The sequence below is a fragment of the Solea senegalensis genome, linkage group LG9, assembly GCF_019176455.1.
Source record: "Solea senegalensis isolate Sse05_10M linkage group LG9, IFAPA_SoseM_1, whole genome shotgun sequence".
Taxonomy (NCBI): domain Eukaryota; kingdom Metazoa; phylum Chordata; class Actinopteri; order Pleuronectiformes; family Soleidae; genus Solea; species Solea senegalensis.
This window is the reverse complement of record NC_058029.1, coordinates 17,825,527-17,969,705: the sequence shown is the minus strand read 5'-3', so window position 1 is coordinate 17,969,705 and position 144,179 is coordinate 17,825,527. Positions and strand designations below refer to the sequence as shown.

Here is a 144,179-nt window from a genome sequence, read left to right as displayed (position 1 = left end):
CCTGATATGACTCAAGTGCACATCAACCAGTTCATGCCACTATTATCACACTGTTATTACCTACGTGCTAACATCATTCATAGATGCTGTAATGAATTGATTCATTTGTATTATTAGTATTTAATGATTTAGTTTTCCTTCTGCTTGTTAAACATTTTCTGCTTATTCTTGTCACAAAGACTATGATACTTCTTCATCCAGCGTGTTTTTCCATTTCTCTTTTACTGAGAAGATAAAACACGTTAGCGTTTAGGACAAATGGGCATTGAAAGCTTTAATAAAGCACTTTAAAATCTCTGGGTGTTATGTGTTGTAGATAAGAACCCTTTCTTCACAGATTTACATGGCAGAAACTCACATGACGTATGTGGGTTCAACATTAAATTTGTGTCAATAATTAGTTTGTTATTTAAATGATACAAATGTACTTATATGAGGCCACATTATAATCATAAAAAGGGTAATGCCACTTACATGGAAAACTGCCAGGAAAGTTTCTCATCTTTCCCATTAATAACAAACAAACCCTTGGAGGAAATGCAGTATAGATTACGTGTGCAAATTCCTTTTCTTTTTTTTTAACTGGACTTGTTTTGTGTGAAGATGAAATCCAAGCAAAATTCTATAGTGGTTCAGATTAATAGCCATGTGCAGCAGAGCAGGCAGCACAGCTCAGCGCCAACTGTCCTTCTGTTCATACACACGGGGCTAACAGCCAGTTAAAGCCCTTGTTCAGGTCTTTGGCCAATTAGAGCCGTCGGTCAGAGCACAGTGCAAGTGTGAAGTGTTGGTCAGAGCTTTAAGTCAAAAGTCCTGTTTGAAATAGAAGACTTCACTTGTTTAGTCTGCTTATTATTCACAATATAAAAAAAATTATGATTATCTACAAGCAGCCTCTTATAGGCTCTTAATTAAAAAAAAAAAAATGTTATTCACTCATATTGTAGCATGATATGAGATTGTACACATCAACAACTGAAAGATAACATTTAATTTCTTTCTAATGACAATAAAAAGCAACATTACAAGGAAATGATGAGTGTCTGGCCACATTGGTCATGTTGATTTGTCCCTGTTGGCTCCTCCTGCCTGGTGCTGCTGCGGCTCAGGTCAAGGCTTTTAGCCAAGAGAAGAGAGAGGAAGCATCAGTCAGCAGCTCGAGCCAATGAAACCCTCTGTTCTGCAGCTGCGGCCAGACAGAGAGGTCAGGCCAGGGTCAGGTGGTTAAGAATGGGGTCAGAGATGTCAACAGACTCTCCTCGGTGACCAGCAGTAATAAATGTTACACACACACACACACGCGCGCACACACGCACACACTATTGACTGGCAACTACCTTTTGAACAGTGACCAGTGACTTTGAATTATTCTCTCTGCTGCCCAGGCCAGCATTGATCACATGACCTGCAGTGGTCTGAATGTGCAGCGAGAAACAAATGTGTTTATAATTCAGTCAGCAGAGTCCTTTAGAAACAGTATATATAATCTACAGTGTATATAATTGCTTGTAGGGACAATGGAAATTAGGGGTAAGAATCTGGACATGCAACATAATCTAATACAGACGCGATATATTGGGATATTATAAGGTACATTTTTTGTGATTTGTTCCTTACTTTGCCATCTGTGGGGTAGAACCACAAATACTTTCTCACACCGCTTTCCAGATGCTTTAGTGTTGTGATTTCCCACTGAGGACAGGTTATCATGTTTATAGTTGTTGTACATTTTGTAAGTTGCTGTAATTGAGTTTATGAGAGTATATTTAAGATCTGCTCTGAAGCTGAGAGCTACCACACAACAATAAAGAATTCTTGATTGATTATCGCCTCAAAACAATATAACATCACTGTTGTCTGGATGGATGCAGGTTTGATTTTGAACCCCCCCAGAAAAAAAAATCCAATTTAGAATAAAAGGTGACAGTCCTACTGACCACTAGAGGTTGAAGTTCAAACACCGGCAGAAACTCGCTGTGAAAAATATGAACATATCGATACTGTATCATGCCATGAAATATCAATATTGTAGTGCATGAATACTTAGTCACACATTAAAACAACAGAGGACATTTTGGTTCTCTCTTAAAGTGGCCTCTCTCAATGACACATCATGGATTCAAGCGGCATAAAAGAGCAATCACAGAACAATTTAACCTCTCCTGCTCCCGTGTTCACACTCTGAGTTTGTGTGACGGCCCACTAGAAGTGGCAGCAGTAACTGGCAAATCACACCAGCCCCCACTCGACAAAATTCCTCACAAATGATAACTTTTGGGCCCCCTAGCGATAAAGTGATTTTTCCATCTCTCCTGTTGGGGCGGGGGGCGCTTGGGGGACAGAAGAGGCCTGTGATAATCCTATAAACAGAAGCTGTGTAGATATGGGCCATCTATTATGACTGGGAACACGAGCGTAGATAGCAGCATTTATTATCTGAGACAGCAGACAATACATTCTCATTCTGTGATACTACTGCTGACAGACACAGAGTGATCCATCTTCACCGACCAAGTGAAGTGAGAGGAGGGAAGAGAGAAGGAGCGACAGATGGAGAGTGAGGGGAGACAAAGTAAGAGTATGTGCGTGTGTGTGAAAGAGAGAGAGAGAGCAGGGTAGTTTGTAGAGAAGAATTATTATTGCTCTCTTCTGCATTGACTCTGCTGCTGTCGGTTGTGGATATAAACACTCTGACAGACACGAACACACGCACGCACGCACAAACGGGCTCCTCCACCAGTTGATGTAGCTCACTATGGACCAGTTTGCTGTTGCCTGAGGCTACAGCTAAATAAATAAATAAGTAGTTAGTGGTTTTATAGCCAGGCTGTTATTTTACTGCTAATACTAATAATTCAGGATAAACCAACAGCCAACGCGGTTTCTGTCTGGCAGCCTTTCCCACCGCTTTCCTCGAATGCAGCAGCTGTATTAAAAGTGCTATTTCAAGGTAATTGAGATGATATACATATGTTATTATAATCTTGGACTGCAACTAACAATTATTTTCATCATCGATCAGTCAATTATTTTCTCTATAAAATGTCAGAAATTTTTTTTATTAATCAATTTATTGATTGAGTAATAATCGACTAATCATTGCGGCCCTATTTTAAAAAACATGTTAACTAACAAGTTAAAGGTGTTAAAAACATGACATGATACATGAATTAAATGCTATATCTTAGTGTTTGTGGGTTAAGAACATTTACATTTAGCAGACAAAGCAACTCACAAAAGAGGAATACGCTACATAGAAGAAGTCTTGGAAACCACTCCACTAGATAGGACCAGAGGGCTGATAGAGGGTGAGAGTGCAGAAGTGGATCCAAGTGCACAAGGAGATAGTGCAGGGGGTAAAGTAAGTGCTAAGACAGAAGATGCTCTTGGAAGAGCTGGGTCTTCAAGAGCATCTTCTCTGTTCTGGTAGCGCTCGGTAGGTCATTCCACCAGCGTGGAACGACACATGAAAAGAGTCTGGATTGTCTTGGGTGTTGGAACCGCCCGACGACAATCCAGGGGTAACATGAGCCTTTATGAGAGCAGAACATTTATGGCCCTGCAAACAGGAATGGGTGGAATTAGTTTTCGGTGTTAAATACTTGGGGTCAACCATCCACAGCGATGGACAGCGATGCACAAGAGAGGTGAAGAAGAGAGTGCAGAACTGGAGGTGACAGAGCTGAAGATGCTGAGATTTCTGTTAGGAGTGACCCGGATGGACAGGATTAGAAAAGAGCATTATCGAGGGACAGCTCAGGTCGAACGGTTTGGAGATAAAGTAAAAGACTCAAGGTTGAGATGGTTTGGTCACGTGCAAAGGAGGAAGAGTGATCATATTGGATTATATTATATTTTCTGTCATTTCTTCAAATTGCCCCTCAGGGACAAATAAAGTTCTTTGAAATGAATTGAAAGGATGTTGGAGATGGAGCTGCCGGGCAGGAGGAAAAGAGGGAGATCACAGAGAGGGTTAATGGATGTTGTTAAGGAGGACATGAGGACCGAAGAGGACAGAAGAGGACAGAAGAGGACAGAAGAGGACACAAGGAATAGGACAAGATGGAGGCAACTGATCTGCTTTTGCCAAAAGAAGAAGAAAACATAAATAAACCTGCTTAAATTTCAGCAAATAAGGCAGTAATAAGGATAATAAGGAAAATATTATAGGATTATAATTAGGATTTAGCATGAGTTAGATATAATCATTTTATCTTGAGGTGACTTTTGTGAAAGAAGCTCATTTTCTTAATTTCTGAGAGTTAAAGGAGAAGATTGATAAAGTGGGCGTTCTGTGTGTGAGGTGAGAAACAGGAAATGCTTTTTTTTGCTTTGCTTAGCACAAAGACTGAAGGTGAATGTTTTATGATGCTGAAAATAAATAGCTGTTAAGTTTCACTGTGCAGGTTTTTAAAATACTAAAATGTAGGTATCGTTTACGTGGGCTGTGTGACACATGACCTGAGGCATTCTCTCCATCTCTGATACTGACACGTGTTTTATTGTGTTTATTGTCAGAATCTCCTCTAGAATGTTTTTAGGTTTTTCTGCAGCCTGGGACGTTGTTGCAGAGGCTGCTGGAGAGGACGCTCTCGTCTTGGACTGAACTGTCCTCCACGTGTAAAAAGAACCATGCAGGGCAGGTGCAGAAGTGTTGCTCTCTCTCTCTCTCTCTCTCACAGATCACTTGATTAAAATGAACTTTTATTTCTATAGAACAATTAAACAGAAGTGCTTTACAAACCATAGAAATATAAAAAGCAAGAGTTTAATTTGACCTTCTGGCACCTTTACATTCAAGTGATAATAGGTAATTTAGGGGTCATTATCTGATAAAACGATTACTTGATTCTTTGAGGTGACAAGAAAACTTGTTGTGTTCAAGTTAAACAAAATACAACTGGTTAATTAGTGACATTTAGACAGTGGATTTGTCTTTGACCTTTAGACAGAGCCAGAACAGTTCTCACCCTCTGCTTCCCGCCATCTTAATGCTAAGCTAAGCAAACGATCTACAACCGTGAGCTCAGAACCACTGCAAAGAAACATAATCTTATGCACAAACTCACCTTGATTTATCTCTATAGGTTATCTGGTATCTGATCATGACGATGGTGTTAGGGGTCATGGGTGCCTCTGCAGTCTAAGAGAAAGAAAGAGACATATAAGTAAACGCACACGAGCATAAAAAGTATGCTGATGAAAGATAAGAGTTACTGGAACAAGTTGCATGAGTGACATTTTTATTTCTCAGCTTCTTTTCCGTTTATTTACGCTCAGGTGTGAGCTCAGAGACAGTGGACTGGAAAAGAGCAGGCACAAACACAGAGAAAGCTGCGGCTTATTATCAGCGTTTAATGACAGATGAGGGGAGAGCCAATTAGAATGAGCCATATGGATGATCATATGGTCATTTTATAATTAGCACTATTTTGAAATAGTCTGCAGGCTTAAGTAAAGAAGACAAGAGAAAGCGGTGGGTGATTTGCAGATAACTAAGAAAAGGCAGCAGTGTGAGTCATTTTAAAACAGTGCACAGGAGTCATTACTCACTAACAGTGAGATTGACCTTATGGCTCAGGCCTCATTTGTCAGTCAGTCACTTGTTGAGACTAAATCTAATCAATTCTGATTTGGATGACATATTGAAAGTCAACCAAGTCAGAAATGGTAAAAGGATTAGATTCAATTTGATGTGTCCCGTTCACAATGTTGTGAAGAAAAATCTAAACTGAGCCAAAAAATGAGATTTGGCCACTTGACCTCTGACCCTTCTCCTCATACCTATGTCCTCTGTCCTCCTGGTCCCTCTTATCAGCTCTTATCCCTACTTTGCCTCCTTGTTTGACTTTTGTTTTTACGTTTGAAGTCTTCATTTTCAGTTGACTCAACACAAAGTGATTCTTGTTCTGATTCAAACCTGATCAGTTAATTGATCGTTCCTGGGGAACAGGTTGCAAAATTCTACTACTGGTGTCTACGACATGCAACCTGGTTGCCAGGTGAAGTGATAATATCAAAGTAGATCCAACGATGTTGTGTCAGGTTATATAGATAATATAGTAGACTTTATAAGAATGACAAATGTTACAAATCAACCTGGGCATACATGTTGTTGTAGTTCACATTGTTTATAGCTTATTATGCTATTATTTTACTGGTCTGGCCCACTTGAGATCAAATTGCAAAAACATACAGTAGACTTATTATTAAATTAAGACACACTCAAGACTCCCCAATTAAAGAGATTAAAGAATGTCTCCCTTATAATCACAGTGTAAAACAAGTGAATAAACTGCTCTAAAATACATTTAACTGTCAGTAAATGAGATAAACAATCAGAGTGTCAAAGAATGTCACTGGGGCATGAGACAAAATGTCTGCTATAGTGATAATTATCACTTACTTTACTCAGACACTTCCTGAGGGAAAATGTTTTTTTTTCACTGCACAAACCGTATACTTGTACACTGACTGTGTTGCTTCTCCTGCATCTATACGATCCATTAAAGGTCACTGCCACACAAGAGGCAGTGCAGTGCAGTACAGCGGCGACATTTTCACACAACACTCTCCAAACAGACGAGGGGAAAAACCCTGAAGACAAACCTGACTGCCCGTGTCCCAGAATTAGAAACAGTCAAATCCTCAGTCAGCGCTCACCATTATAGTTCACCATTTCAGAGCTTGTCCCACTAAATGCACATTAACATCACTCCAGAGGAATACTGTATAAAGACTATACATAGTATTTCTGTGAAGAGAAACTTCTAACTGTGCTGTTTCATAAAGTGAAGATGACATAACAATGATCTCAGAAAATGGGTAAAGGCCTAAAAACACATAATAAAAAAAAGTAAAAAAAATATATGACCACGAAACCAGTTCATCCAAAGTTCAATTCATTTTTTTCAAGTGTGTTCATCAACTGTTTGTCCTCCGGGGGCAAATAAAGTTGATTTAGCATTATTGACAAAACATTAGAACATTTGAACAGTAGTGTGTTGGAATAGTAATGTGTCGTCCTGCTGATGGAACATCAGGCGACCACTGATGCTACAGCACTGCCTCAGGGATATATACTGGCTCTGTGTGTGTCTGTGTGTGTCTGTGTGTGTGTGTTGTCTGCTCCTTGCAGGACAGTTGTGTGTATCTGTAATCATGTGAGCATGTTTATCCGTGTGTGGACATGTGAGTGTGAGTGACCGTGACTGTCTGAGAGACAGATTGCTTGTGTGAGATGAGAATAAAAAAAAAGAAAAGAAGACATTCTAAGAGGCGACAGTGGTGGTGGTGTGGATGGAATAAAATAATGAAACCTCCGATAATACTGGAAACACTTGGAGATGAAGAGGAGGAGGGAGGGGAGGAAGAGTAACAGCACTGAGCCTGTGAATCCACTGAGGACTTTTCTACACAATGCTGGATCTTTCTCCATTTGTTCAACAGAAATATCTGATCTGTTTCACTAACTGCACACAGAGAGCTGTGAATGGGTTATTGTTTAACGTGACAAGTAGAGGAGGACGAAACAATATTTTAACAAATTGCAGCGTTCTTGCTTTCCGTTATAATATTAATATTTAAATAAACCTGGCACAAAAACAACTCCCCAACTCCTGAGGGACATATGTGACTCTTTAGCTGTGGAAGACTCCACTATATGTTCACCATACTGTCGCCTCTGAGTGTGCTTGTCTGCAGTTTGTTGCCGGGCAGGTAAAGCACAGTATAGGTTTATGGAGTTTTTTTTGCTCATTAAAAGCAGTTGTTCGTAGCAGCTGAAAATAAAGCCGTGGGAGCGCTGCGACTGAATCAGGACAGTAAAGTTGCAGGCTGTAAAAGGAAAACAATTAGCTGAAGAATTGAAGAGAACAGCAAGAGAGTCGAGAGATTACGGTCTGTGGCTCGTGTTGAGGCAAAGCAGAAAAATTGATCTGATGTTGAAATCAACTAAAGATTTAAAGTTCAGAATGAGATTTATTTGAAGCCTAGTTTTATTCCAGATGAGCTGCTGACAGACACAACCTGATGTGACGTTATCTGTCGGCTGTAACAGAAACTAACTCATTCTGGGTGATCACGTGATCCAGTCCTGTAACAAACATCAACCAGATAATGCAGCGACTGACTTTGAACCATACATGGATGCAAACTAAATAAGTAATGTGACTTTCAAAGCCATAGCTCACATTTGCATACACTGCTGAGTGTTGTGTGTGTGCGTGCTAAATATTTAATTATTTGTTTACTACGCTTGATCTCCCCATTTAATAGGTAAACACAGTCAGGCTGGACAAAACAAGACAAATATGAATTATATTCTACTTTATATTTTACTTTATCTTGTTAAAATTCAAATAATTGTTTCTGGCTGGACTGTTGATTTATCATTCATCTCTCTGTTTGTCTATCCTTCAAATTCAGTTAATTAATAGAACTAATCTGTAAAAACGAATACAAACTTTACCTGGAACGTTTACATCACTCTTTTCCCTCTTATTCTCAGCTCTCTTTTCATTTTCCTCCTTTTCGCCTCTGTGTGTTTTCCCAAATATGTCTCTCTTTATCACACGCGACACCGCAGGATAGGCTTGTCTGAGGCAGGTAATGATTCTTTTTTTTGTTCTTATTCCTGTGTTGAGAGGGATCAGAGTATAGTGCTGGTTATCGGGCCATTTATTACCCTGCCAGAGCGCCACTCAGCTGTCTGGGAAAATACAATCTCTCCTGATTCACACAATTACTCCAAGATAGAGAAATATCTCCCCCGAATATAGCGCTGTGGGTCGGAGAGAGTTTAGGGAAATACAAAGAAATCGAGGTTGAGGATGCTTTGGTGCTTTTCCAACCAAACCAGCAGTTTGTAGGCACACAGTCTGTGTGGTGTTGAGCTGCTAACAGAAATAAATGTCAAGGGCATTAATCTTACACTCTAGACTCTGGAGACTGCGAAATCATTTCTTACACATTCAATGTGAACATTATTTCTATTGCTTTATATGTGTTTAACTGGAACTCATCAATCCTCCATTTCTTGCAGGTTTAGTGAACTAATGAAGCATTATATACATTTTTATAGAGCAGACTGTAAACACCAAACTCAAAACAGCAAAGAAAAAAGCACTGTGTGTCTTATGTACAATGAGTAAAGCAGCCTGCTCTCTAAAGCAAAGACGTCAGAATCAATCCGTGCACATCACTTAGTGTACATACTACAGGACTGATTGACTGACAGGTGTCGCTGTATGGAACAAATGTCCCTCAGATCAGATAATAATAATAATTTAAATGTTAAAAACTCACACTGAGGCACAAGCCATGTGTGCAGCAACAGTTAATCTGAGAGAACAGAAGAGCAGAGGAAATCTGAGCTTGAGCTGCGGCTGTTCATGAGAGACGGGAACACATTACGAGAGCATTATGAGATCTGAATCTGAAATGAAAAAAAAAGAGAGAAGAAAATGACTGCTCCTAAAATAAAAGAGCATGTTCTTGCATAAAGACAAGAAAGAAACTTTTCATGTGCTTGATGTGAAGTGCAACGTTGTTCCTGATCGAGCTTGACAGGTCATTATTCACTGCTGACGCTCTCCGGTCAGGATCCTTCTCGACTGGTGAAGACCATGTGATCACCAGGAGGAAGTAAACAAAGTCTGGAATGTTTTCTTGACTACTGTTTCCAAGGTAAATGATCAACTGTTAATGACCTTTTTAATAGAAGTAACTTGATTACACAATAACTGAGGTCACACAATAATATAACAAAGTAAGGCTAGCACTTACCAAGACATAATACACCTAAAACTAAAAAGATTAAAAACAGTCAATAAATAATAAGGGTGTTACAGTAGTCTGTACAATAACCCTTTAAGGCATGGATCATATATATATTGAAGTGCACGAGTGAGTGGACAAAAAGTCTTTAGAGAAGTAAAACAACACCCACAACAAAGTCATCTGCATCTGTTCATGACGGCAATGTGACAACTGTGTGAAAACTCCAGAACAAGAGACAGGTTTCTAGTGTTAAATCAACATTTTATCATCTTCAAATTAAATAGTTATTTCCTCTCCTTTCCTTTCCTTTCCTTTCCTCTCCTCTCCTCTCCTCTCCTCTCCTCTCTTTTGGGACACTCTATCCTGCGCTAATGTACGCTGCATTCTGTTTCACCAGTACAGCGGGAGTCATCAAAAACTGCACAGAAACAGGCCACATTTCCCCCATAGCCCAGCACTTCTGCATGTGTCTGCAAGAGAATGTATGTGTGTGTGTGTGTCGGTGTGTGTGCACGTCTGTGTGCGTGTGTGTGTGTGTGTGCGTGCTTGATGAGAAGAGCTGCTCAGCAATATTTAGTGTTGCTGCGACAGAACAGCTTTAGGACAGAACAGAACAAGGCTCACTTTCAGAGAAGAGGAAATAAAAAGCAAAGACAAAGACCAAAACACATTTTGATGAAATATTTTGCTTCTGGTTATAGGAAAAAACTAATAATCAATAAATGTTAGCGGAATTTCCTCACACCTGCACTCACCCTGAGAGAGACGGGTGAGTATTAAGTGTTATTATGACCTCTGTGCAGAAACAACAAAAGAAACTGTAAGATAAATCACAACAAACTCTACTTTTACACTGATTCAACCTGACTCCACCATACAGTGTGTGTGTGTGTGTGTGTGTGTGTGAGTGAGAGATGTGACTCAAAAATCATCATCATGTTATCCCTGTGGACTATTAGACATTTGCATGTGCATGAGTGCATTTGTTCACATGTTGGGCGTAAGACAAAAGTTCTAGCAGCAGCTGCCTGCCTGTCACACGCACCATACACCATTTTTCACACCCACATCCACCTCCACACTAAACCTACACAGACCAGCTGGGCAGTGGCTCTGTGTTTGGCTTTCAAGACACGAGTTGTTCTTTCATGGGAAGTGCATCAATTAACCCAAACAGGACAACCTTCAGAGCAACATCTGACACACACACAACCAAACATGCATGAAACATGATGTCCTAAATTGCATGAAAAAGTGTCCATTCTTAAACTTGAAATTCAGTCGGACCGTGGCCCACATGGTGGAATGACGGTTAGCACTGCTGCCTCACAGAAAGGCCAGCGGTTTGAATCCAGGTTAGAGCAAACTGCTCCACCTGGACCTTGTTTCTCTAGGGAGTTCACACTCGTCCCAATGTGACTTGTGAGTAAAATAGAGGTTAAGTTGAATGTAAAAATAAAAGATATGGAAACACTGCATGTAAGACTTAAGGGGTGTCTGTCCGTAGAAGGAAAATCCCTTCCCTCTCTCTTATATTAATATCAAATATTCTTAAAAAGGCCACATGATCACTTGCTAGATGAGGTTTTTGTAAGCAGCTGTAAAGGAGGTATATCTTTAGGTCTCTTTAACACAAATAACACCAGCGGCAAATTGATTTGTGTATGCCCACTTTTTTTTTTCTTCTTTTTTTTCTTTCGGTCGGTCACGAGGCCTGCTGACGAAATAAAAATCCCCAGTTCTCCCAGAAATAACGTGCTGTGCTGTTTTTGAAGTGTGAGGATGACACGAGAGCACCCAGAGCTTTTCCACTTCAGGCTGCGGTTCACACTCTGACGCTCTCCAGTGGAAAAATGTTCCTCCATCCCTAAAAATGACTCTCTCTCATCCCTGATCATACACAAACACAATGCATCTAATCTCTGTTGGTAGTGTCGCATCCTTATTCAGACAACGACATGTGTGTTTGTGTTCATGTGAGGACGAGGAATTTTGAGTCAATCCTACTTTTGTGAGGACATTTTTGACTGGTCCTCACAAATTAAAATGTTTTCTTAGGCTTAAGGATTAGTGTTAGGCATTTAGCTGTGATGGTTAGGGTTAGGGTAAAGTATTATGTTTTTAAGTGTCCTCACTAAGAATGCTGTGCAAGAACGTGTGTGTGTTTGTGTTTAATTGGACCTCCCTGAGCCAGACTGCAGGTGATGGAACTCATCTGCTCTTCCCCTGATTAAGGACAACAGATGGACTGGTAGCAAAACACACAAACGCACGCACAGACACACACGCACACACACACACTAAACATACATGTTGCACATATCACACGGCCAGTAATCAATACTTAACACACACACACACACACATGTCCCGATGCATTATGTATTAATGACCCGGCATTATTCAGTTTGTTTAGTCTTCATCATTAGTGCATTTTCCTCGTCATCGTGAGCAAGAACACACCAGCATCACCCTCATCATTATGTTAATGGCCCTCACAATGCCTCTTTGAGTCAACATCTCCACTGTCCTTCTCCATGTGTGTGACGGACAGGCTTCATTTAGTCAGTCAGCAAGAATGAATGAGCATCAAAAATTCATCAGATTCAAGCAGAAATGTGGCTGAAAACAAACCGTGTGTGTGTGTGTGTGTGTGTTCGTGAATTTTGGCCAAATTACTTTTGAAAACAAGTGACTTTCAAATATTCAAATGAGTCAATTTGAAAACGCCTAATGAGAATCTTTAAGTGAAATACCTTTGAAGCACAAATATAATTGTAATTCTACAAATACAAACTAAAAAGAGACAAACAGAGAGAAAAATATCATGCAATAAACGTATAGTATGCAAATCAAACGAATGACAATGAAGTTATTTTTGGTGCCGTTCACAGCTAAATTTAATCATTTTAATCTGCATATTGTCCGATTTCCACAGATTCAATCGTCCAAGTTGAGTTTGCTGTTGCCAACTTTGCAACAGAGTGAGACCGACTCGGAGCAGCTCCAGACTCTTTAAGCTCCAACACGCTTCAGTGCCACAGCCGATGCACCAAAGTCTCACATCGCTGCGAAAACTTGATCTTTAAGTGGCTTCCTCTAACCTTTAACAGATGTTCTGCAACTTTCTACCTGAGTCAGTGTCTCTGATACACCTGCCTCATTAAAGCACAGCAATGCTTTTTTTTTTTTTTAATTATAACCCAAACTCAGTAATATGAGCTTCCACACACTGGGACTAATTAAAACATAAACACGGTTATTCAGGGTCTGAAAGTGAAAATAGATGTAGATATTAAACTCCTGATAAAATGTAATTAAACGTCAGTTATCGCAGCTAAGTTGTGACATGTACAGAGGCGCAGATAGGACATCAACTTTTGTGCAAGTAATATGAATTCCGAGCCACAGCAAACTAATTCATGAGCACAAAATATGTATAATGTGAGCATACAATAATAATCTATGGCCACAAATGAATGTATGAGTTTCTTCTGAGAACCATGGGGTCCAGAAGAGAGAAGAGGATAAACCTCCACTTGTTACCGTGATCCTTTCGAACCTTACTCAGTCTCTCCAGGACCAAAAATGCCCAATTTCGTCTTTTTCAAAGCATGTTGTTTTTAAGGCATTTTTGTTGCGATTAATTTCCAAAAATACAATTCAAAATTAAAGTACAACTAGTACTAGATATTTAATGTATTTATATTAAAACTCAAGTTTGTTTTAGATCAAAACCTCTGTGTAAGAGTAGAGGAAAATGTGTTTAGTGTCTAATTCACAGCCCCAGGCTCATTCTTGCTCTCTGCATTAATTATAGTTCTCTCTCAAGCCTGTTAGAAAATATTGTGTTTTTTTGTGGAGTCCTGCAGCTCACTGAGTCTGTGGATCACCTGAACACATCATATCCAGGTTTGAATGATGTTGTCCAGTCCCATGGCCCACTTTTTCTGGTCCTGACTCATCATGTGAGAAAGACTGATGGATGATTTTTAATGACACATCCTCTGTAACAGTGATTTTCCTCACGATAATTGGTTGCATTTTCACTAACAGTTGCAGTTCTATAACTTTAACTTGGTCAACAGTTAAAACTCTCCTGGCGTTTGAGTCTAACCTGGTAAATCATACTGGCTCTCAATATTCTGCCTAAATGCCTCTCAGTAAGGATTCCTTGCAATTCCAAGCCTTGGAGAATATCTTTGTAGTTCATTCCCAGGCTAAAATAAAATTAAATCAAAGGACCATTGTCCATCACTGCAGCTTTTTGTTTATTGTCTGTGGGTACTGGTTTCTGTGTTGATCAGAAAAGTAAAAAATGTGCCCACATATACCTATTTTAATGGCCACAGGTTAGTATTTCACTAAGTGCATTGTTTGGCCACAATTGAGTGTTTAGTTTTGGGCTCACATATGTTGTGGCCATAAATGAATGTCTCTTGTTTTGGCCACATAAATAAATATTTTGTGACCACATTTTGTTTGGCTTGTCACGTCTGGCGCTCAGTAGACATGTTCACAAATATCACAACTTTTATTTCCCTTTGGGGCAGAGAGGGAATCAGAAAACTGAGATAAATAAAGAAAGTCAACAGATGATTCATTCATGTCTCAAATGCTCACTGTTGCTGTTGCATAATATGGGCACAGAGACAGCAAAGACTGCAGTGAAACTTGTGAGTGAACCTGGTTTGACCCTGGAGCAGATATCACTAGCATATTATTCCTGCAGTCACTGTAAAACACTCCATTTGGTCCACATCCATCTGCCTTGGAGGGCACATTAATGGTAATTACGAGGCTCTCAGCATGCTAGTTAATATCCCCCATAAAACCCATGTCATCGCGCAAAGGGCTAAGACAGAATATGCTTAGCAGGTGATAAAAGGAGAAGGAAAACAAGAAAGTATGTGCTGCTGTAGAGACTCCCATCTTACTCACAACGAGACAATATTTAAATTCATGTTTCACGCTGTGATAGCTGAATCAAATCGATGAGTGCTTAAAAAAACCATAACAATAATTTCCATTCTTATCTCCCCAAAACATGGCGCCTCGCCTCACACACACACACACACACACACACACACGCGCGCGCTCAAAAAATGAAGGAAAAAAAAGGGAGGAAGGAGAATGAAAGACAGAGAAAGAAAGAGAAAGAGGGGTGATAACAGCTTCAATAAATCATCCGGGCCAGTCGCTGCTCCCCGGGGAAGTGGGATGGATTAAATTAAGCACTCCCTCCACCCGAGTCTCCCTCTCTCTCCCCCTCTCTCTCTCTCTCCCTCTGCGCAGTATAAATGCCAACAGCTGATCGCGAGACGGCACACTCACAGGAACACCTTCACTGAAGCTGCAGAAAAGAGGGTGAAAAGAGGGAGAGAGATAGTGAAGAGTGAGGGATACAGAGAGCGAGAGAGAGAGAGAGAGAGAGAGGATGCTGATGATGATGATCCTCGCGACCACGGGGAGTCGTACTGTGATTTTTTCCCGACCTCAGTAGTCCCTGTAAACTGGATTTAAGGACTGTACCGGGGGAAGGACATTCGTTTTAAAAAGCTTCCAAAATAGTCCTCACATTTTTTTCCCTCTTCTTTCCCTCGCATCCCTCCCTCCCTCATCCTCCTCATCTTCCTCCTCCACCTCTTCTTCATCTTCATCTTTAGAGAGGCCCGAAAGCTGTCACACGCTGCAGGGTTCCTTCCATTGCTTGCTTCTTTCTTTCTTTCTTTCTTTTTTAATCTCTTGTCTGCTCGCAAACCTCTGTCCTCTGCTGTGCTTCTGGCACGTGAGCGCGGACAACGCGAGGAGGGAGCTGTCCGGTGCTGAAGTTGCATTTCTCATTCTTTCTGGAGCCAGGAGGCGGAGAGAGAAGGAGCCGAACTGAGCACACATTCTAAAAGTCCTTCACTGGAGTTCAGTTCGCGGCTCTCGCGTATTCAACAAACACTCAGACAATCCGCTCGCTCTTTTTGGTGCGTAAAGAGTGAAATCAGCACGCTGGCCAGGCCGTCTGCGATCGGCTGTGTTTGTGAGTGTGTGCGGCTGTGTTCGCGAGTGTGAGCGTGTGTGTGTGTGTGTGTGTCGGTGTCGCACCACCATGCCAAGGTCTTTCCTGGTGAAAAAGGTGAAATTGGATGATTTCTCCACCGCAGCGGATTTGGAGAACGCCTACCGCCACAGGACAGACCTCAGCCTGCGGCTCCATGACAAAGGTAGGTCACACTGCTGACGCACAGCGAGCACTAACAGGTGTTTTCACAAACAAGTCAGTCTCTAAGAAGAGGAGGAGGATGAAGAAGAGGAGGAGGGGGAGGAGGAGGAGAGGCAGGGAACCTAACACTGTCCTTTCCGAACTAAGGCTTTACCTGAGTGTCCCAGCAGGTCTCCCTCAGTTGGCTCTTTAACATCAACCCCATGCAGCTGACACATCAATGCAGACCTAGTAATCAATAACTCTTAGAACAGGTGTTAACAGCGCTCCATATTTATAATCAGAGCAGCCTGTTTAACTTTATCTTCCAATCACCTGTTGTTATACCTCTGTAATGAATGGAGATGTGGTTATAGACACTCAAGCCATTTACAGTAAGTAGTCTATAATCAATGATAACAGCAGGCAGCACACACTTATAGCATACAGTAGTTGTGACATCGGCCAATGAAAAGCAAAGTCTAATTTGCTTGGCTTTTCAAAACAGAGCACAGGATGAAAGTTGTATGAGAGTAACATGAGCGTGGCAAAGTGTACCTCAATAACCAATACTCTCTGTTCCCTCAGTGTCACCACACCACACACACTGGCCCAACACTTTATTTACTGAGTATAAAGCAGGTTTGATCTAAGGCAGTTGGTCAGTGGTGGGAGTTGAGCTGCCACTGAAGCAGAAAGGTCACTTGAGAAATCAACTAAATCCAGCACATCCCATGTTTCATTGATTTTGGCTCATCGTCAGCAGGGACTTTCCCTCGTACGCAGGCTAAGTAAGGTTAGAGGAGGTAAAGATTGGATAGAGGTTATTAATATCTGCTCCATTTTTTTATACCTCTTTTTAATCTAATTAGTCACTAAAGGCAGAGCTTATTTGAAATCTTATTGGTCATTGACTCACAAACTTGTACGTGCTTCTGTGAGCTCAGCGTGACGCTACCATGCCACACTCAGGGGGTGGCAGTTGAAAAGTCAACCACTGACAGATTTATCCACTCAAAAGCTGCAGTTGCAGCAGAACATGAGCAATGCTGCTGCCTTTTCGTATGGTCTTGTAATACACTTACCGGCCACCTGTTCAACTGCATGTTAACATCAGTAATCAGTCAATCACATGGCTGCAATCGACGCATTTAAGCATGTAGATGTGGTCAAAATTACCTTCTGAAGTATATAAATAGCATCAGAATGAGGAAGAAAGGTGATTTAAGTGACTTTGAACGTGACAGTATTTCAGGAACTACTCATCTGGTGGGATTCTCATGCACATCTATCTAAGGAGTTTACAGAGAAAACGCCTTTGTTGATGCCAGAGGTCAGAGGAGAAAGAACAGCCTAGTTTAACATGACAAAAAGGCAACAGTAACTTGTTACGAATATGCAGAAGACCATCTGTTAACGTGCAACAACTGTAGCTGCCACTCCCGCCACTTTATTAGGAAAACACCTAATAGTGGGTGGTGAATGTAATATTATATTCTCTTATTTTACATGCAGCAGGTGTCATAATAATCCCTGCCCTCACTGCAGTTACAGTGTTATAGGCCTTTGCTACTCTGATGCTGTGAACTTCCTGACACCCTGCCACAAAAGAAACCCCAGATATGTGCTCCTCGCTATGTTAATTAAGCCACCGCACTACTTCCACCACCCCCAATGTCACAGACACGTTGATGCACATCAGCTTGTGCATGTCAATATGTGCGCTCTGTGTGTATTCCTCCGCTCATAAAGCAAAAAGCTGTCAGTGGTGTATTTATAATGTCGAGGTTAACAAGCCCTGCTTGGCCTGACATGCGATCTGCTGCCTCAGCAGCAGCAGAAGTACCAGCACACACACACACACACACACACCAGCCACCTATTGTCTCCATCCCTAACATTGCATGATGACATCTTAATGTGAGTACAACACAAACTGCAGCCACAACACGTTAGGAAAGACTTTCTGCCTGAACGCACCGGCTTTTGGAATAATTCATGTGCCTCTTGTGTTCGTCCGTGTGTTGTGTGATTGGACCGTGTTTCCAGACAGGATGTGGCATGATGTAGCTGTTAATATGTAAGGAAGTCAGGTGTCACATGTGTCTTGTTGCTTCTGCCATATACGCAAAAAAAAAATAAAAATCCCCAGACTGGGTGGATAAAAATAAAAACAAGGATATGTTAAATCTTACAACTTTAAAAAACAGAACATGACAACATATGGCACTGATGTTTAGTCACAGCTCATATATTTTTGTGTCTTTGGTCAGTGATGGGAACACACTGCAGCCTACAGAAGATTTAATAATGAAAAACAAAAAGTGTAAGGACTGTAAAGACAGGATGCCTGTTTTTTTTTAACCTATCTTGATCTATTAAAGGTCCAATCTGTAAGAATTAGTGATATCTAATGGTGAGATGTCAGAGGACGCCACCACTCATCCCTTTTCTTTCTTAAATGCTTCAGGGAAATATGGTGGCCTTCACATACCAGAAAGAATGTCATTTCTCTTTGTTTCTGTAATCTTGAATGCACATGCTGGCTAATTTGTCCATTCAAGCTACTGTTAAAGCAAAAACAACTTTTATTTTAAAGGTATTATACACCTTCATAAACATACTTATATGTACTATATTCAATGTCTCCGAGTAACCCCTCGTCAAAATCACACACTGGACCTTTAAACCTATTTAAACTCTCTTACTCAATTAACCTATCAATGTCTTCCTTTGAATAAACTAAACCTACATTGTACAAACTACTAATACAGCAATAAAAAAGACAGTAAGCTACAAATAAACCAACTACAATAAACTAGTGTTTATTGGTGTGTGGTAAAATATAAACATTTTAATGCTGAAAACAAAATGTTAAATGTCCCAACACGAGGCTGCAAACTATTAATCATTGACATGGATCACCACTAAATGTCAACTACAGCACACATTAGGAGTGAAACCTAAAATGTTTGCGTGAGTTGCTGTCATTGACTGTCCCTTTACTTGTTTCGATGTTAGAAATAAACAAGTAAATCATTCATAAATCATCATTTAAACATCCATTAATTGCACGTTGATTCTAATTTAGTGACCGACTCAGTAGCTCATTTGCATTAATCAGTATTAATTAGTAAGTTTGTTTAATGACTAATTGCAAACAGTTGAACAAAAAGATCATTTATTACACGTGTTCCAATCATGTTTATGAGTATTTTGCTAGTGAGACACATCTTAATGACATACTTGAAAGACGCACATCAAATCGGAAAAGAGTAGGTTTTATTTCAGATATATTAATATAAAATGACAGCAGCTTCCCCTCTGCTCAGATGTAGAATGAGGTAAAGTGTTTTTGCCTTTAAGGCCTGTTGCTCCAGCCCTCTGATCTGTAACAAACTGCCACAGTGCTGACGACGCAGAGTGAATCTCGCTGTCACGGTGTCATCCATGTGCACTGCACTGATGTGGATCTGTCCATGGTACTGATGCTGCTCACTTTCACACACACACTACACCCTCTTCCTTTAAGGTTCACTCTGTGTGCATTTATCGTTTACAGAGGAACAGTTTTACCTGCAACCTGAGGGAAATTATCTTGCTGAATTACTTCTGGACAAACGCTGAGGGTTTTTTTTTTTTCACACTGGCAACAGGTGTGCTGCAGGAAGACCTTTCTTTCTCCTCTTATAGAATTCAGTGTGATCACGGTTGTTTAAAGTGCGGTTGGCAACTATCCTTAACCACATTAACTGTAGTGAATGGCTGTAGTTACAAATGGTATGACACATAATGATACATAAATGAAGAATCATACTCCATCTGATCAAATATAACAATTTAACAATAACAAATGATACAAAAAAAAAGTCTTTAATTAAAGAAAATGTTTATGGTCTGTATCTCCAATTTGCATTATAAGTTTGCTCTGAATTGCACTTACATGTCTTGAATAAAATTAATATTAAATGCATGATACAGGTATTCGGACAAACTATTAGTTAAAAATACTGTCTTACCTTGCACAAATAAGTAAAAATAGAATTATTAATTCAAAAATAATCAGCTAATTCCACTTATTACAAAATAGTTTTTTAAAAAAAATAACACCAATATAGAATAGCTTTTATTAACAACATTTTGTAAAACTGCAGAGGATTTTGTGGTTAATGTGGTGGGATAATAGCGATGAAGGGCACGGCCAAGAGGAAGGGAATTGGGCTTGTAACCAGAGGGTTGTCGGTTCAACTCAAATTAAGGGCCGGGGTGTTTCTGAGCTCCCCAGACACAGGAGCAGTGTGCAACATTTATCTGTGTGTGTTCACTGCTGATGTGTAATAAGGACGGGTTAAATGCAGAGGTCAAATTCACTATCGCTAATTGGTGTGTGCGCAAAAAAGAACTAATTCTAATTCTAATGAAAAACCGCTGACCCAGGATCAGATCTTACTGGAACCATCTGTGTTGCTATCTTTGTTGTTCTGCTCGTCCACATCACGTACATTACAGCACCACCTGTCATGTCAGCAATTGTGTCCGACCACGGCACTGAGTGAACAGCTTAATGATGCTTCTCCATGTACCGCACATGTAACACCAAACACATTTCAAACAAAAACATGTGAACATGTTACGGGCTGAATGATTTAGAGTGGACAGCTACTCATCTCTATATGTTGTGTTATTCTCTGTTGAGAACGAGCTCAGCTGGGCAGCAGAAGCAGTAAAAAAGACCGTGCAATGGTTACAAAGCAACCTGTGCGTGTCACTAATGGCACACAAAGCTGTTTACAACACAGAGGAGGCAATTATTTAATTCAACCAACTCGGACTGTGTAAAGCTGGTTAGTACACTGACTCTGTGCTATTACTGTGTGTGGGAGGATAAATGGAACTGTGAAGAAAATCCAAACAGATTTTCTTCTGTTCCTTCAGTCTAATTGTGTAATTGTGTTTTTTCCTTTGTCTCCCTGTTAGTATGTCACATTAGCATTACTCTGAAATGGTGGATGGAACCATGGACTGTATATAAGCAAAAATAATTCCTCTTGGTTCCTGAGTTTTAGTTTGAGCGGCGTCCAAACAGTTTTTGAAACTAGAAATTTGCAGATGTCTCCTGCAACCGGGATCCTAATGGACGACCTCAGCTGTCAATCACACTGGCGTGCACTCATATGTGCTTCATCGTTTATTTTCCTCTAAATTGGAACATTATTTACAAAAAGACATGATCTGTTGAAAACCATGTAGTGAGTGGGACCATTAATGCCTCCGAAAAAAAAGTCTAGTAAAGTAATAAATCAAGTGCTCATTTTTCTCCTCAAACCAGTGTAGTTGTCCATAAACGGCAAAATGATAAACCCAACTTACATCCTAGGGCTTCCATTACAGCTGGAGAAGTACATTAATTTTTTTTATTACAGTGCCTGTAGTGTTAAGAAAGAAAAGTTGAATTCTTTTTTACCCATCAACAAATCATGTTCTAGCTGCATCAAATACAAATACTATACTGCAGTTTTTCTTATGTATCTGTTTTTTCATCTACAATGTTCTATAATCTAATTCTTTCTTTTTCCCTTATTAGCTGGTTACATCAGTGACTACATCAACCCTGTTGTGTACGATGGTGAGAGTGACAGTGGAATCAAGGTTCCCTCTCCCGATCCTCTCTACGATGGAATCCACAGTGACTATGGAGCACCTGACTCCGAGTCTCCTGGCAGCCCCAGCTCAGAGATCACTGATGGCTACATCAACGGAGATACTGCGGTGAGTGAGGGTTACACAGTTGACGCCTTCTTCATCACTGATGGCCGCTCTAGGAGGAAAGGCCTCGGAAGTCCCAGGACCATTCAGAGGCACACCTGCAACGAGTGCGGCAAAACCTACGCCACGTCTTCGAACCTGAGCCGGCACAAACAGACACACCGCTCGCTGGACAGCAAGCTGGCAAAGAAATGTCCCACGTGTGGGAAGGTGTACGTTTCCATGCCCGCCATGGCCATGCATCTGCTCACGCACGACCTCAAGCACAAGTGTGACGTGTGTGGGAAAGCGTTCAGCCGGCCGTGGCTTTTGCAGGGCCACATGCGCTCACACACGGGGGAGAAGCCGTTTGGGTGTGCCCACTGTGGGAAGGCCTTCGCGGATCGCTCGAACCTGCGCGCTCACATGCAGACCCACTCGGCCTTCAAACACTTCAAGTGTAAACGCTGCGACAAGACCTTCGCACTCAAGAGTTACCTGAACAAGCACTACGAGTCCGCCTGCTTCAAAGGGCCCTTCTCTCCTCTCAGCCCCTTAGATGCATGACCCCCTGCATACATAAAAACACAGACAAAACTGCAGATATAAATTACCAATATCCTTAAAAGACTCAACTGCAGACACAAACAATCTATTTTTGGTCAGAATGTGACCTCGCTTTTCCTCCCCCCCTGCGCCCTCTCTCACTCCCGACAACCTCGCTATTCCTTGGAGCCTATTCACGACGATGAAGATGATGAAGATAGCACAATTTTTTTCCTTGAGATTTTGCCCACTTAAGGATTTACCTGATCTACGCATGCACTTCCTCAAAAATCTCTTCACCTCCTCTTCCTCTGTCTGTTCTAGATAGAGACAATGAAACAAACACAGCTTCCTTCTGGCACAGAGACACAGTCTGACTCTGTATGTGATGATGATGATGATGATGATGAGGATGACGACAAAGACAATAGTAAGCTCATCGCTCCAGGTTTCCTCCCAACACTGAAACACAGTGGTTTTTTTGTTGTGTTTTTTTTGTTCGTTTTTTTTTGGGGGGAATAATAGTAATAATAATAATAGTAATAATAATGATACTAATAATGTTCTGCTGCACCAAGTGACCATATTCTTTCCACTATTAAGGTAAAAATGTATTTATTTATTTATTTCAGCATTTTGTCTTTGGTTCATTGTGAGTTTATACGTTTTTTATACCATTATTTATTTGTTGCACTTTAATTTCTGTGTGTCTAGATATATGTTTGATTCGCCAACCTCTTTTTATCACTACAGGCCAAAGCATATGACACTTTTTTGAGTACTATTTTTCTCTTGTTATGTTGTTTACCTTTTTCTTATTAACGTTATTGCATGCAAAAAAAAAATGAAATCTATGCCAACATCATAAAAAGCTTATGATTTTTTTTTTTTTTTGCCAAAATCCAATAGATAGAACCTGAGGGCAATATTTTTTCTCTTTGAGCCTCCGTAGGACTCTTTAAAAGCAATAATCACCTAATGCATGGTATTTTATGATGGAGTTATGAAGTATTACCTACTACTGTATAGCAGTTTAAAAATCAGGTATGTTTTACTTCACCTATAGTCATAAACAGAAAAATACTAATATTACAAACATCAGGGAACATGCCAATGTAGTGTTAGAGTAACAAAAAGAAAAGTCCTGTCTTTCCTCTCTTGTTATGCACTGCCTGCCTCTTAGTGAGTAGAACTAACGTAGGATGTAGGCTAGAGAGGCTGGGATCAGCTGCCTGCTAGATTTGAGGCCTATTGTGGGATACGTTTTTTTTTCAAATCTGCACAAAGTGAACTCTAGCATTCAAGAAGCAGGAGAGGCCTAACTTTGTGTCAGGCCTCACAATACTTTATTGAGACTGGAACATTCATGAAAGTACAGTGTGTTGGTTTTTTTTAGTTCTGGGATGTTAAAATGGCACATGCTACTCTGAGTACATATTTTAATACATAGAGCCAAATAAAATAACAGGTTAATAGTTTTCCTCTTTATAAATTAAAAGCCTCGTTTCCCCCAAGGTGTACAGTTCAGTGCAGCTCACCACAGTTGCGGGTGTGTACGCTGGAAACATATGTTACACTCTTTGCATAATAGGCATCAGATATGTAAACAGCACAACATCATATGAGTTTGACGCAGCGTAGCTAAATTCCACAAAGGAGGAGAATGTGACACAGTAAACAAAGAGCAACAGTGGAGGAAATCCAACACTCCATGTTGTTTCTTCTTGGCATGTGGACGAGCTATGTTTGAGAGAAGGCTGCACAGGAAAAAACAAGTGATTATTCTCTGTTGACCAGTCAACAGTTTTTATTGTGGTACCCTTCTCAACATTTAACAATGGAAACACAAGATAATTGCGTTATCAACTGAATAAACCTGTACCACTTTGTGGAAACGAGGCAAAATAAACATTGAAACGATGTTACTATATCAGACAAGACAACTGTTCAGTGAGATGTGCACTGACTCAAACTGATGCATGCTATTTAGCAAACCCTTGTATATTTCTAACAGAAAACAGAGTCAAGGTTTGTTGCTTTGTTCAAGTTGGACTGAGGTCAACTTTAAATTCAATGCATTATTCAACTTCCCCTCCAGTGCACTCTCAAACCATGCAGCAACAGAGTGCATTCTTCAACCACTGAGAAAAGCATGCACTTAAGCTGAATGGTCGGACTGCAGCTTAAATATTACAGCCCCACACTGTAGATAAATATGACGATAAATATGAGTCCCAATTATTCTGCAGTAGGCCTCATGCGTCCCTACTAGGCCAACCATATGCTAACCCCATGAGTGACATATACCTATAGACAGGCTAGCCCAATCATCACAAACCCATAGATGGTTTTACTGGTTTCAAAACCAGTGTTGCTGAACCCAGTTCTCTGCAGCTCAGAAACATTTTCTACAGATTCATGGAGCTTCCTGAGAAACAGACTGAAGACACACAGATGTGCACAAAAACACAGTCCAGTTGTTTACCTTCACGTGTTGTGCTGTGCTGTAGGTCTCCACTGTAGCTTTGCATAGACACGTTCACACGTATGCACAAGTGCATGTTGTGCATGCTTGCACATGTTAGAGCACAGTGTCTGCTGATGAGATCATCGGGGGTTACATGGACATCTGTGTCTGCAGCCAAGCCTCCACTGAATGATTGATAATAAATGGGTTACATATTCAGATGTGAATCTTTGAGAAAGATGTTTTTATAAATGCAGTGCTTCCTCACGCATGAGTCACTCAGTTACAGCTGGAGCTGACTGATACTCAGTACTACTTAGGGTGATAAAGACAGAGCGTTCACCCTGTTATATAGACCCACTATCTAATATTACAGGAGGAGTGAAGCTGTGGTGCTCAACATCAAATTATATCACATTGTAATTAGTGTTGTGTTGCTAATTGGGTGATCTTTTACAAAAAAAATTGTAGCTCAGAAGTTGATGACAAGGAGGCAGTTTTTCTGTTGTGACTGGAGAAATGTGTATGTGAGTCATCGAACTGCAGGGGTCTGTACTACAAACTGAGATTAGTGGTTTAGCAAGGTGTTGAGTCTAAAGCCAAAGTCGTCTGAGTCACAGGCGGCTCTCTTTTAATCTGGCTAGATTATCTTGACAATTTACGCTTCAGGGTTTAAGGTTTCTACGAATTAACCTCTTTAGACGTGGTCTCAATTGATTCTTGTGAGATCCAGTGGATTTAGGTGCCAGAAAAAATGTTAATCAACCACCTGAGCTGATCGGACAGCACTTCTCCCTCTCACTCTCAGATTGTCTGTATGTAAAAGCACACAGACACGATAAAACATATACTCATCCCTCTGCACTAACTATACCTGATGCTCGTTAACATGAATGGATCTACTTGTTCTCTCTGGAGGAGCCAACAAAACTGTCAGCAACATGTATTTGTACTGTGGCATCACATCATGTCAACATCTGCTACTTTACCTACAAAACAATGCTTTTTTTTAAGCCTTTCTCATTCATTCTAAAGTCTATAATGTTTATTCAAAATTAATTTGATTTGAAATATTTCTAAATTCCTTTACACACAATCTGTTTGGAAATAGAGTCAATTAGAGTTTTATTAGAACAAACATGGAGCCTGAAGAATAAAACCTAAGCTGTTGTAGTACAGCCCTCTGGTCTTCTCTCTCACTGATGTGTGAACTGCATTTGAGCCGCAATTACTTGAATTGTATCAGAAGATTAGTCATAAAGCCCCGACTTGTAAACAGCCATTTTATTAATTTTTTTTTTTTGTCTTTTTATGCATGACTTTTCATCTTTGGCCACAATAAATAAATTAGAACGGCAACAGATACAAAGTATTACAAAGTGAATTCTGTGCTTGAACACAGGGTCTCCTCAAATACATATGAATACTAAAATGACGTATTATGCAAAGAAAACAGAAGCCTTAGCTTCATATCTTTAAACACATCTTGCAAACACTGATTCCTGAAGACATATACATACTAAAATGCTATTATTCAAATCCCTGACTCTTAAATGTCCAGTCGAGTAACGACAAGAGTGACGGATACAAACAGTATTTCTGGCTGCCACGTCTGCAGTTGTTTACGTTCCACGGATTGTCTCATTGTGTATTAAGACTCTGCATATTTGCACTGCGGTTGAAACATCTTAAAGGTATTCGGTGTTAAAGAGTTTGTGCATCCCTTTGTGTGTGTCTGTCTCTGGGTGAGCTCCAGATCTGATCTCTAAGCACTTCCATTTTAGTCATTTCCACCTTAAAGAAAGTAGCACAATGAAACTAACTAGAATTCAGGTAGAGAAGACTTAAAACCTTGTACTAGCTTGACCTCTCTTCTTTTTTTGTATTTCCAAGTTAAAGAATGATGATAACCTAAATAATCATTTATTGCAAGAGGGTTTGTAAAGAATCCTTTGGATTGATACATTTTTACTGCTGTATAGCGATTATCTGACACACCTTACCTCAGGAGGTTGGTATCTCTGTTGCAGAGAGACAATCTCCTGGGTTTTTTGAGCCAGTATTCAAACAATGTAAGCACAATGAACACAAAGCATTTTGTGGCACTTCATAATAAAGAATAATCTAAATGAACCAGTGTTGTCTGTTGTAGATTTGTGTCTTCTCATGTGAAAAACAAGTCGGGCTGCTGAACTAGAGTGGTGAATAATGTTGATATTTTAATCGGCGAAACTCACATGTCCATAAAATCCCTCCTCTGTTTAAGTAGCCTTTAAAAATCATGCAAATGCAAAAATAAAACAGTAAGTTTACTCTTAAGTTAGATGAGTGCTGAGTAAATTTACAGAGAACTCACTCTGGACTTAACAGCCCATTCTTTGCATGAGCTTTGTCAATATTGTATGTTTAAAGAGGGACTGGGTTAATAGTGGAGCACAGTGTGCTCATTAGCACTACTTAGGCTGGGAGCTATCTACCAGTAATGGGCTGCCTGGATGCTAAATACAGCAGTTTGCTCACTCCATTTTTGGACAGTTATTTAGCAGTGGTTATGTAAAGCCTCTGACTGCTTTAAGCAGCTGACTTCATATCTTATTTGTCTGTACCTTTAACTGAGACAAAAGGTTGAACTGAAAGTCTGTTTGTGACATAAAAACGGCACTAATGTTATCCAAAATTGCTAAATCCAAAATAATAGCACTTACACAATAGAAGCCTAACGTTCTCAATTTAGATTTCCACGACCTTGAAACATCACCTTCACTGAATGATCTATCCAGCAGTTAGCAGGTCACATTTTAATTGACCACCAACATAAACAAATAGGAATTAAAAAGTGAGAATTAAACAGTGAGATTCTAACTATTAGCATTTAATTTTATCTTAATGACAACAGTAGATCGAATGATGATGAAGAGAATGTGTACTTGCAAAAGGTCACATTGGGAACTAGGGTGTTCAAGTACAGAGCTAAAGGTGCACTGATGCTACCCATGACATTGCAGACATTACGGACAGTATGGGAAACTGACCAACTAACCTTCATCCTGCACTGACTTTGAAATAAAGGTGACCCGATAAGGCAACATTTGAACTTATCTCAAACTAACAACTTTCGGTGTGAATGGAACTTTCATAGCAGAAGCTGTATTTCTGACTGCAGTGCTTAACACCACATGACAATCTATAATCTTGCTTTGTTCTGAGATTCACGTTATTTGATCCAGTCTAGCCCTCAATTTGGCCCCCTCTGTGATTGAGTTTGACACTGCTGACCTATTACATCATATTACACAGTGTACTGTCAAACCTCTGCTGAACCTTGCCGTCAGCTCCTGGTAAACACAGACGATCCAAAACTATTGTTGCTATGCCAACACTAGTGGTGTCCACGGCAGTAAGCTATCTACAGTAGCTATAGTAGTAAACTATCTGAACTGTCTCAACAAATACACAATGCAATAGTATGAAGTACAGTATATCTACCCGACCCTAACCAGAAAACTGGATTCACAGTAGTTGCAGATAAGACTTAAGTTACTACCCATACACATGAAGCATCTTCTCCTCTCTCTCTTCCATCTTCTCCTTCACAGTTTTACCCCCTTTCCCTTCTCCCCCTTTATTCTCTCTTATCTTTCTTTGATCTCCATCGCCTGTTTCTTCCTCTCATCCACCCCATTTTCCGCCAAATACCTCCTCTTTCTTTCTCGTGCCAAGTCAAACCAGGCCATCAGGCCTTTAAGGACCTGCAAGTCATTTAACTCCTGGTAGATAATAAGTCTTAGAATATAGCTCCTCTCAGATAATAAGCTTTATCACTTGATTGCTCTGCACGCTCCCTACTGTCTTTAGATTCATGTCCAGGGACCTACTCAAGCGCATCACACTATTTCCTTCCTGGCAAGTCAAATTAACACGCTCTCTGTGTGTGTGTGTGTGTGTGTGTGTGTGTGAATGACTTAATCATAATAGGGGATGAGCAAATTGCTGAAGGTGCAAAATGAAAACAGCCAAGGTTACTTTCCAATATTACTTTCCAAACAGGTGTAATTGCAGGAAGTAGTTCAACAGTTTAGGTGTCACAAGTGTGACATTAACCTTTATACTTAACATCACGCTGACTTTAATTTTGATCTGGTTTGATAGTCTCACAGAAACCCGTCTCTTCACCTGTCCTCTGTCCTCTCTTCTTGCACTTTAACTTTCACCTCCTTCCTCTTCCATGACTCCTCTGTTCTTCTTCTCTACTACAGAACTCTCACTGCATAATTAGCATTTTACTTAATCATCAGCTACAACTTGTTGATGCTGTACATTCTTCAGAGAGGAGTAGATGAGAATTAAACTGATAACACTTCAAAAGAGAAAACTAATGTGAAAATGATCAGTATTATGGCTTCATACTCAGTGAGACTTTTAAATCTCTTTTAAGAATCTTTTATAAGATCCATGATTAGTGAAATGTAAGTGAAACTTCCTGAAATTAAAAAAAACTTGACTTTACAACTCGACCAGTTCCTACACACAGGTGACACAGGACCAGTATGTTTAATAATGAGAGGTAATGATGTCATAGCTAATAAAGATGACCACAGCTTTGTCTGGGATAGGCCACTAGAAACATTTTGCACTTCAAAAAAGCAATTTTAGTTGAAGCTTAAGGATTTTATACATCTAAGTGTAAAGTAGTCCAGTACTACACCATCACTTCTTGGCTATTCTTCACTGAAGATTAATGGGGTAGTCCACTCTGGCTGCGTGCCCTTTGATAACTTGAGCAGTTAGCCATGAGCGTGGATGTTACCTTTAGCCCTGCGCATAGGCCCCACACTTTAGGCTCAAGTTTCGACTACCATGGCCCAGCAAGCTGGGACGTCTGCATGGAGGTCCTTGGGCTGTATTACGAACTATCCTTGTCCTTGTCCCCTCACATGGTTTAGCCTGCCTGCTGAAGTGGTCTACCGGGGTGAGGCGCCTGGAGCCACTGCATGAGAGTTTGGAGGATGGATGAGGGCCAGTGGTGCATGTCCACCCTACAGATGGATGGTTCGGGCGCAGCAGACAGCTACCAAGGGGCTACCCCTCAACATAAACTAAACTACAAACAGTGTCAACAGGGACTCTGTGGGTGTACCTAATAAAGTGTACTCATCACAATCCTCTCCCATTTTCAAGAAGGTGGTTTTGAACCAGCTTGTTATGATCCCTCGCATGGACATGAGTAAATTACCAGCACTTGCATCTTGTACTGGACACATGATCATTCATCATCTGCTGCTAAATATCAAACTGTGACATAGTGAATAGACACATTGTCTACTCTCACTCAAGGTGAGCATGATTTTGAGTGAAGAAGCGTAGGACAAAGCTGTGAATGTTCTCACCATAACCCAGGCTATTTGTAGAGATGGCAGCTGTCATCAGAAACATCACCAGGCTGGAGACAAGTGCTGTTCACAACTCTGGTAGGTGGAGGTGTGGTAAGAAGAGATGAGATATTGAGCTTGGAGATAAACACACATTTCTCAATATAATCAGTAATCAGCTTCTCAACTAATAATTTATCATTGTATGAATAGTTAAATGTAAAAATGAATGTGTCTGGTAGTCCAGAGTACTTAATATGCAGAGTGCAAATACGCATAAACGTATAAAGACAAAATATTGATTGCTACAATAACAAGATGACAAGTGGTGGCTACAATTCAAATCATTGCTTTCTTTGTTTCTTTTATTCTTTCTCTCTGTCTTTTTCACAGACATTTAACAGGAGCACTTTTTTACAGACAGCTAACATACTGCACTGGTATATTCACACATTTATTCTAGTGATAGCTGACAGAAATGACAATATTCACAGAAAAAAATATATATATTTACAGAAGAGTCTGCATTGTTGTACTGAAGAAACTAACCTACCCTTAAACTGATGTCAGACCTGTTTGCACTATGTCTCACCATAACCATAGTAGAGCTGTAGAACTGATTTCTAGTCAATCTGTCACTAGTGATGGCTGCTGACAAGATGTGAGGCACTGCAACAAGATATACCATATGTGTGAATGTATGGACACCACAAATGTGAAAAGGTGTGTTTGAATGGGTGTGTTCTTCACTGTTTGACTAAAGGTGTTAGAAGCTCACATGGATACATGGATAGTTCACATTCTAGGAGTACACTGTGGACAATTCACCATTCCATCACATTGTTAGAAAAATAGGCAGTCTCAGCTGACATAGGAAAAATGGCAGGGGTACACCCTGGATGGTACAGCAAATTCAATAAAAGATAAAAAAAATAAAATAAAAGACAGAAAAGCCACCATGAACACACATGCAGACATGTTTCCTGAGTTATTTGTGGCTCCTAATTTGATACTTCTGTGGTGCACAGCAGGCAGCAGAAATGAAGCGTCAGCAGCAGTGCTACTAATGCTTACAGTGACAAAAAAAATATGTGTAGGTATTATTTATTGTTTTGGTTCCATCACTCATTTGGAGAACTACTGTATATACAACACAAAACACATCAAGAGTCTCTGAGTTGCCAAATTGAGAAGACTCTGTACAGTATGTGCAGAGCAGATTAATTATTCCACTAACACTTGATGCTGCACTGTGCAACTGAAAATGGAGAGCAGCACGTGTTTTAATTTCTCTTAACACTTAACTGTATTCATGGTTTAGTTAAACAATAGCAATTAGTATTTTCAATGCTACTCATGCTCTACCTCTTCTCCATGTTAGAGTCACATATGTAGTATTTAGCAACATGCAACTGAAACTTGTAAAGCAGATTTAAACACACACACAGACACATGAACATGGAGACACACACACTTGGAGAAAATAACAGAAATTATTCATTGTGTCTCTCAAAAATTTATGGCATCTTTATTTGACTTGGACACTGGATGAGAGCATGGGTCTGCCTCTGAGCTCTGTAGCTAAGCAAACATCCACATTCCTCAGAGAGAGAGAGAAACAAAGAGGGGGGAAAGATAGAGGAACAGGGGAAAGAGAAAGAAAGTGAGGGGTAGAAAAATTACAAAGAAAAGGAAATGAAGGAGGGCAAATGAGTTGACTAGAAAGAGAGGAAAGGAGAGAGGAGGAGGAGGAGGAGATGATGATAGAGGGAGAGAGGTAGCTCAGGAGGAAGGGAGAGGAAGACTTGACCCAGATTGTGAGCCTAACAGCAGCAGCAGCAGCTGAGTGAGCCAGTGAATGTTTAATAGCACCAACCGCTTACACACACACACACACACACGCGCACACACACACACACCCGCACACATATCCATCTTCCCACACACACAGAATCACACAGACACAGTTGACTGGGACTCTTGTTGCTGCAGCAGTTTAACTCTGGCCTGTTGAATAACTCCTGTGCTGTAATAATCTAAAAGCAGGAAAAGAAATAAATACAATAAATACAAAGATTGCGCTGATGATTTGGTCTTTATTCTGAATACCTTGTTTGGCTCCACAAAGGCTGATTAGAAAAGATGATAAGATGAAGACAGTTTTCTCTTTGCCGAGCTAACGTGGCTTCAGTGGTCTGGCACTTTTATTAGGTCTCTTAAGGAAGGACAACAAATTTGCAATTTTCAAGGTGTACCAAGGAAAATCCCACACGGAACACAGCAGCTAAAACATTTGGTCAACATTAAGCTCATCACACATTTTGAAGGTCAGTAATGTAAGTGAATATAATGAGTTTTCAAAGAAGCTAGCATTAAAGGGACAGTTTTTTTTCCTAACATGGCTGTATGAGGTACGGACACACAGTCACAGCACTGATGTGCATGGTCCCAGCATGCCAAGCCACGGCTTGCCTCGGCATGGCATGGCGCGGCGCTTTTTTTTTTTTGCTTTTTCATTAGTGACAGTACCTGGTACTTTATTTAGTACCTGCTCTGGCAAGGTTCCAAGCAAGCAGAGCTGATACTATGAGTGTCATCACTGGAAGAGGCATGAGCAAGACGACACAAGAATCAAACAAAACAATTCAGTTAAAAAGACTTAACAATCCTGAAAACTTCACATCACAACACCTTCTGCTGCATTTCATTTTTGTGACTGTGTCAGACGCTCTGTGGTCTGGGCATGCAAGAAGTGCTGAACTAATCACTTTAGTCACCAGTTTGTGTGTCACGTACAATAAGAAGTCACTGCAGTTTCATGCAGCTGTGCACTGATGACCCCACCCACGTTGGGGAGGTACTACATTGTAATGGAAAACCAACCAAACCGTGTAGAGTTGAGCCGTGCCGAGCCGTGCCGAGCCGTGCCATGGTGTGGCGGGACCATATAGTGGAAAAATGGCACAGAACCAGCCTGAGAAAGGGAGGCTTGCTCACGCTGAAAACATAGCTACCACCTAATAAAATCTATGCCCTCTTAAGTCTATGTTTTTTAAGAATATGTTTGCCACTTTATCTCTGGAAACAGATGTTGGCTGAGCTTTCATGGACTTAAGCAATTCTCCTAAAAGTCTGTCAGTGTGAACAGTGGGCCTCACACTAAATACTAATATAGACATTAAATACTGCAGCAAAATGGCAAAGTGTAACTGTATATTAAACAATGAATCAATGGCAAGTTCAGCCACAAGCAAGGTTGTTTTCCACAAGACATTCTGAATTGACAGAAGTATATAGACAGCACAAATAAAGTGACGGTGTGAACCTCTGTTTACAACAACACTACTCTGAAACTTAAGGAGCTGAATGTAATGCAGTCATGTTCAGTGAGAGGAACATGACTGCAATGCCTATTCCATCAGATTAATAGTTTGGCTTAATTTGAGCATCAACAGAATGCCCAGAGTTCAAGGTTACATCATGCAGAGCTCATTTCTCTGCAGCAGACACAACAACCCCAACGGCTGTTTGTGGTTAACCCCCCCATCCTAATCTTGCTACTGCCTCGGAGACAAATATCACAAGTTACATCTATTGCACTAAATACAATTCTGTCCTCCAATTGGACCTGGTAGAATACCATTCCTCTGTAATAACATATCTTGCATTTTCACAGTTTGGGTCATAATTAACATAGTCATTAAGAGAGTAAATAAAGAAGACGGAGAGAAGAAAAGGGGAACAGATGGAAAGTATTTATGGGGGTATTTTCCCACCACGCACACCTCCCTCAAGTATAAACAAATGGACACACACACACACACATTGAGCATTTTTAGTACAGCAGTACTGAATCTCACTGCTTTGCGCATATTTGCAGAAATTAGTGTAGAGTCAGAAGTGTGATCTTCTCCTTTCTTTGCTTTCTCTACGCTGCCTTCTTCTATTTGCATTGTTTCAGAAGTCAGCATTCTTGTTCATGTTTTCAGAACCAGTGAGTCACCCTTCTCTCTCTCTCTCTCTCCCTCTCTCGCACTGTGTGTGTGTGTGTGTGTGTGTGTGTGTGTGTGTGTGTAAGTTTGAGTGTGTGTCAGGCTGCTATTTCAGCACTTTCCAGTGCTATCGATTCAAACCAGCCTGCAGGGGAAAACAGGTCCCTTACAGCCAAACACACACACACACACACACACACACACACACACACACGTTTGTGCAGCATTCAAAGTGTGGACCCCTGTAGACATAATGCATTCCCTAGACCTTTACCCCAAGCCTTACCGAAACCCAATTCTAACCCTAAAACCAAGTCTTAACCTTGAAAAAGCCCTTTAAAGATGTGAGGACCAGCCAAAATGTCCTCACTTTTCCAAAATGTCCTCACTCCCTATGGTTTATATGTTTTTTTGGTCCTCGCAAAGCTACAAATACAAGAAGACACACACAGTATAGAGGCTGTACTGTGTAGCATTGAGTCATCAGACTGCTTGTGTGTAAGTCTCTCATCTCTTTCATTGCTTGAGTCTATAGTGTGCGTGTGTGTGTGTGTGCGTGTGTGTGTGAAGGTCACGAAAACATGTCACACACACCTACACTCAAACACATGCACGTTATATTGTAAATGTCTATGAAATTTAACAAAGTTCCATTGTGTGCGATGTCTTGTTCTTGTCCTCTTAATTGAAAATAATGTTGCTGTAGAAAGGTGTGTGTGAGCATGCATGTGCGAGTGTGTGCACATGTGTGTGTGATCAGCTCAACAAATGGTGTGTTAGAGAGCATTTAGAGTATTTGTGTTTTTGAACGTGTGGCAGGGCTGTGCATGATTGTACTCCCAGCCAAGGTCATTAATCCACACACACACATACACACGCACACACACACACACATCCTCTGGTGCTTGAGTGAAGGGTACGCAGCAGGTGTGGGTCAAACCAACAAACCAACATCACACCTCTCCACATGCTGTACTCCTCCACCGCTGACCTTAGTTGAAAATAGAACCAGGAAGTATTTATTTCAGGATCTCATTTCCACCCACACCAGGAGTAGACCACAATTATCACAACATCTATGTCTCTGACTGCTTCCTACTGATGCTCCACTACCGTCCCCCACTTTCACCATTAACAATGACTGCAGCTCTGTGGAATATGGTGAAGAGTTAATATCATCCTCTCTTTGAATGTCCTGCTCTGAAACAAGCTTCATGTTGTCATGTAAGTGAGATCATCACACAAACGTAATCTTTGAATTATGTACACGTGATGTCAACACCAAGTGTGTGTCATTACACAACGCTTTCTGCTGCGAAATAGATGGCTCACACTTTGTGATGGACAGTGAGCTGCTCTGAGAACACGTCAGCATGTTTTCAGTGATGATGGTCATAACACAGGTCATCACATTTTTTCTTCTTTTCTTTCTGTAAACAAAGAAGCAGATTCTTGTATTCAACCAAAGTACCAGTATATAGTAGTCCATATAAATTGTTCTGAAAATATATGCTGTACTGTACATATTTGCTGATTTCACCATTTCAACTCTTACATTGTTCTTTGTTTAATTTAGTCTCGCTCTTATTTGCTCCAGGTGTTAAATCCTAATTCTTCAATTATGGCTTCTCTGTCTGAATCATTTTTTTCTTCATCACGATTCCTCACATCTCTCCCTTTTTACGGTTTCCTGGATATAGCTCTCTGTCTTTTCTTTTATACCTCTCTTTGCCCATACTTGTGTTTTATCCAGTCTTTTTGCAGCACACTCCTTTGCCTGCCTGCTGTTTGACAGCACTTGGCAGGGGTTCTTTCTTTCTGTTCTGCAAGTCTGTGTGGATGTGAGTTGACAGTCTGTGTATAAACCCAACTGACTGCTTATGTTTGTGTGCATTCATGCACATTTGAATTAGTGCTGGCCCAAAATGTGCATGCTAATCTTTTCTACTGGTGTTATGAGTTCAGTATTTGTTGAGAAAGTCACATCCTCTTTCTCTGACAACAGCTTTCTTCTGCTGTCGCACTCAGTGCTTGTCATTTCAGTTCTTGAGATTGAGTAGTTTGATTATGGTACAAAATCTTTTAGACTTAATGTTTGATTTTTTTACAGCAACATTCCACATTTAGCCCAACACTATCACAGTCTGTAAAACACGTTTAGAGTTGTATGTAGTTTCATATTTATGAATATAATGATGCACATTGTTTTACTTCAACTTGATACCACAATGTCATGTCAGTGTGTCTTACACATTCATGTCCTGAAACACAAGTGCAACAATGGAAATACAAACAAACAAAACACGGATACCATCACTTAGTGGTGTGAGGAGGAGAGCAGCAGTCAGGTGCACGGGCTGACACATACTGAGAGAATTGTGGTGTATGAAGAGCTGCAATTGTCACAATGCATAAAACGGAAGAAAGGACAAAACTTGTTGAGGTCGCTGAAAAAAGATAAATATTGATCCTTAGTGTAAGACACTTTTTAAAACTAAAATTAACATTAAAAGTGGTGCTTGTCTTGTATGACAGCAGTGGTAATTAGTAACTTGATAAAACAGTCCTTCTGACTAGACATATTAGGGTTAGGGTTAGTTGGGCTGTTTGTGGCCTTAATGTCAGCTAGAGAGAAGTTTGTTCAAAATCAGCTTTTCAGTGAATCAGCTTTTAGTCCAATAAATCCTGTATTTAATGTGTTCTATTGTTCCCTTAGTTTTTGCTGCAGAAATGAAACTGAGAAAATCTGTCATTCTGTCACAGAAGATGAGCTTGAATTATCTGGGCTCTGCAAAACATTGAGTTTTAGAGAAAATAATTAGAGAGGAATGGACATTGTGACAAGGCTATGGCAGGATGAGGAGTTGTAGTTCATGAAAAGTGAGTATGTTTAGTTTCATTTTGTTGTATTGTGCAAGTTTGATCAAGTACACAATGATGAAAGGCTTCAGGGCAAAGTATCCACTTCATCTGCAAGTGTATTTGTTTAACTTTCCTGTTAAAAACAACAACAACCTGTGTTGTGATTTTTTTATCAATATTGAAGAGATGATTGTACAGTAAGAGATGAGAACATATGCCTCCACCTCACAGGATAACAGAACCTGACACTTTCATAAAAATGTAGCTGTGATGAAGCCAGTGTGTACGTGTTGTAAAACGGGATCACAGAATAGATAATCTGAGTTTTAGCTGCTTTAGACAGTCTCATCCTCTTACTGTCTCTGTTTATAAAAGCCATTTAAACACTAACTAATACACTAATACTCATACACCCCCCATGAATGCATGCACACTCGTCATTAACCCTCACAGCGCACTCATAGACTGTAGCAGGAACTAGTAAACAGTCAGCCTGAGATCCTTTATTGAACAACTTCCATTATTCACTGTATGAATCTCCATCTTGGAGACAGTGAACGTCACTGGAGAAGAGCTTAATTGTTGTCTTCTCCCACATTTTTTGTGCTAATTATAAAACAATTCAAATCCATTTCTCATCTCCTTTCTTATGGAAAGCTGAAGGAAAAAAATAGGAAGTATAAATTCTGGTTTTATTCTTGGAGTGAGTCACTTGCCAAACTCATTATTTCCATTTAAAACAAAGCTCCTGATGAAACACTGAACGGCTGTGACAAACATTTTCATTTTACTTAAGGTTTTGCTGACTCAAGGATTGTTATTTCTGTAACGTGCAGTGCTTATCACAGACAATTGCAATATTGAAGCCGGTATGCTGTATAGTCGTCATAATACTCAAGTATTCAAACTTTCAAACTGCCTGCCTCTTTCTGTATTTGCATTTTTCACTTTGGGACTACAGTCTACTCTCCCAGTGATTAGCTTGCCCTTGCTTGTGTGCCACGATTTCTTTTGAGGCCCATCACATCTCCGTCTCTCAATGAGTTGTCACCTCTTGTCTCCTTGGACTCAATAACCCCTAGATTGATACTTAGGCATTAACTGTCTCCTGGCTGTTGCTAATTCCGATTTCCCCTTTTTTCAATGACAAATACAGACATCCACCATCTGCTGCTCAGGAAAGTGCATTTCTCTCATGTAGGTACAAATGTATGTGCTTCATGCTTGTAGCAAACTTTCAGATGTGCAAATTCAGAGGAGTCCAAACACTTCACTGTTCAAATCTTACCACAGACGTACAGCCGCTACATTGGGGTCAGTTTTCTCTAAGAGTTGCTTTTAACTTATTGTAAAGACACATGCCTGATACTGTAGCTGATGTTGTGGTCCACAGTAATGCATAACAAAAATCCTGTCACATTGACTCAAAAAGTTGCCTGAAGACATCAACATGCAGACACAACAACATACTAAAAGCTCTCTCATAGCCTCCAGGCTCCCTGCTCTGGTTGACAATGTTTGTCTCTTCTTGTTTGGAGAGAACTCAGCGATCTCCGTTTTGAGACAAGAAATGGGCAAGTTTAACTCTTGCATGTAACGTTTGTTACTGTTTGTTTGCCACAAACTGGCTTCTCACCATCTTTCTGTTTTTAACTATATCTACCTACAGAGGGGTGGAGATATTTACTTCCTGTCTCTGCCTGTGTCTCTTACTTTAGAAGAGAGGTCATTCATACCTGATGAAACTCTGCTCACTCTTTTCTATGTGTGCCAGTGTGTATACACCAAGCAGTCTGCTTATCATTATGAAGATAAAGCATGTTGTGTGTGTTTGTTAGTGTGCACTGCCTGAGTTAGTGAATGTGTGCACATGCTTACTTTGTTAAGCCTGCATGTGTGTGTGAGTGTGTGTGTGTGTGTGTGTTATGTCTTTCAGGGATGTCTGTGTGGTGTACAGAGCAAATTCGTTAAAAACCATCGTAATGAGGACACTTCTGCTGATCATCATACGTTCAAAGGGCTAAGTGAGGGTTAGGAATTAGTTAAGTTTAGAGTCATGAGAGTTGTAGGTTGGCAATTATTAGGGATATTTAAAGCTCCAGTGTGGGACCTCTATTGCCCAGTGTGGACTTTTAAGTATTACCAAAACAGTTAAAAATTCCACTTCTAAACCTTTTGTGGGTGCTTCTTGGTGTTTTCAGCTAATAAGCAGCTGTATAAATTGTATTTGCATTGTTTGCTCAGTCGTAATGTAAACATTTTTACATCTTATTAAAATGTAACACGCAAACAAATGTCCTTTACATGATGCAGTCATTTTAGTAGGTCTGAGATAACTACACTGATTAAACAGGGAGGATGAACAGAGCAAAAACATTCGAAAGTCCTTGTGAGTTGATGTTTTTCTCCACAACATTTTTCAGGGATGCATATTTTATACTGACCTTTTTTTTGTTTCCCTTATGAGTTTTTTTTCCAGGGTTTTCTTGGTCTTGGCTAATAAGGTGATAGGTGGGAGGGGGGTTTAGTCCAATTGCTGATCCCTTTTTGTCTCCTCGAGATCCTTGAATGACATAAATGACACGAGTATTCTGAATTTAGAGTCACCCACTTTGGAATAATGAAAAAAAAAAAAAAAAAGTAGTTAATATATTACATTTTGACACTGTCTTTGATTAGATTAAAATATATTTATTTTTCTGACTTCAGTTCAGTTAAATTTAACATCAACAACATCAATAACCAACTTAATACAGTTTAATCTGCAGTGAAGTTTCATTTTTCTGTTCCACAATATCATCCTTTGTTTCCTCACAGCTCTCTGCTTGGTGTTTAGGTTCACACTACTCACACACACAAGTGTAAACACTCTCAAACATGCTACACACGAGCACAGGCATGAAAGCTCACAAGCAGAGACGATAATAAGCAGAGAACACACAAATAATATGCCAGCACTCACACAGTGGCAGAATTTAACTGGGAGGCTGCTCCTTTTTCTTGCCCGGAGAGGGAGAAGCTTATTATGGGGCCTTATTGAAGGCTTCAAAGAGTTTAAATTAGGGTGGAGAGGAGGGATTACGAGACAAGCAAGAGGAAGAGGGGAGAGGAAGATGGTGTAAGTGAGAAGTGAGGACAAAGAAGGGAGGGAGGAAGCGGGAAGAAAGGAGGTACAAATATGAAGGGATAGGATGTGGGGAGGTTGGAGAGGGGTAAGAGAAGGGATGTAGGTGGCATTGGGGAGGAGAACAACAAATGGGACGAGGTGAGCTAAAGGGTTGGCTGGCTCATGCTGATCATACATTAGAGGATGTTTGAAGTTATTTCAGTTGATTTCCTGGTGTGAGTCATAACACTCACTAGGAATAAAACTCAGTCACAGCAGCCTTAATACAGTGTTTTCTCATAATGTCTGTTGTGACAAAATCAACCACATAACACTGTGGGAAATAGCTGCGGGTGCAAGGGCTAAAAGGATGTGCGCTACTCTCATGAAACAAAGGCAACACATGTAACCTTGACTGAGACAATAAATGATGCACTGCAGTGGCCTGAGACACAACTGTTTTCCATTAAATGTGATACAGTAAACCAACACTTGCAAATCTATTAATATCATTTGATATTTAGTTTTATACAACTAAGTATTTGCTTTAACCATAATCATAATAATAAAAACGTTAAACTAACACTGTCAAACTTAATGTACCATGATGTAAACATTTTACATTACAGTATAATAACAATATGGTAAAAGTCTGGTAATAGCAGGGAAGTAATATAGTAATGCATTAGTTCTACAGCAGTTATCAAGTAATATATTTGTAATACCATTGGAAAATGTCTGTGGAACATTAGGGAGGATGAATTTCAACCTTTTTTTGTGGTAATTATCAATTTTGATTCATGGCAATTGTCAAGTGAAGATATAACACTGATGCTACCAAGGTACCTGGATATTACTTTAGAAATAACACGGTATTACTGTAATATGTCTCATTATAACTACAAACATACATTACAATTGTTATTATGAAGTTAGAACTTGCAGTACATTGCCATTGTTACAGTACTGTAATCTAAAATGGTCTTAACAAAACAACCATTCACCCAAAACTGTCACAATCCAATAAACACAGTGTTTGTGTTAAACACTGTGATAAAACTCAACAACACAAATGAGGTTGGGAATAGGGATGAGGAAGAATGGTTCAAGAGGAGGACAATTTATTGAGCAGAAGGACGGGAATGGGGAGCGAGACAAGAGGACAAAGGGAGCAGAGAGATGATTTCTCCTAAAAATATGGGAAAAAAAGCAGCCAGTGTTGATAAACATGGAGCAAAGAGAAAAGACCTGGACAAAAGCAAGAACAGAGAGAAGATCAGAGAGGAACTGAACGAGAGACAGAGACAGAGTGGGGAAAGAGAGCAAAGGAGGAATGGGGGTAGTGAGACTCAGAGGGACAGAAAAAGGCTGTCAAGGTCGCTAAACAAGCAGCAGAAAGAGGGACCTAAAGGGATTGGCTGCAGCGCTGAACAGCAGCAACCTGTTAGTCATGGTCTCACTCACACAAAAATGAGAAGACGAAATAAAAATGATTCCAGCAACAAATGACAAAGATATTAAAAATGATGACCAAAGGGAAGGAAAATGAAATGACAAAAATAAGAAACTAAAGAATTTGGTTTGGTTGTACTTGAATTATGAGCCTTTTCCTCTTTTACTGTCTTTTTTTCTGAATGGTACAAGATGCTACATGTAGGTCATAGCATGGACCTTTACAGAAAATAATTTTTGCCTCAACAGTAAATGACCAAAATTGAATTCAACTTTTTAAATGAACAAGTTTTCTCTCTCTTTGCTAAAACCAATTTGAGCCAAGTTTGCCTGAAACTCACATTTATTATAAATGTTTCTACAAAATACTCAATTCCACAGTGACATATCGGGTGAAGTGAGGGTTATTGAGTGTGTGTCTGTGTCTGTCTGTGTCCTGTGTATTACTGCTCTGCGACTGCCCTCGGGAGAGCAACATGGCAGAAAGCAACAGTCACCTGTGTGTGTTTGTGTATATGTGCCTTAGGGTAAACAAAGCACAATAACAAAGTCAGCCACAGAGTTTGGAATACATTTACAAAAACAAACTCTGTGCTGGTAGGAAGATGTACTCTCTCTCTCTCTCACACACACACACACACTAAGAGAGCAGCTGTAGATACATATCAAACAAACATGCATTGCAGTATGACACTTCTACAGGGAATATACTGTATACTGTATGCTCCTGTCACAAATAACTCACTCGGATTAGTTACATTTGGTTTCAAAACATGTGTCAAACACAAACCAGGTACTGGCCTTGACCCTGTCTCCTCTGATAAAGTGTGAAAAATCTGATTCAGTTCAGGCTCACAAGTCCATTAGCTACAGTGTATGTTTTGTAAAACATAAAGACAACAGCATGAGTTTCTAGGGATGTGATTACTTAAAACGCATTTACATGTTTCTGTCGTTGCAAGTCCATTCACTTCCTGTCATTGTTCCACACTCACAGTACATAATCACAATGGCCTTATTTTTCACTTGTATCCATTCAGTTAGTTACCTGCGGTATTTAATCTCCCCATTGACTGCATATAAAAAAAATCATGTAGTTCTCAGTTTGAAAAGTGAAGTAGGGCAGAAGAAGCAGTTAGCCACCAGGGGTTGACTCCACTGTTTGATGTCTGTTTGACGTCATTATTTTGTGCTAGTCTCAGGTCTTCTTTAAAAGGACATGACGTCAGTCATTTAGACAGAAATGGTCAATAAAGCATGGCACATATGAGTGAGTGGACACCAGTGGACAGCTGCTATTGTCCAATAAGGGCCCGGTTGCAGTTGTGGGTTTCCAGTTGAGAAAACTGTTACAGTGTTGGTCAAATTGTGAATCTTTTGGCATTAAAACAGGAGTTTGTTTTGAAACCATATTTCATATACAGTCTATAATTGTAACCAGCACCCAGCCAGCAACAAACATGATCAATCTATGAGAAATAGATTTACTTCTTCTCATTATTATTGTCTCTGCTGTTTGCGTGTGTGTCTTCATTTTTCTATACATTGGCATCGTGTGCATAGCTCTTTGTGTCATGTTTCTTGTTCAGATCACTACAATCAAATAATCTGTTTACATGACAAAAATAAATAAACAAAGTTACATGCCTCTAATAATGTATTCTGAAATTAATATTCATTTTTTAATAAGACAGAGTAATGAATAGATGATGCATGGATATATAATTATGCATTTGTGATTGAAGTAAATGTGTCACTTGCAGTTCAATGGCAAAAAAAGTTCAAATGAACCCACATCACTACCTGCTCAGCACCACATTATACAATAAGCAGCTGGTGAACATGTTGACGCTCTTACATTTTCCTTACAAGGACCAAGAGAGTCCTAATAGTTGTCGGCTGGACAAGTAGACAACTGTTCATGAAGGATAAATGAATGGGTGATAATGCAATTGAAACATCAATGCACTAAAAATGCATTTTATAACTGCTGCCATTCTGGTATGATAATATACCACATACAGTAGTGTTGAGTATAAATGTAATTACTATGCATCTTTAATTGACAATGCAAATTGCAGTTGATGATGTTCATTGAGCTCCATTTAATAACAACATCTTCAAGTCTGAACTAGAAAATGGGCTCATAGCCTCAGAAGATGTGTTTTATTCCAGGCTCTGTATGTTTAATTGATTTATTTACACTTAAAAAGTCAGTCCTGTCCTCTTTAAGTATGTTCTTGGAGGACTTGGCAGTACTATCAGCGTTCATATCAATTTCCCTGTTGGCAGAATAAATCACCATATGAATCAGAATCCTTTTATGAAACAGGATTGTTGTGCAGCTCAGGGATTATGAGAAATATGAGTCTGACTTTGAGGATGATTGTAAAATAAGACAATCAATGAAAATGTGACTATATAAAATACATGTCTTTAATGACAAATACCCCAATGGCCTCCAACTCATTCTCCATCTTTCTGTCTCTGTCTGTCACTGACGAATGCAAACAAATGTACACACAGATTTCAGCGTGACTATCAGAAACACTATCTCTGCATTGCAGACTATTAAACATTCATGTATTTTTACTATAACAGCAGCAATCAGGATCATCCAGACTGAATGAACCCCCCCCTCAAAAAAACAATTTGGTTTGGAGGTTTGCAAACTGTATGATAAACAACTCCTTTGTCTGCAGCAAACAATTAAAGCAAGCTTTGCTGCTGGGACTCATTTCCGTGCAAGATATTCTTGACAGAAACTGGTTTTCATTAGCCCTATGGGAAGACCAGCAAAGAGAGAGCTGTAAATAAGACCAAAATATTACACTACACCTCTCACCATCCCTTCATTGATATTGAGACATAGTACAATCTGAAAGTCAACAATAAGTATGGACTGACAGTATATTACGACATTTATTTTACATGAAGTCATATTTTTCCTTTCTTAAAGCCCCCTTCCTTTTAATGATAAACTGAGTAGTTGACATTTAACAGCTTCCACATATTCTACTCATAAGCTCTGTGATTTGGTAAAACAAAAAAATGAAGGTCATCTTTGCTTGCAATTACTGTCGAGAGTAAAAGGGTTTAATAGCAGATGCTGAAAGGTTGCATCATGGGACATGTAGGATCCAGAATTTACTGATATTAAGAACAAAAAACAATAATACATCAGTCTGCATTGAGTTTAGTATCTTAAATAGAAGAGTCTGTTCATTATGCTCTTAAACTTCCTGTCTATTGTCTGTCTTGGCTTTATGCTGCACTGGTGTAATTCAAAATCAAACCTTTTTAAGTCTTTTCAACAACTGTGCTCTTTTACATGTCAGGATTGTGTCCTCACTGTCCTGTTTTAGCAGAATGACAATATAATTATTTATGAAACATATGTTTTTTGTTGTTGATGATGTTATTATTCTAAACAAAAACAATATAACATGTGTGTTGTGTCCTTCATTTGAAAACAGGGTCTGTCAAGCAATACTATCAGACAGACTCCTCTGTCCCCCATTTTTCCTTTCACCCCAACCGGTCGAGGCAGATGGCTGCACATCTTTAAATCTGGTTCTGTCAGAGATTTATTCCTATTAAAAAGGATGCCTAGTGCTTACTCATTGTGTGAATTTTTGGGTTTCTCTGCTCTCTAGAATGTTGTCTATATGTACAGTGCCTTATTGTTTTATGTCAGACTCTTACAAAAACCAAGTAACTTCCTGTGTGCAGCATGGGGAGGTCACCGGGTGACATAATATCCAAACACAGCTATACTGTGTGGAATTCTAAATCAGCTTTGTGTGAAATTATTTTCTACAGCTGTATTGTTGTTTTGAAGGGCCAAATTACACGTAAGGTGATAATTTATGGTGCTGTGCTTGAAGTTCAAACCACACTTGGATGTCACTCCATTAAGGTATTGAGGAATTACGTGTTCCAGGGCGGCTAATGCACAAACAAAAAGGTTTGATTAATTCAGATGAAGCTTGTGCCCTCCCTCTGTCTTTCATTCACCTCTCACTCTCTCTCTTGCTCTTCCTCTGTTCGTCAGCAGGTCACTCGAGCAGGAAAATTCAGTTCTTACTCTGCAGATAAGGATTTATATCCACCTTAAGTCTGTCACAACATTTGTTCCACATTGAAATTAGGCTGCTGCAGTGAGATGATTGCATATAGATTTGCAGAAGAGGGGAGAATGGGAAGGGGGAACGGGTGTGAGGGGTAAATTATGGAGAGATGGGGCAAAAGGAAGGAAGAGAGGGAAGAGAAAACACAAGGGAAGAGAAGGGGGAGGCACTGAGGAGGTAGGAGTGAGGACACAAAGGAACAGTACTACTTTTCTATGCCAGAAACATTCAGTATTATCAACTGTTATTTCACCGTCCCCGTGACAACTGTCCTGGTTTCTGATGCATGCATCTCATAACAACACCCATTTATTATGAATAGGCTGGAAATGAGATTTCACATATAACTAATTCCCCACAAAAGAAACCGAAAAAAACTGTGTCTTAAGCCCTTGCAATATTGTTATGAACTAGTCATTTAATCTGGAGTGAATGGCTTGATTCACTGCCGTACCTGTCACCAGCCCATCCTGCCTGCATGGCTCATTATGATAATGTTTAGTTTTCTACAGGTGATTCACACAGTGAGTATAGTCAGTATCGATAGCTGTCCATACAGAGCTCTCTCCTCCACTTAGCTTCTAGCAGTTGTCAGGTGGTCTGTGTTTCTGTGCATTACTCAATACTATGATTACTACACATGATTTTTTTTTATTCTATTTTCCTCAGACAAATACATTTATCGATGGCTATCTGCACATAAAGTGTTTTTCTAAACAAATCTGCTTCAGCAAGGCTGCAAAAATGGAAGCAAATTTTTAAATCACAGCTTTGTGCTCCCTCTCTATCTGTCCATAATCCATTGTTATATTGCACTAGATTTAAATTTTTTCCAGCATGCGACAAAGTAGCATACTTTTGGAATTTGATACGTGCAACAGGTGAATATATTAATGCCATAAAAGCTCTAGATGAATGTATTCCTGTATTAGAAGAAGCACAAAGTGGAAGTTTCCCTTTTTCACTGCTGAATGCATTTTCACTAAATATAAAACCAGTCACTCTTCATTCCCGAGCCAGAGATAAAATGTGTTTGCTGCATTAAATATGTGTGCATCTGTGTGCCTTCATTTGTTGCCTCTTTGGGACCTTTTCTTCCATAAATACTGACCTTGTCAGAACCAGTAGTCAAAACCTGGTCCTAAACAGACACAACATAATATATGAAGAGCTGGTTAAGTTTAGGATTGAGATTTGAATTAAGGTGAGGGTCATTTTTGGGCTATGCATTAACTGGTTATTATTAAGTTTAGGGATATGATTTGGGTAGGTTACTCAAATAAATGGAAATCAATACAATGTCTTAAGAGGAACAGCTGTGTAAACCTGCATGTGTGTGCATGATCTCCTTATCCCTCTCTCACGCGCTCTCTTTAACCGATGGTGACAGTTGTTCTTTTTAAAGCAGAGTGGATCAGAATGCAGGCGGAGCGGCTGTTAATTATGGATGGCCTGTTTATCCTCCCAGGAGCGTCCAGGGAGGGAAAACATCTCTTCTAACTTTGCCAGCTAACACCTCATCCCTGCTAATATGACAGGAGTCCACAGACTGATTCTGCTAAAACTAACAGCTCAAAGAGACAGCCCCTTTAACCTCTCTTTAAAAACACACCGAGACCAAACAGCATTCTAACTCATCTCATCTGCCGTCCACATACAGTAATCAAGCAACTCACTCTCACAGTTAAATCACAGTAAACCTAGAACAGTATTTTAAATCAAATACAGAGGTTGAAAATAATTGTGTCAACCCTCCAGTGCACTAAACCTATCTAGAAAGCACAATACACACACAACTAGAGGAAGATTATTTGTTCTGTTTTGCACGTGATAGCACAGTAGATGACTGAATGTAGCAACATTTATTCCATAGACAATTCATTTTGATTGAAAACCTCAATGAAATGGTTATGTAAGATTCTGTGGTGTGGCTGGTGAACGGCAGGGAAGCTGCCAGGCCAAAGGAGATTGGCCTGTTTGGCCCAGGAGTCTCCTGAAGCAGCAGATAGACACCAGGAAGCCAGAGAAGCTGAAGCTCTGACAGACACAGAGACAAAGATTTAATTTATGAAGTTCAGGAAATCCATGGAGAAGGACTTTTTGTTGGTTAGTCTGAAGCAAACAAAGGCATACTTTGTAAAGGGAGTTAAATTCGATTGAGGCATCAGTCAGTGCATTTACATGCCTGTTAAGTCTGATTTCAGTAGGACTAAGGCGATAATTTGGTCTTAATGACTAAAATCAAGCTGGTCTTAGTCGGGCTAACATACCTGGATAATCAAATTCATAGTCCGATTACTCCTGCATGTATACACTTAGTCAGACTAGAGTCAGACTTGGTTCTGCACATGCACCAAAATGTCCACCCCGGGTGTTCGACCCGCAAATCAAAGGAGACGACGAATAAACTGCAGTGATATTGCTTTGAAAGAACAAAGAAAAAAATGGCGTCAGATAGATGGACTGATGAAGAGACGAGACAATCCATTTCACCGTCCATCTCGCTGTTGGCTTGGTTTTCTGTGACGTCAAGGTCAACAGGAAACTGATTCAATATGCACTCGCTTATAGAGAGATACAGCACCACCTACTGAGGCGTAGTCAGACATACACAGCCAATAAATCCATTTTCTCTTCCACATGTATACTCTGTCTTAGTCGGACTATGGCCTTAGCTCGATTAAACTGTGCATGTAAACAAGATGAGTGAGCTGATCTGCTATATTTCACCAGTTTGGAATTTAAACTACATATCTAACACTATGAGCCAGGCCTTGCTGAATGATGACTAGAAGAACTGGCACAGGGCATGTAAACAAACTCTACTTCAACATGTCTTTTTTTACTTGAAATTAGTGGGTTTCTCAGAGGTTCTTCATATCATTCTCAAAGCCCCAAACCAATCAGTCAGTCCTCTGATGACTGAGGCTCATTTAGCTCTATCCTGATTGGTTCTAAAGACAAGAAAAGAGTTGGGATTGCCCCAGTGGGAGGTTGGGAATTGGAGTTTTAATGCTCTTTATGTGTTTCTCTTAATGTCTTCAAACTCTTTAATGCCTGTCTATATTTAGTGGGTGTATGTGTGTATGCTAATTCCTCTGAGTGTGTATGCAGTCCACTGAGAAACAGAGTGTAATCAAAAGTGTTTGTATTAAAAAGCTGAGTGTGCGTGCACACACACGTGTGTGTGTACATAAACGTGGTTAATTAGCAAATGCTGCAATGCACTGTGGCAATATGTGGTCCACAGAAAACCAGATGTTTATTGTTTTTAATAGTTCAACAACAAGGATCTCAGCAAGTGCTGTGTGGTGGAAAGTGTTGCTTACTGTGTCTGCAGTCTTTTCCCATCTTGGTGAGAATCCCATTAAATACAATGATGTATGTGTCTGAATGTATATAAAGACCCCATCAGTAAAAAGTCACAGTAGTGGAACACCACACCAGAACACTTCCCCACAGTAAATCTCTCTCTGGATTCTGCACACCGTGACATTGTTAACAGCATCTACTTGCATGACTTTGTACTCATTCATGACTCCACTAACACAAGCTGAAACATGTACATGAAGTTTGACATCTAGATGGATTCTAAATCATACTTATTGGTTTACAAAAAAAAACATTAATACAAATCAGATGAACAATAACAAAAAAAAAGGTACTTTATTGTTGCATGTGTGTGTTTGCGTGAACATCACTTTTCAATTATGTGTAGATGTTGGGTGCAAACATCAGTATTTTGGGGAGTAGAGAGCTGTGCTGTGTCATAGCACAACAAACAACAACAATAATCCCTTAAGCGGATAAGGAGAAAAAAAAACAGCAATGCAAAGAAGCATCTGTGTTAAACAGTACATTTTGTATTTCAGTGTGAAATATTAATCTACAGGCTACAGCTGCAAGGGAAATTAAACAATACTAAATTGGTTATATTGGTGATTAATAAAATCACTACAGCAAGAAATGGCTGTCACTACTGCTGAGAAAAATCAAGTGCCAGTTGAGTTTAATTCATTGATTTATTTAGTCAGGGCCATGAGGTAAACTGTGCACAAACATATTGTAGTTGGACTGCAGGATCTTGGTTTTTGGACACAGCACTGAGACACATCTGGCCCATCAGGCAACCCAGTAGAATATTTGCAAGAATCTACTTGCCTGGTAAATGGCAGCTCTTCAAATCCCATGTTCATGTTAGAATGTTATATTTAACCTGTTTTACCATGCTACAGAACACTATAATGTTTGTAAGATGTAATAAAAGTGACATGTTGGGGCAGTGTGAACTAAAATTCTACTTCATAATATTTACATTTGGTGAATATAGTTCTGTTGTATATTCCTGGTCGGTGTAGTACTTTCAGAATATTGGTAACTAATGATATTTAACAATGTGGACAAGCAGCATGGATTTATATATGATGAATCAACCAATCAGCACTTCTTGTGTCTTGTAAACTGACTTTGACCATCGATGTGGAAGACAAACTATGCATGAAAGCAATACTAGAAATAGATTTTCTCTGGCTTAATATTACTGATTGAAGACATTTTGCAATGCGGTACATTGTGACTTCAATTATAAGAGAACTGCTTTGACAACCTATTTTTCCACACTATACCTATCTATCCAGTTACATCAACTCTCAGGTTTTTTAATTGTGCAATTTTGCCTCAGTCTTTTGTTCTGCAGGTTCAACATTCTCATTCATAAAAACAGATACTCTCCAGTCAACAGTGTATCACAGCTTCACATTAGTACTCCATAAATCACATCTCAAACATACACCATGTTTTTTTTACTAACCTACAATCTCTCTCTGTCTTGCACACACACACACACACACAGACCGAATCATTGGCCAATCAAAGTCCTGCACACAGCAAAAAAACAACCTCCCTCTAGGCCTGCTCATCAAATGTACAGGCACACAAAGGTTCATGTACATACAAATATTCTCTCTCTCTCCTGTAGGTTGGATTGCCACAACACCTAGAGAGTAGCACCAGTACAGAGAGGACACTGGGAAGGACTGCACACACACACACACACACACACACGTGCACACACACACGCATGCATACAGGCTCACACACATACACTGGGGAGCAGGATAAAAATACCATGCTGACAAGTCAATTAATCAGATGTGAAGGTGCTGAGCAGAACAATCCTTTACAAGGAAACAGTTCAGTATGTGTGTGTGTGTGTGTGAGAGAGAGAGAGCGAGAGAGCAAGAGAGAGAGAAGTTGCTGTGCTTAACAATGTGTCATAAACTGTTGATTGGAACGATTTAGGAAATGAGTTGAAACAGTTGCTGCATTCCTATTGTGTCAAATGGGAGCTGCTATTCTTTTTTCTCTATTTAGGTCCCAGGTTTTGTCCCAACATGAAAACATCATTACATTTAATCAGCACAGTGGGTGTGTAATATGGGGTGAATCATTTAACAATCAGAGCACTCGAAATTGTGTTTCATTACATGCTCTACACACCCACATTGGTGTGTTAGTTCCCTGGATGTGGCCACAACATTCATGCACTAATTAAAATGTAAACATACTGTATAGATGACTCAAAGACATGTAGGACTTTAAACACTCAGAAGCTGTCTGTCTATGAAATATCTACAGCCGCAATTCAATCAAAAAGAAGAATGAACTCCAAACAGAAGAACAAATAAAATGACATTTCTTTGTTGTTGTTAGTCCTCCACCCCAAGAATAAAAAAGTCAGCTAACTATTACAAATGAATACTAACTGAATCAATAAATAAAACTCAGTATATGAAGTTCATTAATTCATCATCTACTATGCTGGTGCCAGGGTAAACAATTTAGAGTGTCAATTAACCTCTGCATGCGTTAGGACTGCTGGAGGAAGTTAAAGAAAACCTACACACACACATAGGGTCACAAAACCTGTGTCTTTTTGCTGCAAGGCAACTGTGGTCCTTTATGTGCGAACTGTGGGAGGTAATGCACCTGTGAAATTATTTTATTTTAATATAAATGTGCCAGAAAACTACATGAAATAATAAATTATATGAACAAAAACTACCAAATGGTTTACAACTGGCCTGGGGGAAACAATACAGAAAGCACGTGTGGCTTTTTTATTCCTGATGAATTGTGGGAGTGGTTGGCTTTAGCCAAAGCACAGGATTTATTGACTATTTTTCAGATGTGCAACACCCCACTGCACCGTGCTGAAATAGTGAGAAACAGACTCTACAGGTAGGTCAATAACCTCTCGGGGTAAAATAGCGTTAATGAAAGAAGCTTCATAATTTATCAATGGCCAGCCAGTGCTGTCAGCATCACTCAAGTGTGTTGAGTTTGGCTTGAAATCAACTGTGTGACTGACTGGCTGACATCTCCTGAACTGAGCTGAAAGCAGTCGATCAGCGGTGGGTACTGCAGTAATGACAGGGATGTGCGCACTCCCACAGGAAGAGCTGTCAGGTCACTGGATCAGTGCCACTCTGCCACACACACACACACACATATAAATTATGCTGCAATTTTGTGTGTACACACAGTCAAAATCCCAAACATGTAAACAGTTCAGTGTTGACAGACTCTTCTGCTTCCGTCGGGTTTCCCATTGTGGATTCTTCCCAAGGGATTGACACGCAGAAGTACTTCTTTGCATCTACATAAGTGGATTATAACTGACTGTATTTGAATAACAGTGGTTAAATGTTGAGGACACACTAAACAAGAAGTTCGGTCTGTACCACATGGCTAACCACAACAGCGGAGAACGAACTGAATTTTTGCTGGTTGACGGATGCTTCCTAATCCTGTTTGTTCCAGGAAATTTTATCATGGCTGTGTCTCAGGCTGAGCAACTACATTTTCTCAGTTTGGATCCCCACACGACAGGAGCACTAATATGTTTTAAATTGGCCTGAGCCCTCGGGTGAGAAACTACATTCCCTACTTCTAGGTTTCTGTGAGACAGAAGAGCTTTTATATTTATGGACCTAAAACCCAGACTTGTTTTCCTCATCAGAAATGAGGGGGGCATACTGTTTCACTGATATGGTTTGTTTCCAAATGTACAGAAAAAAAGAATCATACACAACAATTAAGTAAATTGTCTACAATAACCATTGTACTTAACATTTAATGTCTTTTGTTGGGGTAATTGTTGTGGAGTTGCCAGTTTACTGAAATTAAAAACACAGGGCTTTTTCAATCATTTTCACAGATGTAATGATGAATGACGAACAGTCGACATGTGTAAAAACATTTTGTTTTTTAAAGCTATAGTGGTGTATATGTTGCCTTGGTTTATTTAAAGAAAGTCACAAAGTGATTGAAATAGCGATCAGTCAAAGGGAAAAAGAACACAGATCTTGTAGATAATTCGATATTTGTCGAATATCAGATGATTTTATTTGAAGCCAAAGTTAAAACTTAACACATTTAAATAATATTTCTCAAAACCTGAATTCTCTGCTTTATTCCTGAACCATCTACATCTCACTAAATCTAATCTTTTCTCCACGAGAATAAACAACAGCTTTTAAATTTCCAATATAATATTCTACTTAATCTTCCCTCCATCCCTTTTTATGAAACAACAAGGTCAAACGACGGAGCTTTATATTCACAATGATGATGAAAATAAGTTTGCTTCGCTGCGAGTTACACTGGATAAAACTACAGACCTACAATTTATATGTAAATGAAATGTGTTTGTTAATAAACACCACAGAGAGGTGCAGACAGTTCAGACAGAGTATCAGACAGGCTCTTTTAATGACCTTTTATATCATGCAGTGACACAGTTGTTTACAAACAAACAGTAAGCCGTCCAACTTGTTTACCAAGTAAACAGCTGTGACAGATGTGTTTACCTTCCACAAACACAGTGAGCCTCTGATGATTTTAATATTCATAACCAGGTTCTCCCCAAAAAAAGGTAATACAGGAGGGAAATGCATTCAAAACCAAAATAACACTTCAGACAAAAGAGGATCTGTAAGTTAATAACCATCATTAGGTTTGTCTAAGTTTACAACTGCCTTCAAACAAAAACAAAAATACACATATTATTTTAGACTAAGCCTTTCATATGTAGCCTACTTTAGGCAAGGTTTGTGCTTTGACAAAGTCTGACATCGTACACTGGCATGTTTCTACAGCAGCTCCAGTGGACAAACCAACAAGAGCGTGCGTTTTTCAAGATAGCTTTTTCGTCATGGAGTATAAAACTAAATTTAGTGCACCGGTTAGGGTTAGAGCTCATTATATATGTGGTTAAAAATAGAAAAGAAAAGATAAATAAAACAAATCAATCACACACTGAACACATACTTGGTCAACACACACATTTAAGCATGTAGTGCCAACATCCATCCATCCATCCATCTATCCATTTTCTACCGCTTTATCCTCCACATGACGGTTGCGGGGGTGCTCGCCAGTCCATCACAAGGACACAAAGAGGCATTTGATTTTTTTTTTCCCCCCAATAACTGTTACCAATTATTTTGAGATTTTCACCTACAAAAAATCATTAAAGCCTACAACATGTTCAAGACTTTTGAAAGAGGTATTTAAGACATTTTAATAATAATTAAGGCCTTTTTTTAGATTTATGAATTCAATGCCTTTTAAGACTTTTTGAGCATCCGCATGAACCCTGCATCATTCACACTCTCACACCCACATCAATTTAGTATTGGTGTCCAATTTACCTAATCCTCAAATCGGCATGTTTTTGGACTGTGGGAGAGAAACGTATATGCTTTATAAAAACAGCAAAATTACTTAATATATTACACAATACTGGAGTTACAGGAAATGACTCGACACATTACGCAGCTCATCAGCATCAGCCACTCACCACGGCTCTTAAAGAGCCACATCACCAGTGCAGTTGCCACTGTTTCTGTCTGAATACAAAGTCATATGTGGTTGTGACAGTGGATTGCCATCCACAGCAGTCACTGTGACGGCCCTTGCTATAAAGAGTCAAAGTTCTGTAAGCGCAGTATATTCTGGCTCGCAACATTAGACCATTGAACCTATCAAAAAGCATTAGGGATTAAGGTTTATTTTTAGTGGCACTGCCCTCATCTCTTCAGAGAATGACTACAGAATACTTCTGCAGAACTACTGCTGCTGACTTGTGGAGTTGCCTTGATTCATTGCTTTTGTTTTCATCATTCTCAGCAGTGCAGTCACTACAGGTGTAGCAGCAATAGAAATGCTTCATAATTTATTTCATGTTCACAGCTTTTCTCAGCTGGTGTGGCCAGGCGGGGAACAGAGAGGAAGAGACAGAGATAGAGACAAAGACAGCAGAGACAGAGAGAGAGAGGTAAAAGGAAGATAAGGAGGTTAGAAAAAAGCAAAAGGAAATGTGTTAGAAAAAAGTTAATGAGACACTCAGAAGGTAGAGAAAGATGAAAAGATAAGGATTACAAGAAGAAAAGAGAGAGAACACTACAGTCTCTGCATGTTCTCTCAGGATGTGTTGTCATGTACCAAAGACAGTGAACACTGCATTTAGACAACAATGATAATGCTGCTTCATAGTTAACATAAAATGGAATAACTAAAGGCGACAGATCATAAAAGGCTAGTGAAGTAGCAGATACCCATACCCATAAGTGTTATAGTTGGTGGACCCACCCGTATTTGTCCACTTCAAGTCCATGCCCACTTAGTACCCGTTCCAGGCTTCACCTGGGTACTAAGTGGGCATGGGATTGAAGCAGATTATGTGGTCCCATATAGTTTCAATAACATGGGGCCCCACACGAGGACAGACACAGGTGGGTGCACCATGGAAACCACAGACAAAGCTGCTTGAGACCCAATATTGTCAGCCAGAATATAATCCATGTAACAACACTAGACTTTTCTTTTTGGAGATAATTGGGAAGCAAATTGATCACTGATAACCTGGGGTTGTGTCTCACTCCTCCTCGATATGCACTGGACCACCTCACATGCATAATAAACCTGTGAATGGGTCTTTGATATATTGCTTTAATTCACCGTCTCTGTGCTCTTGAAACTTTCCCACGCTTCTTCGTCAGAGGGGTAAACCTGACCACTGCAAGATATGTTTTCTTCGATTTTGTGAAGAAAATTCATTGAGATTTAATGATCCTTGTTTTTACACATTCCAGACGCTGCTTTTGTATATTTCTATTTCAGAAAAAAATAAATGTCAAATCCTTGTAACATCTCAATTATCTACTTGTTGGCAGTGAAATGCTGATGTTTTAAATAACCTTTCATAGTTTTGCCAAGACTGTTTTGGCTGCGAACACTGGATTCATTATTTTGTATAGATCTGCAGATCTCAGTATTTTTTTCTTGGTTAGGCATGAGCAACAGACGCAACACACACACACACACACTTTTTGCTCCTCAGTGTGACATGAGAATCAGACAGAATGACAGTATTTATGGGCACAAAACACTGCCTTTGCATCTGAACACAATTCAGATTCATTCACGCTAACACAGCCACAGTCACCCCTCAGGGAGAGTCTGTCTCACACTGCAGCATTAATCGATCATTTGAATCAAGCACTATTAAAACAAATAAAAAAACAAAAACAATTTCACACAGACAAAAAAGTGCACTAAGTATGAATAAGTTAACAATATCTCTCTAATTTAAATGCATAACCCCATCCCTCTGTGGCTGGCTGTGTTTGACTAAAGTATGTTTGTCAGTTGGAGTTGCTATTTTTCTGTGCAGCATACGCCTCAATGGGCTGTCTGTCTTTTTGGATGGAGCTGGGCAAGATAAATTGACAGTTTCACACACACACAGTTTTGAGTGTTTGTGGTACCACAAGGCACCAAGGCTGCTCACACAATTCTTAAACCTCAACCACACAAACAGACACGCAGAAACAGAAGAGGCAGTCATTCACTGGCTGATGAACTGAGTGACAGTTTATTTTCAGCATATAAATGGACAGCAGAATGGATTTCGTGCTTTGAGGCAAAGGACGGCAGAGTAAGCAGACGACGATGAGCCACACTCACTGCTAGAGGGTGACTTGATTCCACATTAGACAACGAACAGTGGCCTTTGTCACTGCCATATTGGATTCAATGACCATTAATGATAGATCTGCTGAGAGAGCTGCATGAAGCAAGTGAACAAAAAGAGGATATAGTAGATACATACATTCACTGGTCACCCACACATCTGCCATATAAATCCTGCAGAAGAACGGCAAAGCTTTCACACAGGATTAATCTTGAAAGCTGCAGTGTAATACAGATTTGTGTATATAAATGTATCTATTGTAAAAAGAAAATTCTTCTCTCTCATACAATTGGATGTCAGACCCTTCCGGGTTAAAAATGTGAAAAGGAGAAAAAAAAAAAAGAAGCAAATGTTTCACAAATCTCCATTGAGAATGGATCAGCAGTGCAGCAAAAAAAGAAGAAAAGAAGAAGAAAAAAAGACAGAAAAAAATGTGACTTTGATCATGGCTCCAGAAATAAAGTAGATTGCATGAATAGAATCAGCAACTACCGAGGAAAAATGTGTTTAATTAGGGTGCATAAGTTCTGCAACATTTTCCATTTTGTGAGCATGAATAACATGACACAATGTGAAAAGCGAGAACAGAGAAAGCCACGAGAAGAGCTGACTGTGGTGATTTTCCCTTCCACTGGTCTAACATTACACAGCAAGACAGAGAGAGAGAGAGAGAGAGAGAGAAAGAGAGAGACAACAAGCAAGACAAGCAGAGAGAGGTGAGGGAAGGAGAGGTCAGGGGGAGGAGTGATCATCCTATAACCTTCACCCAAACACACCTCTTTTTTTAAGGATTCAATAGGAAACCTTTTCTGTCTGTTTTGTTTTCTGCTTGTCCTTCCACTTTCCCTGTCTGTATTTAATCACTTTTCACTTTTCCTCAGGCTATGTTTGACATACATTTTCCCCTATGTTTCTCCTCTATACTCTTCCCATATGACTTTCTCCCACTCTTCCATCCCCCATGTGTTACCCAGTGTCCTCTATGCTCTTGTCCTTACCTCCTCTCTCCTCTATACTACACTTTGTTTTGTTGTCCTCCTTCTGCTTCCCCTCTGAATGTGACAGATTTCAATCCAGCATCACTTCTCTTTCTTTTTCTCGTTCTCTGGATCATTTGGTCTTCTCTCTTCTCCCCCACCCTTTCACCTCAGTCCTCCCCACATCCACACTTGCAGCTTCCACATTGCTTCCTCTCCAAGTCTTGAATCTTGTTCTCTTACTCCTAACTGTCCTCCACCTCCGCTCACATTCTCCTCCTCTTCTTTCTCCTATTGTGTCCTCCTACGACATCCCTTCTCTTTCCTGTTCCAGCGCTTGCTAAACAATGTCCACTTGACATCATCTGTAGAGAGGCGCCTATAATAGTGTGTGTGAAAGAGAAACTATGTACACATGGTCAAAACCGAAAAACTGTGACAGTTCATGTGAAGAAATGAGTTTATCAAAAGACTGGCATTTTGAAGAGGTCAAACGGAGTTAATGATTTGAATAAATCTTGTACAAAGTGAGAGATAGACAACAACACAGATACAGATAAAGGGGTGTATTTTGTAACTGAGAGTTTTGCTCTGGACTTTTATCACTGCAGAATAATTTGTATTCATCAGAGTTAAGCACACAAGCTGTTGCTGTAGAGACAAGCGCCCAACCCTCTGTCACGCCCACCCGCCTGTTAAACCCCAACCTCTCCAATCACACAGCTCTCCATTTACCACTTCCTTCTCTCTTTCGAACTTTGTCCATGACAAACTGGCATTTCAGTCTCTTACTTAGCCTCACAATTCTTTGGTCTACAGATCTGTCTTTGCCCTTGTCTCTTCCTCACTTCGTAGCATTTCCTCTCCCTGGATCCTTTGATGTCAGCTCAAACCTGCTGTCAAATGTACCACCTGTTCACTTCTCAGCTGGACAGGACCAGATCCAACACTAACCTGGATGGGACTGGGCTGAATTCGTCCTGAAGTGGAATTATAGGATATTAACAGAAACAGAATATTAACTTCAGCAACAAAAGTCACCGAAAGCTATGAACTGCAGCTTTAGGAAATCAAATCCCTACAAAAATAATTCTCTAATACCAAAACACATCCTATATAAGACTGTTTTTAAGAAGGTCAAACAGGAAAAAAAACAGTATTTTTTTCAGGTACCTACACGTAATTGAGAATAAAGCTGTATTGTTGTTGAGATGTTTGGAGATTTGTGAGTCTTAAGTTGTTGGAGAAACTGCTTGTCAACACAGCTTTGTGTAAGATTTAACACTGAGCAATGGTTTTTGCACCAGTCTGAGTTGACTCTGATCTTTATCATGGTTAATTCAGTTCAATACGGAGGAAACAAATTTTCGGTTTTAATCTGCTCTGTCTGTGTCTTGTTCTGCTTTGCGCTTTGTGTTTCTGCTCTTTAACTTTCCTCTGTCCTCTTTAATCCAAAGCAATAGGTATGTTGAAAGGTTAGCTTGTTCTTTGACTGCAACTAGTCTAAAGTCCTGAACAGAAACATGAGCATTGCTACAAACTGAAGGAGAGAGGTGTCAGTGTGTGTGTGTGTGTGTGTGTGTGTGTGTGTGTGTGTGCGCATTCCCATTCCCAGGTGATGGAGTATGGGCAAGGGAGAGACTTGTTTGATCCCTGGAACAAAGGGAAAAGGGAGGGCAAAGGAGAAAGCAGCAGAGAGACAGTAGGAGGGTAAGAGAGAGTGGGAGACAGGAAGAGAGAGTGATGAGTGAGAAAGACAGACAGATAGCTGAAGGGTGAAAGACAGAGAGACGGGGGAGAGAGGGAGACAGGGGTTGAGGAGGGATCAGGTCTCGTAGGAACAGTGCTTTGTTGAAAGGCTGTTGAAGATCACAAACAGCTTTGTCAGTGTGAGAAGAAAGACGTGTCCAAAAAGTGCTTAATGTGAGCAAACTGCACACTTTGCCATCAGTTTACTGTTGCATACGACGGAGAAAATGAACAAACCTGTGTTGCACTAGTGGTAATGTGGTTGGTTTTATGTGCCTAAATCTCTGTTTTGCACTCTGCCTTTAAAATGAAGGTGAATACGGTATAATGTAAAACATTTCAAAAAATTTAAATCTGATTCAACCCCTTAACGCAATCTTTAACATCACAAATAATATTAAGTCTGCACAGTATTTGCACCGCTATGGTTTTTTTGCAGCTGGACGGCTCCTTCATCAGTCATGCTGTATGCACAGTACAGTGAATTCCTTTACCTTGCCTATGCAATCAGTCTCAGAAAACAGCCTACACTTCATGACATTTTACTGATGTCGGAGAAAAAAATTGCAAGGGAAATCATTTTACATCCACTATGGTCATCAAGGCTCCTTATCAGCAGGTAGTGTAGTGGAAAGCCTTTCAACCTGCTGAAACAACTAAATGGAAGGAGGTGGATAGATGGGAATGGATTTAAATGCGTGTTTTACAGCAACATTTTACAGTGCTAATTACTTACTAATTTTACATGGCTTTGTTTGGCGTGTTGTAAAAAGTTAATGAAACATATTTATAAATGGCTTTGTGACATATTCTTTCATCTCCACATAAATAGAAACATTGTTTGATGTTCCTGATTGAATTGAATTCAATTAAAACTTAATGTAGTCTACAGTACCATAGTGGGTGTACTGTACATGTATTCTCTCCAAGGCCATTGCATACATTATAATGACTGCATCACCTTCATGCATATGTGAACACTGTGTCATTACAGTATGTGCACAGTAAACCAGTCCCCCAGACTCTCTCTCTCCTTCGAGTGTGCATTTCTGAACGTCCAATCAAAATATTTCACTGCAGCAGAGCTGTTTATTCCTGATGAAAGCAAATAAAAAATGTCTGTGTTGACATGAAATTGGTAGTGTTGTTGGCTGCCTTGCATTAAAACATCATTCTAATATACAGAAATAATACCATTGCTATTTTAACATGTGTTTTACTTTATTTGTGGTAGTAGAACACACACACACACACACACACACAGAGGGAGAGGGAGAGAGAGAGAATGAGAGAGAGAGAGAGAGCGTACTTTGGGTTAGTTGTAAATGAGTTGTAAATATGTCTTTCAAAGTGTTACTTGTCCACAATGCATCTAGGAAACTTAATTGGAGCTGCGTAGTGAAGGAAAAAGCAGCAGCTCCCTGAACAGATGCCTGCACATGCAGGCATCTGTTCAGGGAGCACTTGGTTGCTCTTGGTGGAGAAAAATATCACATAAAAATCACATTTGCGAGAAGCAAAAATCAGATTATGATTAAAATACGAATGTGAGGTCCTACTGAACTCACTCACTAATCTTTTAACGCCTTATCCTCCACACGAGGGTCACATGGGGGCACTGGCGCCAATCTCAGCTTGATATAGGGCCAATGCAGGGTCAATTTAGAGTGTCCTCTTTATCTAATCACCATATTGCATGTTTTTGGACTGTGGTAGGGAAACTGAAAAACCTGGAGAAAACCCACACACACACAAGGAGAACATGCAAACTCCATGCAGAACCCAGGTCTTCTTGCTGCAAAGGCAAGAGTGCTACAAACTACACCAACCGTGTGGCCCCCCCACTAAGCTTCCAACTACTGAAAGTCAGAGAGAGCTGTGTGAAGATGATAAGCTTAATCACCATTGTGTGAACTCATTTGACAATGGTTTGAATGTTACAAGTAATGCTCTACAGCTTTATGGTGCCCTTCAGCAATGATTTCACTAAAAGGAATTTGCTAAAAAAAAAAAAAAATCCACACATATTTAGTAACAAAGTAATAGATACAAAAGCAAAGCAAGTAGCGAGTAGCAGATAAAAGTGATAAATGTACTGTTTTAAAAATCTCTTAACAAGCGTGATACATGTGACTGATCACTAACGTTCATCCCACTCATACCTCACTTCTCCTGACACACTGCCGTGTCCTGTAAAGTTTTAAAATGCCTTAAAATAGTAGGAAAACATACTGTACATCTTTTGTGTGATGTGCCCATGGGGAATTGAAGCAAAGATACAAAATATGTTTTTGTAAAACAAATTTAACAGATGTACCCAGCTCCCACATCTATCTTTTTTTCTTTTTTTTTTATCCCAAGAGACATGTGAGTCACTCAGAGAAAGAGACTTGTTACTCTTCATGATAATAATTTGATTGGAATGTTTGAGGTTTTTTGTCTGAGTGATACAAACCAAAAATAACTCTCACATTGGCGGGGAAATGCCATTTCATGCAGTTACAGGTATGCATGAAAACAGTTTCTTCAGTTGTTTGATTGAAATTGTCTCTTCCCTTTGATAATTTGTTTAAAACTGTGCAGTATGTGTTCATGATTATTTTAAACAAAAAACAAAAACGAGCATCGGTAAGTAATGTACAATCTAGTAAACATAAATATATATATTGTGGCCATTCAAGCAAAAAAAATGAAGAAACTGCTCAAAAGTAACCCAACATGTATGTGCCAATTCTTTCATGCAACATGTTTAAATAATAAAAACTGCTGCTATGTAGCCGCTATGGCGTCCATTTTTAACCATTTTAAGAGCTCCACCCAGGTAGTTTTAATGCACTTGCACATTCAAATGCAGTAGCAGTAGTCTCCAGTGCTTGATTATTAGCTTTAAGTTAATAATATTGAGTTCCACTGGTAATTCTGTACACTCAGGGTCTGATGTTTCAAACTGACCTGTTCATATCCTCTAAACAGCTCTGGCAGCGAAAATTTCTGAACCACTGATAATGTTATTTAAAAAGTGTTTGAGAGGCAAGATGGTGAAGACAGTTTTTTTTTTTTTAAATGCTAATTCACTGGTGGCCTCTCCCTCTGTTTTCTCTCCCTTCATCATTGATGAGTGTTGAAGCTAAGCTGCTTGCCTTTCTCTCTCCGTCTGTCTCTCTGTCAGACAAGAGCAGTACAGAGTGCTGAATATGAGCTGGTAGCCTGGTGAGTCAGCCAGCAGCTTTACATTTAACACATGCCAATGCTACCGGGGCTGAAAAGGAACGCAGAGGGGGTGCTTTCTCTCCCTCTGTGTTGGTCTCAGTTGGTGGCTCCCTTCCTATTCCTCTCCCTCTTGCCATCCATTACCAATTGTCCTCCTCTCATTTTCTCTATTTTTGCCCTCCCCCCCCAACTCTCATCCACCTCCCTCCTCCCCTCCCCTCTCCCTCTCTCTCTCTCTCTCTCTCTCTCTCTGTGTGTACTGTCTCCCAGTGGTCTTGCTGAGGGGCATATGCTGTTGCAGGGAGAAGGGGTTGTCAGCTTGGATTTCAACACTGTCACAACAGGGGGGGCATTCATACACACATGCACATAAACGCACATGTAGGTGAGCACGCGCAGGAAACAAATGGCTCCTTATAAAATGTGTGGTGTTTCTGTCTCACACACATACATTCATACTGTGCATGCACAGACAGACACAAATGTAAACGAGAAGAGAAGAGAAGGTGCAGGAGGAAAGAGTGTAGCTGAGAAGAAGAGATGAAAAAGGGAGGACAAAAGAGAAAATGTGTGTAATGGATAGCACCTGAGGGAAAACCAACACCAATTGACAGCTAACTGAATGACAATTTGTTCTCCTCATCCTCCTCTGCTGTCTGTCCTGCCAGGCTATTCCTTTGTTTTCCTCTCATCCATCCAGTTAAATTTCTCTCTCTCTCTCTCTCTCTGCTCCTGATATGGTATCAATGACCTTAGCTTAGTAAAGCATGGTCACACTGGCCTGACCAGAATCCCATTACTGACACACTTCATGTGTAACATTACTGCACTGTGTGTGTGCGTGTGTGTGTGTCTGTATACATGCGTGACATTGCCCTTTCCACAACAACAACAACAACAATATTATATGTGGAACAAAGCAGACAAACACAGACACACACACACACAGTAACACACTTGTACACACAAAGGCAGAGAGATGTACGTATAGGTGAATGCAAAATACAAAGCTGGATGCTGTTAGTGACAAAACTAACCCAAGACACAAACTTTCCAGAATTGTTCCATCTGAATCTATTAATCCCCTACATCACATTTTTTTTTTTGGAAACATTTCCATCTGGGAGCCAAGCTAATTAAAACAGCACTCATATGGGTATCAAGCAGAAAAAAAGACCTCTGAAACAATCTGTGAATGTGATGTTTAGTTTAAAGCAGCAGAAAAGTTTACATGAAACATTCATTCTTCATCTCACGTCACACAAACAAGATTTTAAATCTTAGATGTTTAAACCTTTAAATGTGATCCTATGCTGCAGTTAAACACACAGATGATAAGATACATTTGCTTCATTGTTTTTGCAGGGGGTGAGTTCTGCCATCATCAGATAAATTGCTATCAATTTTGATCATTTGGTCAGTGGCCATTACCCGTGATAAGGGAAATCAGAAATACTCTTCTACAGTGAAACAAGTAACAAAAAATTGGGGTCACCTTATCTCTCTCTTAGAGTCACCTTATCTCTTGCGTCATCTTAATCTAATTTCATTATACCAGTGTCTGAAGTATATGTGAGGAAGACGAGGATGATGAGTGAGAGAGAGAGAAAATGATCTTAATTGAAAAGTCTGTGTTTACACCACTGGATTTTAACGTTGGTGATGTGTTGTTTTCAAAACATAATTAGTAACCAGTCAAGATATAAATTACCAACCAGTCAAGATGAGGTAAGCATATTAAATATGATCATATTTTTTGACCAAAAAAATTTTGAAACATGAAGAGAAAATTCTTTCAGCAGACAAAAAGTTATGCTTGAAAAGAGCTGCAGTGTAAACTTTTCCAGTAAAAGCTAGTAAAATTGTTGTAACTACAAATGGAGAGTTTCTAGCAAAAATATTTTGTATAGAATTCTCGAAATGCCCATCCCTAATATCTAACCACCATCCGATTATTGTAGAACACATAAAATGAGAGGCACATTGCAAAGTCACGGTCTTGGTTGGTCTAAGTTGGTTTTACAGTATATAAAAACACACACAAAGGCTCCCATGGTGAAAAACCACATGAAAGCCAACACTTATAAATGACAGGACTGATTAGAGTTGACTTTATTGGAAAAATGGCTGCAGTTGAAATTGCTGCATCATCTCTATTGTGGCCATATTGTTTGTGTTGTAACGAACAAGCTGCCCTGATGCTCTGAGTGAAACTTAAAGTACAGCATGTGTTAGACCCGAACTCCCTGAAATATGCTCATTAAAGATTTCACCTTCCTCAGAAAACTCTTTGTTGGTTTGTCACAGTAAAACAAACTGAAAAATGGAACTGAAACTCACCAATAAATGCATATTTGAATATAAAATTCCTATACAAGTACAGAGTCTTATTAGCATTACATACTGCAAAAACATCCCATGGGTCACGCTTAAAGCTTCTCACCTGACCCTTTATTATGTTCCTGCATATAGACCCAATAAGGTGGCTGTCAAATTCAATAAGGTTGACTGATTTCTCTGCAAATTATTTTCAATGATTAATGGTCTTATTACAATAGCCACCCCCTCCCCGCTCGTCAAACACACACAAGAGAGATACAAGTGTATGATTAGAGGGGTGAAAATGAGAGGAAAGAGAAACAGGGCAGAGAATAAAGGGAGACAGGAGATGAAAAAAGCAGAATGAGGAGACGAGGGGTGCCAGGCAAAACTAACATAAAAGTGATCTTTCAGTGAATGGGGGAGCTCTTGCATAGTGATGCTGATTGATTTTATTTCTCCAGCCATTTTACAGTAGCTTAGAGGTCTTTTATTTTGATAAGCCAAATAAATGAGAATTTGCTTGAAAAAAAAATGCAAATTCTTGAAACACAGGAGTGCTTGAAACACACTTGTAGTGAATGAAAAAGAATGTGTATATGTGTGTCGGTGTATAGCTGAAAATTCATGTCTTTTTGTGTTATAATGACACTGGTGTTACAGTAAACCACAACTGTGTGTTCACCTGACACACCTGTAAGGTTTTGTAGAGAAACTTCAACTCTTGATTGTAAAAATATAATCATTTTACATGGGGTAATGTGTTCAAAATGACTTGTGTCACAGAGATGAACAAAGTCAAGTCACACACATCCATGCTCCCTGAAAAAGAAATGGTTCATTTAGGGTGAAACAGCATCTGTTCCCTTTGTTTGCATGATGTGATATGGCATTTTCATGGTTTGCTGGGCACAAACGTCCTCATAATTAGTTTGCTTTCCTCTTAGCAAAATGCAATGACCCCTGTTGTTGGTAATTGTCTACAAATAAGTGTGTGGAGTGATGCTACAACTTGCCAAGATGTTTTTTTTTTACATTTGTTTTTTGAGATCTGTAAATGATGTTATATGAAACAATGAAATGGAACCTAAAACATCTAGACACTGAACATTTCAATGAAAACATTGACATGCTCAGTTAATGGACAGTTCAACTTACATATTTCATCAGTAATAGTTGTGTAAATAATGAAAAAAAATAAACAAAAGCTCTTATGAATTCTCTTATGAAGCATAGTCTATATTAATCTGATGTGTACAGTGACCTACAAAGTACTTCCAGAAGTTGTACTTTGTAGGTATAGAGCAATATATAAGCCATATTCCTGTGAAGCTGAAGAAAAGCTCAGCAAAGCAGATAAGCAAAACATGCCAGGAAAAGAAAAAAAGAGGCCGGGCCTCACTATGCAGAATTACAAATCAAAATAATTAGACTAACCGCACAAAGTGCACAAACAAGCAACTCCCTTTTTCTCTGCATTACTGCTGCAGTGCACTGAGTGAGGAACAGCAACACACTCCTGGCCTTTATCCTCTGAGTTTAATCAAAGCAGTCATGTTTTAGGCGAGTGTTTTTCCCTCTGTGCACCTTTAAACTGCTCAGTAAAACAACTCTGAAGCTCTCTCGACAAGAGGTGGGGTTTTCTTTATACTGCAAATGTTATTAAGATGTCAAAACATAGCAATTAGTAAAGTATCATCAAATTCCTTCTATTCATCTGTCCCATGAATGACTCATTTGGACCGAACAAAGCTCATGAAGGCCAAAGTCACTGACTCATTTTCCTTTTAGTGGCTTAAATTTGCCCTCATTGCCCTCTATATTTTTAATCTCAAACACACTTACGGGCCAATGACATGACGGCTAATTATACTGTCCAACTGCATTTTTTCTTGTTAAAAATATATTCTAGAAAACTTAAATACACCATATATATTTAGTCACTATCCTTTATGTGTAACCACTTTCTTTTTTCAAAAATCATTAGGCATTTCATTTGTATTGCTACTGAAAGTGTAAAAATATCATGCGGTGTGACCGTCCAGTCATGAATCCAGTTTTGGACATTTATTTAAAATGAATCTTAATCTATTCAAATTTATTTTCTGCCCTATTTGGCATAAATTCTAAAGTGTTTTGTAACCTCATGTGAAATTACAGTGATCTTGTAATGATATTTCCCTCTTATTTACGCAAGTAAACTTTGTCCGAGTATGTCCATTTTATGAAATATCATGTGGTGCGACCATGAAGAAACCACCATTTTGGAGCTTTCATTTTCAAAGCCACCCCAAGACAGGAAGTTACATCACAAACAACTTTGCAGAGGACCCACAGAATCAGTTAGCAGGTTTGTAACTCTCTCTCATCTTTTAAAATAACTGCTTTTAAAATGGCTGGTAGATAGTTTCCAAATATGGATGTCATGTGGTATGACCTCAAAAACACAATAAATATTGATTTATTTTCACAAATTCATAATTTGATAGCAACTTTTGTTTAGGTGTATGCCTGTACATTTTGATTGAATATGAAAATATCACGTGGTGCCACCAAATATCTTGTGGTGCGACCAAATATCATGTGGTGCGACCAAATATCATGTGGTGCGACCAAATATCATGTGGTGCGACCATTGCAGCTAGCTTTCAATGAGTTGTAGACTTATTTTAAAGGAAGTTTTTGTGTTTTAATATCATTTTGATGGTTTATATATTTAAAAGGTAGTAAATTGTTATTTTATTTAAAAGATAAAATTGTGCTTTTTCTTAATTTTTCATACAATTCAGAAGCAATGCTTTATGTTAAATCCTTATTGATAATATTGAAAAAAAAAATAAAGAACAAATATTTGTAACATGTCATGTTGCCATTATGTCTTTCTAAAGTTTTTTTTAAAAATCCATTTCATCAGATGCCGCTCTCAAGCACTGAAGACTGTGCGCCACAGGCCGTGTGAACTCTGACCCTGAGTACCTCGCAAGAAGAGAAAGGTTTATGTAAAAGCTAAAAAAACCTTTGTATTGAAAAGCAACTTGAATTACATGAAGTTATATTGTGTGGAGGGGATTTAAAATACAATACACATTTTAATTGAAATGTCAGTCTGCTGTATCTGAAAAAAAGCCAAACTGTATACACTGTAGCTTGACACAATACTAAATTTGTTTCAGCTACCAGAGAAGAAAGCAGCAGTTAAAGATTCCTTATGTAGGGAGGTATCATGCTTTTGCAAACAAGCCAAAATGAAAATATGCTCATGTTACCAGCCTGTAAAAGTTGACATGCAGAACACCACATCCAACATGGAGGAGGCCTCAACCTCACAGTCACAGAAGGGGGAAAGTGATCAGGGTTTATGTTTTGTGATTGTAACATACGATGAACTTCCATATGTAGGCCAAGTTCTTGAGGTTGTGGGAGAACATATCAGGGTCAATGCTATGCGTACAGATCCTGTTGATCAGTAGTTTTACAGTAGCTTTACAAAGACACATACGAAGGTTAACATATAACAAAAGAGCTTTGATGATGCACTTTGATGACAACAGTGCTTTGATACCAACTATAACAATAAATAGATAAATAGAGTTACAGTTTTGCCTGCTGGAAGGTTTTACAGTCAGGGAGTAAGAACTTATTCACGCAGCCACAAACTCCAGATTCCATATTCTACTATAAGAAAGATGTCATAGCAGTCATCTCTGAACCTGAGCGCTGTTCTAAATTGAGAAGCCAAGACTGGAACAAGTTTAAAAGTTCCTGGGGTTAAGGAAATACCTAAACCATATCTCCAACATTCATATAAGAATGAGGATGATGGTATGAATAGTTAGATGTCTTCAAGTTTGATGTGTCTGAGTTCATCTTGTTCCTTACTGATTTGTGAAATGTTTACAAAAAATCACTTCAACACAGTGTTTGTAAAAGAATGGCAATGAAAGTTAATGTGTTAACCAAAATGAAATTAAATGAAAAGTGTTGAAAAGAGATGTTTGTCTTCAATATTTAAATTAATAAAATCTGTTTTAAACAAATGATTGTCTCTTATTCTATTGATTTGTAAGAGATTTAAGCTGGTTTCATCATTGTGGTGCGACCACCCATCATGTGGCGCGACCATTAATAGCAATAACTGTAGCAAAATAAAAAAAGTGATACCTTCTTTCTGTGGCAGAAACTTATTCACTGATGGGGTAAGATGAAGTTAGTGGGATTTTGTTTACATTTTCATTATTTTTATGCATTTTACAGGAAAAATTAGCACGCAAACTACATGCAAAACGGTGACCGTGACTTTAGAGGAATGAGGATTATATCAGTATGTATGACAATTCAACAGAAATCCAAATAATTAGTTTCTAGACACATCATTTTACTAAGAACTTGTGAAAAAAGGGTAAATATGTTGATTAAATAAATACATTTTTAAGATGATTGATGGTCGCACCACATGACATTTTGGAGGGAAACGACCAATTCATTTACGTGAAAAACCACCAAAATATCGTAATTCAAAATTTTAACATGTATGCATGTACACATGACATTGTAAAGCTTTGACCAATTGCAATAGAAATTCATATTTATCATATTTTTAAATTCACCTGTTAAAAAACCTTATATGTCATTGACCCTTATGTGTGAACAAATGTGTGTTTCCTCAACAGCTAGTGGCACTAACATCCCACCTGATGAAGACCCTGGAGTAAGTCCTCTAGTGAGACCAGCTATGGAAGTTCGCCTACCAGCCTGGCATCTGGGTGGATGCTGCTCCTCTCACCTGGAGACGCCTGTGGATCAAGTTTTTTTTTGTTTTGTTTTTTCTCCAGTGCTTTCAACAATGTAGACGTGCAGCCAGCACTTCTGAGGAACAGAAGTGCTGGCAGTACACCTGTAGAAGTTCTGTAGAACCTGTAGAAGTTCTCTGATGACTCTGCAAGTGTCGGCCTCATCACATATGATGACAACAGGGAGTACAGAGAACTGACACATGACTTTATGGACTGGTGCCTGTGAAACAACCTCCTGATAAATGCAGGGAATACTAAAGAACTGGTAGTGGATTTCCATAAGAGAAGACACTCCCTCCCAACACCGGTGAACATCCAGTAAATGGACATTGAGATGGTGGTGTCTACTAAGTACCGTGCGTTTATCTGCACAATAAACTGGACCCGACTGACCATGCTACTGCCCTCTACAGGAAGGGCCAGATCAGACTCTATCTTTTGGGGCACAGGGGATGACCTTTTAAGGACTTGTTGCAGGTGGTTCCTCCCTGTTGCTGTTAGACAGCACAACAAGCACTGCTTGTAGACCACATGTAACATGTTATGTATGTGCAATATAAAACTGAACGAGTTTACACTGTAAATATCAAGCTAATATTGTATATATTTTGTTTACTTAATGTCTATACTGTATATTCTATTGTATTTTTGTAATCTCAATAGTCCATATATGTTTGTATATTGTACATTCATAGATGTGAAAATGCTCGTTTATTATTTCTTATCTTTTATTTGCTGCTGTGACACCATAAATGTCCCCACTGTGGGGCTAATAAAGAATTATCCTATCTTATCTTAATTACAACAAAAAGACAATGCATCTCAGGAGGAAAATTCAATTATATGACAAAAGGAAAGGAAGGATGGACAGGGAGCAAAGCAAGAATATGGAGGCAGGTGAAAAAATGGCAGAAAAAGGGGAAGGTTAGACAGACAGTGAGATAAAAAGAAATTGGGGTGAGACACAGACAGTGAAATGAATGGAGGAAGAGATTATTATGAGTATAAAGGTGTGACATAAGGGGCAGGGTGAGTCTTTAATTAGTTTTTTTTTGGCTCAAACTTCAATAACTCACTATGACCTTAATAAACAGATGATACAGACTCACATAAATATACACAAAGCCATGGCTGCGTGCACACACGCACACACATTCTCAAACACACAAATGCAAAGTGTGATGAAAGTGTTACCTCAGCATTTTCCAGCTAAATGTACTCATTAGCCTAGTTGCACATGGCTGCCTGGAAAAACAACAAAGTCAGCTCCAGAAAGCAGAGAGCATTCATCTAAGAGGCTGTCAGAGTGGGAGACAGAGAGCAGAGGTCTCAGCACTACCACAAACTCATGGCTGCATTATTTTCTCTGGGTCCAAGTCCTCACAAGCAGCTGATGAAAGCTATGCATTATTTTCAGATGACACTGCTAACGGTACTAACAATGTGGTTTATTTTCCTATTTTAAATTTGTGTCAAGCACTGAAAAAGCAAGCCAGGCCAATCCAGCAACTCGATTTGACCTCTACTAAACAATTTAAAGCACATGTATGTAGATATCCGGTAAAAGGAGGTACATTTGACTAAAGCAGCGTGTTTGTCGCCCACTGAACTATCTCACCTATTTCACCTTCACATAATGAGTAAGAAATTGGGCGAGTTGTCTTTCAACACAAAGGTTGTGGGTTTGATTCCTAGCTCCGCTAGTCTACATGCCAATGTGTCCTTGGGCAAGACACTTAACCCTACGTTGCTCTTGATGGCTGTGCCAGCAGGGTGTGAATGGGTATGAAAGACAAGTGATAGAAAATGTGCTGCACTGGGTGAATGGCAAAAGTGTAGTGTAAAGCAGCTTTGAGTGGTCATTAAGACTAGAAAAGCGCTATATAAATACAGACCTTTTACTATGTTGTTTTTTACTAAGTCAGTTTCTCGCTCCCCCTTGTGTCTACCACATTATCCACACTGTCGTAAAAACTCACCCATACTTTGCCCTTTTTTGGCATTGTGCATTTGTTTTGCACGAGCCGTGGACAAATACACAGAGAACAGAGAATGTAATCCCAAATACACTTATGTGCTACAGCAATAATGCCAGTCCAGTATCTGTTTTGAATGCTTCTGTGTTTTTCAATTCTTGCCATTCTGAAAAAGCCGGTCTGATGTTTACTAGTCTGTGGCCACTCGCTCGGTCACACAGTCGTTTCCTCCATTCATGTTTCTCGCAAGACCCACGACTTCAGCAGACCACTGATTTCAGGCTGGAGGCCCTGATCTAATAAGCCATTTAACCATCACAATGACTGCAGAGCTGTTAAACTAGGGTCAAAAAATACTGTATAGTTCCAATTTAGGGTGGTTGGGGTGAAATTCCAAGGATAAATGTCCAAGAGTTAAGTCTCAGATTTGTGGAGGTAAAATAACACTTTCCTATTAAAGTAGTAAATTTTAATATACCTTTTGATTATTAAGTCATAAATCTGCTATTAACAAAAAACAAAAGCCTTTGTCAAAGTACAAAGTATGCTGAATCAACTTCATCACACCACAGGCGCCACCACTTGCCATGTATGCCTGCAGTGAACAATCCAATCAAATTCAACACCTCCAGGTCCATATCTATCCATCCTTTTATAACTTCTATTAAGAGTCTGGAACCAATTTCAGTGCAGTGTGTGTGAAAGGCAAGGTTCACCTTGAAGAGTTTGTCAGTCAATTACAAGGCAAACACGCAAACAAATGGACAAAACCTCACACCTACGCACCGCAGTCCAAAATTCAATTGACCTGCATGTTCCAAACTATGTGGGGAAGAAAACACAAGTAGAATAGTCAAACAGTCACTGCAAGAAAATGCAAAACTCCTCATACAAAAGGACCCAAAGGCAAAATGAAACCCAGTTTCAGTGAGGTGACAACATTACACTGATTCATGACATCATCCATTCAATATTCAAACCCAAACACGAACCAACAGGGAAAAGCAACTTTCTACCTCACACCTGATCACAGTGCTACAGAAAAAAAAATAATTTTGAACATTGAAGTGCCCCACAATCACATGCTGCAAAATGTTAACAATACACTGGTGCAGAAGGGAATGTCTGCTGTATAAAATACCAAAGTTGATGTCCCTGACTGGTAGGTATCAGGGATATAGCTGCATTTCTTTCTAACAAGTTAATTATTTTGTCAGTCCATGAAGGCAAAATAGGGAGCACAGTTAGTCGGTGAAACATTGGATTATCCCAAACACTCACCCAATTCCAGTGTCGCCTGTTTCTGTCGCAGCAAAGACAAGCTGTCCATCTGATTCTGGGCTGAGCCTCTGGCACAATGTGCTGGGCGAGAGGAGTTCATGAGTCTCTCTCTTAGTGTTTTTGTCCATGTTGCAGCCACACATGAAGCTTCAGGATCATGCAATCTGCGGACAGAGAGCAGTGATAGGTGCATACACACCCAGAGAGAACAAGGGTGAGATTGAGGAGAAAGAACCAGAGAATTAGCTGAGGATTTCAGTACTGTGTCTTAAAATTATTCTATAGTGTGTAGCTTTTTGTGGAGTGACAGTGCAGCAAAAAAGGAGCCTTTCCTGACTGTCATTTAGGTCCTCAGGAATTGTGCGTCCCTCAGTACCGAAACTACAGGCTGGAGTGAGCAAGTGAAGTATACGCAACAGGAGTGTTTCTCATCTAATTTTTAAACCTGCAGTGATGTAAAGTCTGGATGAAGCTTGCTCTGAGTGCTGAGAACAGGTGGAAGTTGTAAGAGGTATAATATTGACAGATTAAACAGTGATTGAACTGGGAAAACAGTGGAGACAGACAGAATGTATACAGAGCATTAATACATTAGAACCTTCAGACAAGTGCCAATGAGGCAGACTTTACTGAATGATCTTTTAGCCTCTCCGTGCTTCACTGATATGCTGCTGCTGTGATCAGTCCCTGTCTGCAGTTTTACAACTGACTCCAGCTCGTCTCAGCACCATCCAATTACCTCAATAGCTCACTCTTGAAGACATATGTGATTCTTTGTGACACATATGACAATTGCTACTTGATTTATGACTTTTTAAGTCAAGCCTCAGTTCCTTGTTTACTGTACTTTGCAATTTGCTGATTTCATTGATTCAAATTGCAATTTTGATTTGAAAATCATGAATTGTTCAACTCTATTTATAAAGCACATAAAAGTAAATTTCATACTTATAGTGTCACTAACCAGCCAATTACACAATTATGCAAAATAAAAATGAAATACTTAAGTGTTTACTGAGTTTAGAACTGATCTAAAAAACTTAAAAGCTATGTACCATTTTCTATTTACCATTTTACAAATGGAAACAGGGAATACTACAAATGAATAAAATACAAAAATCTAAAGTAGAGAAAGCAGTTGGAGACTGCACACTTTTACCAAGGCAGCTCAGTTTTCCACAGAGAAAAGGTAAATTGTTGTTTCTTTCAAAAAAGAAAAAAAAGAAAATATATAAAATAATATCTTAAATCTATATCAATATGATGTTCACCACCAAAATCTAACAATTTCTTCAATGGACCATTACCTGGAGCCCCAGAAGATTTCATACAAGTTATGTTGCTCAGAGGCAGACAGTTAAGTACAATTAATACATGATTACTCACACTAAGTTAACATGTGTATGTGTTATCCACAGTGAAGCTACTGAATCGTGAACTACTATGAAGCATCTTCAAAAGAGGCAGCTCCATGTGATCACACTGAGAAATTATATTTAATAATAATGTATTTAATGTCAGAGAACTGAACATTGACAGCCAAAAATTATGAATTCAAACATTTCCCACAGTTGCTAGATTTAAACGGTTATAAAATGTCTACTTGGTTGCATAGAAAAGTATCTGCTCCAGCAAAAAAAAAAAACTTTTCAGCTCCTGCAGTAATTAACAAGCAACTGGCTGTTGGTTGGTGGTATTGCCAAATCCCAGGTGTATAAAATAATTGAGGCATTCAGAGGTCACAGTCATTATTTAGACTCACTTCCAAGCAGTGGTGATTCCAAAGGTGTATTTACATGAATTACAAATAAGCAGTTTAATCATTAACACTACAGACAATGTGGGGTATATATTTCATAGTTATAACCATTGTACTTTTGCATTCTTTGAATTAACTGCCCAGTCCACAGTTTACTGTTAACTTAAATATTGTAGGAGCATAGAGTGGGATCAGTTTTTATTCTCATTGATGGGATTTAAATGTGAATGTTTTTGATTATGAACGAGAAATATATTTATTTATATTATGATTGAGAGACACAGTATATTAATTGAGACCCCAGTGGTGGCGCGATAATTGTGGAGTTCAATTTATTCATATTCATTACTCCATAATGTGCTGTATATATAATCGGTGAGAGCTGTGCTAGAGATGCAAACAAGCTCCCAGTGAAATGTTTTAATTGGCCTGTTCTATTTCCATTTCAATAAGCCATCCCCTCCCCTCCCCTCCTCCTTTGTCCCCTCCACTTCTCTCAAGTTCTGTCTGATATTTGACATGTTGGAGCTCTCGCTCTGCTTCCTGTTAATAGACCATTTAACTCCACATTCTGAAGCGGTACCGTAAGGGAGGAGATAAAGATGAGTGTATGTGAAAATGAGGGTTTGTGTGCAACTGGATGCAGCAGGACAAGGCTAACACAGGAAGCTGAAAGAGGAGATGGTGAAATGAGAGGAGAGACATGAAAGGATTTAGGACAAAGAGCGAAAAGTTGGAATTTCATGACAAGTAGAGCTCTGGCAACTCAGATGAGATATGCCTCTGATGAGATACCATTACAGTCTGACACCCCCAAAAACTGTTGGAACTAGTTGTTCTGCACAAGGCCATCTTTACTCATCATGACAAGGATTCAAATATCAAAACGAGTTTGAGTTTAAAAACGTGTTCATATTTAAACTTGTGTGATTTTATCATTTGTGAGGGCAGCATTATTCATACTGAGGGTCAAATTCAAAGATGTTCAGACCCAGACTCTCAAAAACAACATTTATATGTTCTAACAGCAATGAGGAAGTCAGTTACCCATGATACCTGAACCTGTAAAAAGTAAAGATAGTGCTCACACTAGCATGTGGGTAATTGTTTCTCCATCTGCATATCTTCAGATAGAATGAGTTGTACAAATTACTGTGAATGCATTTCTGTCTGAGAGTTAACATTTAATGTATGACAAGAATTGGAATAAACTCTGATCAACACAAGGAGAAAAAAAAGGCAAAAAAAGAAGCATTTGTGAAAAATATGAAGAAAAAAATAGATCCAACAAACCAAACTTGTGTAAAAGTCTTCAAACATGTGCCTCTCTTATATCACATCAGTCAAGTCCGAAAGCACGGTCGATTCAACAATCAAGTGCTAACAAACCTCTGGCCAGAACAGAAACAAGCTCAGTCTGATTACCGATATTTAGATGCAGATGAAGGGGAAAGAGATGGATGAAGTATGCAGTATGGATGAGGAGAAAAACTCAAAACTCAACTGGCTGGAAAGGAAGAAAACCCTTTCCTGCCTCCTTATCCAGAACTCCTCCTCTATCTCTCTTGTGCCCATTTTCCTCACTTTTCTCCTCAAACTTTGTTTTAATTCCCAATCTTCTTTTCTTGTTCTTGTTCACTTTTCTTTTTATGTCACATTTTATTCCATTAGTATACACTCTCCTCCCTCTGTATCCTCTGTTCACTGTCTGCTCTCATATTTCTCCTTCCTGCTGTATATATTTGATCAGATTCCCTTGTTCCTCTATGTTTTCACCCTCTGCCCCATTCTCATCCCTCCACCTCATCACCTCCTCATTCATTACCCCCTCTCTCTGTTCGTCTTTGTGTGCACTGCCATTCTGCAAACTGCCCCAGGCTCAGACATATGGTGCTCTCTTCTCTGCTATTGTCATCCATTAACACAGTTGTCACTGGAATTACAGGCACATAGTCCAACATGCAACAACACTGTGTTTGTTTCCCAAGGCAGAGAAAGATGTCAGGTGTCAAAAGGGCAAGAATAGAAATTTGACAAATGTGCAAAGTTTCGGTGAAAGATTCATGTATCAACATAAATAACATGCTTTCAATTACTTTGAGGAATCCACATATATAACAAGTTAAACGGGCCGCATTCGGGATTATTTTCTAAATGCCAGTGAAGGAACAAACCATAAAATTACTTATAAAATGAGACTTCGCACAACCTCCTCAGTTACCTACAAAGGCATTTAAGTTGACTCATATATCTAAATCTAAAAGATATAAGTGACAGTTGTTACCCACACTCCCACTCAGGTTAACATCAGTGGGTAACTTCTGCCCGCTGTTACTGAAGCAGTGAGCAAATAGTGAGTGAGTTGTAGTTTGCGTAGGTTCAGAGAATATTAATATCAACAAATGAGGCTCTCAGTACAACACAGACTCCAACAGAAACCTCACAAAAGCATAAAAAGAACACTGAGCTGCCTGTCCAGCCAAATAGGAAAGTGTCCGTTAGTTAAATACTGTAGTCTCCTCTGTTACCGTTTTAGCCATAGCACATGATACTCAGTTGTGGATGTTGTGAGTCTCCGTGAGTGCAAGCATAGCAATAAGGCTGCATTTCAATTATGGCCACATGTATCGCCACCAATAGCTGTTTCAATAAAGAGGCTAAACTTAGGTTCATAGACATAAATATGTAGAAGCCTCATAAACAGCAGCATTGTACGTCGACGTCGCTGCCATATTTTGAGTGTTATTAGTAGAGATTTGTATCTATTAAAGGATAGTGTACAAACTACGTTGTCGGTGAGGCTTTTTCTTGATTTGGTGTAAAACACAGTCAAACTTAAAATGTTGTATAAGAATACTGAACATGAAATACTTGAAATTACAATTATTTTCATGACGATTAACTTGAAAGTACTCATATTGAGATCACTGTGATTACTGCAATAAATAATTAATTTAAGCATGTTATTAAAAAAATCTGTTGAACCAGAAGCACATTTTTATACATGAATACATTGCAGTTAACAGCTGAATATATAGGCTACAGTTGATTTCCTGTATGTTGTTTGCTTTTGTCCCAGCTGCATTGAGATTGTTATTTGCCCATAGTTCAATGCATCATTACAGTCTAGAATAATCATTTCCGAGAATACACTACGCGACGCTCACCCATTCCTGCAAGAGATTATTAGTAACAATATATTTCGGAAGGGTTTTAAAATTGTCACTAATTTTAAGTTAATATTCACTGTCCTGGAGAAACAGTATAATCCGGTGACACTAAATAAAGTGCTTTAAATTTAAATCACTGTTGGAAATGTTAAGGATAATCTACAAGTTGGCAAAATGTGTAAGAAGTTTTGTAAAACACACTGGTAACATGAACAAAAATATTGGCAATAATTTGCAGTAATGGAGTATATCATTTCACTGCAGAAAAAATACTATTTTGATTTGCAGAATCAGGCAAATGAGGCGTCTGTGTATTAATGTCTTGTTAGTCTTAGGTTTAGCAAGACTCTGGCATGCTAACGTGTTAGCATTTAGCTCACTGATGTGCAGCTACCAGAATTTAGAAGTGACCTTTTAAGAGGCTTCTGTTCCCAAACTTCCTGCACTGAGGAAAATCTACTGGTGACCAGGACCAGGAACCTTATAACTCTTTAATGTACTTTGCTTTTTACAAGTGTAATACTTTAATTCAACACATATAGCTGTTGCTTGTTTAGCATCAATGTTTGCTAGTTTATACAGTATTAGACAGCGAGTCTACTCACCTACAACTCAACCAGCTGGTAGTTCAGTGGATAAAGATTTCCCTGTAGAGTCAGTAAATTTCAGGGTTTTCTTTCAAAGAAAAATACAAGAAAAGAAAGTATTCCAGAAAGCTGTATAAACCAACATCCAAGCACATTTGCTTTTCTACACATTCAGGTCTTTCCACATCGTCACAGCAGAGTGGACACAGCTGCAACTTATACAATTAATTATGAGGCAGTTTAATTCAGGTGTGCAAAGTAGCCACTAATGCGACTAATTAATTCAACCAACCTGCTCATATTCAGCAAGCAAATGTAACCACTACTATTACTACTACTTAGATCATGTTAAATGGTTTATACAGTGTATCAGTAGAATTAAAGATAACTTTAAAGTTTGCCTTCATAACAAACAAATACATTTATTTTATAAAAAATGTAATTCTGGCTTCAAAGAAAACATGATGTGGGCTTTTGTAAAAATCAAGAACAAACAAGATGTGGCCACTGATTAAGATGTGGCCCGTGTGAAAGTAAATTTGCATCCTTTCTGTCAGCAACAGTCTTGATTACGGCAAGTTTGATTAGACTGGATGGAAAATTACAGCGTACACGCACACACATACACACATACACACACAGTCTTAGACACTCACATGCTCTGGCGCAGAAACACACACACACAGCACATACTCACTTCTCCAGAGTTCTAATTAAAGTGGTTGTGATGACAGAGCTTTGAGTGTGATGTACAGTATTGCACAGCAGACAATGTGTGTGTGTGTGTGTGTGGCTGGTCTTAAGGTAGCATATATATATATATATATATATATATATATATATATATATACATATACATATATATATATATATATATATATATGAGAAAGAGACAGAGAGAGAGAAAGGCTTCATAATAATCTGTCCATAGGGAACAGCAGAGCAGAGAGCTGTGACAGCTTGTGTGCCAGCAAAGTATCAGTTACACAAACACTTTACCATGCACACACACGCACACGGACCCCAATGTTATTAATCGAACATTGCAGTTGTTTTATATGATTCAATGTCAAAATCTTCTTTTAAAGATAATTTTACTTAGTTTCATAAGCAGTGCAGATATGAGAATTGTGGTGCTTGAGATAATATGGAAGCAACTGAACGGGAAAACAGATTTTTAATGACAACTTGACAGCTGATCTCTAATTTGCAACAGGAGAATAAGAAGTGGCTACAGCTGCTGCAACAGCAGTGATACAGGATGCCAATAAAACAGGTAGATGGTGGAGTGAGACGGAGGCGGACTGACAGGGACTGAGGTATGAAGACTGAGAGACAGACAGACAGAGGGGTAGAGAGACAGACACAGCCTGGGGAGGTGTGTTTGCATCGCTCCTTCATCATCTGCAGGTTTTGATTCTGTTTGAAGTTTTCCTTCTCTGTGATAGGTTTTGTTAAGTCTTGTCATATTGTTCTCTCCATTTTTTTTCCCTGAGTTGTCAGGACAAGATGTCTTTAATCTTTCTTATCTACCATATCTGCAAAGAAAAAAACAAATACAGCTCTTTTCCTCTTTTTTCCCACTCACAGTAGGAGGAAACCCACTCTCTGTTTCCACATTCCATTTTGATATCAAAATTGTTGTAGGAGGATGCTAAAGAATTGGACATTTTACATCTTTAATTGCATGAGAAATCAGACAATGTGAAAAGTTATGTGTCAAACGTCTTGCTCTCATAGTGGTTGTTCGCAGTTTAATATGTTACACCTAAATCAAAACAAAGCAAATGAGTTCCCTTTTAAACTGAAGAGCTTGCATATTTATTGACCGTCTATGTTGTTGTTGAGGACTTAAATCATGTGTTGAGTGAAAATACAAGCACATGTAAGTGAATATCATTATTGCAGGAAATATCACCAGTCTTTAAAGAGTGAGTCTTAGAAATAGACAACTTTAGTGTCACATATTTGCCTAACAACCCAACACACCATAAAGCATATGTACCTGCTGAAAACAGGTTTAATGAGCAACTGTTAACTATGCAACAAAATCATTCCATATGGCATGATCAAATAATGATGTTAAGAGGAGAGGAGAGGAGAGGACAGGAGAGGAGAGAAATAGTGAGGATCAACTGAAGTGAAAACTACAGTGCAGAGAAGAGTGTCATTGAACATCCTAATCTTCTTGCTGGAAAGATCTGGAATTCTTGACTGTTAAAGTGAATCCCCTCATAAACTGGGTCTATTTTCCAGTTTACAGTTTGCTGACATGAGGAAATCATCAGGCTGTGGAGAAACCAAGTGTTTACACTTCAAATGACTGACTTCTTTCGGTTTCGCCCTATAGGGGTCACCACAGTGGATCATTTGTCTCCATTTCACCCTCTCCATCGTGTCCTCTTCTGTACACCCACTGTCCACATGTTCTCCTTCACGACGCCACCTGAAAATGCTTTGCTACCTCTTTATACGAAGAATCTTTCTTTTTTTTTATATGAAGAATGTTAAATTCCGAACAATTCACAGTACAAAAGAGAGCCATGATGTGCCCCAAATCTTTCATGCCACTGTACACACCCAGACATGTTGGTACAGTACATTACAGGCTACAAACACACACACACACACACACACACAGGAGCCACAAAAGACACTGATGTGCAGAGGAAATATGGCAAATGAGGCAAATGCACGGGCAAGCAGAGTGCTCTAAAAGTTACACTGAAAATGGAGAGCTACTAAGGCAAGGTCGTTATACGGAGTCTGTGTGCATGTGTGTGTTCCTGCATATGTATGTGTGTGTTTTTGTCTAATGAAAACAACAGTGCGGGTCTATATTTTCAGCTACGAGAGTGCAGTAAAGCCATTAGGCCTAAATTGACTGTAGATTACAGTAGCTCTCAATATGAGGCAGGATTGGCTCCACACCACACTTACTTCCAATGTGGCACTGTATGCATACAACAAGCAACATGCTGTGCCTCTTATTCCAGTCAGCACTTGTACTTTTTGTTTCCTATTGCAACACATTGATGATGGAGGGTGTCACTTGGTGTGTAGACTGTGCCCTTCGACGCGTGATGTTGGGCTTTATAAATAAAATTGACATGACTTGATAATGTAGTCGCCCTTTAGCTGATCCAAATTTGTTGTTCGTGTCAGTTGCAGAAAAGGACACAGTCTGTCACCTCACTGTGGGTGATTTGTGTGGTCGCATGTTAAACACAGTTTTAGAGGTGTTGACCAAAATGCTGCAACATTAAGGCTGGATTTAAATAAATGAATACCTTTAATTATCTAGAAAATGACTACTATAAAGCAGTATGTAACATGTACTACATGTGGAAAGCATGTACCTATACTACAGGATTTGCTTATATTAGATTTTTCAGAATAAAGTTATTTCTGCATGGAGTTTGCATGTTATCCCCGTGTGTGTGTGTGGGTTTTCTGCGACAGTCCAAAAACTGGACAAACAAATTGGACACTCAAAATTGACCATTGTGAGAGTGAATGGTTGTGTGTCTCTATGTGTCCTATGTGACATGAAGGTCCCGCCCCCCCTGTGACCTTCATGTGGAGGATAAAGCAATAGAAGATGGATGGATAGACTTTTGAGTCTTGTTACAATGGAATTAAAAAATAAATAAATAAATACATGAACTTGTTTTCAATCTATTACATTCTTTAGAATGGTACGAGGACTGAACATGGCTCTATAATATATTAATTTACTGTGTATGAAATTGCACATTTGGAAATGTAATTCCACATTATCAGTTTATTTTTAAATGGCCAACATCTTGTTTTTGAAAATCATTTGTGTGCTCTCCCTCTCACGCTCCCTCCCTCTCTCGATGTGTTGCATATGCAATATGCTGCCATAAACTGTGAGCATGAATGATGAATTCACTCATGCAACCAAAAGAATCTCAATTTAATGTGTTTCTGCACTGCACTATGATTATATCATAACTCAAGTGTTACAAAAGCACTTGAGATAGGGGGGTTTCCTCACAGCTAGGATTGCTAATGGTTCTGATGCACAGTCTACAGAATCCTGCCCGGCGATTTCCTGTTGGTCGTTCAGATGTTAGGAGCATGATTGATCTCAAGTTCTCTCCAGCAGCTCAGCCAGGAGGAAGATTGGGCAGAGGAAAGAGAGCAAGACAAAAGATTGTGTAGATAAAGAGACTAAGATTGCAGTCGGGGTCGAGAAAGAGCGAGATAAGCAGCATGTGTGAGCCTCTAACCACCAGCTGACACTGTTCATCTGTTGTGTTGTGTCTGCACGCCTGTTTCACCATTGTCACACTGTGGGTTTGTCTGAATACATCAAAACAGCCAGAAAAACAGAGAATAAGGGGAAGACAGAGGGAGAAGGAGAGAGCATTTTCTTAGAGAGACGCCACCATCAGCTTTCTGTCTCACTTTCTTTTCCTTTCATTTCACTCTGTGTAATATAATTTTCACACCCTGTCCTGCTTTTATCCTCTACCCACATCCATTCCCACTTTTCTCTGTCTCACTCTCAGCGTCTCCTCTCAGAAGTAGAGTTGGGAGTTGGGAGCAAAAGGCAGGAGACAGACAAGATAAAAGATGTTTCCTGATTCTTCAGCTCCCAGCTTCTCTGCTGTCAAGCAAGAAGACAGCTAGTCAAGACAGAGAATTTCCAGCTAGATGTGAGGCTGCACAGCGGCTGTCGCTAACAGGCAGACAGGCAGTGAGAGAAGACGAGGAGAAAGAGAGACAGAGGGACAGATAAGAGGCAGAAAGACTGGTGAGCAGTAGGGTTAGAATTTCCAACTCGATACCAATACCCATGGAAATACTCTATATCCATTTTTTATACCATGGGGGGAGGGATATAGGGTTGGCTATTGTTTGAATTTCATCACTTCCAGATTTTGCTTTATTATTTATTATAAATTCAATTTTTTGATTCAAGTAGCACTGCAACAATTATTCCAAGAATAGATTAATAATTGAAGCAAAAGTTTTCAGATTTCTCAGCTTCCTAAATGTGAAAATGTTCTGGTTTCTTTTAAAACTGAAAAAATGTACTTACTGTTGACAAAACAAGACATTGGAGAACATCATCATTCCTGGGTTTAGTAAACAAATAATAAAAAATAAATCATAATTTTTCCGATTAATCTGTCTATTATTTTCTTAAAAATAATCGTTAGTTGCAGCCCTAGATTCAAATATGATAAAAATAAAAAGGGTTTACTAGGGTATTTTAGTTGTGTCAAGTTGGAAGAAATTAATCCATCAGTGCTGCAATGAATTCATTCAGTAACAACATGTTGTACCTGCATGTTGTAAACAATAATTGCTTTAAGAAGAATCTGTATGTTGGCTTTTTCTGATGCAGGCAAGTGTTTCATAGTCAAAAACCAAAAAAAAGAGATGAGCACATCTCTTAAATGAAAACAATAAATCAAATTTATAACAAAATAATGTTTTTGATCCAATTCCAAGGTCAACAACGACAACCCACATCTAAAGGGACACACAAGACCTCTGATAATATAAAAAATATAAAATATTAATACATATCAGTCTATTTTGTGACTTCTGCACAATTATCACTACTCCCAGTTTTCATTTTATACTATTATTCAATTCTTAAATGTGGAATTCAGTCAATGCATTTTGCTGTGCCCTTATTTTTATATAGATATAAGTGTGGTTATCCAGTCTCATTAAACACAACACTATTCATTGCGTTCTCCTCGGGTGCCTCTCTTGATGTTTCCTTCATGTTCTACGGCACTGCCTCTCTGCTCGATGCATGCACACCTGAGCACACATGTAAATACTGCCTCTGTCACACACACACACACACACACACAAACAAACACACACAGGAACCATTTCCCCATGTTCTGGCTTGCACATGCCATACGAGCACTCATCAGTCATGCTGTTCATTTCTATCGTACATGCTCCACTTTAATTATTTAACAACAATTCCTCACTTTGGTTATGTGTGGTGACACTGATGGCGTTCCAAAGCACTGCAGAAAAGACAAGCTTACTAAGTGATTTATCTTGTATTTTCATTCATCGAGCTTGTGTCGAGACACTTAAATTCACATTACAGTGCTGCGCACGCCATTATCTGCAAATTTCCAGTCCTCACAGGACAAACAAGACCTCTCAAGTTGATCACAGCGTGATACACGTCTGCACATTCTCACCCTGATCACAATTTAAATGCGGGGCTGGTGCCACTTTCAGTGTTGCCAAATTGTCTGACCCAGTGGTCAGATACGTGTTTGTGGTTGCCAGCTGTGGCGATAAAAGTCACTCCGCACAGCGAGATGATCTGCTGAGGCTGCAAGCCAGCATTACTCACACGGCGACTTTTGCATGTGTCCATGTCGGTCAACAGTCTGACCCCCCTCTCCTCCTCACGAGGGGAGTCCATGCAGTCGTTTGTTCTCGCTCAAAATGACTTTCAGGTCTGTAAAAGCTGCAGCAGCGTGAACACAGCTGTGATGTTTCCTACACTGGCAGCCACTGCTTCCTGCAGAAGAGAGGCGGAATGTTTGCCACTGACTCCAGCATTAGACAAATGGACCAAGACATGTATTTACTGAATTTGACTTATCCTCAGTTTACCGACAGACAGGGTGAGTGGACCTGTCCCGTGAGAGTGCAGCTCTCCATTCTTTCATGATCATATAATTCACTTGACACCAGCGTTTTCCCTCTGACACCGTCTGAGCCCACAGTAGTCAACTTACTGGAAGATCAGTCTCCTTGTCCACGTTGCTGCTCTCTCAGTGGAGCTGATATCATATTTGTCACCCCCCCCTCTCCTGTGTCTGTCTTTTATATTGTGATCCTTTAACCGTGGACTGTCCCTCTGTCTCCACACTCTCTGCCTTCAGGATACATGCCTTTGTTTTTGTGTCGTACGTGTCATGTGTGTCCATCCCCTCCAACCCAGCAGGGGCTTGTATGAGTCTGGCCTTCTCTGCTGCCATTGTTATGCCAGCGTTGTGCCTGTGAGTGCGTGTCCATGTCAGTGAATGTGTGTATGAAACTGTGTGCCGTATGTGAATTTGCATACAGTATGTGTTTATTGTGTGTGTGTGTGTGGGCAGCTCCTTTCTGCCAAGACCCCGATCCTCTCTGTGTCCCTCTATTGTGTCCAGTGTTGTGTGCAGTGGCTCTGGGCAGTTGGCCACCATAGAGGACAATGCAGGACCAACAATAGTGATGGATAGGTTACTCTGTGGCATCGACAACATACTTACAGCATCCGGAGTTTGAGTGCACATCTCAATCTGTTCTCACGTACCATCACTCTAAATCTCTGTGGAGTGGAGTAATGTTTATAACATGCCATGTCATGATACCTAATTAATAATGCAGTGGTGCATAAAAAGCTTTTTTGCTATAGCCACCATACCCCCACATCGCTCCTTCATCCTGCACATGGCAACCCGCATTCTACATCTAAAATCTATAAGTCATCCTTTCTCCATCACTCCATCCATCTCCCTGTCTCAATAAGCAATGAGTGGTTTTGGTTCCGATCCAAATCAATCCTGTTCTGACACTGACCCACATCATTCATCTCTGCCTGCTGTCTCTCTCTATCTCTCTGCCTCTCTAACAGTAGGAGTGTGTAGCCGGCTGCCAGCAGGCATCAGTCATGTTGTCAGGGTATGGCTCTGGGGCAGCTGTTGGCTGTGAGGGCAAGCACTCCAACGAGCTTCTCTTCAAGTCTGTCCCTAAACAGCCTCCGTGCACTGGCGGTGTTTAGACTTGCTGGACTTCTTGCTTTGTTTTGGAACAGGTTTTTAGGCCGTGAAAGCAAAACCTGGCATTTATTACAAAGCACAAGAACTCTTTCTTTGTCTGGATGAAATGTGTTAACACCGAGCGTATCGCAGACGACACGCTTGCACAAGCAAACTTTGCCTTACAGCAATTCCGCGACGTTGTGTGCTATTGGAATAAAAGCAAACGTTTTCTGAAAGCTGAGAAGTTGCAAGTCTAAACCAACATGTGGTTATTATAGTAATTTCACTTGTGCTGTTGCAGAAAGCCGGCAAAACGGCTTCTGTCACCATCATTTGACCTGTTTTTGCACATTGAGAGACAAAGAAACTGAGAGACTCAAAATTGTAAATATGTTTTGTAGTGTTCAAATTTCACATTCAACACGCAAAATCTGTTTTCTTCATTTTAAATTGTTAAAACTGTATTTTCACGTGCAGTAAATTGTAAATAACTGCCATGTTTTGGAAGTTATTCTGGCCCTTTAATGGTTCAAATAAGCACAGAAAAAAAGTCCATGGTTAGGTGTTATAGGGTTAACAAAGTTTTAGACACAACAGGCAACAAGATATAGATCATAAAACCCAAACACACTTATATTTAATTTATTTTTTAATCATCTTTCTGTATTATCCTATTATCCAGCTGTAATTGAATGTGTTGCTCCCTAGTGTTACATTAATAGTGGTGCTTTTTTCTATTTGCTGCGCTCCTCTACTTTAGTCTTCTGTTATTCAAGTGGTTGGTTAAGTTTCCCTGCTGGAGAGCAACTCATTTCTGCTGATGCGGCTGGTATGGTAATGCACAGCACAAACAGCTGTTTCAGGTTCATAAAGGCACAGACAGTGAGATCTCCCAAGCTTCTCCTTAGTATCCAGCTCATATATTATTTGGAGAGGTTAGTGGCCTTTGACCGTAACACTGAATCTCATACGGTCATTATCTTGACCTATATGCATCAAAATGTGGACTCAAAAAGTGAAATCAGCTGCATTGTATATGTTCTCTAATCTTTCCTTTGCTCAGGTGATTCATCGTCTCTCTCTTTTCCGCTCCTTCAACAGGCATCACCTATCTACTGTCTATTTCAGGGACGGAAAAAAATTTAAGGAAACCTCCACCACCCCATAATCACGCTGTCTTTCTCTTCCTAATTTGCACTTTCCATCTCTCCTTAAAAACCTCCCCCGTTTTCTTCCTGTTTCTTAGAGAGATCAAATACAATCTATCTACACAATATGTCTCTTACAGGCCTTCAAGATTTCAAAAAAAAAGTGGAAAACTATTCAGTTTTCAGACGTATTTTCCACAAAAGCCCACGGCCTCCTCCAGATTTAATTGGCCCTATAAATAAACTGGTCTACTGCAAAAGTCGCTCAGGAGGGCAGAAATTGTAGGGAACGCACACACACACACACACACACACACACACACACATACATACAGAGAGAGAGAAAGAGAGAGAGAGAGAGAGAGAGAGAGGGAGATGGTGGCATGCAGAGACAGAACGATAGACAAAGAGTGAGAGTGTGAATTACCAAAGTAGATTAATCTAATTCTCTAAGTCTTGCCTGAGCAATGTTCAGACAACTGAGACAGACAATAAGATGGATGTGCATGCATGAGAAAAAAAGAAAAGAAAAAAGGATCTGTGTGGTACAGAGATGGAGGTGACAGAGAAAAAAACAGATGCACAGTGAGGAAATGACCAATTTCTGGAAAAAGAAAGGGTACATAATGTTGAGGAGACAAGCTTTTAGGTCACTTTCACACCTAATAGTCCGCTTGGGGATTCAGTCGGTCTGAGTTTGCTTGAAACGAAAAGAACCTTTGGAATAACGCATTCCCCTCCTCGCCTGAGGCGGCGCTGCATCAAGAATTACAGAATGGAGAATGGAGACGAGACAAGCGAACAAGAAAACTCGCTCATCTACTGATTAATGCAAGGGCAACTTCGGTTTCTGCCACATTAGATCAAAACATGGAGCTGTATCAACTCATCAGTCACTATCCCATAAGTCTTGTTTTTTTTAAATTTTGTTTTATGTGAACATGCAACAATGGGCTCAGCCATTTCTCACGGCCATCTGTCTACACACATTTATGTTTTGATTGGGTTTACCCATAATGCCCTGCGCTGTAGTCCACTTCCTGCATTTGGTTCACTTGATGAACTGGACTTTCCAAGCAAATGTAAAAATGAATTAATACTAACTTTAGATTTTGTTGAGGCTGCATTTTGAATGCCCCGTCTGGCTTATCAGGAAAAATAAGACAGTGTCATTAGTGTTGTTAACTCCTCCGAAGTGGATAATCACAACATCGAAGCATCTGAAAAGCACTGTGTGGAAGTACTGTGGGTTCTAAAAGTAAAGTAAGGACCAAGTCCGTGGGTTACGTCCAAATATCTTCCAAGGAGTAGTGTGCCACGTACAAATTGTTCCAACGTTATTTTTGGAAAGAGTGACAGTCCTACTAGTCTCTTCTCCTCTGTTCTATTTTATTCTACTCCGTTCCAAATTAAGTGGCACCGTAACAGCAAAGCTAGAGAATAGTGTGGAGTCACAAGTATTAAGTATGTGAAAGCTTTCTTTGAATGAGAGGCAAGAGAATCGCTGATGTGTCACAAAAACATCATAATATGGACAAGCACAAACGTGAGGAGAGACGAATAATCTGCATGAAAGTACTGTACATGCATACTTGTGTGTGTTGTGTTTGTTTAAGCTGAGACAGAACAAGCATGGCCATGAGATTTGTCAGTGTTTGTGTATAAAAAACAAAGAGTATCCTCAACAGTGCAGGGTGTTGACTCTATAGGGATGTGCAGTAACATGCCGTCTAATTAACAGTGTCCTCTCTGTGTTGAGGCTGGTTCCCATAGCCCCAAACAGCCATGATTAAAAGCGATGCTCTCAAAGGATGGGGAGCTCTTTCAACCCACTCCAGATATTTCCAAGATGCCGTCCACACACAATCGGCCATCTCATCTTGACCAGAATGGACGCTCTTTCAACTCTCTGTCTCAATCTGTGACTGGGTCCCTCTCAAGTGCTTCTCTTAGACGTTACCTCCCTCTCTCTCTCTCGTTCCCTTCATCTGCGTGCTGCCGGTTCTCCGTTTCCCACAAACACTCCTTCTCTTCTCTCCACTCTCACTTCTCTCACCCTCACTGTCTGCCAAGGCTTCACATCAAAGCCGATGATTGGTTTCTAACTGTTCAGCAGGCAGTATTTTATCCCGCGTTGTGTGAAGAGACCAAAATAATCAGCATGAATATGGAAAAACCTGCTTCTATGGTAATATCCAGCCCACTAATATCCATATCAGTCAAACTAACTTGGCTTAATTTGACTTAGACACAAACGGATGGCAGCACTTTACTCCAAAGTCCCCTTGGCTTGGAGTCACATTGTAAACAGTGCCTTATGTGTAAATATAGCAACTTGTCAAGGTTGTTGGCTCAGTGCTGAAACTGAATTGTGTAAAGAAAGCAACAATTTACTTTGTTTCTACTTTGTTTTCTTGGCACCACCTCCACCAAGTTCATTCTATTCAGTCTCTGATTCCTCCGTACACAATCACTACCTCAAGGTTGTTGGCAACGTGTTGTGAGGCTGTTTTAACAAGTTTCCCCTAACTGTAATTTGATAGTTACGTCGAACTAAATTAGACTTTCGTCCTTGGACTCAGGTTTTGTGAAAATATGCTAATTTAAGACATGGTTTGAGAAGTTTTAGTTTTGCATAAAGCTTTAGAAACCCTAAGTGTTAGTATACACGTCAGAGTTTAACTATTTCTCTTAAACTGTCAAGCTGTTGGTTAGAAAGCTACCTTAGTTGGTTAACCCTTAGAACACAGAGGATTTAGGCTGATTTTTCCCCATTACTATTTTAAAACACATATATATACAGAGGCTATAAGAATGTGCAATGTGTCTTATATCCGTTTTTTCAGGACAACCTACAGGCAATCTAATGAAATAATATGATTTTTCCAATTTTCACCAACTATATGAACACACCTAAGCAAAAGGTAAAAAAAAAATCATGATTCATTGATTGCATCAAATCAGCAATCAATGAATCACAACTTTGACGAAGACACATTAGAAGACGAAAAGACACATTTTGTAAAGCCTATAGGCCTATAGACCTATAAACACACACCTCCAGGATGTCCATATAAGGAGTTGTGTATTGCTCTGTGCCGCATGAGCGCCAAGGGTTAAAAACTATAGTAGTTTTTTTTTTCTTTTTTAATCAGTATCTCCACTCTCAGCTTTATCTTGTGTAAAATCTTATCTTTTTTTAAGAGTAAATGGCACAGTTAGCTGATAGCCTTCTCTGATTTGGCTTTAACTAGGTATGGGAATCTATATCAGACTGATACTGGTCGAAATCACTGGATCAGCTAACAGACAGATAAAAATACGATACGAGCCAAAAATTCTATATGTTGCAAAAATCTGACCCATTCATTCATCTGACCCATTCATCACTAAACTGTTAAACTGCCCTCTGTCTTCGCCTGCCTGCACCACCTCACATTAACACATAAGTATGATTTTATAAGCGAATAATGACTTAAAAACAACTAATTCAATGATCAGTTGTGATTACTTTGTTGGCAAATTTGGAAAATAAACAGGCCACCAGAAAATTAGCGGTCAATTAGGGGTCTTTATTCTTTATTGCTATTAAAGAATATTAATAATGCTATTATTATGCTAACATTATCGATACCACGTAGTAATAAAAAAGAATTTTTGCTGAGTCATGTTCAGCCTGTTTATTTCTTCTTTTTGGGAGAATGTTATTCGCAACAGCTTCCTAGTTCATAAATGGTCTAAAATGACGGCATCGGTAGATACTCGATACCGATTGTGATATTGGTATCGGACACAAAAAAAGTGGTATCGTTCTCTCCCTATTATATAAAACCACATATGTTACGATAGTATTTTATCAGCTTATATTTCAAATTCATGTGCAGCTTTCCAAAGTTCAAATTAAGCCAAAGACTTATTCAAATGGAGTCCACACCATGGCCTGCTCTGTCAGTCTTGGCAGTTCTGCTGAAGCAACTTGATTTCAATGACGATTGCTTTATTCTGTCTTCATCTTGCACTGTATAAATTAAAATATGATGTCAAACTACTCTATTTCTGGTGCTATTTCACTTAACGTGTCGCACCAGTTCTGTCTTCTCGCAATCTAAAGAAGCACTTTTCCATTAATAAATATGATTCAGGCAAAGACATGCAGCCATGAGCACAACAAGCTCCATCCACCACCACTTATTTCTCGAAAGGGTCACAAGTAAGAGCACGTCTCTCCCAGCAAGAAGATATCATTTAATTAACGTCTGCTATGAATTTTTACTTGAAGTGTAAAAGAACAGCAAATCAAGAAAGTTTTTAACATTAGGATGATACATGAAGATTTTATGCTGCTGAAGCATTTGGGGAAGTTTGCGAAACAGGCCACAAAGTTGGTCTGCAGGAAGTGTTCAGCGTCGGTTCACCCGTTACTGTACTGAAATAAAGCAGCTGCTGACACTTCACATCTGCCACCTGCAGTGAGTCATACAGGCCTCAGATTAGCAGCAACATGTGACGCATTTCAGTAAATCCCAATTCAGTGTGTTTGGGCTCTGACATCAAATCAAGCTCTCCTACAAACCCTGGCCTCACTGGTAAGCTATACCTTAGTTCCCTAAATTCTCAAGTGGAGATGACAAACTGTCTAAAAAGAGGAAAGGTGCCTGCCATTTAGAGTCTTCATCCTCAGAAATAATAAGTTCTAAGTAAGCATTTTTTTTTTATTCCACAGTATTAGGAGTAATCCCTATGGCTCTGTGGATTAAGTTTTCTTGACATGACGTGAATCCTCCCCATCTTTGTCACATTGTCCCTTTTCCCTGTTGCTCGGTGAAATGATTAAGCAGAGACGCTTTTATGTGGCAGAAAATAGAGACATGCGGGCCTCGAACAGATTGCGGGAGAAACGGGGAGGGTGGAGAAGACATGTTTCTCCCTCAAAGATTGATAAAAGAGAGATATTTCTGTAACTGCGGGCTAATTCAATGAGTCGAGCCAGATCTCAGTGGGGATTTATAGCCTTGGCTTCAAAACAATTAGCTGGAGAATGGCAGCCGTTTAAAAGACAAGGAGACACGGAAATCTTAATACAGCTGTAGGTATTTCCCAATGGAGGAGTCATTTTTACAGCCTCCTTACAGAGTGTCTCTTTCTCTCACCCTAATACTGTGAGCCAATCTCCTCTGTATCATTTCACACACAAGACAATTTTCTGAAAGCTGCTGTTGGGGGGAAAGGGAAGACGGAGAGAGAGAGAGGGGAGAGAAAAGAACAGAGGTGTCGACAGAATGAGAGGAGAAATTAAAAAAGGAAAGATATGAGAGTGTGAGGTCTGGGATGCTGTTAGAGAGATGAACTGAGAAAGTTATAGAGACAGAGAGAGAGAGACACACACAATTGGAAGGAGGGAGTGTGGAGACAGGGAAAGGGGGGGGCGGGCTTAAACCGTTACACAAACAAGAATGAAAAGAGACAGAAAAAGGAAGCAACACACCCATAGAAATAGATAAAGCTCAGCAGAAGTTAGGTTGTGGTTGTCTGGGGAGCTGGAAGATTGAGCACGCCTCTCTCTCTTTATGCGGACACTTCCTGCCCGCTGCCCTCTGTTTGCCGAGGGCCAATCAGTGAGTCCATCTGTCCGTCGGGGCCCAATCAGTCAGAGCACAAAGGAACTAAGTCAGCATGTCCTTGTCGACACAGGTAATCAAAGAAACTGTTAAACCTCCACCACTTTTCATGTGCTCTTAAGCCTGGCTTTTTCATGTAGCACTCTCAGTAGAGGCTGCCCTCAGGTAGTTTAGCCCCTTTTATTACGACCGTAGCAAACTGCGAGCTGACTTATTGTACCGCTAACCCTCAGCCTAAGGCTGCATTCATGTTGCGCGTAAGCAATTATGTTCACAGTAATAATCAAGTTGTGATTAGAAAAGCTTGGTCATAGATAAATCCAATACAGAACCAATACAGAAAAGACATGTTGGGTTTCTGGGTGAAATGAAATGCTCATTTAATCAGTAGTGTATGATTGATAATGCCTCATATTGTTATGTGTAATGTCTTAAGTGTCAGGTTAAGTAATTATAAGCTCCCTCTGTGAGTTCCTCTCAGTAATACACACTGTTTTTGCATATTACAGCTCATTGTTTTGCTCTTTATTGCCTGCAACTTTATTGTTTTGTTCACTCTCACCATTATGAAGTGAAATCGAGGCACAACAGTCAGTTGTTTGCAGCATCAAAAGCTGATGGACCCACTGTGCAGTGTGCACTGTAAACAATAAAAACATAAAATTAGCATCCGCAGGTAAGACAATTGGAACAATAAAAACTGCATTTTAACACTTAGGACTAAATGTAAAACGTACTATTGTGAAATGATGCCCTTTTTTTCTAAGTGATATGATGCTTCTAATGGTAATAATGTCTCTTGACAAAGAGCTTAATGATGTTGCCTGAAAGTGGCACAGACTTGATTAGTGTATTATAGTGATTGTCAGACCATCCATCCATTCATTCATCTTCTAATGCTTTATCCTCCACATGAGGGTCATGGAGGGCGCTGGTGCCAATCCCAGCTGTCTTAAGGTGAATGGCGGGGGGACACCGTGGACAGGTCGCCAGTCCATCACAGGGACACATAGAGACAAACAACCATTCAATCTCACGCTTACACATACGGTCAATTTAGAGTGTTCAATCCCAGACCTACATGTTGTTGGACTGTGGGAGGAAACCAGAGAACCCAAATTACAACATACACACACGTGGAGAACATGCAAACTCCATGCAGAAAGGCCCTTGTTCTGAACAGGTCGCAAACCCCAGTGCAACTGTATCTAGTGTGCTTTTTTACCTGCAAACACAGCCGGTCAGGTTACTCTACCCATAGGTTTGTTTTGCAGTCTTTAAGGTGTAATGTGTAACATTGAGAAAAATGTATTGGAAGAAACTGAATATACTGCCCATAAGAGTCATGCTCCGCCTACTTCTCCTCCTTTCTCTCCTGCGTTCATCTCTGCATGCAATCAGTTCAGCTGCGGCGGCACACGTGCTCCCAATCCAATCATCAAGCACCTCTACTTATTTCCCGGTTCTCCAGTCACTCGTTCGCCAGATTGTTACAGACCTCTGTGTGGCAAACGTCCCGGTTCTCTTAGTGCTCTAATGGTTCGTTGCTTGCTCGTATTCTGCTCTTGTTTACTCCTGTGCTCAGAACGTCCTCCAGCGCGCATGCTGCCACTGACGCTTACCTTCCCCGCCGCCGCCAGGATCAGATCTCCGCCTTCACCTCCGGTACTCCTGCATTAGTTCATCTCATCTGTTTACCCATTCATCACTAAACTGGTAAACTGCCCTCTGTTTTCACCTGCCTGCATCACCTCACATTAACACATAAGTACGATTCTATAAGCGAATAATGACTTATAAACAACTAATTCAATGATCAGTTGTGATTACTTTGTTGGCAAATTTGGAAAATAAACAGGCCACCAGAAAATTACCGGTCAATTAGGGGTCTTTATTGTTTATTGCTATTCTGATCAACATTATCGATACCACGTAATAATAAACAAGTATGTGGCACTTTGTTCCACCATCACACTCACACATACAGCAGTTCTCTGTGGCGCGGCAGCCCGTGTCATCAGACTACTCCCTCTCACACCTCCTCCTATCAGCATGATAAATTGACTCCTCTCCGGAGAGTAAACAATAAAGTCGTCCAACCTCAACCCGACCAGTCTCTGTCACTTTCAGGGATACACCGTCACAGGTGACATGTGGCCGGTAGCAGACATTTAGACACGCTGCAATGAAAACGTGACAATGTCACGCTGTAAGGTGACAGTGACCAGTAACTTATGAATGACCGAGTTCATTCAGGAAAAAAAAAAGTTTTTTTATCATCTTGAGATTGTTTGGACAGCACCATCATGTTCTCCTCTTTTTATATCTAGAAACTTCATCAGGTCAGGTTACTCTACCCCCTAGGTTTGTTTTGCAGTCTTTAAGGTCAAATGTGAATATACTGCCCATAAGTATGATTTTATAAGTGTATGATGACTTTAAAACAAAAAAAAATGATGGATTAGTAGCCTCTGAATCAGCATTTTTTAAGTACATAAGGCAAGGGCAGTGCTTTATGGAGTCTACCATCTTGCACTTCCATGTTTCTACAGTAGTGCAAATACACAAACCAGCCTGAGCAGGTGTTTTGTGTTTGAGGCGGAACAACATCTTTCTGCTTTGTGAAGGCCACAATAGTTCCCTGACTCGCTCTGGAAAGGGAGAAGTGAGCTTATAGGAGATTTACAATTAGATGTCATATAGACTCATATTCCATTCCATTAGCAGAGGTTTCTCACCAGGAAATCAGCCACATTCATATTTTCTTTTTTTTATAAAACAAGAATGCACCACCAACTGGGCTGGGAAGTGTTGCATTACAAGGAGCATAAACAGTCGGCGTATACGGACCACAGGACTCAAACTGGAGGTGTGCATGCATTAATCCACTTGGACGCACACACGGCTGTGGAAAGTATATCCCGGGCCTAATACTTAGACAGTGAAACTTTAAAGTGACACAATGGAGGATTTGCTCTGGGGGTCCCCCTACAGTTGGTAAACAGTATTGTTTGTTATAACTGTCATAAGATGTATGTTGCGGTAACATGTGCTCTGAAGCAGGACGTCTAATTTACAAACAGCCATGTCTTCAGAACAATGTTATAGCATTTTATACAAATGTAAGATATTATAAATGAAAACTAACCCCCGAAAAAAACAACAACAAAATGACTGTGCTCAGTTTGCATAGCTTACATTTCCAACCCGGTTTAATATAACATATTGCTCTTTGTATGCAAATTATTTGAATCACTTGATTAATGAACGAGATGGATGAGAGGAGTCGAGAGTAAGTATCTAACATTTGTCAGATGATAATATTTAATATTTTCTTAATGATTATGTCGATACTTTATTTGCAATTTGTGTATTTTTGATTTTGTGGTTCATTTTTGTTTGCTCAACTCATAAAGTGTTGTCTGCTTCGTGAAAACTGTTTGAAGAGATGACAGCAATAACACGACCTGACATACAGCAAGCTCAAACGCACAATTTACACTTCAGTTAAGGTTAAGTGAGGAGTGCTGTGCCGTATGCCGTAAAGTAGAGTGTTGTAGTTATTTTTGTGGCCAGAGGTTCCATAGTGCCAGAACAGGCGATGCAGACCTGCCCAGGCTTTGACAGAGGTGCCATTCACCCTTTTGTAAGTACCATAAAATAATCTTGGAGACATTATTTGAAGGTTGAAATCTTACATTGTGTCGCTTAAGCAATCAAAAAGTCAAAGGAAGTGTTCCAGACTTAGGACTTCACAGCAATTGACTTGCCTTGGTAACATTATTGACTATTGTCATCATCAAACGTATTTTGCAGCGCTGACAGAAACAGAGGTAACAGGCACGAGAAAGACAGATTGGCTTTTGCCTGTTGCTCACTTCCTGTTTTGACGACAGCGTCGGTACTTTGTTACATTGTGCAGGTTAAGCTGTGCCAAAACCTCAGTCAGCGAGTTAAGTAAAAATATCTTTTCACACAGTGGACTTGTGAATAACAACTTGCAAATTGAATAGCTTCTCTCACTGTATGTTCTGCTTTTAGCTGTATCATTTGCATGTTTAGGTGTCTCTTTCACTGGGGACCAATTAAATGATAAAGCGGTGCTGTTACAGGTTTATGTAAATTCTCCGTGCGAGAGGCTTGTATTGATAAATGGCATGGAATTACAGAACAGCAAATAACTGCGGGCGGTGTATATTATTTTCCCTTTTTTTAATTGATAAGGTAGCAGGGGAACATTTACTGTCTGACGGCGAGGTGCAAGTGTTTCTCAGGGGTTGTTATTTTTCAGTCGCAAAATAAAGGAGCCCGGTGAAAGAAATGGAGAGGGATGGAGAGGAAGGATCACATACTCTAAACTAATGCAGTGCCTCAGCAGCTCGTTCAAGCTCAGGACACAGGTGAATAATGGAGGCTCTTATTGTGTCAGCCAATATCATTAAAGCTGCATTAAGAAATATTTTTTTTTCCTCGAACACTGGATCAGATGGCTCCCTGAATCAACGACCCAGTCTGCTCTGCTGCTTTCAGCCACTTTTGCGGCTCAGTGTCGCGCTTTGTCGACCAAATGAACCAAAACAATCCTGGTTTATATAAAATCAAGGACAGATGTTTTTCAGCCCGCTCGCTCCACTGGACTAGAGAAGAAGGTAATGGAGAAAAAAGGTTCATATTTAGCTTCTTTAGATTCTTTCTGCAAGGTGGTGAACCAAACCTGTAGGCCAAGTGGACTTCACATTTTGAACAGGGCAAATTAATGGCAACTACTGTAAATGGAACAGTTTGCATTATGCAAATGAGTTACACGTATATTTGACACACTGGCTAAACATAATGCAAAATGACTTTTCGGCATTAACATGGACTGCCTCACTAGACTCTTAGAGGCACAGTCATTTATAAGCCTGTAGGACGTTTTGGATCATAGACAGGGCCATACATCAGTCGAGGTTATCTCTGAAGGTCTTAATATTACTTATTGTGTTACATTGTTGATGCTCTGTTGGCTCTTTGAGACTGAGAGTATCTTCAAAACCACAGCAATCAGAAGTTATCACTGCCCAGTGCCCACATGTTAATGTTCTCCAACACAGTGAAGAATACTGTTACTCACATTAAAGGAGACAAAGGCTCAAAAGTAAAATGATCCTTGAGATTTCACTGACGCTACGGTGCTGTTAAATTAAGGAGCACAGAAAGGCAATAGGTTCTTTAAGTAGCAGACGACTTAAATACCCTGTGGGCTTTTTCACAGCAGACAGTTTGACATTTCCTGGTAGAAAAAAAAAAGCACAGGTATAAATTCCATTAGTGTCTTCAGTCTCAGTGTCCTGGTATTGTTGATACTGTCACACTGTGACATGATCACATGGTTTACTGCCAGGCACACTTGGAAAGAAAGCAGCCACTGTTAGTGTTATTAGAAACACCATTTTGAACCATGTTGAACAGGAAAGAACAAGCGTTACATTGGATTTTTTCCAATGTAACGTACACACATCAGGATTCTATCTGCTGCTAAATGTTTTTGCCACATTTTCTTGTGTGTTGATTAGGGCTGTCAAAGTTAGTTAATAATTTAAGTCAGCTAACGCAAATTTGTTTACTTCTGGTGTGCACTGACCTCTGACATGAAAGCCGTCACTTTCAGTCACTTGCCTGCAGTCAGTCAGTCGGATAGAGACTGAGCTGCTAGCTGAAGATAAAGAGACGTGAGGGATTGTTGGGCGGAAAGCTTCATTTTAAGAAGCTGAGTCAAAAAAACAGAAGTGCGACTAACTGCGGAGACCTGCGCAGAGGAATTCCTCCTCAACGCCAACGAGGGGAAAGTAAGTGGCAAGCTAACCACTCCAGGCACCGACAGTGGCCGTAATGTACTGGCAGCGGCCCTGACGACTTCCATTTGGACTCCTATCCTGTGTGGCCTGTGACTGCGCTCCCTCTCTGTTAACACATGTTCCTGTTATACATACAGGACGGCAGTCCTCCATGTTGAGCCTTTATTTTAAGATGACCTGGTTACCATTTGATAGACCTGAGTGTCTTAGAAATCACATAGGTCTATGTGTAGTTCTGTGTTTAAAAAGAAAGATACAATTAAACAATGGTGTCTGATTACCCATTCATTTAGTCATTAGAAGAAAAGCAAACTTAATCGTGATTCATCTAGATTAAAGAATTTGAGATTAATTAGTTAATGTTTACTATCATCCTGTCTTTACAAAATCAGAGAGAATTTAAAAAAACCCTGAAGTCTTTTCTCTATTTTGTTTTTAAAGATATATCTGCAGAAAGCATCAACATGCATTGCCAGCCTATGCCTTACTGATAACACGTATTATCATTGCTAGACTTCAGCGTGATAGGAACCTCACACTTTTCCCTCTTGTGCTAGATTGTGCAATATTAAACGATGACATCCTAAGGCTTCAGAGTTATGTTGTGTGTCGGGTCCTCCGTTTGTCCCTTCGCTTCGTTTCTCACAATTTTAAACAGGATGTGCTTTTAATTGCCCGTAATGAAGTGGTGGCAATCGTGAATGGCCTCGTGCAATCTGGTGTTTTCATCTGTGTCTTTATCAAGTGCTGTTATCACAGTGCTGACAGTAAGAGCCGCCTCTCTCCTCAGTGACTGCATACCAACGTCACACAAGCGTGGATCCCACGGAGGTGTTGCTGTTGGCTTGTCAAGTGAGGAGGTTAGGATCATAATTAAGGTTGTATAATTAGATCAGGTCAGGTGAGAATTGCAAGTCCCAAACACCTGTGTTAATCTTTTCGGAGTTTGATATGGTGCTTAGTGCAACCTGTCCATATTTTGTACATGAATGAATAATATACAGTATCATAATGTTTAATAGAAAAATCACATCTTTTCGAGCTACAATTGTTAGCTTTCTTAAACCATTTGTGCAATCTCCTTCGAGCTCACCACAGTGGAGAAAAAAAACTATTCTGTAAATGCTTCAAGTGGTTTTAATGCGGAGGCTGCTACAGGAATATAAAAATCACGTAAGACGATCCGTCACCTGTGATTCTGAACAAACTTGTTGTGGTTTGCCTTGTAGTCTGGATGTGACTGTACGACAGTTTGTCCTGTAACAGTAATCCAGGCGTCTTTGGCAGAAGAAGCAGCTTTGCTCAAGGATTTGATCTCGTACATCTCTGACCTGGAGGCACACCTGCAGACTTTGTATCAGACCACACACACTTACCAAATATAATGTGTGAGACAGTCTTGCCAAAGTGCTTTCAACACAGGTGGGCATTTGTTCCACTCACCAGCTCAGTGAGGGCAGTATGGGCCTTTGACTTTCATCTCTCCAGCTCATGAACTGTGACAGGATGGGTTGCCATTTCTCTTTCAAGTGCTTTCTGCGGCACGACTGAGAAGGGGACACTCTCTGATAATTGTAAACGTCTGCCTTGAGATCAATAATGCAGCCATAGTTACAGTACAGTGCTGCAGAGAACTGACTAATATGTCTTCTTGAAAATGTTATGTAATTCCTCTTCGCTGTAGTCAGGCATTGTAGAAGTGAGTAATGGGTATAGAAAAGTGAGATTCAAACACATTTTTAGCCCAGGGCATCACCACCAGCACATGCACTTCATGGCAGAGCGAGTGATAGAGAAGACAATTGATGAAGATGCATGGGGTAGGAGTTCTTCATAAGAGGAAACATTCACAGGAAGCATTTGAAGGTGAGAGCGTGTATCCAGAGAATAAAAACCAAGGAATAAATATTAATGTCTCAATTCACATTTAAACTGCACAGTGATCTTATCTCTACGCCCTGTTACTGTGTGATTCCCCAAATTTAATCTTAGGGTGCGTTATCAATCTTAAAAAGATAAAACCTCCTGCTGATTAACAGAAACATCCCATTTCCTACGCGACATTCATTCATTCACTCATTGTCGACTGCTTTATCCTCCACATGAGGGACGTAGGAAGCTGGAGCTAATTCCAGCTGACAAAGGGAGAGAAAGGTGGGGTACAGACTGGACAGGTCACCAGTTCATCACAGGGCAAACATAAAGAGACAAACAACCAGGCCAGCTGACAGTGTTGCCTGTGCCCGCGACAAGATAATCTTAGATGGGCTCCCCAACCCGTGGCATTCTGACAGTTTAGCGAGAAATAAACTAATATTTTACCATTTAAAAACAGGGCTGATACTGTATTGTCTCCTCCTCATCCTTTCTCCTTCTCTCTGCTCCATACTCTTTTCCTCCTTTCATAAAGTGTTGTTTTTTTAGGATATTTCCATCCAATCTGTGGATTTCAGTGTGCTAGTTGACCTAGCACTCTACTTCTTAGGATAAAAGCATGGTAAGCAAAATAAAGCCTTATATATATATATTATCCAGTCCCTATCGATTTTATTCCGATCCATTTTGGGACAATTTTGAACAATTATTACTGAGGGGGTGCCACAATTGACCCAAATTGTGTTTAGGTTAAGGTAAGAGATGTACTGGTTATGGTTAAGGATAGGGATAAGGCTTTGTGCAATGTTTTGTTTGGGTTGTCTAAATGTCTCACTGTCCTCACAATACCAGTGTGTGTGTCTGTGTGTGTGTGTGTGTGTGTGCATGTGAGTCCAGCTACGTAAGGAGGAAACTAAGGGAGACAGTTGCCACCACCATTTCAGCACCCAGCAGAAAAGTATTGATCTCTTGTTTCAGCAGTTCTCTTTTTCCTCCTCTCCCTCATCATTCTTTCTGCTCTTGTCTTCCACCTCTCCCTTCACTTTCATTCTTCAACCACTTAATTTCCCATACTGTATGTTTTATTCAATTTTGGTTTTATACTACTGTAGATTTAGAACATTTTCCATTCCCAGACAGGGTATAAATAATTTTTTTCCCTTTAAATTTTTTACTTACGTCCTCTTCTTCCGTCTATTTCCTCCTCTCTACACACATATTCAAAGTCTCCCCAGTATCATCTCTCCCATCCTCTCTCCATGCTGTTTTTCCTCACCTCACATCCCTCTCTCTCTCTGGCTCCTACAGATGATAACCTTGTAGCTCAGTATCCTCAGGTTGGAGAGACAAGAGGGAAAAAGGAGAAGCAATGTGGAGCTCAATACCTCCCCCCTCAGGCCATGACATGAATCTTTTTTCCTCAGGGCTCGACTGTAATAAAATCAAACCTTGATGATTCATGATTTTTATGGCCGTACTGTAGAGGGCTGTAAATCATTTTAAGATATCATCCTCATAAACTGTGGCATAGAATCATCTTTTCTTTGTATAACACCGGGATGCTGCTTTCACGAGTCTCTGGTGAACATTTGAAGGGACCTAAAAAACCTTTTTATTCAACCTATGGTTTTCACCATGACAGTGAAATACAATCCTGCAACGATTTCCAAACCAAATGCTTTTACTGAGGTGATTGACACACAAAATGTCAAATAAAAGGAAAATATAATGTTCTTAAGAGGCCAAACGTCTGGTGGTCTGATTCATGAAGGTCATGTAAAAATATTTTAGTGCCATAAGAGATCAGATGCAGCTGTAGAATAAGCACAGGGGCAAGCTGAGTGTATGTAGTGTAATAGTATATGCATAGACAATGCAGGTTATCCCAATAGTTTGAATTTCAATTGTATAATAATGATTAAAAGTCTTAAATGAAATGGTTCCATGTCCCTAAATTGCTGTTTTAGGACAGATAATGCCTCGAACCGGCTCGTCAGCCGCTTTTATTTCAGCAGCAGAGGTAGTGACCGAGCCAGAGAGATCCCTTAGTGCCAGATTTGCCAGCATTCAATGTAAAAATTAAACACTGCATGGTGCAGCAATATGTCAGCTTGTAAAGGTCAGTGTAAACAAGTAATAGTAAAGTAAAGTCCACTTAATGGGACATAAGGGTTTCTCAAGCCCGGTCCTGGAACACACCTGATTCAAATAAACGGCTCGTTATCAGTGCTTGCTGACGAGCTGACCATTTGAATCAGGTGTGTTGGAGCAGGGAAAACGTCTAAAACATGCAGAGAAGTGGGTCCATGAGGACCAGGACTGGGAGCCCTGCTTTAGATGACCAGAGAGGAACTAAACGGCACAAACACAGACAGCACCAATGTCTCCGTTCTGTAAACCTAACTGAAGCAGCATTTGAAACTCATTTGTTTCAGACCATTAATTGTTTAAGAGTGTTAATGCTGTGGATATTATGTGGGCTCACGTTAAGGTAAGATATTTACTCTATACGTTTATAAATGCTGATTCACAACAGCAAACCGGGGAAGATGTATAATGTGACTAACATGACTTTACAAGGTCAACATTGTCCTGGCTCTAATTTGATATTGTTACAGGTTCCATAAATATCATATGAGCGAAAAAGACACAATAAGGATTAAGTGACAACAGAGGCAGTCTATGGGGGACAGGGAGGAGGAGAGGGACACGGCAAGAGAGTAAAGAAAAGGAGGAAAGTGAGGGAGAAGAAATGAGAGGCAGTAATGGAAATGTACAGGAGTGGGAGGAAGAGAAGATAAAGCACAATGAGTGAAAGAGAAGTATGGGTGAGAGGAAGGAGTGGAACATGTTTGTCAGTCTCATCGTTTCTGTTCCCCTGAATAACAATCCTCATGTTTATTTTTAATTATTTTCAAAGGAACATACAGAAGACAAAGTTCAAATTTGCCATTTATTAAAAGGTGTACATATGGCGTCACTGCCTTTTTGTTCAGAGCTAATTTTAACAGGAGAGATGTTCTCTCCAATGAAAAAAAAGTGCCTTTAAATGTAGGGCAACACACGTGGGCACGGAGTCAGTCGCTTATGTTTGTTAACTTCCTGTCAAGGGCCAAGTAAATTTTAACAATTTAACAGCACATTTTTAACAACACGTTTCTGTGAATCATCTCAATTTATCTTCTTTTCAGTTTATATTTCACACTGATAGTGAGTTATTAAAACCATCCCAGATGGTTCCCATTTAAGTGAATGGAGTCCAGCAGAAGAGATGAAATTCCTGCAGGTTATTATGCAAGAAACTCTCCACAATCTCGTTCATAAAGAGGAAATGAATTATAATCATGGCTGCCAACATGCAATGTAAATGTGTACACACACACACACACACAGAAATACACACTCCATCAAAGATGCACATTTGGATAGAAAGGGATAAACAAACACACACACATTAAAGTTTCCATGCACACACACACATACAGTCCTTTGGCAGCAGATCAAGAGAAAAATGTGTGTGTGTGTGTGTGTGGATGTGTGTGTGGATTTGTGTGTGGATTTTGTGTGCATGTGCAGCAGCTTCTCGGACAAATCCAGTCTAAATAATCATCGTACCCAGGCCGTCCAGATACCAACACTGTGTCCCATGTGGCTTCATTACTGTTGCTGCTAATTAAGCAGCTCCAAATAAACACAAACTTCAGCCTTGAAAACGCAGCAGCAGCAGCAGCATCACATGTTTAAACTTGATGCATTTGTTGATGTCAACACAGCTATGTATGAAAATACAATACACTGTATACAGCTGTTAACAGTGGAGAATATTAACACTATGTATTATAATAACCCAAGTACATGCAGTAGATTTGTTCAAGGGAAATATCTGTTATAATATGACTTTTCTCAAAAAAAGTACACTTAAAATGCCAATTATTATTATAATCTTTTATTTATATAATATATATATATATATATATATATATCTCATATTTTGACATTTATTGATTAAATAATATACTAGGGAACAACTACCCACATGTCTTTGATTCTTATATTGTTTAGTCCAAAATGAACTTGCATTAACACAGTTGTATTAATAAAGTGTTCATTTGATGAGAACATTTTATATGATAAAATAAATTGTTTCTAAAAGCGATCTCTATTCAAATCATATGCTACATCAGTATCAGTATGTGAAAGACTCAGTTTCAGTGTTGAAAAGACAGCTTTTGTGTATCAGTGGTCCACATCCAGAAAGCACCAATCAATCACTGTATATGAAATAGCCTTCTTACTTTTACTGTGTCAAGACATGATATACACACACATATATATCTACACGTGGCCTGTGTAGGAAGTAGCAAAAACGTGTAAAACACATCAATAATTCTATTCTCCTAATTATATGACTCTCATGTAGACATTCAAATTTCAGTCAATGATGCTTGAAGTCAGGAGATCTCCAAAATCAATAGGATTTATCCTTTATTGTCTATCTTGTTCCTCCTCTTGGTTTCAATCTTTTACTGTGTTTTTAATCATTTTTGACTATCTATATCCCTATGTCTGTTTTTGTCTTTTCTTTTGTGTGTTGTTCTGTTTGAGAACTCAGAGATGTCTATACCTATTTTGTGTCTGCACTACAGCTCAATAATAATGCTTCTTGAATCTTAAATCTAAGAGAGAAGAGGTCACTTCTCTCTGTTTGTGGTGTTGTAAAATGAATATTCTATGTTATTATTATTATTATTATTATTATTGTTATCATTATTCTATATTAAACAAGATTGTTTAAGCTTCTTAAATGTGAGTATTTTCTTAATTTCTTTTCTCTGGATAACAAAGAAATCATTAAAAGTCAATCATTTTGGTTTCTGGACAAACGATTAATCAATTAATTGAGAAAATAATCGACAGATTGATAACTTATGAAAATAATCGTTAGTTGCAGCTCTCGTGACGGCACTGCTGAAAGTGGTGATTGCGAGCGGTGATCGCAAGCCAAATCACAATCCCTATATACCCCGTATTTCAGTTCCGTGACAGGAACAGGAAGTACTAAACGATTCTGTCATCAAATCCTTTTAATTAACTGATTCTCATGATTCAGTTACATCAAAACCAACTGCTTTACAAGTCACTAGTCACTAGTCTGTGTGTGTCGCATATAAAATGACATCATGGTAGTTTCATGAAGTTGTGCTATGATGACTCCGCCCACACTGAGGAGGTAATATAGTAATGGAAAATTAACCAAACCCTGTAGAGCTGTGCTGTGCCATGACGTGCCGGGACTGTATAGTGGGAAAGCACCATGAGTGAAACTGTCAACATCTGTGAAACTGAAGATGCTTTTCATTGTTTTCTCTGTAATTGTCAAACAATTAAACAAATAAATAATCCACAGATGTATTTATAGATTTGATAATAAAAATAACACTTAGCTGAATCTCCACCAAAGTTGCATTCACATTCGTATGGCCTGTTACTAATGGATACACATGTACATTAACACCCTCAACCCCCACATGCTCACAGTGATTCGAGTACCTGATTATGGATTCATAGTGAACATGTCCCATATCCTACTGTATATTGTAACTCAATATCCACCCGACTCTGTGGATAATAGGAGAGTATATCCAACTCAGCAACTGTCAGTGGAAAGCACTACATGGTAATGTGATCAGGAGCCACTGAGACAGCCCATAATAAACAAACTGAATATCTACTAAGATTAATTTGAGTCAGCAGACAGTGAAGACATCATTTAATTTGGGTTAATTAGAGACAAATAAAGAGAAATAAACCATTCAGGACAAGACTATACATTTGTGTTACAGTGCATACTGTATACGTCTTGCATGTGTCTGGCTGCATTCATATATTATGTCTGCACAGCAGTGTCTGCATGTGAGTGAAATAATGGGCAAGGGATAAAACATAATTGTATGCCAAGATCTCAGCTCTTCAATTTATTCCTCCATTACAGCTCAGAGTTCAACACAATGCAGAGGGGGAAAAAGCCTTTGATTATAAATCTGTTAAAAACTAGAACATTATGTAAACAACATCAGACCGCCAGGCTGAACTTGTACGTTTTCTTTCATCAAAAACAGAACTGATCCTAGATTTGCATACAAAGGCGTTTGGCTGCAAAATGCTGGGGATGAGCAAATGTTTGAGGCATTTGTTTGAAGATTGCAATGTTGCAGTTTTTGTTTTTTTCCCCCCACAGAGTTTTGCTTTCACAAAGTGTGAGGTTGATAATGTCAGAGGAGCTGCAGACGCAGAGAAAACCTGTGATAAAATGCTTCATAACCCCGCGAATAAAGGACATCTTGCCTCTCTTCTTGTAACCCTTCAAAATCTCCACCTTTCCCCACTTCCAACTGTTTACCCTTGTGTGCCCTCTGAGGAAAAGTGCTGCATTACTGCTTCCAATTTGCAAGTATACGAGTCACGAAAGAGTAGACTGAGCTGGAGATGAAGGGGGAGAGATTATCTGTACCATAGGAACATCACAGCGGCACATTTTGAGCACTTAGTTTTAAACTACAAGATTTCAGGACATTAGAGGCTGCGGATAAATCTGAGTCCCAGTACTGATGTCACATGCTAACAAACCATCTTGTGTATTTTGCTGTTTTAATGAGTGCTGATTTTTCAGTGACAATTAAACGGAAGTGACAAGTGGATTGGAGTGTTGCTTGTTCTCTCAGAGAAGTCATTTTTAGAGCAAATGTGTAAAACTAGACCATAGCTGAACTCACTACACTTTATTAAAAATGGAAACTGGGTTTAATTCATTTAAACATTGACTCATGTCATTTTTAAGTTACATTAATGAGCTATAGTTAGCACACCTCACACACCTTTCACATCGCTTGTTAAATGTATTAATTCACCAACATTATTATCATGTGCACGATTACTCAGTGAATCATCTGCAGTAACACAGGCTTGCATCAAATTTAACGGCAAAAATAGAAATTCCAGAGTTTCTGGAATTCAGAGTGACTGTTTTGGAATACGTTATGACATCATAATGTGACACCACACAGGAAATTCATGAGACATGAAATACGGCAAGTGTGAAAAGTCTCACCGATGACAGTTCAGCACACTGACATACTTCCGGGTTTTGTGTGAGAGGAGGTTTTGTGGTCATTAACAAAAACAAAAAAAGGGACTAATTCTGCCAAACAGCACATAGTACCAAATTACATCAATAACATGTTAATTAAAAAGAACTGTTTGTACGTTTTAGTAGAAAGTAATATTAATATGGTCTGAACCAAATATAGGCACAAAAAACTGGAGCAAAAAATATTATATTTGAATATAACAGGTTGACTCTACATAAGTGATGTGTGTAAACGGACAACTGTCTGAAAAAAACATTTCTTTAAATCAACAATACAAGGCCTCCTCTAGCTGTGAATGTGTGTGTGAAGGTTAATCTGAATTAGTCACAGTAGCTGCTGTAAAATGGCCAAAACCGTTTCCTCATTCCCTCCCCCGGTTCTGGATTTCATCAAAATTTTACACCAATAAACATCCTCACTAGATCTCCTACATCTTCCACAAGTTCAACCCTGCACATTTAACCGGTTTAACCGTTCCTCTAATGAAACCCGATTTAATGAAATTCTTTCAGGGGAGGACACCAAAACTCACCTATTTCACGGTAGGACAAACACTGAGGCTTCCCTCCATTCAGTCTCATACAAATCATTGCCCCTCTGCATCACTTCTCATACAGTGAGTGGTGAATGACATTTCCCAGGCTGGCTGTTAAACATGGCCTGCTTCACACACACACACACACACACACACACACACACACAAGTATGAAAACGAACTGTCTCTGTCCCTCTCTCTCTCTCTCTCTGTCTAACTCCCACTTGTGCACTTTAATAATCCAAAACTATTTTAGGTGTCATTAATGTCTCCCTGCTGCTTCCATATGTCTGATGTAAATCATAAGAGTAGTAAACCGCTCCGAGTATAACCATCTTCTACATGTGTTTCTTTTTTTGTATTAAGTGCAACACTAAATAATAAAAAAAGGAATAAAATCTGGGATTTGGAGCAAACATGACCTATGAGAGCGCAATGTACATGTTTGTGTACATTATCATTTCACTTTGGGTCAAGCACATGCAATAAATGGAAGTACTTCATCAAATCCAACGTTATTTAAAAAGCACTTTAAAAAACAACGGCTGAAACTAAGTGCTGTACATCAGAGATGAGTAATACAAATACATAAGACCTAATAATAATAAACAGTAAAACGTACAATAAAACAATAAAATAATATATACTTAAGGAACACAAGGAGACAGCTGGGGTCAACTTTTTCCCTTCACTATAAGGTAAGCACTCATTTGACTATATCTGATTCTTTTAAAGTGCTGCAAAGGTATTTTTCCTATACGTTTGTCCAAATTCAATAAACACCAAACTGCTGAAGCTGACGAGAAAGCAGAACCAGTTATTGACTTACTAAAGTGTAAGGCAAAGATGTAAATGAGGAAGTTTCCCGGAATAATTTGATTGGACATTGTGAATGTTGTCCTCAGTCACAAAAAAGAATTCCTGTATAGCAAACAGATAATTTATAATCATTGATAAATGGATAAAAAAAAAAAACTATTTGATTGTGATATAACTATTTGCTTTCTCAACAGAAGAAAGAAAATACACTTCAACAATTTGGACAAATATTTATTAGCCACAACTGAGTAAAATCAAGTAGAAGTCCCAAGAGTGACTCTTTATAGTTTCTACAATAAAAGTTGTGTACGCCAAGAACAAAATTTGTAACGGAAACATGAGCTGAGGAGGAAAGGTCAGTATGATTCAGTGAGGAAGACTTCTTTACAGAAAAAGCTATGATACATCAGAAATCAGGGCGTTTCTGACGATCATGGGAAGGTTATTCCAGTACAAGAAGTTAGCTGAAGGCATGCGTATGAGAGAAGCTCATCTTTCCATGGAGAAAGATGAGCCGAGAGTGCAGTAACACAGCATGCTGCATTACCCAGAACACTCAGAGCATGATCTGATGATACGAGAATGTCGCTCCTCTAATAGCTGTACAAGCAGATTCTTTTTTTCCAGGGGCCTTGATATTAGAAGGTCTGGTATCATTTATTCCTTCATCCACTCTTTTCCTATTCCCTTCTCAATTCCAGTGATCTAACAGGCAGTTTATCCTTCTCTCTTCCACTCTCCCTCTACCAGACATGTGCAGATGGATGGACATCGTGTGCAGGAGTCCTTGGTTGAACTGTAGAAATGCTGACATGGCAACAAAGCCCTGTCACAGTGTGGTGACGCCTCTATCTGTCTCTCGGTGATGCATTTACTCCAACACAAACACACACACACACCCATATATAGTACACACAGTATACATTACACAATCACAGGTGCATGTCTGGATAGGAACTTTGATTAAAGTATGCACTTGTGTATTAATGCGTGGCTGAACATACACGTAGGAAAGTGCATACTTGGCATGCATTATATCCGTGTACAGATTTATGGCCTCGCAGGTACAAATGCACACAAACAGGCTTTAATGTGTGCATGCATGTGCACGTTACAAGTGAAACCCTCTAGTTTTATCTCGTGATGTCTTTATCACTTCATCCAGTCCCCTATATAATCAGCATCAGTCTCTATTGTCACAAACAGTCCTACCTTTATCACTACGTCCCCACACACACACACACACACAAACACGGGTCATCTGAGTGATGTTAGAGTGTGTATTTCTTTTCTCCTTTTGTTAAAGTGAGTCATCCATCCTTCCACAACTTCATTACAACCTGCAAGGGCAAACGCTATCTCTCCCGCTCCCTCTGCCTTTCCAGATAGTGAGAGAGGTGGAGATATACAGTGAGTAGAAAGTGAAATCCCTCTCTCTCTATCTATCTTTTTATCTCTGGCTCTCTCCCCCACCTTCTCTCCTTCTCCTTTGTTCCTTTTGTCTCTATATTTATATTTTGACTCTAAATCCTTCGCCTTATGTCTATGTTTTGAATCACCTAGCCTCAAGCAAATACCAGCGTGGTTAAGCACCTTGATGGCAACATTTGAACCCACTAAAAAAGGCAGTAACACAAATATAACAGAGTCAACACACTGTACAAAGACAAACAAGTCCAAGGAAACTGTAGATCCACCCCCTATTTGTACAGATAATCTTTTAATGTTATGGCTCGCTACAATATACAGTGGTGTTTATTAAGTTTAAGACCCCTACAAAGACCTTTGACCATAACCATATATAAATATTGAAAATCAGCCAATGCTTGAATTCTGTATTCACTTGAATTGCCATCAGGGGGCGACTCCGCCAGATGGTCAGTCTACTTGTACGCAAGTCAATTTCAAAACAGATCTAGTTCTCACTAGATTTATAATGGTTGGTAAGCATTTCATTATGGAGTTAATGGTCTCAATCGCCAGCTCCAGATCATCTTCTATACAGCACGTCCAATTGTCAATTATGATCCTATGTTTACGGTGTGAATGATGACTGAACAACAGTCAAATATAGTGACCTGCTCGTCATCACACTCAAAGCAAAATCCACTCCTCATATCTTCCACATTGCCACCCTCTTTTTCAAATATGGTATCTTCCCGTTAAAAAAAATAAGATTGCCTGGGCCACATTACAAAACTCATGGTGGATTAAACGATTCCTAGTCTCACTCTCCTCTTCTCTTCTCTTCTGTCCCTGTCTGCAGCCTCATTTCCTCAAACCCTCACACTCACCTATAATTAGCCCTGCAGTCACCTGATCTCACCCCACCTGTTCCTCATTCATAATCAGCTGTGCACTACACACTTATGTAGTTATGCCATGGAAAGTCATGCACACATACTGTGTGTATGACTTGCCAGGAATTGAGGAGGATATGATGTGCAATTTTTCTTGTAATATTATTGCACAATATATATGTGTGCAGTCGTTTGTCTTCTCCTGTCTGTTGCTGGCCAGGAGGATACACTCCCCATTAAGACAAGGTGGTATGGCTCAGGGGTGATGAGCATTTTCGGAAATCGGAAAACTTGTTTTAATCATGAAAAAAGCTTCACGATCGAACCGATTATTCGATTATCAAAAGTAAAAATAGTTGTCGATTAATTTAGTAATCGATTAATAATCGGTTAATCGTTTCAGCTCTAGTATTGCATAAGAAAATGGTTTAGTTGGATTGAATTGTGTGTTTAAGGTTACTGAATGATTGGATAAATGTTTTATTTTTTGGAACTTTGGAGAACCATCTCATTCACACACTGGAACTAGCAAGCAGCAGCCAGACAATCATAAAGCGATACATCACAATATTTGTCTAACTGAAGAAAACAAAATGTCTGTGAAAAGTTAATTTATTCACAAACATAGAGAACAGAGTGCATTAAGTCGATGTATGCTGTAAACTCTCAAGTTTCTCTCTTTCATTTGAGCAGCTCGGACACGAGGAGACATAAAGTAGAGTGAAACTGGCAGGAACTGTTTACTTTAGAGCGCCTTCATTTGTTAATTAAAATATCAATATTTGCCCTGGTGTATCGATTATCGTATTGCACGAGGAAGGACGAAGATATATCACTGAATCGATATTTTGACCCACCCCTAGTGCGCATGGATATACTGTGACAGCGCCACAGCCAAAATGAACCTATCCTGTGCAGAGGTCCAGTAGCCGTGGGTCAGCCACCCTCCATTCTCCCCCTACCACTGATAATGGCTGTAGTCTAAAGAAATGATGGTGATGCTGATATTGAACAAGAATTCGAATGACATGCAAAGATGAAGGCTATTATAGCTGATAACGACCATGTTTTTGAAATAACAATAAAATGGATATTAGGTATAATGTCATGATATATACACACTGGCTGTAGCTTGTTGTAAAAAGGTTAAGTGTGTATTATGAGAGACAGGAGGAAAAATGGAGACGACAAGAGAGCTTGTAGAAAGCTTCAGTTTTTGAGGCCCTACAGAAGCATAAATAATACATCGCTAAAACCTCTTATTCTCTAAATTTTAAATGGCTAGCTGTTATCAAAAATAACCTGATCTGTGAAGCATTACAAGGCTTGCACGCAACAGCGAGGCATGTGCAGTATGTTATTTAAAAGAACAAGATGGACTTATATTTTAATCTTTCTTCTTTTTTTTTTCTTACAAAATCCTCTCAATTTATTATTAAGACAGAGGAGAAGGAGCAACAAGGCAGAGGCAGGAGAGAGAGACCACGAGCAGGTGTATGATAGAGCCAGGGAGAAAACAGATTAACGTAATAGGCCAGAACAAAAGAACACAGATGAATTACACAGTGAAAAGGATAAAGCAATAGAAAAATAATTACATAAGTTAGTTAAAACAGACTGAGCCAGCACAATAAAACCAGAAAGGGAAAAAACTGTAAAAGGCAAAAAAAAAAAATGGGGGACAAAAAAGGGGGCGAGAGAAAAAGAGAGAGAGTACATAAGAATGGCACAGTATAAGGATAAAACAATAAAACAAATATTTTAAAATACACTAAGCCTGCACAATAAAACCAAAACAGGTAAAAAGAAAAATGGTGGACAGGTGAGAGGTGGGGGACAAAAGTGAGGGGATGTAGACGGTGTTTAAATAAAGGTTAAGTGCATATGATAGAGGGCAGTACATAAGAACAAATAATAATGACAAAGTAAAGAGGACAAAACAATACAACAATTAAATTGGTAATTTAAGATAATCGATCACAGTCCAAGGTGTCTTTCCTAACTAGTGCTGAAAGCCAACGAGAAGAGATAAGTCTTGACTACTATACCAGCTACTCGTGCCAGAGCTCAGAGCTCTGCCTGGAGTGTGTAGCTTCAAGAGCTCTGTCAGATATACAGGTGCCGGACCATTAAAACATTTACAAACAAGTAGGATCTTACTTTTCTTGAAATGATGAATCCTAATGTAGACACAGTGTAAAGAGGCAAGCACAGGAGTGAATGATACGCTCTCTACGAACATAATTACATGTACTTATATGTAGATCATTGGGGAGTTTCAAGGGTTCAAACAATTAGTCATATGTTTCTTATTGATCCCTCCCCAAGGACTCTTATCCCAACAACTGCAGACAGGCCCATTACTCCAAAAGACAAGCTTATAGACAGTAGGGCCTGATAAAGCTGGATCAATGCCACTGATCACCTCCCACATTATACTATGAATTAGTATGGATAAGCACAGAGGACTGGAAAAGACAGAGAGGGCATTCACGTTGAATGAAAGCTCTTAAACAGCGTTTCAGCTTGAATAAACAAAAAGTCTGATGTAACTATCCCTTTAGCCACAGCCCGGTGAGGGAAGACGATGGAGAGGGAAACCCAAAAGTACTCCATTCGTAAATTAATAATCCCTCAAATTAAACAGTGACTACTTTAGCCATAAAGTTGAAAGAGCTCTGCATCTCTCAGCACTCGATGAACAGTCCATGTTAGTCACCCGTGTGGCCATGTGGGGGTGTAAAGCTTATTACACTTCATAAAACTGTGGATGGATGAAAACGATCCTTCCCACTGGTGGGATTAAAATATATCAAATTTGGAAGGTCTTGAGGGAGAAGCTAAAAACTTTTTTTTTCTTCATTATACTATGTTGATTGCCAGTGTGTGAAGTAGGAAAAAAATAAGTGCCAGTGCTCCCCTTATCCTTATGAGACGTGAATGTCTGTCAGTATTACTAAATCACTGAACACTAAAGTATGACATTTCTCAGTAAATAAAAGTTACTTTATACCTGTATTTAGTCCATATGCTGTGTCCTCATGCTTTGCCAACGTGTATATTTAGATTATCCCTAACATTTCCAAAAATCATTTAAACTTCAAGCACACAGTCCATTTTATTTTGGTGTGGAGGACACAAATTTGGCAGTAAGTAACGGAATATACCTTACTGTAACATTAGAAAACATTTCCAATAGATATTGATTTTGTTTAACAATAAAAATAAAAACTCAAGATGCCAGAAACAAACACAAGACTCATGGACAGATAACCTGAACTGAGCACTTCTCACAAGAGGCCGGTTCTCAAAAAAGTAAAATGAAGAAGTGGTGGTTCTGCATCTCAAATAGTACTGGTCCACTTCAAACACTGGTCATTACATCAGAACAGGCTCTGCATGCCAAACTCTGCTCCACAGCCTGTCTGATTTAACTGAGATTTAACCTAATCTGCACTAATCTGTCATCCTGATACTTTTGAGTGTTCACATTATGATGGAACCATTTACTACAGCAATATGTAATCTAACATGCAGCCACGCTTGTGTATTTCTGAGACTGATAGTTCTTCAAGAGGCACTTACGATCATATCACATCTTCATCAGTAGATGCAGTCGGCTCACTTCCTTGTTTACATAGAGTGCATAATTACTTTGCACAACAATTTACTCTTAGCGCTCAGAGAAAAGCTGCTGACAAAGGTAAGTGATATCAACACTTCAGAACAGACACTGAATCGACCTTGAGGCGAAACTGCTTCATTAAGCTTTCTTTTCTGTTTTGCTCATGTTCTTTGTTGCTGATATTTCACTTGTTAAGTGAAATAAATGTTAAGTGTTCATTTTAAACACATTTCTGTATCAATAACAAATCTGACAGAATCACACATAGGACAGAGGCTTTCTGAAAGTCTGAAACACAGGGACTCCCCTCAGACTAATCTAAGAAAAGGTGTCCCCTCTCAAATCTGCAAGATTTCTGGATGTATGTTAGGTATGGATTTTTTTTTTTAAACAACTGTTAATATTACGAGACGGGGATATAAATTGGCCCTGTGAGAAGAGGTTGGTGCTTGTTAACACTGGTGTCAGATGGTGCAAAGACAACCAGGCTCCCCAGGAAACTCACTGTGGTCAAACTATCTGACGCTGAAATTTAACACCCTCCTTACAAAGCCTTTTTAAAGTGATGATGTGACAATGATTCAGGCTGATTTGCAAGGACATTAACATCCGGTTTTCAAAATAAAGCACGGAGAGCACTGTGTCTCTGAGTGCACGTTTGAAAGCACATCTATGAATTGGGAAAATAACGAAATATATATTTACTTTTTTTTGAGAAATTTAAAGTTAAATGTCCCATATAAGCACATTTTAATTCAACTAAATTATCATTATATTATCATATCACTTACCATGAGATGTAATAATAACTACATTTTCCATAAGCTCTGGACAAGACTGACTAGGTTGTGTTCAGAACATCTACAGTACAACTACTAGCATACTGTAAATCAGACATTTTTACTGTACAGTTTTGGAGAACTTTCAAATTTAAACTGAGCAATAATCAACTACATTTGCCATAAGTTCTGACCAGGACTGACACGTTGTGTTCAGGACATTTATGACTACTATCATTCTGTAAACCAGAATGCAGTATAGCAGGTCCCTAGCCTTTAGTGTATATTTAAATTGTAATGTAATAATATAGTGTTTTTGAAGTATTTTCTGAAAAGTTATGGTGCATTGATCATCAGGGCCACGGTAAAAAAATTTGTTCTGGAGCATTTATATTGTGCCTTATTGCTCTGAGAGGAGTGGGAAGACAGCACAATCACACACACACCTCCAATATCCCTGTAATATCTTTGACAACATAACACATATTTATGTTTGTTGTTTTTTTTCCATTTACTTTCTACATCTAATTGTTTTGAAAAACTTTGACATAGGTTTTTATTGGCTTGAACGTTCATTTAACGTTAATTAATTGCAAAAGGACAAGACAACAAATTCACAACCCCTTGTATTCTATGTATGTGTAAGTTTGGATGACTCACCAACTACAACACGACTGTTGTACAACATGTGGCACTTGATAGAGACACTCCTTCCATCCAGAAATGTGAACCCTGGGCGGGCTGTTGTTGTTGAGCAGCTCCTTCACTTCCCTGTCTCTCAGTCAGCGCTGCTGCTAACAGGGTTGTGAGCCACAGTAGCACCTGGCAATGCAACCACCCGAAACATACGTTTAAAGTGATATTTACACATTCGTTGCCGGGTTTTTATTTCTTTCCTCTGTCATCATGGGTGACTCGAACGCGGTCGACGCCGGTTGGACACGCCGGAGAAGGGCGACATTAGCTGCGGGGAGAGGAGTGACCGTGCGGGCGGTGAACGGGAGCTCTGCTGCGGAGTGTCACAGCTCCGGTACCGCTGGAGTTAGCAACAGTGACACTAATGCGCTGAAGAAAACACGCGACCATTCACTGGAGACTTCAAAGAGTGAGAAAAAGAAACGCAGGAATGACATAAGTGACCGTCTGAGGTCAGTCACCAAACTCTCGCAACTTTTTAGTTAGGGGAAAAAAGTGAAGTTTGTTGTTTTTGTTAGCAAAAAGTTGATAGCACTAACAGCTAGTGTTTCATGGACTTTAATCTTACATCAGATTGACGCAGCTGGTGCTGTTTCCGGGTGGAAACGGGTGGTCCGCGCACCACAGAGATATGACGGTGACATTCATTCACTGTATGTAACGACAACTTCAGGACATGATCTCTGTGACTGTCTTACAAGATATTGAGCTAAAATACCAGTTAGGGCACATAGCGAAATCACAGGGGCAAAAAAGTCCACTTCTGGGCTACATCTATATAATAATAAGGACAAAAAAAATTATAAAGTCAAATAAATCTTTTAAGTCACTTTAAAAAGGTGTCATTGTTGTCAGACAGCAGACAGTCCATACAGTTAACTGAGAAAAGGGGTCGACTTGAAACGAGTGCTAAAGTTAAAGGTCCAGTCCCTAACATGAAGTGTTTAAAGTGTTTTATTGAAGTTGAGTCGGCTGTTTTCCTAAGTGTATCGTCATTTTAAAAATGTATTTGCTTTGCAATTCCATTTTTCTATAGCAGCTCAAACAAAATGTGCTTGTCACGTTTTGCAGCTGAAGTTTATTGTGTCCATTTATGTCCACACAAACCTGATGCCCAAACCAAGGAAAGAGAAGGATGACATGGCAGTGAGTGGAGGGAGTTGTTGAAGTGTGTTTACATCCTGTTGTGTGAAGGTCACTGTAGTTCCTTGACAGGTTAGGAAAAGGAAAGAAGAACAGTAAAAGTAAAACAGTATCCAGTATCCTCAACAGCACCTAGAACTTATTGCTCTATTAAGGTATTGATCGGAAAAAGGGTGATTATATGAGGTTTAGATTATGATAGGTATAAGTGGCTGAGTCCCACCCAGGATAGTTCATGTAATCCTGAACTATCCCTTTAAAACTAGTCAATAAATAGTAAATGCAAGATATGCATAGTCAAACATTTGCCCCAGGACAACAATACACGTGCCTTTACATACTACTACTAAAACAATTTCATACAGACTTACAGCAGGGGTCTACAAATATCTGTTAAAGTTTTTTTTTGTTTTGTTTTGTTTTTTTAACAGACCAACAATAATTGTTACAAACAGTTCTGCTGTCTTTACATTTAAACCACACTAGCATTTCATACCTACGCCAGGAACATGTTCTGTCATTTGAAAACAAAAAGTTATGTTTGACATGTCTGTATCAACACATATTTAAATAATACAAGATCATACTGAGAAACAGCTAGACCTTTTCATAATATCCATAACAACATGCATTTATGCATAACAACATGCATAATAGAGTATTTAAAATGGGTCCATATCACTAAGGTAGAAGTGAGGCTTTGTCATTTATCTGGATTGGTTTAATGTGGGCCACAGGAGTAAAGTGTGGACTGAACAAATCTGCTTAAATTAGCACTGTGATCCCATGACATAATATTAAAGTATGGTATTATATTATATGGCTTTAATTTTAGACATTTATTGGTGCCTGCTGTAGTGTATGGTCCTCACAGTAACTTAATGTGTGGCAGTGAGGGACAAGTGGACATCTCTGACAGCAGTCTAGAACCAACACTGCTGCCAAGGGACATCACTGTCATTTGCTAATAGATGTATGTCAATGAAGGTCAGTAATTATCAAAAAGTGGCCCATGGGCTTAATGTGGCCTTGCAAAAACAATATTTGCTACCCAGTCTCCTCTATTCACTCTATCACTTTCAGATGGAGTGATAAAATCCTTAAACAACACAGCTTTACAAATACATGTCTTGTTATGTGAAATTAAGCACTAAAACACAGTAATATGTCATATAAAGTACTCAGAGTTAGTTGGCCCGTCATTGATCAAAACTGAAAAAAAAAATGGTTCACAGCTGAACCGAATTTGCGACTCCCTCGTTTTTCTGTCCTAACTATAACTGACAGTTAACACTAATATCAGCGTAGGTCCACTAACCAACAACACATTAATTTTCTTCACATTACCCTTTGATGTGCAGTCATTATTTTCCATGTGTCAAAAAAAAACTCTACATAAGCATTATTAATAGTCATATTTCTCTTGAATGATCAATGATTGTATCTATTTCTGTAGCTGTCACGAATCACAGGAGTCCCTGCTGAGTTCAGCCAGTGGATACAGTAACTACAGAGGAATCCTCAATTGGTGTGTGGTGATGCTGGTAAGATATGAGTGCACACACACAAAGAAACACAAATACAAAATCACACACTGTGTACAGAAATGTGATAAATCTGCAAGAAAAACAAAACATTCAGTTTGGCTCTCCAGCTTGGTAAAACCCTGTGTGACTTATGCAAACAGCATTAAAGAAATGTGAACTGGTAATGTGATGTATACGAGTGTATAGGACACAAGATTTGCATGTACAGTACTTCCTTGTAATATGATTGCAACGTAATGAGTTTCACTGCAGCAGCACAGATATTTCAGTGAACCGTGTTCAGCAGGTTAGTTCAGATGTAAAAAAATACCACATTTTTTAGATTATGCTGGAGGAGGTTTGATTACTGAGCACATCCACCAGAATTGATCGTTTTCACGTGACATCACGCTCCTTTGGGACCGCCTACTGGAGGGCAAAAAACGGCTTCATTGACACTTGTGTGTTTTTTATCAAAATACCTGGCAGTTGTTGCTCCATCGGGTGCACTAATCAACGAGGAGACGGGCCTGGGTTGTGTGTTTACAGGATTCATGTAGGAAAAGAAAATTTAGAGAGAAGAAGATTGTTTATTAATGCCATTAGACGAGCCTCTGTCCCTGGGACGTCTTTGCAGCGATCATTTTATCAAAGGCAAGTGCATTTACGTATGTGCAGTGATACTGTCAGTGGTGATTTGTTCAGTATAACGTGCACTGTCTAAATTTAATAAACATAATAGTAATATTTAAAAACAATCACTCTGCACAGATTACATAGCAGATCTTAGCAATGATAACCTTTTATTTTTATCATGGCTGATGACCCATAGTCTCTAGACTGGGTTTCCCCCTTATTCTCACACACTCCAGGCAACAAGAAGAGGAAAGGCGAGAAAGACATGGAGAGATTTGAGCAGCACATGGAGATTGAAATAACACTTGCATAAAACAATTGTGATGAAGTTATCGAAACATTTCTCTTGGAAATAAAGTCAGGGGTTACAGAAATGGCAGCGAACATGGTCATGAATATTATGCACAAATTTGCTCATGTAATGACATGTATTAAAATTTGTAAACAGAACTGTAAATAGTAGGTCCTTAGGTACTGTGTAATGTGGGAAACACTGAGTCCCCTGTGTTGAATAAAACATTTCAGGTTTCTACTTTGTTAAGTTTTTGGTTTTTTTTAGACATTTCCCTCAGGCAGTCATTGCAATTCCAACTTGACATTCTTGAATGAGTTGTATCAAACTTATGACTTCATGCTCTTGTAGTGTCTTTTACAGATTCCAGATTTGCACTCCAGGATGTCCTCATAATGCAGGACAGGCACCCCATAGTTTAGCCTTTCTTCAGATGGTTTGCTGGCATCCTGTGATATACAGTATGTCGATACGTAGATAAAATCCATTGTCACATCGTCGAGGTAGAGCTGAGGCAGACGGTCTGTTGTTTTAAGTATTTGGATACGAATACGAGAGCGGTGAAAGGACGTTGAGTTTTTCTTCATACCTCTGATTTAAATCTGATGTGAAATGAACAAGTGCAGACTCCGTTTCAACAGTGGTCAATGCGATGTCCCTATATTGTGTTGGTTTTTGTGTGTGAGAATTAGTGACATCTAATGGTGAGACTGCATATTGTAACACTGAAGAATTCTGCTCACCCGTTCTTTACCCATGTGCATCAGTGAGCAAGGCAATCAGAGATGGCAGATTCACCCCATTCACATAACAAGCCTCTGTTGGCCTATTTGTGTAACAGACTCAGTGGTGCAACAGCAGGGTCCCTGACTCCAGATCAGAAGGTTGCATGTTCAAATCCATGTCAGGGTCAAAATTCTTGGGCCTCTGTTGCTCATTATTGCATGCAAGTGCGGAAACACAGACAGACAGACTGACAGAGCCACCACAAATAATACTCCACGTCAAAACACACAAAATCTACTGTATATTTTCTTTAAATCCTTGCTCCTTGTCTTATGTGGTACCTCCACTGCATCACACAAAATGGCTCTGGTCACTGTTGTCCTCCATTTTTTTAACAATATAACATAACAACCACCTTCAGTAACTGATCAATAGGTCAGTAGTGCTGTCCACAGTTCATCCAGCACTCTCTGCTGGGCAAAATGACCTCAAACAGTCTGCTGTGCTTAAAGGTTGTACATTTGTCATAGTATACTTTGTAATTTTACTGTTGAGTAAAAGTTTTACGACGTGTTTACTGTATATTAAACTCAACAACTTGTGCGACTCTCTCCCCCCCTGTGCCTGAAGTACAAGAGAGGAGGCTAACAAAGCCTTTTGTTAATCCAGAAATCATCTATGAAAGCAGACTTCTGTTTTCAACGCAGGAGGCTTTCCTTCATTCTCACTGAACTTTTCTCCCAGGCCCGTGCATAGAGCCTTTGTGCTTGGTAATGAGATATTACAATCCATTTGGAAAGAAAGAGAGTGAGGAGGAGAGATTAAAAAAAAGAATGGTGGGAGGAGGAGGATAAAGATGGGGAGAAATGGGGTGAGGAGGGAAAAGAGACAGCAGGAAAAAGGAACAAAAGGTGAGAGAAAAGCATGGAGGAGGACAGGGTTGATATGGAAGGACAACTTTATTCATTTAAGAGGGAAGAAATGACCACAGCAATGATAACACAAACATAGACCAGAATAGGGAGCATTCCTGTAGTCGTGGATAGTTTTATCTCTTTTATATATCTTGTGTAATTTTTATATTTTATTACAGGTGCTGAGTAACGCTCGCCTCTTCTTAGAAAACCTTCTGAGGTGAGTTCATTTTGAAAAGCATGTTCGTTTTCATTCATTCTCGACCTCTCCACATTAATTATTACCGTGTATTTTAAGAGGCATCTGTAGTGCTGATATTTAGTGTGTCATCTGAAATATGCCAACAATGAGGGTTTTTTTTTTACTCATTTTTGAGAAGCTTATTGAGTTCATTCACAGCAGCTTTTTAATGCCGCAGCAGGAAAAGCACTGGTGTAATCAGTACAACAACAACAACATCTGCATGATTTTCACTGAGGCTCATTGAAGAAGCTTACTGGGCCACTTAATGGCGCTGAGCCGTTCTTATTGTTATTAGACATCTGTGCTCTCTCCTGCTATGATAATTCTTAATTTCTTAATTTATATTTCTCCTTTTTAATTTGGCGCCTGTTTGTCAGGTATGGTGTGCTGGTCGACCCCATTCAAGTGGTTTCCTTATTTCTGAAGGATCCATACAGCTGGCCAGCAGTGTGCCTTGTGATTGGTAAGTAAACTCTTTTAAAAAGAAACAGTCAACACTATGGAAAACAGACATTACATCACACATAAGTGGCTCTAACCAGAAGGTTGGTGGATTGATCCCCATCTCTTCTCGTCCAAATTGCTCCCTGCGTGGGCCATGTCTTAATGATATGTGATAGAAAATAGCGCCGCATGGAGATGCGCTCTATGAATTTGCATGTGAATGGCAAAACTGTCGTGCAAAGCGCTTTGACTGGTCATTGAGCCTAGAAAAGCACTAAATATATACAGACCAGATACACAGAAGAGCACACGAGATGGTAGATTTTTCTTGTGAAAGTTGAATATATTATTAGTATGAATAATTATTGGATTATATTGTTTTTAGATTGTGTGGAAAATGCCACTTGATGCAGAAAACCCCATCATAATAGCTTCAATAAATGATGACGTGGGAGTCCGAGGTAGCTTTGTGGAACTGACTGGCCGTGTATAGACAGTATAGACATAAACAATAACATTGAACCATTTCAAGTGATGTTCTGTTTGTTCCCATTGTACGACTAAAGTGGTGCGATCTGCCTCATTTCAAGCTGTGCCTTGCTTGAAGACACCCGGGGGTGCATCCTATATTCAAAGTTCTCTCGTTTATTTTTATGGTATATATTGCAGTGAAAGTCTGCAGTGGTGCAGCTCAGTGTCTCTGGAGGGACAATCACCTGCCCTATATACTGCACACTGGTGCTGTACTGCAGAGGGAGGGAGGGAGGTGGTGAGATAAAAGAAGAGAGAGTTGGTGGCGGTGGGTGGGTGCATGTAGAGGAAGAATTATGGAAGAGAAAACAAAGTGGGAGGTTGTGTGTAGGGAGGGTTAAAGAGAGGGTGAGAAAGCGAAGCAACTATTTCCAGAGGCCACTCTATACCTGCTGTATGACATTAACGTGATCTGATCACATGCACAGCCCTATGTACACTGAGATCTGATCTGCTCAGGACACAAATGATCTGGGACTCGTGTTATCACATTTCTTTAAGTGTGATTGTAAATGTTTCCTGATACACACTTAAGGACTGTTAACTCAGCTGACGTCCTCTGCCTCACAGCAGTTCCATAATGAATCGTAAATATTTCCTCAGAGTTTCCCCATGGGCGATATTGATTGGTTAAATTTTTTTTTGGTAGCCTGCTACAATGTTAACATTGATTGTCAGGTATAGATTTGAATTTTATTTCTTTACTATATCAAAAGAGTGTATCATAAAATGGAGCGTTGCACATTTATTGATTTTCTCAGCCCTCCCTCCTTTTTATTCTTTCTTTCTCCCTCTCTCTCTCATTCACACAAAGAAACCAAGACAGTGAGAACAGACCCATCTGTTACAGTCACTGTGGCTAAAAACAACAACACATTCTTGAAATAATTGTGAGATCTGATCACAAGTGGTCACTAGAGATGCATGTGGAGACTTTTTTTTTTTTTTACATCAGGTGTGAAGTCATACTCAGTCACCACATAACTATGAAGTGGATTAAGTTTTGAAAGACCAGTTAATGACCATTAAGGTCAATTAATTTCAGAATTTCACTACCTCAAAAAATGTGTCGCTTTCAAATATGCTGCCAAAAGCCACTCTGCAGATGTCGAGTGGAAAAACTCAAATGTGCATTGAACAGGTGTTAAATGGCGCCATTTTTCTCAGTTTGATGCATGAGTGGGTACAATAGTTGCTGTTTGTCAAAGAAGCTGAACAGGCCTTTTCCAAAAGAGATTAGAAACACACACACATTAGCAGTACCATGCTGTGCAACTCTGTGAAGAAGTCTGACAACAGAGAAGGCTGTGATTTTGCTTTTTGGACAAATTATGTTCAATCAGTGCCACTGTGTTTGGAAGTTGGATTATAATTATTTCATATGTGTTATTTTTGTTCATATGTTCTGTCTAAGCCACCTGGAAGAATTGATGTGAGAAATTTACACATCGACTCCTACGAGTAACATCATTGCAGAAATAATGCCTGTTCATTCTAACTGTAAGTCATTGCATGATCAGCTTGTTCAGTGCAGAGCCCTTCGTTATTGTCTCGTGAAAAATAGTTTTGCCTCTATTGCATTTGCTCCGTCTTCGACCCTCTGTTTTCTCTTCTGTGTTTCATGAAGTGAAAAACAAGCATGTGACTGAACCGTTTAAGAAATTCAACTGGGAGTGCTGATGGGTATTTGCTCTGATGTCAGGGTGATGTGCGCTAATCAAAACGTCGTAACGACAGGTTACACATCTGTTTACTCTGGATTAGATGGATTGACATGCTAATGCTCTGATTAGTGTCTCAAAATGGAACAATTGTTGCAATTATGTTGCCATCAGTGTGGCTCAGTCTAGTCTAGTAGTCAGGGTAATGAGCTATTTGTATGCCAGTGGTTCATTCACTGGTGAAATTCAACCTGATAGCAGCAGTACATGCCCTCGCTTTTCTACAATGTGGTTATTGTAGCTGTTGGATACAATGCAAGTTTGCTCTGGGTGAAAAGGCAACACCAGTTCTTCCTGTTCCATGAATAAACAAGTTGATTCATGTTGAACAGCAGTCCTTTGTGTTTATGTCAGATTAAAGACTAAAGATTAAAACAGTAATACATACATATACAAATACAGCATATTTCTACAATAACTCAAATAGTTTGACCATGTGGTTTGTTAACCATAGTGCACCTGCGGCAAGGATCTGTGGTAATGGTAAATATGGTAAAAAATAAACTCCTTATTCTGTGGGTGTGTGTTTATAGGTGACATATTGAGGCTTTAAAAATGTGGGGTTTATTTTGTCTTCTTATGTGTTGTTGAGTCAAAGTTATAATTCATTTTATATCACATTTTTAGTAGTGATATAAATTAGCAATAATTGTCACATAAAATAGGCCGTTTTTATTTTATTTTTGTTCATTCACAAATTTCACAGATTTCATCCTATTTTAAACATTTTGAGTACTTTTTGCTCAGGTGTGTTTATGTAGTTGGTGAATAGTATGTTATTATTCTTTTTTCATCTGGTTGCCTCGGTTGTCCTAAAAAAAAGGATATAAGACACTATGTTGTGCATTCTTATACCCTCTGTATACACTATAAGTTTAAACATCATAATGGAAAAAAGCAGCCAAAATGCTCTGTGTTCTAAGGGTTAAGTTCAATTTGATCTTGTTACTGTAAAAGTGTTTGAAGGGTAATGTCTCATTTCACAGTGTCGTATAAAATCATGAGGGGAATTCATAGAGCAGTTTTTTGTAGAAAAAAACCCTCACAACAACATTTTTGTCTCAGGACGCACGTCGACTCCTACATCACAACTCCTGTTTCAGCTGTAACATTTCCTGACAGCAATGTGACCTGTCTTGTTTTTCATTTTAATTTCATGATGAGAATTTTAGACGTGTGTTTCAGGGTCATACATGTGAGTGCGAATCAGCACAATCTAGTCTATTTTTAGATAAACTGACACGACCCTCTCTCTCTCTTTCTCATTGTGCTTTGACAGTGTCCAATGTGTTCGTCGTGGTGGCTCTCTACACAGAAAGGCAGCTGTCGATGGTGAGTGTTGTAACCGGGCCTTGCACCGTCAGAGCACTGTGGTTTAACTGTTACAATTCATCGCAGTTTCCCAACACTCGGGAGGGATTGTTTCTCTAAAACTGCTCTCTTAAACTAACACTGACCTTCCCCAACTGCATCCACATACGTTAAATAGGAAAATTAGTTTCAATGACGGCTTTTAGAACAAACTAATTTATGCACTCTGTCTGTTTGGCATGCATGAAACATTACTGTATGAGCCTTTTAAAACTAGGCCACCATAACTCAAAATGTAGTTTAGTTTTCACTCCACTGGGTAAACAAATGCTCAAACGTTGTTGTTGGGTTTTCTTGGAATAAACTAAACCAAAATGATAATATAAAGTATTATCACTGTGCCTTTGTTTGTCTCTGTGTCTCTCTCCACTCAGAGTTCATTCAGTGAACATGTGGGATTTCTGGTTCACTGCATTAACCTGTCAATCCTGCTAACATTCCCTGCTGCAGTGGTCCTGTTTGTTCCCTCCATGACCCCAGGTAAAATGTTTCTCACTGTTATGAAAATGCCATCTCTTCTCTGAATACTCGCTACAAACAACTTTGCATAATTGACACAGTGTGTGAAACAGTGGCACCCACTCTGCAGTGCCAATCATTACGTGTTCCCTGGTGGTGAACAGTGTAAACATGTAAAAACCAGAATACAATGTCCTTTAGAGAAACAGTTGACCGGTGAGTGCAGGAAAGGGCATGTCTTAAACAGAGTGGACCAGTTGGTCATGAATGGATTATTTCCAGCTGGTGGGACAGAGGAGAGGAGACGAGACAAGACAAGAGGACAGAAGAGGAGAGGAGACAAAAATATATTCTTGGACTAAATTAGCAATAAAACTTTTGCCAAATCACACCTAAAACTCACCGTTGTTTTAGTTAAAGCCGTCCCAACTAAAGCCTGAAAAATAAAATTCTGAGGCTACGCGTCCTCTCCTCTCATCTGTTCTCTCACTGGGAGGTGAAGGAGTAAAGGAGTTGGTCCATCTGTCTGTCTGTTTTCCACAGTGTGCTGCTGTTCACACAGGAAGGGCAATTACAGAGGGCACGTGTGTGTGTGTGTGTGTGTGTGTGTGTCTGATAGGAGCTACTGCATTTACCAGATACTGCTTACATAACCAGAATCCAGACATGGTACATGAAGGATCTGATAGGATGTTTCATTTTAGAATCTGTCAGATTTCTTTTGAAGAACACCGCAGTGATGAAGATGAACTGTTCTCCACTGCCATGATTTCATTATTTCCACTGCCTTTGAAGTTTTCCATGTGCTAAAGTCTGGTGCAAGGAGTGTGTTTTGCAAGTACGTGTGTAGCACTCCCGCTTATCACACCAGTCTCCAGTCGTTGCCTCACACAGTAGAGAGACATTATAGTGATAGTGATATATGGACATTACACTACATTTTTTTAATGTATGCAGGTAATACGTGTCTCTCAGTAATGAATGAGAAATTGGTGCTCAGTGCCAATCTCCTTTAAGGTTACCAAGTTCATGTCTTAAAATCCAAATTTGTTAATGATCCAATTTGCACAGAGCAGGTGTGATGGTTCAGCTTGGCACCTGAGGTACATGCAGAAGGAATCATGTTATCTTGTGGACCTGATCCTGGCTTTTCTGGCAGTGGACCCACTTCTTTTTTTTTCCTCTCTTTCACTCTGAACAAGGTACAGAGGAGAGATGCAGTTTGGTTTGAAAATAAAGCATTTATCGTGGCTTCCTGGCATCTGTAATGATTTGTGTGAGTGGGTGAAAACTGGCTCTTGTTGTGTGTGGCAGCTGCGTTGAGCCAGAGAGAGACAGATGGTTAATGGTTAAGATCTGCTGTGGTTTGATGTCAGGTGTGTTCACCTCCACCTCACCCTGTAGGCAGCCATTTTTTTATTCCTGTGTGTGTGTGTGTGCATGAACATATGCTGGTGTGTGTGTGTGTGTCTTCATCCTTTGGTCAGCATGATAGCATCATCCTCGTCTTACATCAGCACATTGTGACTGTTGTTAAAAAATTGCTCATTTTGATCCAGAGTCCCCCTGGGAGCTGGTTGAGGAACTGGTTAAGTTAAGTTTATGGTTAAGGTTTAAATTGTGGTAAGGTTAAGCTTAGGGTTAGACTTTAACCAATTATATGGGTAAGCTGTGTGTTTGTGGTAAGCGGTAAGTAACAACTGGCTCTCACTGCCCTGAGAGCTGAGTTAATTTATTTTACTGAGCTTGTTTGTTGTTTATTTAAGATCAATGACTTTTTTCTTTCTTCCACTCGTTGTTTTTCTCTTGCTTTCCATTCTCCCCACCAACCTCCATCATTTCCTTTTCTCTTGCTTTCCCGTTATCTCTCCTGACGTATTATTTGTCTCATCGTGTCTTCTTCTCATCTCTGTGGACTTAGCGTGTATCAGTTGACTGCATGTACTTGCGCTACAATTTTCCTCCACATTACAACTTTGTCATGAATTTTCTCTCTTCTCTCTCTCTATCTCTCTCTCAGTTGGCAGTGCGTTCGCACTTGGTATTTACACCATTCTCTTCCTGAAGCTGTATTCCTATAAGGACGTCAACATGTGGTGCAGAGAGTTGAGCACCGTCAAGGCCAAGAAACTCTCCAGGTCACTGTCTTGTAAGTCACAAAAACACAACCTACATAGTTTGATACAAGTGTAAAACATGATTAAAAATAACTCACTCTTCTGTAAATGCTTTAAAAGTGTCCCTAACACAGAGGCTCTTCCAAGCTGTTACAGTGACATCTTAAGGTGAACTCTTGATATGGCAGCTTTCAGTGCACACAGTAACAAAATGGTGCCAGTTTAGCAAACAGTCATTGTTATGGATCTGTTTAGATTTGATCTTTAAAACGTATTGATGTTCATTATGTTTCTGTTTATTATTATGTTCTGTCATTATTTCACGCTGATGTGTTGTCGTGTTAATTTGTTTTTTGCTCAGGTCCTAATACACAGAATTTTAACCGAGGCGATCAGACGGTGTCTTATCCTGGCAACCTCAGTATCAAAGGTATGCCAATGTTGTTTTTGTTGTGTTTTTTTTTCTGGAACCGAAAGGACCTTTTTACGCAGCAGCCAGTTTGACATGAAATACTGTCGTAGGGAAACACTGAGACTTGATTAACCACTTAACTACTGTTTCATGTTAACAAGGCAGCTGTGGGGGAAGCTCTTTCAGTCATGACTGTGTCACATTTGATTTTGCCACAGTTTATTTTCACACTCGCCTCCTCTCTGTCCCTGCAGACATATATTACTTTGTCTTCGCTCCGACTCTGTGCTATGAGCTCAACTTCCCTCGCTCTCCTTCGGTCCGCATGAGTTTCCTGCTGAGGAGGCTCTTTGAAATGGTGAGGAAAAATCTCGCGTCGACATAAGCCAGAGAAACATCTAACATTTATTAGAAATGTATGTTCAAGTTTGACCGATAACCCCTTGTCCTGTTAATGTAATCGGTGTATTTTTAGAAGCGTAAGAGGCCATGACAAGGTTAATTGATATTTATTTATCCTCAGATGTGATCCTCAAATATCAACAAATGTCTGATTAAGCCTATCAGCTCCACGCAGCACTCAGTATAGTGATGTGTAGACTTAGTGTTGCCTGGCAACATTCCCATGCTGCACACAGAGAGGGAGTTGTTTTATGTCAGGACAGACGGAGGCAACATAAACATTGCAATGCTAAAATGATACAGCTGGAAACAGCCTGGAGTATGACTGAACACATACAAGGTGTCTCTTAATGATGTACTGTACATAAACCATATTCTCTGTCAAACGTTCATAGTAGTGAGGATTTATTGCAGTGGAATAATGTCATTTACTTTCTGTCTTCTCAGCTATTTTTCATCCAGATGTTGGTTGGGCTCACTCAACAGGTACAGCCTCATATTGTACTCATAGTCGTCTGTATTACATTTGAAACATTACAGTCATTTACATTTATTTATGCAAACACTTGTTCTCTGACTACCACGAAGATGACCATGCACAAATAAATGTGTTGTGTTGTTTTCTTCTTCTTCTTCCCTTGTTTCAGTGGATGGTTCCCATCATTCAGAGCTCCATGAAACCGCTGGAGGTGAGAAAGACAGGATCACAGTGGAGCTCATGCTGCTCACGCTGAGGTTCTTCCACCTGAAAAGTGCCGCTGTGTGTTATTTGTTAACCTGTCGGTCTCCCCTCCTGTTTAGGACATGGATCTGTCCAGGATGACTGAGAGACTGTTACGACTCGCTGTGAGTAAAAATAAAAACAGCACATACAGCGACATCTCTTCTTCTGCATCTTCTTTCGGGGCTCTGCACATTTTTGTATGATGAATGAAAGACTGGGAATCACACATTTAACAGCTGCGTCTGATGAGGGTTCACAGACTACATGATTTGTCAAAACAACTCAACTGAAGTCAGTACACACTAACTGATTGCGTCTAAATTCGGCTAAAGAAAACTGAGAATCGTGGGTAGAATCGAGCAAAGAATCTTGCAGTGTGTCTCCACCTTTAGGGATCGTCGTTCAATTAAATTATCGTATTAAAGTCAGAATCTCATCATTTACACAATGTGAATTGTGTCCTGCATATTGCTCTACAGTATACTTAAGGTATGGGTAGGAAAAGATGCTTAAGTTTTACAGCAGGCCTTTGTTCATAGTTAGGCATCTCCTAAATACGTTTACATTTAAGCTTCATTGCAATAACTCTTTTTTTAGGTTCCGAATCACCTTCTATGGTTGATGTTTTTCTACAGTTTTTTCCACTCGTCTATGAACTTCTCTGCTGAATTGCTGCGCTTTGGAGACAGACAGTTTTACAACGACTGGTGGTGAGTTGTTGTTTCTGAAATTTCATGAATGTCTGTGGTCTGCACAGCTCAGAGTTGCTCAGCCTGTATTTGCTGTGTTGTTGTTGTGTTGTGTTTACTGCGAAGCATTTGTATAGGAGGATTTTTGAGCTTTAATGAAAACAAAAAGGTTGTAAAATTTAAAACTCTTTACTACTACTGGCTTTTACAGTGCTCTGTGTACTGGATTAAAAGAGTACATCAGACTACGTGTATGTGAATTCTTATTCTAACACTTACTGTACTGTAGGATCATTCCTATTATTCGTTACATGACATGAAAATATAGTTTTCAAACCATTTAATGTCCACTCACATTAATCATGACCGCCATAGGTCTGTTGTGTTACATCCCATCATGCCTCAACACCGTGTTTGCTGACTCCTCTTTTAGGAATGCTGAGACAGTGACATATTTTTGGCAGAATTGGAACATCCCTGTGCACAAGTGGTGTCTACGGTGAGTTACTCGCCCACTAACACACTGAGAGCGAGCAATGAAATTTATTGATGTGAACGCTTTGCGACAGCAGCAGGTGTGATGCGGGGAGAAAGAATTGACAAGTCCACGCGGATGTGTTTGGCAGACCTATTCATCTGTCCTTGAGAGAGTGAATGGTTGTTATAAATACAGTATTCACAGCCGCATGCACAGATGCCAATGTATTTTAAACAAGATGGATACAATTAAAGGGACTTCTTACATCAACTCCCTGTAAATACAGTATTAGACAGAATAAAATAAACTAGTGGAGTCTGGTCTGAATGTTTTTTATATCATTTGTGCATTTGATTTAGTTTTGTAAATGTTCACAAATGTAGGTTTGCGGTCAACACTAATACTTTGATAGCTTGATGATGATCTATTTTGATTTAATTAAAATAAAAATAAAAAAACTATGCAGCACCTTTCTAAGAAATCAAAAGCTGACACATGTATTGTAGAGACACATAATTTGTATATGATGAAATAAGATCAACAAAAGTAAATATTAAGTAGTATAGATAAAACACTGTTAAACCTTCCAAAATCCAAACAATTTCTAGAAGCCAGACCATATATGTGAGTTTTTAAAAGCCAAAAATATTTAGTTATTACAGTAAATTATACACAACAAAGTAATGAACCAATACTTGATACACAAATGCTCAGAGTTTTGATCTGATTAACTCGGTAATCCATTGCTCTGCCTGTCTTCTAGCCATTTTTACAAGCCACTGCTGAGGAGAGGCTTCAGTAAAATGATCAGCCAATCAGCCGTCTTCTTCCTGTCGGCTTTTTTCCATGAGGTAAGAGTTGAGATCATTCATTTTGGACAAAATCTTGGACAGCGATAACCTCTGCCTAATATTAGCTTTTAGCATTACCTCTCAGTGCTCACTCCTGTGCGGACTGTCACATTACTTCCTGTCCTCTATGTCTGTCTGTCTGTCTCAGTACCTGGTGAGTGTTCCCCTCAGGATGTTCAGACTTTGGGCCTTCACGGGCATGATGGCACAGGTAAGACCCGGCACATACCGGATGTTACATTTACAAAAGAATTATAGTAGTAATGTATGTTTTCTAAGTGATTCTTTCATAATGTCTGGAAAGGTTAAAATATGGTAGAGGTAGAGAGACATTTATTATGTAAAAAAGGATGTTAATAATGACTCTATGGGATATTTAAGAATGTGACATTACTATTTTTTTAGTTTCTCAGTTTTGGGCCTGAGCTCCACTGTCATTAACGTCATTAATGACCTCACTGGCGTTACAGATTAGGTTTGATTTGTCATGGTGCTCCTGTTTATTACTCACGAGTGCTGAGTCAAACACAGATGGACATTTGAAATCAGAAAGAAAATGCACACATTTGATTAGTGAATCACAGTCATCCAGTATGTTCATTGAATCACAATTTCTTTTTTTTCTTTTCTTCTTTTTACTCGACCCAACAGCTTCCATTAGCCTGGTTCGTTGGGCGCTTTTTGCGGGGTAACTACGGCAACGCTGCAGTCTGGATATCCATCATCATTGGTCAGCCGTTCGCTGTCCTGATGTATGTCCATGATTATTACGTCCTGCACAACAGACCGGAGGTCGAGGGATGAACACACACAAACACACACACACACACACAAAAGTCCATACAACTTATGCCGTCTTCCTCCTACTTTGCCCACTTTTCTTCAGCCTTTCCCTCATACAAACAAACACATAAATGCCAGTAGTTGACAGTAGTGCAGTAAATTAATATTGTCCTCTACATGTCAGAATGAGCCAATCACTTAAATATAGAAATAGAAATATCTTAAAACACTTCTGTCCAGTAACTGAACGGAAAGGAGCAGTGATATATTAATAATGCAGCTTACTGTGACTTACTCAGGTGACTTTTCTTCCAGTGTCTTGTTACTAAAATGTTGTGTTGATAATTGATTGTGTTTGGTACAAAATCAGCAACATATAGGATAAGGAAGATGCTTATGTAATGATTCATGTTTTTTATTCTCTTTTATTCAAATGTGGGCACTTGTGGTGACTGTAGCTGATTTAAAAAACTAAATAAATAATGAATTTAATAAAATGACATTATTCAAGTATCATGTTGTCAGTTATGATGCACAATAATGAATCCTGTGTTTATGCTTCATTGTAAGCTAAATATTGTTCTAATTGTGTCTCAATGTGTATTATTATTATTGTTATATTTTACTTAGGACAATGACCAGCATCATTACTCTTTGTTTCTTTTTTACATTATCTGGTATATAGCACAATTTTGTTTTTACGTCAAGAAAACAGGCACAAAATCTCAATGAATGTTTTATCTCATCCTAGTATAATCTAGTATAATTGCTGTCAAATGTGTGTCTGAAAATAAACACTCACAGAGTTCAAATCTTTAAAATCCTCTTCTTAATTGTACATTCGTTTTTTATATTTGAATTATTCCATCTGATCATTAGATAACATTTATCACATCTTAATCTTGGGCATAAACAAATTCCACAGTTTCAGACTGAACTACAGAAAAAAACATACAATAACTTTGGCGTCATTGCAGACCTGCATTTCATTAGACTTATAGTTCCTATAGGACGAATGACTTCAAAATAAAAACACAAAAAGTCAATAAAGTGACACAACTGTGGAAAAGCAACCAAAGAGAGAGAAGACAAGTGAAAAGCAAAAACCTGACAACAGAAAAATGATTCTTGTACCTGTGCATGAATGGTGGGGACAGTTTATGACAAAAGTCCATCAATCATGATCTTGTCAGTTTAACTTAACCACGCGGCAGCCGTCGTCTTCCAACACAAGTCGCAATTAGTGCCGCGCCTTCCAACTCAGGAATTCCTTCCCACCAATCACGGATCATGTGTACTGCTGTATGAGCACTATACTCTTCTTGCCATTACTGTAATTGCCAGTCTTCTGTTATTTAATTCAGGTCCCTGTTGACTGCAGCTCACAATATACATCCCACAACACCAGGCAGTGCGTTATTTCCACAGACATGTACAGACTTTGTCTTTATTGTGCTGTGTTTTGCGCAGACATACAGACTCTTGTCACCGCTTCTTTCTTTATTATGGACCAAGGCTTGTGCTCCAGTCAAAAACACAAAGGTCACGCCCATCTTGTGGGATACATTCGTTTTTTTTCCACTTTTCTTAAAAACAACATCATGTGACTTTATTTATCTCCTCAATGACATATGAAATCACATGAATAGTGTCACTTATGACAGGAGCATCTGCTGAAAGCCGGGGATCATGAACATATAGCGTAAATGTCTCTGTGCCGTCTCCATAGATGGCCACGACTAACCCTCTTTCTCTCTGATAGTCCAGTGTTCAGTCAAGCATTGAGCAGACCACGTGTTAAATCATTCATTTGTGATATTCATCCCTATCAACAACAACAGTGACAAAACATCATTTACCACTCTGCCGCGACTGGACATCCAGGGCATCGAGTCACAAATGTTTACATGTGACAGTGTGTTTCTACGTGTCCGTGGTTCTGTCATCCTGACAGCGCTGTGAGCCTGTATCTCGTCAGGCTGACGCTGAATTAAACAGCGCGTCTGAGGCAAATCACCAAGTCTCTGTTGTTGTCTGTGTACCTGCTCTGCAAGTGTGACATTTAGTTAAACAGTCGTCTGTGGGGATCACAGTGTAGATGTGACAGCAGACGCAGTATACTATAGAGAATTATCTAGCACTTTAAATGGTCTAACTTGTTTTTATTCCAAAAAAGGACTTAAGCATCTATGTCACTAATGTGTAAAACATGTCTGGGGCCTGTCGTAGAGCATGTTTGCACTCATGCACACAAACGTGTGGCCATTTATTGTCTGGATTTAAGAAAGGTTTGTTACAAAGAAGTCGATTTATTGAACCTAACGTAAAGACAAGGAGACAAGACATATTTAAAGAGTTTATTGCGAAAACCAGGAATGCTAAAGAGGCTGACGGGAGCCAGGTGAAGAGCTCCAGACAGTATGTGACTCAATCTGTTTCCTCTGTCATAGAGGGAAGAAGACCTTCTGCATAAATGTGCTGGTCACAAGCTGTCAAGAGTTCACTGCACACTTTAATTCTACAGACATCGAGCGACATATCGCATTATTTAAAAAGACTGAATATATCTGACCCTTACAATGCCACGTGATGCTTTTCACAATTGTGGAAACAGGTGGAGAGGACCGACCCACAGTATTCCGGCATCTTCAGCTTTTTGATAAACTTTCTTGTCCTACATCAGAGAACGTTTAGACGTCATAAACAAGATATGAAAGCAGTGTTGTAATATTTTGTTACTGTACTTAAGTACAAAATTCACGTATCTGTACTTTACTTTGTTATTTATAGTACTTTTACTCCACTACATTTCCTCTAACTATCTTTGTTACTCGTTACTACCAAATCAAATCAGAAGAAGAATGAGTTGGTAATGCTCTGTATTTACACTATGGTTTTGCCATTCACACATCTTTCATGCGCATTCACACGCTGCAACATGGGGTTAAGCGTCTTGCTCAAGGACACATGGAGCAGGGCAACATCTAAAACATGCAGGGCAGTGTTCCCTGAGGACCAGGGTTTGGGAAACACTTGGCATGTTGGGATGCTCTTTCTGATATGAACATCACTCCATCCTCTGCACTCACTTCAAGCTCGTTTTACAGCAGTGATCCACCCCTGCTGTCTCTCTGGATCTTAAGGATCCAGTAAAATGCTCTTCTGTTCGCTTGTCCCTGACTGAGCTGGTGTCCTGGGGCACAAGAGCTATTCACTATGGTTACTTTTTATGAAAGCAGTTGCCTGATAATACTGCTTGGTATATGTGTTGCCTGGTATATAGATATACTATATTTGAACAACGCAGCTTCCTGCCAGAATGGTGTTTGTTGTGATTTGTTGGGAGTGGAGTCTTCTTCTGAATCAGGACGAGGTACGAGGATCCTGCCCAACCATGCACCGCTAACCTACTGTGCAAAGAACCAGGTGATTTATTTTGTTAAGTGGCACGAATCTCAGACACAGCGTTCTCAGCATCACTTAGCAGAATGTGATGCACCTGAAGTACAGTAATGTTCTTCTGGGGTCAATAAACAGACAGGAGGTGCAGAGCTTAAGTCTCACTCTGCTGAACATAAATACTCTGAAGTGGAGGGTAATGGTTTCCAAGAGGTGTGGAGGGTAAGAGGTGTGGTTTCTGTCACGTCTGCACGTGCATCTTAACAAAGACTGATGTTTGAAACAATCTGTGCAAAGTTCTGAAGAAAAGTGGCCACCACTGTCAAGTGCGTCCACCCTCACATTCCTGACAAATAAACTCTGAGAGGACAGAGGGAGTGCAGTGAAAAGAATAGAGACCACTGTCATTTGTAATCTATCATCCATATTCACACTGTTCTTGACATAAACAAAGTTTCACACTTCACCTGCTGAGCACACACACACACACACACACACACGCTGATACTGCGTTCTTTGTGAGGACCCTCATAGACATAATGCATTCCCTAGCCCCTAACCCTAATCTGCACCCTAAACCTAATTCCAACCCCAACCATTAATCCTCAAAAAGCTCATTAAGGTTGTGTGGACCAGCCAAAATGTTTGTTTGATATTAGTCGACACAGCCTACCCACAACGGTAAAGAAAGAAAATTGGGGATGCTGCCTTTGTTACTCACGCCTCTAAACTTTGGAGCACACAACCTCTTAGATATCAGGGACGCCACAGTTCACTAAATATTTTTAAAAGAAGACTTAAAACTTATCTTCTTAGTCTAGCCTTTAACTTGCTCCTTTTTATTCCACCCTGTGTTGTGTTTTATTTACATTTTTAGATCATTCTAAAGTTTTATTTATTTATTTATATGTTTATGTTTATTCATGTTATGTATATGTTGTATTTTACTGCTTTATTTGCATCTTTTGTTTTATTTCAAAGTTAAAACAGGGTTGTGACATGTGATGTAATCCGAGGTATAAAGTAATGAATTCCATTTATACACGTTACTGCAGTTGAGTAGGTCATATCTGTTACTGAGTAAAAAACAAATGTTGGCCTGAATTTAAAAATAACTAAATAAAAATTCATGCATTGCTAACTTTGGCAGTGAATGACAAGGACAAGTGAAAGATGAGGACAGGTCAACGACGAGGACAGGTGAATGATGAGGACAGGTGAATTGGTGCTAATTGAAACCCCTGAGTGAGTGAGAAAGTGAAAGCATTTGTGACCTTTGACCCATTTTTACTGATGCATTATGTGTTTACTTGTTTTATTTTGTCAGCACTTTAATTTAAGGTTTGCCTTAATAATAAACAATTCATGTGAGATTTGTGTCCCCTTGTCCTTTTTACACGAGACAAGAAAGAACCCCAACCTTGTTAAAAAAAAGGTAATTTTAAACAAAATACTTTTTTTTACTTTAACTTGAGTAAATGCTTAGACCAGTACTTTTACTTGTACTTAAGTAAAACCGTATCAAAATAGTGGTATTTTTACTTAGAGTAGAATATTTTCCACCTCTGGATGTAATAATCCATGTGTGACTTTGACAGTCACTCTCCTTATTGTCCGTGTGTGTAATTGTTACTCCTGTCTTGATCGTGCACCTTCTCTTTGTGCTGGTCGTCCCCAGTAACAGGTTGATCCATGACTCTTCTGCCTGACGTCCGCTCTTCCGGATCTTTCCGAGAAACACGGACGGGCCTGTGAGTGATGATGATCCTCTAGACAGGAAACCAGGAGACACAAAAGTGTCTCATCCTGCAAGACGGATGGAGCGCTGGGTCCAGGGACACATCACAGAGAGACAGACTCAACCGTACATTTGAATAAAACATTTAATCAGGCACGCGCGCGCGTGTGTGTGTGTGTGTGGTTTACGCAGATGTGTTTAACTGATACACAAAACACAGTCTGAGGAGCAGTTTAAAGGAGACGAATGACAAGCATTTAGCATAAAACTTAGATTTACATGTATATACCCTGGTTTGTTTTCAAACGTTTTGCACAATTGCTTATATTTATTTTTGTCAAGACACATTCATCACCTGTGACAAAGACACACACACACACACACACTGGTGCTGCCTGACGGCTGGAAATAAATGTGGTATTGGTTTGATGTAATATATGTAGAACAAACCTCCAATAAAAGATAGACGCTTTTCTTCTTTCTTTCTTTTTTTATGGTGAACTCTCCTCCTGTAAGAAACCTCCTCCTGTAACATGCACGCATGCAGATAATCTTGCCTGTCTTCATTTATTTTCCACTTTTAGCAAAAACAAGTGTCAAGATGAAAAGATCATCAAATCACTCACTACTACGTCTGATGTGTTTTGTTGTTAAATTCAGCCGAATACGATGGAAAGGTCCAAGATATCGTGTTTTATTTGAACGCATCACTCGCACACTATAGTGATTTGATCACAAAACTCTGATTGATGATTGTGTTTATGAGGTGTTTCACTGCAAAGACACATGTCATAACTGAGTAATATTTTTTAAAGGCCTTCGGGCTTCGTCTTCCACTTCTAGTCCATAAATCACTGTTTTATTCACATTTATACTCAAGCACACACACACACACACACACACACATATCCCTCCTTGGTTGAGGACACGCAATTTTCTACTATTTTTATGTGAAAAAGGATGATATTTATGAACGCATCAACAACTCACACAGTCAGATTTTTACAAGTAATATTAAAGAGACGGCACTGTTATTCAGTCTTCATACAACATTGGTAGAACTATCAGGGTTTTGACAGTGAAAAAGTAACTGTACAAAACACTGGAGTGGAAAATTCATCATTGTTGTCAACATTAACACAATATAGTCTCTTGTAATATAGAAACAGCCATTCACACCGTAACCCCAGTTCAATGAGAAGTAGCTGAGCCCTTTAACAGACGTTAAACCTCCAGTGGGCAACTTTTAAATATAAATAAATGTCCGTTCCATTCAAACTATTGTCAGACAGATTCTACGTCACAACTTACAGCAGCGACGGCAGTGAACGGTTGGAGTGTGGACAAGTCTGATGTAACTGCTCGTTTCCTGGGCTGAAAATGCCAAGAATCACGAGAAGCACTTCCTCGCATCAGTGCAGCGTCTGTTTTTAGTTCCAGTAGATAATCCAAAAGTTACTGAATCAGAAGCAACTGGACTGTCAATAGCTTCAAGACATTTCACAGCTGAAGTTGCCTCTTTAATGACGAGTGAAGCATCTCAAAGAAAACTGGGTGACGTTTTTATGTTTTATATTGTACCCACTGAGAAACTATGACAAAAATACCTTTAGTGTCTCGCTTTAATAGTTTGACCTTTGACAAATTTGAACGTATTCCTACTCCCCGCATGAAATTATAGCAAGTAGTGAAATATCATATACAATATTTGTTGCCTAAATCACCAAAAATATCATTCTAATTTACAACACTATTAAAATCCCCTTGAATAAGATACACAAAGTAATTAACTGCTTTACTTAAAAGAGGTTGTCTTCATTTTTACGAGAAGGAACCGGCACAATCAACAGCACTTTACAGCCATTTTCTGAGCATATGCTTTATGTATATGGCAATATTTATTGGTCTGGTGGAGAACTTAATGGACCCACACAGTAAATCACACATTTAATGTATGGTTTGTGCTTGTACCGCCGTGTGCCTGCTCATATTTGGAATGAGCGTTTTTTTGTTCACATGTGCTCAGCGCTCGACTGTGCACGTGCATGACACAGCAGAGTATAAGCACGTGCTAAAACTTCCTGTCCAAACTGAGACAAAAATGAGGGAAGATTTAGAGGGAGAGCGAGAGGGAGGGAAGCTGAAAGATGTCTGCGATGGAAAAGAGAGAGAGAGGATAAAAATGATGCTTAAAGGAGGTGGAAATAGAAAAAAGAAGAAAGAGACACGGAAAGGAGTAAGAAGTACAAGAGCGGAAGCAGACAGATCTGAGGACGTTTGAGAACTCTAATGAGAAAATAATAGACAAAGTGACATAAATAATCTGAAGATGACGTGAAGAAGAGTTTTTTTTCTTTGCTAAATCCAGCTGGTGTTACTTGAGAACTTGAGACGAGAGACATGAGTGACAACCTGACAAGGGCAAAGAAATTCTTGGTGAAATGCTGAGGCTCTTTTGACAGGAAAGCGGCTGATGTTTTGGAGATGATGAGAGGGTGAAAATGCCACTGAAGAATGAATTGGACTCACTGAGAAAAAGACACGACATCACCTGGTTGGATACTGAGGTTTGCTGGATAAATACGGATGAAAGGGACTCTGTAAGTTCATCAATCCCAGACTAAGTCCAGAGCTTATTCACTGCTCTGACTGATCCTTTATTTTAAAGGTAAGTTGTCATCCACAAAGGACGACTGCACACACGCTGCATACTAAAGGGGAACAAACAGTGATCAGACATCATAATAATGAGTGAATAGTCTTCACACAAAGTGACAAACTCGTGCATTAATGAGATTTTCCACAAAGTGACAGTTTTCTGCAAATGAAATGCATATTTTAAATGCAGTGTGCTGAACTCCAGCGCATGTTTCTAATATACTACACAAGCAGAGAACGTGGTGGAAATGCCCCTCTGAACTGTGAAACCAAACCAAGTAAGCTACTATCACCAATTATAGAGTTACGGCGGCAACAAAAACTTTCCATTTCGCCTCTAGGGCTTCAGTGTATAGCCATAATTTGATGTAGGACAGCGTGAGATCTGTACACCAGCATCCCGTCCTGTCTCTCTCCTATTATATATTGTATATTACTTTTTTTTCTCTCTCTCACGCACACAAACACACACACACATAGAGCTTCCACGCTGCTGGAATTTATTTGGACAGTGTTATTTGTGATCCGCCTGCAGGCCCTCTGCTCCCCTTGCAGTATCACTCCACAGCCATTACATCACGATTGTCTTTGATGCTGGAGGAGCAACAGTGGGATAGAAGCAGTGATGCATTAGTGATGCAAACAACTTCAAATTTAGAGGAAACACAAAACTTATGTATGTCTTCTTGGCATCCATTTTCCATATCCATTCCCTCTGCACTCAGTTTGTTCAAGGATTACAACCAATTCAGTCCTTTTTGGTGTTTGAGTAAAGCATGTTACCTTCTTTTTAATGACCATAATCCGGTATAATCCTGTATGGAAATATCTTCTTGGGCCAAAAATTGCATAATAGGACTACTTGGTCTTAGTATGTTATATAATGTACATATGTATATATATATATATACATATATGTGTGTGTGTGTATATGTAGGGAGAGAGAGAGAGAGTATTACCCAAAAGGCTTTGGAATGAATATCAAATTTAAGTAAAAGCCCCTCTGCTAATGCATAAATCCAAGATTTGTTAATTGTTCATAAACAAAAATAAAAATAAAACTTAACCTCAATATGGTCTAGGGGGAAAGTCAAGGCACCACCATATGATTATTGTAATTATATGTAATTATTAAGCTTACACGTTCAATAATTTCCAATACATGTCTCAAAATCACAAAAGAGGGAAAGCCGGTGGATCCTCAGAGATATTAGAAAACGTCCTGTGGTCATGATTACACACATCACTGTCCATAGCCTTGGCTATTTGGGTCAGCAATAAAAACACTTGAATGTCTCTGTCATTTGTTTCCGTACATGTGGAGTAAGTGGTTTAATACACAATTTCCTCAGAGCAACACTCATAACACTCGTTAGCGTCGTTAATGATGATGAAGTATCTCCCGTACACTGAATAATATCAGGGGATAGAACTGTGAAAACAAGCCATTTATTTTCTTCAGTGGTCTTAATGTTCTGCGGCCAGGCTGGTCTTGCTAAGGCAGATGAATCGCATTATTCATGCCTCACCCTCAGCTGAGCAAGTGATTCTCATTAGCCTGAATAGACTACATTTTTCATTAGCGGGATGATTATTTCTCTGCAAGAGATTAGTTGTGAATCATGAGCATACGCACAACAAGATATGCCGTGCTTCTTAGACCTCTCCAGTCTGGCACTCGCGTGAGAAATGAAACTGTATTATAGTCCCAGCACATGTTAACTGCCAGTCAATTCCAGCTCCACGAAAATGTAGTGTTTAACGTCAAGTGACTTTTTACGCTTTGAAATGCCAGCTCATTCCTCATGAGTGGCTTTCTTGTGTCTCCTTCATTACGCCCAAAATGATTATGTCCACTATATGTTAGATTTTGCATCAACTCATTCCATTTAAACCTCGTCTAATGTAGTATAATCTATGAAATAACCCAAAACAGCAAAGCCAGATGTCAGGCATCATGAGTTTGAAGGTAGAAACCAGACTGCAAGTCAACACCACACAGAATTGTCAATCAAATCAGTGTTCAAACATCAGCTGCCATTTCCCCCCGTGTTTCATTCTCTTCACTTTATTGTTCTTCTACTCATGACTGTCCTTCAAGGACCTTACAGCAACCTTTCATTATACGTCAACCGACGAAGAAATATCGAAGAGGCAATTTGCATATTGTGCCAAAAAAATGATACTCCCTTGAGATCCAGTGCAGTCAGTGGCTGCCCCCTGCTGTCTCACAACACTCACTCCTTCCAGTGTCTCACTCATATTTGCATATTTCCTTCCGCTCAGCTGAAAAACACCATATGGAGCGGGTGGGTCACTTTGTTAACTCAAGTGGCTAATTTTCATCACAAGTTTCATCACAGGCAGATTTTGATTGTGCTCTGTAAGACATAATCACCAAGCCGTGAAAATGTCACACAAAAATACCCTGAAGATGACGTGTCACATTTTTTGTTACACTTACATCTGTTAAGTCTTTCTCGTGTAAATTTAAATTAGTCAGCATCTGGGATGCCCGGAGATGTAAGGTTGCCGCACATTTATTTCACCTGTGTCATGTCAGCATTTTTCATAACTGGGAAAATGTGTTGACACAAACTTATCTTCTCCTGGGTTTATTTGATGCAGTTTGTAAAGGTGTTATGAGGATTTCATTGCACTATACAGTACATTATTACTCACTCAGTATTTACTGATTCATATCTGCATGAAAAGTTGAACCGAGTTTAATGCAGACTACCCTAATGTATAATAGGAAATGAATGTATTGAAAACATCCATCAAGTTCCACCATGTTTATCTCAATTACCAGAAGAATGTCATTCTTTTTCGGAGATGACAAAACACATCGCATCTCTAACGACACTGTACGCATGAATAAAGAATTAGATCATAACCAAACAGTCTAAATTAATTAGATACTAAAATAAACTGGCCCGGTCAGTGTGACCATGCCAACAGCAACTACCACAGCGAGGTCAGAGAAAGGAGGGCTCACATAAGTGGATTTTTGTGGGATGTCTTTGTGGTGTAATATGATATAATGTAACTTTAGCGCTTTACAATAACCCACAGGTGACCAAAGGGCTTTACAAAATAAAAGCATTACAGACACACGGAAAGCATGAAAATACTGATTGAACACACACACACACACACAAAAGAATAAAAAGAGTAAAAAGAATAAAAAAGTGTCTTTCAGACAATGCTCCACTTAACAGACAAGGACAACATCAACCACAACAAGAAAGACTCACTGATTTAAGGCAGATTT

General features: G+C 39.4%; 2 protein-coding genes and 1 long non-coding RNA gene across 3 annotated transcripts; 2 read left to right on the top strand and 1 right to left on the bottom strand.

Moving 5' to 3' along the window:
• Positions 1 to 15,394: 15,394 nt before the first annotated feature.
• LOC122774435 (transcriptional repressor scratch 1-like) lies at positions 15,395 to 22,607 on the top strand. Its single transcript, XM_044033710.1, has 2 exons — positions 15,395 to 15,995; positions 21,558 to 22,607. Exons 1-2 carry the CDS (start codon positions 15,881 to 15,883, stop codon positions 22,283 to 22,285), a joined length of 843 nt encoding a protein of 280 aa, XP_043889645.1. The 5' UTR covers positions 15,395 to 15,880; the 3' UTR covers positions 22,286 to 22,607.
• A 16,797-nt stretch (positions 22,608 to 39,404) lies between these two features.
• LOC122774436 lies at positions 39,405 to 116,689 on the bottom strand. Its single transcript, XR_006360991.1, has 4 exons — positions 116,612 to 116,689; positions 93,596 to 93,673; positions 72,986 to 73,149; positions 39,405 to 39,517 (listed from the first exon to the last, which is right to left on the bottom strand). It is a non-coding gene; the product is annotated as an uncharacterized LOC122774436 (long non-coding RNA).
• Positions 116,690 to 116,734: 45 nt separating this feature from the next.
• Positions 116,735 to 133,931, top strand: dgat1b (diacylglycerol O-acyltransferase 1b). The gene is made up of 17 exons (XM_044033709.1): positions 116,735 to 117,099; positions 119,247 to 119,334; positions 122,064 to 122,104; positions 122,506 to 122,591; positions 126,104 to 126,156; positions 126,570 to 126,675; positions 128,675 to 128,803; positions 129,133 to 129,201; positions 129,438 to 129,541; positions 130,033 to 130,071; positions 130,233 to 130,274; positions 130,387 to 130,431; positions 130,907 to 131,019; positions 131,432 to 131,497; positions 132,240 to 132,327; positions 132,476 to 132,538; positions 132,979 to 133,931. The coding sequence occupies exons 1-17, from the start codon at positions 116,858 to 116,860 to the stop codon at positions 133,129 to 133,131; spliced, it is 1,527 nt and encodes a 508-aa protein (XP_043889644.1). The 5' UTR covers positions 116,735 to 116,857; the 3' UTR covers positions 133,132 to 133,931.
• Positions 133,932 to 144,179: the final 10,248 nt, after the last annotated feature.

Excerpts from the sequence above, each read along its gene's own strand:
- LOC122774435 (XM_044033710.1), top strand. The coding sequence starts at position 15,881 with ATGCCAAGGTCTTTCCTGGTGAAAAAGGTGAAATTGGATGATTTCTCC. Across the intron at positions 15,996-21,557 it reads CCTGCGGCTCCATGACAAAG|CTGGTTACATCAGTGACTAC; the intron begins GTAGGTCACACT and ends TTCCCTTATTAG.
- dgat1b (XM_044033709.1), top strand. The coding sequence starts at position 116,858 with ATGGGTGACTCGAACGCGGTCGACGCCGGTTGGACACGCCGGAGAAGG. Across the intron at positions 126,157-126,569 it reads CAGAAAGGCAGCTGTCGATG|AGTTCATTCAGTGAACATGT; the intron begins GTGAGTGTTGTA and ends CTCTCCACTCAG. Across the intron at positions 132,328-132,475 it reads TGTCGGCTTTTTTCCATGAG|TACCTGGTGAGTGTTCCCCT; the intron begins GTAAGAGTTGAG and ends TGTCTGTCTCAG.